The sequence below is a fragment of the Ranitomeya variabilis genome, chromosome 2, assembly GCF_051348905.1.
Source record: "Ranitomeya variabilis isolate aRanVar5 chromosome 2, aRanVar5.hap1, whole genome shotgun sequence".
NCBI classification, from domain to species: Eukaryota; Metazoa; Chordata; class Amphibia; order Anura; family Dendrobatidae; genus Ranitomeya; species Ranitomeya variabilis.
Window position 1 is genome coordinate 369986061 of NC_135233.1, and position 144179 is coordinate 370130239.

Consider the following 144179-nt stretch of genomic DNA (forward strand, 5'->3'; position numbering starts at 1 on the left):
TAATGTGATGACTGCGATATAATAAGAGAGAAACTTTGATGGGTGGAGTGCTTCTTTAAGATAACAAGGAATGATAAAGGATTTCAGCTCTGAAGCCTGCCGAACTGAGAATACAGCTCTGAACTAGGATGGATATTGCGGGTGTCTTCATATCAGCAGCAGTCTGTTTAAGGCAGCCTCTTGATTATTACACTTAGCAGGATGATGATGATGGTAAGAACTGTCATGCGGACGACCTCTATCACGATACATACGGTTTGAGAAAAATATTCTGTGAATCGAAAAAGGTAAAAATTACTACCTGATATGAAGTTTTTTTATAGTAGCTTATACGAACCACTTGTAAACATGTGGAAATAATAGATTGTATTATTTTATTATATATATTTATGTATATATATATACAGCTCTGGCAAAAATTAAGAGACCACTGCAAAATGTTCAGTTTGTCTGATTTTTTTCTTTATAGGTATATTTTTGAGTAAAATGTAAATTGTTCTTTTATTCTATAAACTTCTGATAACTTGTCTCCGAAGTTCCAAGCAATAAATTTCGTATTTTTTTCTGACAAAGAAAAATGGTCAAAATTAAAAAATAAAACAATGCATTCAGCCCTCAAATAATGCAAAGAAAACAAGTTCATAATCATTTAGAAACAACAATACTAAAGTTTTAACTCAGGAAGAGTTCAGAAATCAATAGTTTGTGGAATGACCATGATTTTTAGTCACAGCCTTCATGCGTCTTGGCATGCTTTCCACCAGTCTTTAACACACTGCTTCTGGCACAAAAATTAAAGCAGTTCTTCTTTGTTTGATGGCTTGTGACTATTCATCATCCTCTTGATTACATTCCAGAGGTTTTCAATGGGGTTCAGGTCTGAGATTGGGCTGCCAATGACAGAGGTTTGATGTGGTGGTCTCTTAATTTTTGCCAGAGCTGTATATATACACTCACCGGCCACTTTATTAGGTACACCATGCTAGTAACGGGTTGGACCCCCTTTTGCCTTCAGAACTGCCTAAATTCTTCGTGGCATAGATTCAACAAGGTGCTGGAAGCATTCCTCAGAGATTTTGGTCCATATTGACATGATGGCATCACACAGTTGCCGCAGATTTGTCGGCTGCACATCCCAAAGATGCTCCATACAAGGCAGGATGGATCCATGCTTTCATGTTGTTTACGCCAAATTCTGACCCTACCATCCGAATGTCGCAGCAGAAATCGAGACTCATCAGACCAAGCAACGTTTTTCCAATCTTCTACTGTCCAATTTCGATGAGCTTGTACAAATTGTAGCCTCAGTTTCCTGTTCTTAGCTGAAAGGAGTGGTACCCGGTGTGGTCTTCTGCTGCTGTAGCCCATCTGCCTCAAAGTTCGACGCACTGTGCGTTCAGAGATGCTCTTAGGCCTACCTTGGTTGTAACGGGTGGCGATTTGAGTCACTGTTGCCTTTCTATCAGCTCGAACCAGTCTGCCCATTCTCCTCTGACCTCTGGCATCAACAAGGCATTTCCGCCCACAGAACTGCCGCTCACTGGATTTTTTTTCTTTTTCGGACCATTCTCTGTAAACCCTAGAGATGGTTGTGCGTGAAAATCCCAGTAGATCAGCAGTTTCTGAAATACTCAGACCAGCCCTTCTGGCACCAACAACCATGCCACGTTCAAAGGCACTCAAATCACCTTTCTTCCCCATACTGATGCTCGGTTTGAACTGCAGGAGATTGTCTTGACCATGTCTACATGCCTAAATGCACTGAGTTGCCGCCATGTGATTGGCTGATTGGAAATTAAGTGTTAACAAGAAGTTGGACAGGTGTACCTAATAAAGTGGCCGGTGAGTGTATATATATATATATATATATATATATATATATATATATATATATCCTAATATAACTTGGCTCCAAAAAATGCCTGTCTGCCCTGTACATGGCTATTACATGGCTTTTGCTCACACAGAATCTCTGCACTCACTGAAACACTGCAGCAACTATTGGGAATGTTTTAAAGCATCTTATTCAGGAATTTAATTACACAGAAACATTACTCAGTGTTTTCTGTAGCAAAATTTCCCCAGGAGGGATGGGGCACCTACTAACACAGCCTGTGCCTATCCCTAAGCTCCCCTAATGCCCTATGCGGGTCCTTCCCCCCGCGGCCGTCAAATGCCTAGTCTCTAGCTGTCACCTCACTAAACCCTGGCTAGTGCACTGGCAGGCAAGGACGGTAGCCTCATCACTGCACATGGTAAACACAGGGGGCAGTGACAAGCAGGAGACAGACAAGGAAAGAGAACAATGATAACTTAGCTCAAGCCTCTGCTGCAAAGCTCCACACAGCAGAGGACATTGAACCAGGACCTCCACCGAAGAAGCTGATACACTTCTGGCACCAGAGAGCTCCCAAATCCTAGGCTGGTCTCCAGAGATAAACTCTATTACCAACAGTCAGCTGATGCATCATGTGACTAAAGGATGGAGGGAAAGGTCACAACCCACATCAGCTGACCAGCAACACAGCAGCTGCCAGCAAGGACATTGACATTAACCCTTGCTGGCCCAAAAGTAAAAACCATGTTTGAATGAAAGCAGAACCAGGCTGTCACGACTCCAAAAATGAGTTATGACAGTCTTCTTCTGGAGATGAGCTAAAGAACTACAAGATTTGAGCCTGCAGACTGACAGAGCTACAAAAAATACATCGTACAAGAAACATTGGGGTGTGAATACTTATTTTTCTCAAGTATATGCATGACAGCTTTTTGTGATCCCCCAACAGAGAGCGTTTCCTATCTGCAGTTAACTTATAGAGTAGTTGCAGATTGATATATATGTTATTATACATTGGTCAGAAATGATTTATTTTGAACCCTTGTGCTGGGCTTCTCAGACCGAGACCATCACCCTCTGTAAGTGATTGCCAGCCCCTTCTGTATATAGAACTTTTAATATGTGTAAGGACCATGTCTGTACTCATCATGGTCTCTATCGGCTGCTAAATGGGTAGCGCGCTGCCCTGACCACTTGACCAAAGACAGGAAGACCTATCTAAGTGAGGAAATCAAGCTTTTTACTTAACTTATTTTGTAATGATTTGGAAGAACATCCATTCTCTTCTACTTGTTTTATCCAGCCACATTCAGAGCTGTTTTGAAATTCTATTACTTATCCATTGTGGTTCATCTGTAGTTTACAGTGTAAGTGTGTAGCGTTGTGTAAGAACTGATATCATGTTTGGCTACAACCACTGTCATCCCCTCCTCATGCTGTTACACTGTGATGATCAGCCGCAGCTCCATCCCCCCTCCTCTCCCTCCCCTCCATCTTTGGGAGATATTTTGTGACAACCAATTTCGTCCTTTATATACAGTTATACAATGCAACTCTAAGCATTGGTGCCCTAGGCACTTGCCATCCTCACTCTTCCCCCCTCCAAAATCACTATCCTTGGTTCAGGAGATTATTGTCCTCCAGTCAGTAAAATCTTTGCATTGCATTCCTCCCAACCGTCCTGGATCCAGATACAGTCCAGGATTTGGCTAGCTGTCTCTGGAGGGACAGTTGAATATAACGGAGGAGCATGAATCATTCACCCCCTCTCCACCACTCATCTATACCATCTGAGGCTCAGTATGGGAGGCGCAATGACATCACTACAGTGGAGAACTGCGCTACTCATCGTTGGAATGGGGATAGGTGGCCATTGTGCTGCTGTCGCTGGGCCTTTCCTGACATTCTCTGTGCTGCTGTCGCTGGGCCTCTCCTGACATCCTCTGTGATGCTGTGGCTGGGTCTCTGGAGGGGACAATGTACATATGATTGGTTCATGTGGATGATAGAGAGAAAGAGGAGAGGAGGTGTCTGATAAAATGTGCCCCAGTCAGAGAGACAACCTACAGACAAGGCACCTAGTAGCTGGAGTAGACAACCACCTCCAGATTTTACAACCATCTCTGCATCATGAAGGTAAAGTTTTCCCTTTCTAATTGTAGGCCAAGGTATTTTCCTTTCTCACCTATCCGTGGTCCTTGTCTTGCCTTAGTGCTTATTTTCTAGGGACCATTGATTGACCACAGACCAGCTCTACAAATAGTGGGAAATTAATATTATTTGGGGGATCAATGCCCCCAAAATATTTAAAAATCTGATAAAAAAAATTACCTTCCACCTGCACGACTGGAGCAACGTGCAACAAGGTTCCATTTCCAACTCCCGTCTCGCCATCTGCCGTCAGAACTTCACAGCAATATTTATCCGAGTCCTGTTCCGTCACATTTGCAATGGTGATATCTTCAAAAGTTGAGCTCAGGGTTATTCTGTCTCTGTAACTTTGATGCTCAAGAAGAGACGTCAACTGGTAACAACATAACGTCCACTTCACAGTAAATGAAGGCGACCTCGTCGCAAAGAAGCAAGAAATGGTCACCGATTCCCCAACTTTTGTCTTGATGAACAATGGTTGCCTCACCAATAGATTTTTTTGAGCACCTAACAAACGGAGAGGAGAAGACCATTAATCACCTGATAATTAATCCTTGATCAAACCCTTTTTTTAAGGAAAGAGTCAGATGGCCGTATAACTCAGATGAGGATCGCAACGCAATACTTGAAACTGGCCATCGGCTCTCCCGACCTGAGTGATATTTCTAAGCAGCTGTCACTCTCGGGACGGGACAACCTGAGACCCACAGATACAGTACGTCAGCAGTCCTGGGTGTGTGTATGGAGCTGGCTCAGGAGCTGAGCCCGCTCCATGTACAGCCGGAGCCGGTGGTGTTATACAGCCAAAATCTGCTTCTAACAGCAACAACTGGAGCAAACTCGGAGTGCTGCTGTTTAACCATTTTGATGTTACAGTCAACAAGACAAGTTGAGTTTGGACTTTAGTTGGACTAAAACATATATTCAGCATATATATATTTACGAAATGAACAAAAAAATATTACAAAATAAAAAGCGATCATAATATTATATTAACCTTATTGCTTGCCACTTACAAAAACAAGCCCTCATACAGCTCCATCGATGGAAAAATTAAAAAGTTGCATGTTTCAGAAAATGGAGACTCAAAGTTCAATTTTTTTAAAAAACGATAAATTAAAATAAAAAAAAGTATACATACTGACCTCTAAAACTATGGTGTCAGGTCATTTTTAGCAAACAGTGAACACCATAAAAACATAACCCAAGGAAAAGAATGTCAGGATTTTTTCACCATTTTATCCCACTTGGAATTATTTTCTGTTTTTTTTAGGACAGTATATGGTAAAATTAATGTTGTCATAAAAAACTAAAACTCGTCCGGCAAAAAAGAAAAACCAAAGAAAAAACAACAAGCCTTTATATGTTTATATGGCTATGTGGCTCTTGGAAGAAGGGAAAGCTCTTAGGACTCACTATCTCTTCTCACATGTGGAAGGGTCACTTTTTTTGGCCCCCTCTGGCTCAGAGGCCGCAACCACAGCACCTCGGCTTATTACATAATATTAAGGAACTAAAGGATGCATTACATTATTTATGCAAAATAATCATAAAAATCAATGAACTTATCTTCACAAAATGACGTTACTGTTTTAAGTTGTGCTTCATCTTCCGTGCTTCATGTTCCATCCTTCAATTACAAGACTAAAAGCTTTTCAGAAAATTATTATTTTAAAAGTTATTTAAAAAAAAAATGGCAACACCTATAAAACATTAAAATGTAATATGATTTTTCTAAACAAACTGGTTAAGTGCCCGACATGTTTACTTTATTAAAATGTTAGATTATTATATTTAGAAATGTTGAAAATTCAATAAAAAAACAGTGAAAAGAACATATAAAAATAAGTAAAAAAAAATAAAAAAATTTTTTGCCTTCCTGTATTTCAACTGGTTTAGCAGGAAAGATATTTTGTTTTATTCAATCTTGCCATCATCTACCTATTATCTATCTATCTATCTATCTATCTATCTATCTATCTATCTATCTATCTATCTATATATCTATCTATCTATCATCTATTATCTATCTATCTATCTATCTATCTATCTATCTATCTATCTATCTATCTATCTATCATCTGTCTATTATCTATCTATCTATCTATCTATCTATCTATCTATCTATCTATTATCTATATCTATCTATCTACTATCTATCTATCTATCTAATATCTGTCTATTATCTATCATCTGTCTATTATCTATCTATTATCTATCTATCTATCATGTATCTATCATCTATTATCTATCTATCATCTATCTATCTATTATCTATCTATCTATCTATCTATCTATCTATCTATCTATCTATCATCTGTCTATTATCTATCTATCTATCTATCTATCTATCTATCTATCTATCTATCTATCTATCTATCTATTATCTATATCTATCTATCTACTATCTATCTATCTATTATCTGTCTATTATCTATCATCTATCTATTATATATCTATTATCTATCCTTCTATTATCTATGATCTATCTATCATCTATCTATCATCTATGTATAATCTATATATTATCTATCTATCTATCTATCTATCTATCTATCTAATATCTAATAATTTAAATATTAAATAATAATTATATATTATTCTGTGACATACAGTTTTTGAGAACTAAATAAATGTTGAGCTAGTGCCTTTGGTTCTTTTTTTGTTTTTGATTTTTTTCAGTGTCCTATTTTTTATTTTCATCCTAATGGTAGTATTTTATTTTACATATTAAAATGTATCCTCTCTTCAGTAAGATCTGTTTAATGAGGTCCGTCACGTTGCATCATGGAGTCCAGAAAATCTAACAAAGCTTTTAATGCATGTGTGAATTAGCTGTGATTTCATCACTATTTTCTTATAGATAGTAGCCGTGTAATTCTAAAATATTTTTCTTTTTTTATATAATATTTTCTGACTTTTTTAAAAAAAAAAAAACATTACTGTATTTACATTATAAATTTGCCTCCATAATAGAATCTATTGAAAACAAAAAGGTCTGTAGAAATCATTTTAGAATTCTTTTTGGTAAACTTATTTTACAAACATTAAATAGAAACTATATTTATATTCATTTATATATATTTAGTTTCTTTTTTTTATCTTAAATCATATTTCTGCCAGGTAACATATTCTAGTGTCTGTGTGTGCAGAACACGTACCTGGAACATTTTGTCATTTTTTGATTTACAGAAGAATGTTTTGATTTTTTTTTTTACTTATGTCCATATTAAGGGCAGATCCTAAACTTTTAGGAAATCATATTTACATTTACAGTAAATTTCCCCTTATTTATTAACAAGTGACTGAATATTATCACCACATTCATAAATATCATTGATGCCAGTGTTTCTTACCTGTGCCCATGTGAACCCTCAGGAATAGGACCAAGCTGATCACGAGAAGAGCTGACGCCTTCATCTTGCTTGATTATGGCTAGACGGTCACTACAACACATTTTTATTTCTGTATCTTAGGCTGCGGACAGCCATTTCCTGTGTGAGTTTTGGGCACACCTTCTTTATATACGGTGGCACGCCGCCCACTCTCCTGTGGGTGGGAACATAACAGAAATATTATGGCTTCTCTTCTTTTTGGTGCATCATAAACTCTGTCCGGCTCTTCAGTTTTTGAAAGGGCAATATCAAAACATGACCCAATGCAAAAAACCTGACTACAAAGACATACAAAAAAAATAAACAACATAACTTCAGTGTAGAAACGAGTGAATCTTTTGAAACTCCAATTCATCAGCGTCGACAAATTTTTCCAATTAATTTGACTTGTGTCAAGTACTCAAAATTGCCCTGAAAAATCCTCTGTAACACCCTGAGGTCTCCTAGGACTAGTGAACTCAATATGTGTGGCTTTGAGGGAGAGGTGTTATCAGTGATTGTACAGGAGGAGGAGGTGAGCTGTGATATCACCTATTGTGAATGGTGGATCCTGTGTTATCTACTGTATATAGAGGTGTTATCAGTCATTGTACAGGAGGAGGAGGTGAGCTGTGACATCACCTACTGTGGATGGTGGATCCTGTGTTATCTACTGTATATAGAGGTGTTATCAGTGATTGTACAGGAGGAGGAGGTGAGCTGTGACATCACCTACTGTGGATGGTGGATCCTGTGTTATCTACTGTATATAGAGGTGTTATCAGTCATTGTACAGGAGGAGGAGGTGAGCTGTGACATCACCTATTGTGAATGGTGGATCCTGTGTTGTCTACTGTATATAGAGGTGTTATCAGTCATTGTACAGGAGGAGGTGAGCTGTGACATCACCTATTGTGAATGGTGGATCCTGTGTTATCTACTGTATATAGAGGTGTTATCAGTCATTGTCCAGGAGGAGGAGGTGAGCTGTGATATCACCTATTGTGAATGGTGGATCCTGTGTTATTTACTGTATAGAGGTGTTATCAGTCATTGTACAGGAGGAGGAGGTGGTGATCTGTGACATCACCTATTGTGAATGGTGGATCCTGTGTTATCTACTGTATATAGAGGTGTTATCAGTCATTGTACAGGAGGAGGAGGTGAGCTGTGACATTACCTATTGTGAATGGTGGATCCTGTGTTATCTACTGTATATAGAGATGTTATCAGTCATTGTACAGGAGGAGGAGGTGAGATGTGACATCACCTATTGTGAATGGTGGATCTTGTGTTATCTACTGTATATAGAGGTGTTATCAGTCATTGCACAGGAGGGGGAGGTGAGCTGTGATATCACCTATTGTGAATGGTGGATCCTGTGTTATCTACTGTATATAGAGGTGTTATCAGTGATTGTACAGGAGGAGGAGGTGAGCTGTGACATCACCTACTGTGGATGGTGGATCCTGTGTTATCTACTGTATATAGAGGTGTTATCAGTCATTGTACAGGAGGAGGAGGTGAGCTGTGACATCACCTATTGTGAATGGTGGATCCTGTGTTGTCTACTGTATATAGAGGTGTTATCAGTCATTGTACAGGAGGAGGTGAGCTGTGACATCACCTATTGTGAATGGTGGATCCTGTGTTATCTACTGTATATAGAGGTGTTATCAGTCATTGTCCAGGAGGAGGAGGTGAGCTGTGATATCACCTATTGTGAATGGTGGATCCTGTGTTATTTACTGTATATAGAGGTGTTATCAGTCATTGTACAGGAGGAGGTGAGCTGTGACATCACCTATTGTGAATGGTGGATCCTGTGTTATCAGCTGTGTATAGAGGTTTTATCAGTCATTGTACAGGAGGAGGAGGTGAGCTGTGACATCACCTATTGTGAATGGTGGATCCTGTGTTATCTACTGTATATAGCGCTGTTATCAGTTATTGTACAGGAGGGGGAGGGGAGCTGTGACATCACCTATTGTGAATGATGGATCCTGTGTTATCTACTGTATATAGAGGTGTTATCAGTCATTGTACAGGAGGAGGAGGTGAGCTGTGACATCACCTATTGTGAATGGTGGATCCTGTGTTATCTACTGTATATAGAGCTGTTATCAGTCATTGTACAGGAGGGGGAGAGGAGCTGTGACATCACCTATTGTGAATGGTGGATCCTGTGTTATCTACTGTATATAGAGGTGATATCAGTCATTGTACAGGAGGAGGAGGTGAGCTGTGACATCACCTATTGTGAATGGTGGATCCTGTGTTATCTACTGTATATAGAGGTGATATCAGTCATTGTACAGGAGGAGGAGGTGAGCTGTGATATCATCTATTTTGAATGGTGGATCCTGTGTTATCTACTGTATATAGAGGTGATATCAGTCATTGTACAGGAGGAGGAGGTGAGCTGTGACATCACCTATTGTGAATGGTGGATCCTGTGTTATGTAATGTATATAGAGGTGTTATCAGTCATTGTACAGGGGGAGGAGGTGAGCTGTGACATCACTTTTTGTGAATGGTGGATCCTGTGTTATCTACTGTATATATAGGTGTTATAAGTCATTGTACAGGAGGAGGAGGTGAGCTGTGACATCACCTATTGTGAATGGTGGATCCTGTGTTATCTACTGTATATAGAGGTGTTATCAGTCATTGTACAGGAGGAGGAGGTGAGCTGTGACATCTTCTATTGTGAATGGTGGATCCTGTGTTATCTACTGTGTATAGAGGTGTTATCAGTCATTGTACAGGAGGAGGAGGTGAGCTGTGACATCTATAGTGAATGGTGGATCCTGTGTTATCTGCTTTATATAGAGGTGTTATCAGTCATTGTCCAGGAGGAGGAGGTGAGCTGTGACATCACCTATTGTGAATGGTGGATCCTGTGTTATCTACTGTATATAGAGTTGTTATCAGTCATTGTACAGGAGGAGGAGGTGAGCTGTGACATCTATAGTGAATGGTGGATCCTGTGTTATCTGCTTTATATAGAGGTGTTATCAGTCATTGTCCAGGAGGAGGAGGTGAGCTGTGACATCACCTATTGTGAATGGTGGATCCTGTGTTATCTACTGTGTATAGAGGTGTTATCAGTCATTGTACAGGAGGAGGAGGTGAGCTGTGACATCTATAGTGAATGGTGTATCCTGTGTTATCTGCTTTATATAGAGGTGTTATCAGTCATTGTACAGGAGGAGGAGGTGAGCTGTGACATCACCTATTGTGAATGGTGGATCCTGTGTTATCTACTGTATATACAGGTGTTATTTTTCATTGCAATGCTGTCTGTGATGATAATGAGCTTTAAGCTACGTTACACTATCAGTATTTGTAAGCCAAAACCAGGAGTGCGTCAAAAATGCAGAAGTGGCGACGAGTTTCTGTTCTACTTTTTCTCTGATCGTTCCTCACAAATACTGATAGCATGGCTGTAGCCTCAGGAAAAGTCATATACACAGAACAGGAAGTGCGAGTCTAAAATAATCCCGGCGGTCAATGTGAAATTTGCAAATTTTCCAATTTTGTTTTTTAATACAGATTGTGATATGGAAAACAAATTGCCCAAAATGTTTAAATTGACATACTGTATAACACAAAGAAAGGATTTAAACTATTGATCATTTTTTGATTATTTATTCACTTCATGTGATTAGATGGCACTATATATAAAGATGCTGAAAGTGCTGTGTGTGGCCGAATAAACCCTTTATTATATACATATGTGATAGAATTTGCTATACCATACAAAGGTCCCCAAGATATTCAATGTAGCATAAAGCCCAAACCAATTCAACCCCAGCCCGTGATTTTGCTTAGTCCAGAGTAATTTTGAGGAACCTCTTGCATCTGGATCTTCAGGAAAGTCTTTTCATTTGTGACAAGTGATACGTTTAACAAACCGGAACTGTTGGCACTGGATTCCCTCCATAAGAGTTTCCCACTTGTGCTAAGGTCTAACGTCTATCCTTGTGGATGTGGAAAGTGACATGCCAGTGTAAGGAGACTTTAAGGCCATGCAATGTTCCTCTGGGAAATTAAGGATGCCAGTTGGCTCTTCAGAAAAAAAAGAGGACTTTAACTCTAGTGTCACCTACTGGAATAGCAATACTAAAAGTTAATATTGACCATTTAATGAGCCTTGCCCCATAGCTTAGGATAAAAGCCAAACTGAAACCTGTATTTGCAGACACATGTTTCGGAGTGTTGCCCCTCATCTGAGCAAAGCAGATTTGATTTGGCTATTTGGCTGTATACGAGGTCTTTGCATGGGGTCTAAAGGGGTGACGTTGTGGAGAATGATATTCCTGAAATGCTTAGACCCCAGACAGAGGCCTCTCATACAGCCAAATCATATCTTTTGCTTTGCACTGAGGAGGGGCAACACTCTGACACATGAGTCTGCAAATAGAGATTCCGGTTTGGCTTTTTTCTCAAGTCATGTGTCAAGATTTGTTAAAGTGTCAATATTGACTTTTAGGATTGTTACTTCTAGTAGTGGCTCTAGAGTTCAAGTCCCTTTGGATCAAAGAAGTATTCTGGCTTAAAAAAAAGATCAGCTATCCATTGGCTGAATGATAATCATTGAAACATTGTGGCTCTGACCAATTAGACCTCCATTCAACCTCTCCTGGTTGCAGTCTTACTAGTAAGTGGTATAAAAAAAACTGCTGCGTTTTATTTCCCCAAACACTGCCATCAGAATGGTAGATGCACTGGTAACTCATTCTGCAGTTTGCTATGTACTGTGATACATAAAGGTTGCGGAAACCAAATAGTTCAAAATTCTTAAAGAAACCTAATGACAAAAATGAATGTATTTATGTAAAAAGTGCCCTCAAAGGTGTCCATATACTTTAAAACATATCCTAAACTAGAGACTAGGCCACTTATATCTGTGGGAATCTTGTAAATATTGAAGAAAATAATGTTTCCTTGTACAAGTTTATTAGACCTGTGAATATGAATAAAGCAAAACATGTAAATGAAAGGTACAATATGTTCTTAAAAGGCAGACGTCAGGGTAAATCGCTACACATCCTCTACTTGATACCATTGGTCCTCTTAAGGCCTTGGCTTTGTCTAGATTTTTTTATTAAAGACCATTTAATATAATTCACAGTCAAGATTGGTTGAATGTTCTTCGCGGTTGACATTGACGGCGCAGTAGGTGACGGCATCCACCTCGACTCTAGGTCCTGACCGTTTAGGGAAACTTTTCTTAGCAATCTCGGAGTACTGAAGGCCAGAAGGATCCAACTGCGGATTCTGCAAAAATAGTCATCATACACCACATTACATCACACAGAATACAATGGAGAGAGCCGTGCACCATCTATGGGGGCTGTGGGAATAGGCGACCAAACTGGCTCAGCTATAATGGAGAGAGCATGACGCAAACTCAACATATCCACGCTGTCTTTCCCGTATTCTCTGTTGATGGGGATTGTTTTACGAGGTCACCAAACCCCTGTTTTCTCTCCAGGTAGACGTCCAACCTCTAGTCCTAGGCCATAAGAGTATATGCTTGGAAAACGCTTTAAAATATTTCTATGGATTAGAAAACCCTTTTCCATTGGTGTTATTTTAGGGAGATATCACATCCAGGATCCTTATCTCTAGGCAGAATGAAGACCTCGCACTGGAGGACCTGTCTTGTATCTTGTAGACAAATCATTGACTTGAGCGGGCATTGCCTAATCTTTAGTTTCCCCTGTGATGCCGATTCAGGGAAATTGAACTCTTAAGGTCCCGAAACACATTAGACTAATGTCAGCTGAACCCGCCGGCATCTATGGGTTCAGCTGACTGTCTAGCATGGATGGGGACACCGGCCGACTGATCATCGGAAGAGATGTCAATTTCAATTTCGGAAAACCGGTCTACGCCTTTACGTGGTTGTGTGTTCAGAACCTCATCAGGTTGGCATAACCTTAATTATTAATTCATTCATTTTACTCAGATAAGATCCTATTTGCGCTTTTTTTTCTCATGGGGAGGACAGAAGCGCTCGGCAAACTAAGCGATACTCGCTCATGTATATGAAGGAGTGTTTGGCCAAACGATCAGCATCGTTTGGCCAACAGAGCCATCTAATGTGTATGGCCCGCTCTACTGACAGGTTTCCCCAAGAATATTGGTGGAATTTCTCAGAGGACAAAAGCATTGAGTGTTTGAATTAATTTGGGAGGCCCTTGTACACATTAGATGGTTGTAACGAACTCACTGTTATTGGTGGAATCTTTAATCTAATTGTTTGGGAAACTGTACTGATGACTGTATAGTCCTTACTGAAGCCCAGCTGCCCAGAACTTAGCCTTGACCATGGTGTAAAGTAATACATTTACAAAACATATAGGGGGGAATTTATTACTGACTTTTCACCATCTCAAATTTTTGCACAAGCCAGAGTGGCGAAAAAGGTTTTTCACTTTTTTCAATTTTTGCACCGAAGTACCCTCTATACAAGTACAGTATTATTACAATGACGGTCCACACACCTGATCTTTAGATCTCAATAAACCTGTGAAATAAGCAAAAGACGTTGGTCACATTTTAGATCATTGAATTACATTTACATCAGTAGTAATTATATAATTTTACATCACACGTGACATCTGGGCTCTGCTTTCTGTGCACCAGGAAAAGAACCAAGAATCTACTAAGGGAAAGATTATCCCTCCCAGAGTGTAATGCAGCTGGGAACAATAGCTCGGATGTTATAGGAAGAGTCTGTGCACATGTTTGTTGACTGTTTCCAGCAGTAGCTATATTAATTGTAAAATTATTTCCAGAAGCCCTGATCTCCAAACCTACAATACTGACAAAAGTATTGGACACATACTACTTAATAATTAAATCTATGTCCTCATCCATCCCTGTTGCCCCCCTGCATGTAACATCCAGCACCCTGTATATAATATTTGGCCTCTCATTTCCTGTGTATATCATTAGGTCCCTTACCTCCCGTAGTATAATATCTTGCCTCATTGCCCCCGTGTACAACATCCAGCCCCTCACTCCCTGGTGCATAACATCTAACACGCAGCCCCTCACCCACCCACCCATTTTTAGATCCGGCCTCACCCCCCCTCGGTGTATAACATCCGGCCCTTTGCCCCCCGGTGTGTGACATCCAGCCTCATTGCCCCTGGTGTGTAACATCCAGCCCCTCAGACTGTATAAAATTCGGTCACCTCCCCTGAGTGTATAGCATCCAGTCCTATTGCCCTCAGGTTATAACATCCATCCCTGTTGCCTCTGGTGTATAACATCCAGCCCCTCACCACCATGGTGTATAACATCCAGCCCATCGCCATGCTGTCTGCTTTTACCAATATGTGACAGAATGTATGCTTGTAAATCATGGAAATTATTATTTCTGACTTCCACATGTACATTCATACAAACCTCGGGAATGATTCCTAATAACCACAGCAATCAGGATTACTATAACACATGCTTCAGCCCCAATGACAGCAGAGAACATATACATTTTCAGTTGTTCTTGATCCTGCTGTCCTAAGAAAAAAAGTAAATATTACAGATTCAATATGGTTCCCTTAGATTCTTATTAAAAACACCTCCCTCCTCAACCTTATCAAAAGTGAGACAAAAATCTGCCCACACTTCCTCTAACAACAACTCATCCTCACTTGCTGTATAGAGACAAAAACCTGCCTCACTTCCTGTGGAGAAAGATCCACCCTCACTTCCTGTGGAGACCTGCCATCACTTCCTTTGGAGAAAGACCCACCCTCACTTTTTGTGGAGAGAGAAAGACCCGCTCTATATTCCTTTGGAGAAAGGCCTGCTCTCACTTCCTGTGGAGAGAGAAATACCTGCCCTCACTTCCTGTGGAAAGAGAAAGGCCCGCCCTCACTTCCTGTGGAGAGAAAGGCCCGCCCTCACTTCCTGTGGAGAGAAAGGCCCACCCTCGAGATCTCGCATACCCTGCTTACATCAGCCCTCCACAGCATGATCGCGGGGCACCAATGGGTTACCTTCATAACACTCTTCACGTGAAGTTCAAGTTGGTGTGAGTTCAACATGCAAAAACAGGCCCCCACACAGCTCCAATGACAGAAAAATTATTTATTTTTTTCTAAAATTTGACAAACTTGAATCTTTTTCATCACTTAAATTAAATATATACAGTATATATATATATATATATATATATATATATATATATATATATATATATATATTATCGATTAAATTTGGTATCACCGTAATTGTACCGACCTAGTGAATCATGTTTCAGGGACATTTTTATGACTGAATGAATGCTGTAAAAAGACAACAAACAAACCCAAAACCATGCAGAATTGCATTTTATTCACAATTTCACCACATATATCTCTAACCAATGGAATAAGGAGTACAATCTCAAATTTGAGAAAGGCTTTGTGGTTTTTTTTGTAAAAGTAGTGACACCGTAGAATAGCTAATTGTGTTTAATAGTAATAAATATGTTAACAGCCTTCGGCTCGATCTTGAGCCATGGTGACTTGATGGATGAACGCTAGGAAGATCTTGTACAAGCCTAGATAGGTCCACCAGGGTCTTCTCCAAAATTATCATGATATCACGATAGTATCAAGAAAATAACATAAGGGTTGTAGAAAAGTATACAAAATGCTTAATCAACTTTCTCTACAATCTTGGGTCCAAATGGAGTCAGGTCTCCGTCCTTTCATGGCAAATTTCTTAAGTTGTATTTTTTGCCTTCCTCTGATACAAAGTAATCTAGGACTCCTAGGTCCAGTTACATTTACAATTCAATCTATGCGGACATAAACTACTGCTCATAAAATACCTGAAAAACATGATTTCCGAGTGACCTCCAGTCTGGTCCCAGTTCCGCTTCCAGTCTTACTCACAGACTTTATATGACAGCAGAACCTTCCTGAATCGTTCTCTGTCAGGTTGTTGATAGTGATTGTGGTCTTCCCCTGATAGGTGGGTTCTTTTGAGTTGTCTGGTGTTTGGACAGCATCTTGGAAGGAGATGTTTACCCTACTCTGGTAACATGGGTTATACTGAAGGTTCTGGGTAATATTGCACCCTATCGACCATGTCACAGAGTAGGAAGGAGACTCAGATGTAAATGAGCAATTGATGGTCACCGACTTCCCAACTTCTGCTGTCATGTTCTCTGGTTGTGTCACCCCCAATCCTTCTTGGACAGCTCCTGTAAAGTAGTAGAGATGGCCATAAACATTCGATAGAAGTAGGTCGATGGTTGGACAACCTTTCACTGACTGATTGGTGAATGATCATGTCTTCACTTAGCCAAACACATGTTTGACCATTACAGTTGCAGTTTGATTTCCAACTTCTTTACCGATGACAATGATGCAATATTTTTCTGCTAAAACCTCATTGTTAAATTTCGCCCAGTGACACCATAGTTAAAAATCACCTCTTCAACTTTAAGCTGGCCATACGAAAGATGGCTTTTGGCCTAAAATTTGTTGCGCAGATAACCATTTCCACGGATTCACCCTTACACACGAGCACTCAACTCAAAAGAGTGGTCATGTTTTTTTCAACGGTAAGAGGAAGAAAACCAGTGCCAGGTTCCTCGGTCAATGTCTTATCTACCCTAAAAACAAAAAGGATCGACTGTTGAAATTCCAATATCCTGATCCTTTTCTCCCTCATCTACTGTCACGGGACAGGTGGCCAGGCTACAATACTAACATATATGAGCACTGCACTAAACGCTGAGCTCAATTATGCAGGTTACAGAACTTAAAAAACACCTGTTATGCAAAAAAATAAATTCCTTGTAAAAATCCCTGAGCGCCCCCAATAGGCTGTTTTCCATTTTGGGCTGCATTGCTCCATTGCAGAGATATTCACATTTGCTGATTCTGGAGAGCAGTATGTGAAATCTCTGCTTGTAGTGCAACTGAGCGTTTCTTCAGAATCTTCTTTGGAGGCATACACTTTCACCCATCCCTCCCAGACGCAAAGAACCACAGCTCAGTATCTGTGGCTATCAGACTGCTAGATTAACTGCTGAGCTGGGATTGGCAGCTTCTAAGAGGGAGCGGTAAAATCACACATCCAGTGGGAAGTCTGAAAAAACGCTCACTTGCACTACAAGCAGTGATTTCACATACTGCGCTCCAAAGCAACAAATGTGAGTATCTCTGCAATAGACTGTCACAGTGCAAAACAGAAAATAGCAGCAGAATCAGGGGAGTCAGGGATTTTCACATCAATTCTTTGAGCAAGTGACAGGTCCTCTGTAGGGTATGTTCACACAGGGCGTTTTTGCTGCTTTTTTATGCTAATTTTCAGCTGCTTTTTACAGTACCAGCAAAACCTATAAGATTTAAGAAATCCCATGCACACACATTGGGCTTTTGTGTGATCAGTATTTTGTGCGTTGCTGCGTTTTTTGGACATAGAGCATGTCACTTTCAGTGTTTTTGCTGCGTTTTTCACCCATTGACTTGAATGGGTGTTGAAAAAACGCAGCAAAAACGCAGGTATCATTATTTGCTGCGTTTTTGCCACTGAAAATTCAAAGACATTAGCATGGACAAAGAGAAAAAAAAAACGCAACAAAAAACGCACCAAAAATGCACATAAACCTGCGTTTTTGACGCAGATTCTTTCCTGCCAAGAAAATCAGGTTTTGCTGCAGAAAAAAAAGCCGCAAAAACGCCCTGTGTGAGCTTACCCCTAAAGGGAACCTGTCAGGTGATTCATGCAGCCCAAAGTATGGGCAGCTGGATTGTACCCAGGTATAATATTCTCTGAAACATTGGAGCATTTCAGGTACATCTTCAATGATACGACGTACTAGTCCCTATGTATACATGAGGGAGAGACCAGTCAATCACCTGAAGCAGCACTGAGAGAAACCATCCGGAAGTGGCGTCATACTATTTTGGAGTCCAGGAGGCAAAACTTACTAAAACAAGGTGTTCTTCCCAAAGAGTATTCCGAAAATAGGCAGAGATCCTCTCTCTCTACTCGAGTCTCAGTCTTTAGAGAATAGGCCTTTGGGGTCATGCAGTCCTTCAGTTTATTACTGGATGAGAATGTTACCAAGAACCTGGTACATGAGCCAACTTTTAAAATCAAACAGCAAAGAAAAGGATTGAGATGACCAAGTTAACCTGATGGGATTACGGTTTGCCCAAAATGTTCACTTAGCATGTGAAACCTTTAATATCACTGGGGTAGAATGGGACTGTTAAATCCATAACGCCTTTAATTCAAATACAAAATCTCTTTAAAGTTCTTTAAACTTATCTGTCTTCCATCATCTACTCTAAGCACACAATCTGTGGTCACAGAGTCAAGAAGTGATAATATGATTGACAGGTATAGATCAATTGGGAGTAGATAGTGGCTTCACACAGGAAACTTCCTGTAATGGTGTAACCGAGAGCGTAGTACCTGTTATATGTTATTTTGTCAAGAAATTTAGACTTTAAAATATGTTCTTCAGTGCGTGGGGCTTAATACATCATTAGAAATAATCATATTTAGAAATAAGAACATCAAGACTAAGATGTAAGACTCACACAGATCGTGACTAATGTCTCACGTTCTTTCTCAGACCGAGCTGCTACTTAGAAGAAACCTCTGTGGTCATGAGGACAATAGATGACCCACTTCATTCTCGTGTGGCTTTTAGTTGACCACCAGTTCTATATGTTGTATTAGACATACATGCGATGTGGCTGCCAAGAACCCATTTTCACATAATTTCCCATATACAGCCACTACAATAAAACTAGACGCGGAGACACAGTACCGTGACCCACCGAGATTCTACCTCCATCAAGATTTAACCATTTTGTTTGTGTGACTTGGTTTTAGACAATAAAGAGGAGCAGTCACCATGTCAAAAGTGTGCAGTTTTTGCTCCTATTTCATTCCTGCTGCTCCCCTGAGAATTAGATTTTTTTTTTCCTTTAAACGGTTCTAGAGCTATGGGCCTGTTTATTAAGTGCTAATTTTTAATTGTCTTTACATGGTGGTGTGGCTGACAGGTTAATTATGCAGCCTAAAGACACGCCCCAGAGGATCCCGAGAGTCTTGCCTTTTTAGTAAAGAAAACAAAAAGGTAGAACTAAAAAATGCTTATCTCTCTAAAACCGTATGATGGATTTACAAAAACAAAACAAGAAATACTCAAAGAAGCAAAGGGAATAAAAGTACAACATCTGCACAACATCTATACTATTCAGAGTAACAAACATCCATAAATTCATGGACGGTTCATAAAACGGGGCATTATATCCAATGTCTATTATAAAAAAAAATTACCCCCCCCCCCAAAAAAAAAAAAAAAGTATGGATTTTCCAGGTCATTGTCCTCAGAATAGTTATTGATTATTAGCAGGTGAACAATAGAGAAGTAGGGAACCTAGCCAGGAGTCATCAGCAGAGGGGGAAAGGTTAGTAGTAGTGATGAGGGAACGTGGTCAGATAAGAATTTATCCGAGCATGCTTGGGGCTAATAGAGTATCTTGGGAGTGCTCGAATACTATGTTCGAGTCCCAGCGGCTTCATTACTCCTGGTTGCTCAACAGCCGCAACGCATGTAGGGATTGCCTAACAGACAGTCCCTGCATGTGTTGCGGCTGTCGAACAACCGCCGAGACTCGAACATAGTATTCAAGCACGCTGAAGATACTCTTAGCACACAAGCATGTTCGCTCATCAATAGTTAGTAGTCAATATTAGGAATCAAAGTACAGGTACCAAGCAACAGAGGACAAAAAAAAAAAAATAGTTTGGTAAACCTAGTAGAGAACAGTTTTCTAACTATTTTCCTAAATATTTGTCTACTTGAAAACAAATGTTTTTTCCTTCATTTGCTTATTTCTTCAAAGATTTACTCGAGTTCAGGCCAGAAATCGTGGTCCATACTCGGACTGTAAAACTCGGACATGTGAAGCCAGCCTAAGGTGTGACCAATGACAAACACATAAACCAATATAAGATATAACCTAACATATCACCAGTGCTGGTATTACTATGAAACATTAACAAATAGGTTTAATAGAAAGCAACAATAAACCACAAAATTAGAATGCAATAAAATGGTATCAATTTCACAGAGCTGCAAACAATAGAACACAAAAAATAAAATAGAAAAAAACAAACATACAATGGCTTGTTTTTACTTGTAAGGGTAGGTGTATCAAGTAGTGGTGTCAATGTTTATATTATAAAATATATCAGCTTTTAAAAATATAAATCTAGATAAGATAGATAAAATGTATTCTAGTAGTCTCAAGTAATTCACATCAACTATTTGAGGAACATAAATATTCCAGAAATCGTTTATTTGTACTTGGCTTTTTTGGTTGCGAAGCTCTGAGGTCTGTGCTGACTTTCATTGCTCCGTCTGCATTTCTCACTAATACATTCACAAGTAGAAATATCCTTCTGGTGCTAATCTCCCGTGAATAACCGAATCACACAAGTCTCTAAAGACCGACCAATTTTTTTTTGTTATGTTTGCCTTTCTATCTTAGCGGTCAACTTTTTTCATTGTTTCACAGTTGTGTCTTAGTACAGTTCATGTGTCACTCTAATCCCAATAAGTTAATTACCTTATATAACTCGAGTATAAGCCGACCCCCCTAATTTTGCCACAAAAAAACAGGGAAAACTGAATGATTCGAGTATAAGCCTAGGGTGGGAAATGCAGCAGCTACTGGTAAATTTCAAAAATAAAAATAGATACCAATAAAAGTAAAATTAATTGATACATCAGTAGGTGAAGTGTTTTTGAATATCCATATTGAATCAGGAGCCCCATATAATGCTCCATACAGTTAATGATGGCCCCATAAGATGCTCCATAATAAAATATGCCCCATATAATGCTCCATAAAGTTGACTATGGCCCCATAAGATGCTTCATAGAAAATTTGCCCCATATAATGTTGCATATAGGTTGATGCTCCATAGAAAATATGCCACATGTAATGCTGGATAAAGGTTAAGGCCCCATAAGATGCTCCATAGAAAATACGCCACATATAATGCCCATCATATCAGTCTGTGTATGCCGATATGATTACCTTACTGTATATCTGCTGCAATAATAAAAATGACATATCTCTCATCGCAGCCCGCTGCTTCTCATCGTCACCAGTTCTCTGCAGTGACTGTTCCGGTAGAGGGCACACACTAATCATGTAATCGCGCTATCTTACCTGAACGTCACAGCCAGAGGACACAGTGCGGCAGTGGAACGGGGACAGGTGAATATCGCAAGTGCTGGTGTCCTAAACGGTGGCACAGGAACATGGTCCCCATAGCGCGCCGGTGTCCCCACCTGCTCAGGACCCCGGCACTTATCCCGGTGCCGCCAACTGCCAGCCTTGTCAGCAGCCATCGGGTCATTCCATGTCAAGTGAACCAATGATTTTTACCTCTATAGTTTTAATTCCTTTGAAATTTTGTTATTTGGTAATAGTGTGTCAGAGAATGCAAAATGTGAAGAAAAAAATTCTAGATTTTTTTTTTATTGATTTTCAAAGTTCGGAAAAAGTGCGAATTTCGGTGTTGCCTGCCTTTACATTTCTCCTCATAACTCAGGCTAGAAAAAAGATAGAGAAACAAAATAAATGCCATTTTACTCAGACCTGTACAGGCTTTCACCAGATATGTCACAAGAGTATATTTGATAATATTTTACCCATGCGAATGAAAACGCAAAATTTTAAAATGCATTCCTGAAAAAAAAAATGTTTAATTTCAAAAACTGCATATGTGCCTGCTATGCTCCCAGCCACATCTGTACCAAAATACAAGCCGGGATCGTGATGGAAGCATATTTTAAAAAATAAAACTATTACAGTGTCAATTCGAAAATCTCAAATTCAGATCTGTTCAGCCTGTGGTGTAAAAGTGTGGGATCTAGATTTACCAAATAATCCAAGATTGTTAGATATTCCTGTATTATTTTATTATAATACCACTTACAAGCAGGAGAGGACAGAGGTGAAGTGTTGTTAGGGCTGAGAATGACCAGGGGTAGACGGTGAATGCAGAGCAGATGACCGGCCGGCAGCTCGAGCCTCCAGAGGACATAGTCACACCAAATATTAGCACCCAAGCAACTCCTCAAATGGAGGGAGAAAAATATTCTTAAAGGGAACCTGTCACCCCCAAAATCGAAGGTGAGCTAAGCCCACCAGCATCAGGGGCTTATCTACAGCATTCTGTAATGCTGTAGATAAGCCCCCAATGTAGCCTAAAAGATGAGAAAGAGGTTAGATTATACTCACCCAGGGGCGGTCCGGTCTGATGTGTCGTGGTCCGAGGCCTCCCATCTTATGATGACGTCCTCTTCTTGTCTTCACGCTGTGGCTCCGGCGCAGGCGTATTTTGTCTGCCCTGTTGAGGGCAAAGTACTGCAGTGCGTCGGGAAAGGTCAGAGAGGCCCAGCGCCTGCGCACTGCAGTACTTTGCTCTGCCGTCAACAGGGCAAAGTCCGCCTGTGCCGGAGCTACAGCGTAAAGACAAGAGGACGTCATCTGATGAAGATAGGAGGCGCCGGACCGCAACGCCCATCGGACCGGGACCACACCTGGGTGAGTATAATCTAACCTCTTTTTCTCATCTTTCAGGATACATCAGGGGCTTATCTACAGCATTACAGAATGCTGTAGATAAGCCCCTGATGCCGGTGGGCTTAGCTCAACTTCCTTTTTGGGGGGGGGTGACAGGTTCCCTTTAACATCCAGTTCATATATTGTACAAACCAGGACTACGAAGAGGAGAGTTTGTTAAAACATTGGTTACAGGAAGCAGAACACATCACAGGGACTCTGCAATATCACACTGTCATCGCATGTAGGGAAACAGAAATAAAAACAAGGATTTCTTCATTCAGCAGAGACAGTGAAGTCCATGACGTGGTAGAAGGCGGCACAAGATTGGTAATGGATGACATAACCGGTTATGTGACCTGTGAATATGATTGGCGCTGGTGGCTGCTACTGGACTCTCCAAAGATTGTGAAAATGAAGACATAGAAGTGACTTTTCTGTACCTTCTGGTCCAGCGCCATCCTTTGTGTATCCAAGAAAACCAGAGATTGTAAAAGTGAACAAAAATCAGATATTAGCTCAAGTGGAGCCGAGCACCATGACAGGCGGTACACACTCTGACACAAAAGGAAACGGCCATTGCTAGTGAGCGCTTATGGACAAGATGACATTTCACCCACTAGAAGGGACACATTGATGATAAGGGTATGTGTCCACCTTCAGGATGGCAGGCGGTTTGGACGGAGCGGCAATCCCGCTCCGCCCTAAGCCCTGCTCCCTTCTGTGACACGATGATGTCAGATGTGTTCATTGCACACATCAGACATCATCGCACCCCACACATAGGGCCCTGTGCTTTACCTTGCGGCAGCGCAGCGTCACCGCAAGGTAAACGGACATGCTGCGAACTTAAAAGACGCGCCGCATGTCCGGAATCGCAGGGCCGCCGGGTGCGTGTTACCATGCATAGTGAGGACGGGATTTGATAAAATCCCCTCCACTATGCTGTAACATCTCTGCGCAGCGTCAAACACGCAGCGTTTCCTGAACGTGGAAACATACCCTGAAAGGTCAGTTTAAAAACCTACTATTAATTGTTTGATTAATTCATATTTTATAGAACGAGGATTTAACTACTGGACTATTCTTCTTAAAACACTTCATAAATTACATGTTTTGTGATATAATAGAAAACATTTTTTTACATGTATAAAGAGGTGGTAAAAATATTGGTTCTTTTAATCTTGTTTTTAACATAATTAGGATGAGACTGTATTTAGAAAATCACACTGGAGGATATGATCACCTTTGTTCTTTTGGCTTGTTCAATGCATTCAGGTTGAAAATGCTGAGCAAGTTGTGTTATGATGATTAAGATGTATTTATTCTGGCACTTCGGGATTTGTTTTTTGTGTTTCTTTATTGTTGCATATAAATGTTTGAATGCAATAAGTTGTAATTTGAAAAGAAAAAAGGAAGAAACTCACACAAACATAAAATCAGATGATTCAAGGCTTAAAAAAAAAAATACAAATTTGATTGGTCTCAAGTTGAATCCCTGTACAAATATAATCAATAACACAAGTAACACACATGCATGTTTTCACAATTTTAAACGTTTTTTTCACAATTGCGCATCAAAATTTTGAATTTGATTTCTCCAAAAACAAAATATAAAGAAACAGGCTTGTGACATATCAAATGAAAGCCGGTACCGTTCTGAGAAAAAGGATGCCTCTCCCAACTCTTTATCTTAATTCTAGCCCGAGATATGATAAATGTAAAGCCATACCAGGCCAAAATCCGCACTTTTTTGAAACTTCAGAAATCTTTAAAAAATTAACTGATGAAGAAAAAAATTCTAAACTTTTAATTTGTAATAAACTAAAGTTGTACTTCAAAAAAAAAAAAAAAATCTAAAGACATCAGGTAAAAAAAAATATTCATATGTGGATCACTTGATATGGAATGACCCCACCGGAACACTTACCAAGGCTGCAGGGGAGCGCGGACATGTTATGGAGACGCCGGGGACCACCACACTGGGACCGTGACTTGTGTATAAGCCAAGTTTTTCAGTCCCTTTTTTGGCTGAAAAAGACCACCCCTCGGCTTAAACACGAGTATATATACGATAAGTCTTTTGGATATTCCACCGGTAGTGTGGATGCGTAATAAAAGGGTTTCGTTTTTTTATGCATAGAATGTATAGTATCATGCATCTTGAATATATTTGATACTACACATTCTACTCAATTATTTCATATCCACACAACCAGAATATCCAAAAGAATGATATATTTTTTTCCATAATTTGTCCCAAATTACTTCACTTGTAAACCTGCCTGATGAAGGAGCCCCTGTGCCCTGAAAACTGGAATGAACACTTTTGTAATTTTTTGGCATAAAAGTATTTACATAGTTTTTTCGGGCACAATGACATTTCCCAGTGAATGCTTTTGTATTGGTTGAAAGCAATGTTAAAGTTGAAAAACGCATCAAAAGTTTGGCCTATAGATATATAGTCATGGCCGCACGTGTTGGCACACTTCCAGAAATGATTGCAATTACACGGGTTTTGTTCTACACGTTTCTTATCAAAAAGTGTGTGCAGCGAGATGGTTGTCACCGAATGTAGTTGGGACACCAGGGGGACCGACGGAATGGGCAGCCGCTGTATGGGACTATACTGTATGTGGGAGCGGCTGCTGACACCGCAGCAATCCCAGGAGCCCCACCAGCACTCAAGTCTACAGCCAGACCTCACCGCTCACAAGCCTATAGTCAGACCTCAGCTCTTTATATGGCTCCCGTCTGCGTCGGTGCGACGTGCGTCGTACGACGCTAGTGTGAAAGTAGCCTAACCCCTCAGATGTCTGTCCAGCCTCTGTGTGACCAATCCCACTGACGGAGAACTCGTCACCTCCTCACGTGGCCGCCTGTTCCACTCATTGATCGTCCTCACGGTCACCAGTCTAATATCTAATGTGTATCTTCTCCCTTTCACTTTCATCCATTGCTTCTCGCGTTTCCATGTGCAAATGAGAATAATGATGGCCCCTCTACACTGCGACAGACCCTCAGATATTGGGCTCCTCCATCTGACAGAAGGGAGGGCCTTTCTGACAGAACAGGTTGGCTGAACGCGACGCCCATCGCCATGATTCCTATGGCCGGCGCGTGCGCACTGCTAAGTTCACGTTGTAGTACCTCACTTCAATAAAATATTAATTTTAGAATGTCCTCCGGGATTCCTCTGTGCCTTTTAATTATTGGGTATCCAAGCTGGACACGTGGCATGAACTGGCTCTCTACGCCTCGGAGGTCCTGGCCTGCCCTGCCGCTAGCGTTCTGTCAGAGCGGGTTTTTAGTGCCGCTGGTGGAATTATAACTAATAAGCGCATCCGCCTGTCAACTGAAAATGCTGGAAGGCTGACTCTTATAAAAATGAACAAGGGCTGGATTGGGCAAGACTTCTGTACACCACCGAATGAAAACAGCGAAACATAACCTCTAATGCATTGTCTTTTTTCTGGAGGTGTATTCTCATGCACTTCTTCACAACCACACATGGGTATACGCTTCCAGATTTGGTCTATTTGGTGTTATCCTCCTCCTTAGGGCTCATACCCACTTGCGAGCAAAACGGACGAGTGCAATCCGATAAAAAATCGGATTGCACTCGGACCAATGTTATTCAATAGGTGACATCTCATTTGCGATTTTTTTTCTCAGCCAAAATCGGACTGAGAAAAAAATCGCAGCATGCTGCGATTTGCTGCGAGTCTCGCCAATGCAAGTCAATGGGTGCGAGAAAAAAAGCGGACGGAATACGGACCATCCGTTTTTTCCAGATACCTTACCATTCTGTGGCATAGAACAGTGTAAGGCTATGTTCACACTTTGCGGTTTTTGCTGCGGATCCGCAGCAGTTTTCCATGCAGGATACAGTACAATGTTACCCTATGGAAAACAAAAACCGCTGTGCCCACATTGCGAAAAATCCCGGAAAAAAACGCGCGGAATTGCTGCGGAAAAAAAGGAGCATGTCACTTCTTTCTGCGGATTCCGCAGCGGTTTTCAACATGCACCAATAGGAAAGTGCTGTTGAAAACCCGCAGAGGAATCCGCAGAAGAAACCGCAGGAAAATCCGCAGTGAAAACCGCAGCGGTTTTGCACTGCGGTTTTTCCAAATCCGCAGAGGAAAAATCCGCAGCTAATTCCGCAAAGTGTGAACAAGCCCTAAATGGTCCTGCAAATGATTGTCTAAAAATTGTTGCAGAGAAAAAAAAATGCATTGCATACGGAAGTCATACGGATGTAAAACGGATTGTGCGATTAAAAATCGCATTGAACTCACATGACAATCGCATAGTTTGCATCCAATTTTTTCGGTCCAGATTACGGACCGTTTTTTTTCTAGCGAGTGTGAGCCCTAATCCTCATCCTCCACAACCACTAGAACACCAGGGTGAACGTGTTCTATGCTGCTACATACAGTCAATTTTTTTGCAAGGGTGTCTATGATCCCCATAAACATTTTTTATAAATTGCACCCCCATGGGGAAATGTTTGTTAGCCCATACACTTAGTGTATGGGCATGAGTCTAGGAGACCCGCTCCTTTGTAGTGGGACAGTTTTTTTTTTTATGAGGCCCTCCTCCATGCTTCTTCCAAGGGGGGATTGGGGTGCATGCAAATTTGGGTCAAAGCGGCCCTTGCATTCAATGTATAAGGAAACAGTTTGGCAGGACCAACTGAAAAATGTGAAGTGGGTTTTCATGTGGCCATCCAGTACCTGGGTTCAAAGGCTTCTTGGGGTGCATATGACTTGGTAGCAGGGCAGGCCTTGCAGTCAATACATAATAAAACAGTATGGGAGTACAAAATGAAGAATGTGAAGTGGGTTTTCCTGCGGCCATCCAGTGCCTGGCTTCAAAGGCTTCTTGGGGTGCATATGACTTGGTAGCAGGGCAGGCCTTGCATTCAATGCAACATTTTTTTAGTAAGCCCTCCTGTACCTCTCGTGAAAGGGGTATTGGGGTGCGTCGTAACTCTTGGCAGCCAAGCCACTCACTGCATAGGCAATAGCAGCATAGGAGACCCACTGTTTAATAATGGCCGTTTAAGAATATTAAGGCCACCTGAAGCCCCTCTAAAAATAGGCTCTGTGACTTTAAGAGTCCCTCCTTCATAAATGAAACAAGATGGGTCTGCTTATGTGTCACACACCACTTGGCCAGCTAGGGTTGTTACATGTTACAATGACATTTCCCAGTGAATGCTTTTGTATTGGTTGAAAGCAATGTTAAAGTTGAAAAACGCATCAAAAGTTTGGCCTATAGATATATAGTCATGGCCGCACGTGTTGGCACACTTCCAGAAAATGATTGCAATTACACGGGTTTTGTTCTACATGTTTCTTATCAAAAAGTGTGTGCAGCGAGATGGTTGTCACCGAACGTAGTTGGGACACCAGAGGGACCAACGGAATAGGCAGCCGCTGTATGGGACTATGCTGTATGTGGGAGCGGCTGCTGACACTGCAGCAATCCCAGGAGCCCCACCAGCACTCAAGTCTACAGCCAGACCTCACCGCTCACAAGCCTATAGTCAGACCTCAGCTCTTTATATGGCTCCCGTAATGGCAACACTGTTAATTTATGGAGATTTTTTTTTTAACCCCTTCCCGACCTGTGACACAGTGTATGCGTCATGAAAGTCGGTGCCTTCCCGACCTGTGACGCATATGCTGTGTCACAGAATGATCGCGTCCCTGCAGATCGGGTGAAGGGGTTAACTCCTATTTTACCCGATCTGCAGGGAGAGGGGGAGTGGTACTTCAGCCCAGGGGGGGTGGCTTCACCCCCCCGTGGCTACGATCGCTCTGATTGGCTGTTGAAAGTGAAACTGCCAATCAGAGCGATTTGTAATATTTCACCTATGAAAATGGTGAAATATTACAATCCAGCCATGGCCGATGCTGCAATAGCATCTGCCATGGCTGGAGACCCCGATCTGCCCTCACCCCAGCCCACCGATCGCCCCCCCAGTTGTCCTTTTTGCCCCGATCTCCGTTCCGCTCCCCTCCTCCCTCCTGTCGGCTCCCCCGGTCCTCCTGTCCGCTCCCCAGGTCCTCCGATCCCCCCCCCGTGTTCCGGTCCCACCCCCCCATACTTACCTAGCTCCGATGTCCCTCCCGGTGTCCGGCCGTCTGCTTCATGGGCGCCGCCATCTTGGAAAATGGCGGGCGCATGCGCAGTACGCCCGCCGAATCTGCAAGCCGGCAGATTCGTTCCTGCACATTTTGGTCGCTGTGATAAGTTCTATCACAGCGATCAAAATAAAAAAAAATAGTAAATAAATCACCCCCTTTATCACCCCCATAGGTAGGGATAATAATAAAATACAGAAAATATAATTATTTTTGTTTTTCCATTAGGGGTAGGGTTAGGGGTAGGGTTAGGGTTAGGGGTAGGGTTGCACTTAGGGTTGCACTTAGGGCTAGGGTTGCACTTAGGGTTGCACTTAGGGCTAGGGTTGCACTTAGGGTTGCACTTAGGGTTGCACTTAGGGTTGCACTTAGGGCTAGGGTTGCACTTAGGGTTGCACTTAGGGTTGCACTTAGGGTTGCACTTAGGGCTAGGGTTGCACTTAGGGTTGCACTTAGGGTTGCACTTAGGGTTGCACTTAGGGCTAGGGTTGCACTTAGGGTTGCACTTAGGGCTAGGGTTGCACTTAGGGTTGCACTTAGGGCTAGGGTTGCACTTAGGGTTGCACTTAGGGCTAGGGTTGCACTTAGGGTTGCACTTAGGGTTGCACTTAGGGTTGCACTTAGGGCTAGGGTTGCACTTAGGGTTGCACTTAGGGCTAGGGTTGCACTTAGGGTTGCACTTAGGGCTAGGGTTGCACTTAGGGCTAGGGTTGCACTTAGGGTTGCACTTAGGGCTAGGGTTGCACTTAGGGTTGCACTTAGGGCTAGGGTTGCACTTAGGGCTAGAATTAGGGTTAGAATTAGGGTTAGAATTAGGCTATGTGCACACGGTGCGGATTTGGCTGCGGATCCGCAGCGGATTGGTCGCTGCGGATTCGTATCAGTTTTCCATCACGTTTACAGTACCACGTAAACCTATGGAAAACCAAATCCGCTGTGCCCGTGGTGCAGAAAATACAGCGCGGAAACGCTGCGTTGTATTTTCCGCAGCATGTCAATTCTTTGTGCAATTCCGCAGCGTTTTACACCTGCTCCATAATAGGAATCCGCAAGTAAAATCCACACAAAAAACACTGGAAATCCGCGGTAAATCCGCAGGTAAAGCGCAGTGCGTTTTACCTGCAGATTTTTCAAAAACTGCGGAAAAATCCACACAAATCCGCAACGTGAGCACATAGCCTTAGGGTTGGAATTAGGGGTAAGACTAGGGTTAGGGGTGTGTTGGGGTTAGGGTTGTGGTTAGGGTTGGGATTAGAGTTAGGGGTGTGTTGGGGTTAGTGTTGGAGTTAGAATTGAGGGGTTTCCACTTTTTAGGCACATCAGGGGGTCTCCAAACGCGACACGGCGCCACCATTGATTCCAGCCAATCTTGCGTTGAAAAAGTAAAATGGTGCTCTCTCCCTTCCGAGCCCCGACGTGTGCCCAAACAGTGCTTTACCCCCACATATGGGGTACCAGCGTACTCAGGAGAAACTGATCAACAACTTTTGGGGTCCAATTTCTCCTGTAACCCTTGGGAAAATAAAAAATTGCGGGCTAAAAAATTATTTTTGAGGAAAGAAAAATGATTTTTTATTTTCACGGCTCTGCGTTATAAACTTCTGTGAAGCACTTAGGGGTTCAAAGTGCTCACCACACATCTAGATAAGTTCCCTTGGGGGTTTAGTTTCCAAAATGGGGTCACTTGTGGGGGGTTTCTACTGTTTAGGCACATCAGGGGCTCTGCAAAAGCAACGTGATGCCCGCAGAGCATTCCATCAAAGTCTGCATTTCAAAACATCACTACTTCACTTCCAAGTCCCGGCATGTGCCCAAACAGTGGTTTACCCCCACATATGGGGTATCAGCATACTCAGGAGAAACTGGACAACAAATCTTGGGGTCAAATTTCTCCTGTTACCCTTGGGAAAATAAAAAAATCAGGGCTAAAAAAATTTTTTTTGAGGAAAGAAAACGTATTTATTATTTTCACGGCTCTGCGTTATAAACTTCTGTGAAGCACTTAGGGGTTCAAAGTGCTCACCACACATCTAGATAAGTTCATTTGGGGGTCTAGTTTCCAAAATGGGGTCACTTGTGGGGGGTTTCTACTGTTTAGGCACATCAGGGGCTCTGCAAACGCAACGTGACGCCCGCAGAGTATTCCATCAAAGTCTGCATTTCAAAACGTCACTACTTCCCTTCCGAACCCCGACGTGTGCCCAAGCAGTGGTTTACCCCCACATATGGGGTATCAGCGTACTCAGGAGAAACTGGACAACAACTATTGGGGTCAAATTTCCCCTGTTACCCTTGGGAAAATAAAAAATTCAGGGCTAAAAAAAATTTTTTGAGAAAAGAAAAAATATTTTTTATTTTCATGGCTCTGCGTTATAAACTTCTGTGAAGCACTTGGGGGTTTAAAGTGCTCACCACACATCTAGATTAGTTCCTTGGGAGGTCTAGTTTCCAAAATGGGGTCACTTATGGGGAAGCTCCAATGTTTAGGCACACAGGGGCTCTCCAAACGCGACATGGTGTCCGCTAATGATTGGAGCTAATTTTCCATTCAAAAAGCCAAATGGCGTGCCTTCCCTTCCAAGCCCTGCCATGCACCCAAACAGTGGTTTACCCCCACATATGGGGTATCATCGTACTCAGGACAAACTGGACAACAACATTTGGGGTCCAATTTCTCCTGTTACCCTTGGGAAAATAAAAAATTCTGGGCTAAAAATCATTTTTGAGGAAAGAAAAATTATTTTTTATTTTCACGGCTCTGCGTTATAAACTTCTGTGAAGCACTTGTTGGTTTAAAGTGCTCACTATGCATCTAGATAAGTTCCTTGGGGGGTCTAGTTTCCAAAATGGGGTCACTTGTGGGGGAGCTCCAATGTTTAGGCACACAGGGGCTCTCCAAACGCGACATGGTGTCCGCTAACGATTGGAGCTACTTTTCCATTCAAAAAGTCAAATGGCGCGCCTTCCCTTCCGAGCCTTGCCATGCGCCCAAACAGTGGTTTACCCCCACATATGAGGTATCGGTGTCCTCAGGAGAAATTGCCCAACAAATTTTAGGATCCATTTTATCCTGTTGCCCATGTGAAAATTAAAAAATTGAGGCTAAAAGAATTTTTTTGTGAAAAAAAAGTACTTTTTCATTTTTACGGATCAATTTGTGAAGCACCTGAGGGTTTAAAGTGCTCACTATGCATCTAGATAAGTTCCTTGGGGGGTCTCCTTTCCAAAATGGGGTCACTTGTGGGGAAGCTCCAATGTTTAGTCACACAGGGGCTCTCCAAACGCGACATGGTGTCCGCTAACGATGGAGATAATTTTTCATTCAAAAAGTCAAATGGCGCTCCTTCCCTTCCGAGACTTACCATGTGCCCAAACAGTGGTTTACCCCCACATGTGAGGTATCAGTGTACTCAGGAGAAATTGCCCAACAAATTTTAGGATCCATTTTATCCTGTTGCCCATGTGAAAATTAAAAAATTGAGGCTAAAATATTTTTTTTGTGAAAAAAAAGGACTTTTTCATTTTTACGGATCAATTTGTGAAGCACCTGGGGGTTTAAAGTGCTCACTATGCTTCTAGATAAGTTCCTTGGGGGGTCTAGTTTCCAAAATGGGGTCACTTGTGGGGGAGCTCCAATGTTTAGGCACACGGGGACTCTCCAAACGCGACATGGTGTCCGCTAAAGATTGGAGCCAATTTTTCATTCAAAAAGTCAAATGGCGCTCCTTCCCTTCCGAGTTCTGCCGTGCGCCCAAACAGTGGTTTACCCCCACATATGAGGTATCAGCGTACTCAGAACAAATTGGACAACAACTTTCGTGGTCCAGTTTCTCCTTTTACCCTTGGGAAAATAAAAAAATTGTTGCTAAAAGATCATTTTTGTGACTAAAAAGTTAAATGTTCATTTTTTCCTTCCATGTTGCTTCTGCTGCTGTGAAACACCTGAAGGGTTAATAAACTTCTTGAATGTGGTTTTGAGCACCTTGAGGGGTGCAGTTTTTAGAATGGTGTCACTTTTGGGTATTTTCAGCCATATAGAACCCTCAAATTGACTTCAAATGTGAGGTGGTCCCTAAAAAAAATGGTTTTGTAAATTTTGTTGTAAAAATGAGAAATCACTGGTCAAATTTTAACCCTTATAACTTCCTAGCAAAAAAAAATGTTGTTTCCAAAATTGTGCTGATGTAAAGTAAACATGTGGTAAATGTTATTTATTAACTATTTTGTGTCACATAACTCTCTGGTTTAACAGAATAAAAATTCAAAATGTGAAAATTGCAAAATTTTCAAAATTTTCGCCAGATTTCCATTTTTTTCACAAATAAACGCAGAAATTATCGACCTAAATTTACCACTAACATGAAGCCCAATATGTCACAAAAAAACAATCTCAGAATCGCTAGGATCCGTTGAAGCGTTCCCGAGTTATTACCTCATAAAGGGACACTGGTCAGAATTGCAAAAAACGGCAAGGTCATTAAGGCCAAAATAGGCTGGGTCATGAAGGGGTTAATGCAGCAATAATGACCTGCTGACGTATTGAACACAGCCCTGTTGTCAAAATGGCCCGCTCCCGCTGAATATTTAGGACAAATTCGTTGAAAAGCTGTTCCTTGTTCCCGGCAGCTCATTTGCATATCTCGATGAGCAAGCGCTGTGATTGGCTGGCTGTAGAATGCTGCCACTTCTACAATGTTACAGTTGGAAGAGAGGTCAAAGGTTATGGTGTCTAACCTGCTCCTCAATGCAGCAACACAGGAGCCACTAAGGCTACTTTCACACTAGCGTCGTGCACTGCACGTCGCAATGCGTCGTTTTGTAGAAAAAACCCATCCTGCAAAATTGCTTGCAGGATGCGTTTTTTCTCCATAGACTTGCATTAGCGACGCATTGCGGCGGATTGCCACACGTTGCATCCGTCGTGCGACGGTTGCGTCATGTTGCGTCGGACCGTCGGCACAATAAAACGTTACATGTAACATTTTTTGGTGCGTCGTGTCCGCCATTTCCGACCGCGCATGCGCGGCCGGAACTCCGCCGCCGCCTCCCCGGACATCACAATGGGGCAGTGGATGCGTTGTAAATCACAGCCTGCGTCGTACGACGCTAGTGTGAAAGTAGCCTAACACGGTGCCACAATATAATAACTTATTTTTGTACAGACTAATAGATAGGAGCCCTAGTTCCATGGGAAAACAACTCTAGAACGACACAAATCACCGGCAGAGCGCTACACAGCTGGCAAAAATGGGATTAGAATAATTTCTAATAATCTATAAATTGTATAGATTGATTCTTCTGTTCTCATTTTTGCCAGCTGTGTGTCGCCATGCCAGTGACTTGTGTCATTTCCCCCTGTAACTAGGGCTCCTATGTAAAAAGTCTCCTTCTTATGGTCCCTGATTGTGTCCAATACATTTCGGAAACAAAAGCTTCTATCTAGCTTCGTGCAATCTTGCGGGAATATTGTATTAAAAAAAAAAAATGAACCCATGACCAAGTTCTATGAATGTACAGTCCTTGGTTCCCAGATTGGTAGAATGGAGGTCTACGATTAAAGAAAAAAAAATAAAGTCATCCATCGTGCATGCTGTGATTTTGCAAAAATGCCACAAATGCACCGACGACCGAACTTTTTATGCACCATATAGGATCTACTAGGTCGGTATCTACATTTCCTGTGTTTTTATCTTCCTTAGATGAGAAGTATCTCTGTAGGATTCCTAGGCATGGCGTTCTACACTGTTTTCTATTTAAAAATTTAACTTCTATTCTATTTTTCGGTTGTTATTATTAGATCCTCTCGACAACTAGAGTAAGTGATAGCCATAAGAACACGTTTGGTATTTTCTTTCAAGCGGTAGTTTTAGAATTTTAAATTTATAGGACGAATTTAACCCTTTAGTTTAATGTACGCCATGTACAAAGTCAGCAGAAAATAAAAAGAACAAAAAAAAAAAAAACCCCCACAATCTTCTTTGCAAGATAAAGGACCAGCAAAAGTGCACAAAACAGAAAAATCAATCAATGCATCTAAATCGGGTAATTAACTAATTTCTGCATCACATATCATATATGTATAAGAAATAAAAAAAACAAAAAACAAAACTTCTGTCTTTACATTGTACACTCATGCTAGCACTTTTTGATATTCCCAAGTGTACGGTGGCCACAAACAGATTTTGTAGCTTTCATTCTTAAGATATATTGACAACACCAATATATAAATTATCCAATAATTATACTTGGATCCTGCAGAACCCATGGCAAAAGGTCACTAATCAAAATGAAGAAATGGAGTTCTCTTGCGTAAATGTGGCTCTTTCACTATACAAACTGTAAAAAAAAAATACCGGCATATAATCTAAAAAAAATGAATATGTAAAAAGGTTGTTCTAAATTTTACAACTAAAAAATTAAAAACACAATTTTGAAATGTTCTGTGACCAGAACACAACATTATATTATATAACATTTTATATTTTTTTTGTTATGAGCTGAATTTGGGATATTTTATTCTTTTACATTTGATGACACTATTACAACTTATTTTGATCACATTTTTATCACAAGCCCCTTTTTTCTTGAACAGTTGATTGCTCTACATATTAATCTGAACAGACAATGACATGTTGTATAAATGTTGTATTCTGGTCACGGAACATTTCAAAATTGTGTTACATTTTTTTTATTTTTTAGTTGTAAAATTATACCGCATTTACATACCTAAAAATGTAAAAAAAATAATGAAAAAAAAAAAAAAAAGGTTGAATTGCCCCTAAGAACTCCAGAATTTTAACACTTTTTCTGGCAGAATTTCATTGTTTTTGGTGCATTTTTAAATTAACATATTTTAGTACTTTAAGACTTTTCTTTAAATGTAGAAGAATTTGGCAGCTCACCTCCCTGAGAGTAGGCGAGGCAGTCCTGGTAACAGTAGAAAATCCCCCCAAAAAAGCACTAAAGGATTGAAGTAGTTAACACAAAAATATTCAGCCTTTAATTTGGACACACATCATAACAATGAAAAAGTAAGAAAAAAAAAAAGAAAAAAAAAATAAATATAATGTAAATATATATATATATATATATATATATATATATATACACACTTTTTTTTTTTTTTTTTTTTTTTTTGGGGGGGGGGGGGGGGTGTCTGTTAGGGATTCATGTTAAACCGCTTCGTGCGATTCTAAAATTCCACTTAGAATCAAAAGATTTGTAATGTCAAGACACAAAAATGAAAAGAAAAAATTATATGCAATAAAAAATATATATATATATATATATATATATATATATATATAAATAGAAACAAATGGCACATATATAGAAATATAAAAACAGACCTAGAGAACTCTGAAATTTTGTAAAGAAAAAACAAAATTGCAGAAATTTTTTTTTAAAATAAATTTGTGTGGAGGTTCTTAATCAATATCCTCCTAGAGTGGGAAGAATGAAGATTTGTGTGTCCCCCCCCCCCCCCCCAATTTCATTTTCTAGTATAAGCTTTATATCCAATGATAAAAATTAGACAATATATGTAAGGATTTACAATACATGAACATTAATAAAAAATAAATAAAACTGGAAGGAACATTAATTATAACGAATTATTAATCATTTTTTTTCCCCAAGTCAAGTAGAAGCAGAATTACTAGAATTATTTGCTAAATAAAATACAAAAAGACTCAGTAGTAGTATTACTATAAACAAAAAAATAAAATGCAAATATGATTATATCATTAGTACTACAAATTAAAAAAAACATTAAAATTCTGTTAAATAAAAAAAAAGCCCAAAAAAGGGTACATTTTATAAACTACAGTATATTTTGTTTTTGATTCCCAGATAATTTAGTAAATATTAAAATTGTAAAATAGAAAAAAATATATATAATTCTTTTCCAAGATGATCAGCTCCTTACCGGTTAGCAGAATAGAAAAAATGACGAGAAAAGCGAAAGCTGAGCGTCCGAGCTGAAGCTTCATTTTTGCTGGAATGGAGAAATTATTACGATGGTTATTTCTGCATTTGACAGTCTTACCCCCCCTGAGCCCACCCATATGTCACACCTTCTGCTTTACCCTGTATGATTCACTCATCGTGGAAAATGTGGTTAGGCTGTTCGGGGTTAGCTATCAAAACGTTGCCTTAAGCATGACCACCGGCGTGTACTGCCTCAATAAGTGTTATCGAGCTCGTGATCTGTCCACCTAAAGAGGCCAACGTCGACTGTAGAGGAAGTCGGTACTGAGAGCACAAGATTTAATTCTTGAAGTCAGCAAGGATATATCACCGATCTGTTGTCCGCAGAAGAGGCAAAATCTGCAAAATTATCCGTAGTGGAAAGGTGATCTGGACGATATCCCACCATTAAATCCGGTTACTTTTATTCTAGAATAAATAACTTTTCATCATGTCAGGCATACGCAACACACACAGCATAAGCAACACACGGCATACGCAACACACACGGCATACGCAACACACACGGCATACGCAACACACACGGCATACGCAACACACACGGCATACGCAACACACACGGCATACGCAACACACACGGCATACGCAACACACACGGCATACGCAACACACTGGCCACCTCCACCTATATAATCCACGTCAAGCTCAAAATCCCACACCTGCTCAGTGTTCACATGAAACCCTGCGCTTGTGTGAAGCAGGGTCGTTTCCCCAGTGCTGAAAAGAGCAGAGTGTAATTTGCATGCGCCGTCCTTTCAGAGAACACCACATAGACGTCCAAACGAGGCAGAAGGGTGAACTGAATGGCTTGGGCGAAGGATCCGAAGCCAGCCAGGCATTACCCACTGGGCCAGCGCCCATTTTTATACGACGCGAAACACATGGCTCATTTGCCACTAATTGGGGAAGGGGATTACAGTGGTAATTATGGGGTGGAATTTGTTCAGCATTTATATGTACACTCACCGGCCACTTTATTAGGTACACCATGCTAGTAACGGGTTGGACCCCCTTTTGCCTTTAGAACTGCCTCAATTCTTCGTGGCATAGATTCAACAAGGTGCTGGAAGCATTCCTCAGAGATTTTGGTCCATATTGACATGATGGCATCACACAGTTGCCGCAGATTTGTCGGCTGCACATCCCAAAGATGCTCCATACAAGGCAGGATGGATCCATGCTTTCATGTTGTTTACGCCAAATTCTGACCCTACCATCCGAATGTCGCAGCAGAAATCGAGACTCATCAGACCAAGCAACGTTTTTCCAATCTTCTACTGTCCAATTTCGATGAGCTTGTACAAATTGTAGCCTCAGTTTCCTGTTCTTAGCTGAAAGGAGTGGTACCCGGTGTGGTCTTCTGCTGCTGTAGCCCATCTGCCTCAAAGTTCGACGCACTGTGCGTTCAGAGATGCTCTTAGGCCTACCTTGGTTGTAATGGGTGGCGATTTGAGTCACTGTTGCCTTTCTATCAGCTCGAACCAGTCTGCCCATTCTCCTCTGAAATCTGGCATCAACAAGGCATTTCCGCCCACAGAACTGCCGCTCACTGGATTTTTTTTCTTTTTCGGACCATTCTCTGTAAACCCTAGAGATGGTTGTGCGTGAAAATCCCAGTAGATCAGCAGTTTCTGAAATACTCAGACCAGCCCTTCTGGCACCAACAACCATGCCACGTTCAAAGGCACTCAAATCACCTTTCTTCCCCATACTGATGCTCGGTTTGAACTGCAGGAGATTGTCTTGACCATGTCTACATGCCTAAATGCACTGAGTTGCCGCCATGTGATTGGCTGATTAGAAATTAAGTGTTAACAAGAAGTTGGACAGGTGTACCTAATATAGTGGCTGGTGAGTGTATATTTCCTGTAATGTTCACTCATCCCGTCCCAAGCTTGCCAATCCGTTGACTTTTGTAAGCGGGTACAAACCCTGCAAGAACACAAGCCCATTAATAAAGGAAAAAGATTGGTTTATTAACATTACTGAGATACCACACTGATACTATAGGTCAATATTCATGTACGTCCTCAAGTCTCGCTCCCAGGCCTTCGTTTTGGCCTCTTTCCTCCTCTCCTCCTTCCGGCTGACAGTCGCCACTCGCTCGGTTCTCCTGTGTGTGATCGCCGGCCTGGCTACTGCCAAAGTGTCGTTAGCAGCAAAATGGGTGACTTTTGGCTTCTCGTTGCTTTGGAAACCAAGGCCTTTGTGGTCTCTCTTGAGAACGGTCTGTACAGGGAACTTCCTGCCGCTGCCGTCGGGCCCGAGACCGGCCTCAGAGTCCCAGCCCTCCTTCACCATCATCTTATACCCGATGTTGTGCTGCGGGATGACGTAGTAGGTGGAAGGAAGCTTCTTTTTTGTGTTGAACAGATGCACGGTGGAGCGCTCGTGAGTCTCGATACTGTCTTCTTGGTAATGAGTCTTGCAGACGTTGCAGTATTTTCTTTCCGGTGGATTAGCTCTGCGTAGGGAACAGACATTGTGGTGAATGCAGAGAATTACTCTTAAAGGAGTTATCTGGTCACTACTATTGATGGCCTATCTTTAGGATAGGAAACTAATGGCAGATTGGTGTGGGTGCAACACTTGGCACACCACCAATCAGCTAGGCCTGATGCTAGATGTGATCAGTTGTGGTGCTGCACAGCGCCGTCAAATGTATAGTGGTCGCAGCCGGGTACTGCAGATAGGCTACCTATTGATTTAAATACCTGGCTGCAACCACCTTGCAGTTGACGGAGCTGTGCTGTTCCGCTCTACGACTGCCGCCAGACCTCAGAACAGCTGATCACGATGGTGCCATATTTCGTACCCCCACCAATCAGGTATTGATGAACTGAGATGAGGGTCCTCAATGGGGCTGGTCTAAAAGTTCCATCAAGATATCAGTACATTTATTTTCCGAAGGACCAGTTTTCCACACATTTTGGATTCTGAGACTGTTATAGATAAGTACTGTCTGTATAACATTTATAACATTTATAACTTTTATCACTGACTGCCTCCTTTGGCCTCACTCAATGGTCCTCTGAGGCCACTCACTGGACCTCGTCTTCACCCGCCTCTGCTCCCTTACTAATCTCACTAACTCACCCCTCCCCCTGTCTGACCACAACCTACTGACATTCTCTTCCCTCTCCTCTCCTAGTGTGCAACCCCCACTCCACGAACTCCCTCGCAGAAATCTCAAACATCTCAACTTACAATCACTCTCTGAGTCCCTTCTCCCTCTTACCGACATAGCCTCCCTTCATGACACAAATGCTGCTGCTGCTTTTTATAACGCCACAATAACAGCAACACTCAATTCGGCCGCCCCGCTCATGCATAGCAAAACTCGTACAGTCAACAGGCAGCCCTGGCTGACCAGCCTGACTAAAGAACTGAGACGGGCTTCCAGGATCGCTGAGCGAAGATGGAAGCGATCCCGCTCTGCTGACCACTTCACCGCATACAAGCAGTCCCTCGCCAGCTTCAAGTCCGCGCTCACTGCCGCAAAACAAACTTACTTCTCATCTCTCATATCCTCCCTGTCTCACAACCCTAAACAGCTTTTCAACACTTTCAATTCTCTACTCCGTCCCCCTGCACCCCCTCCCTCCCCTCTCATTTCTGCTGAAGACTTTGCCTCTTTCTTTAAACAGAAGATTGATACGATCAGAGAAAGCTTTGGCCCACAGCGCCCACTGCCCCTCTTAGCTGCTCACCCCTGCTCCTCCAAAACCAGCTTCTCCACCATGACAGAAGATCAGCTCTCCACCCTCCTGTCGAGATCACACCTCACCACCTGCACGCTCGACCCGCTCCCATCTCACCTCATCCCTAACCTTTCCACGGTCTTCATCCCAACCCTAACGCACCTCTTCAACCTCTCACTCACAACAGGTGTCTTCCCCTCATCCTTCAAACATGCCAAGATCACACCCATCCTCAAAAAGCCCTCCCTCGACCCATCCTCTGTGTCTAGCTATCGCCCGATATCTCTTCTTCCTTATGCCTCCAAATTGCTGGAGCAACACATCCATCTTGAACTGTCCTCTCACCTCTCCTCCTGCTCCCTCTTTGATCGATTACAATCTGGCTTCCGTTCCCATCACTCAACTGAAACTGCCCTAACTAAAGTCACCAATGACCTACTAACTGCCAGGAACAAGCGACACTACTCTGTCCTCCTTCTCCTGGACCTGTCTTCTGCCTTTGACACTGTGGACCACTCCCTTCTGCTACAAATCCTCTCATCTCTTGGCATCACAGACTTGGCCCTTTCCTGGATCTCATCATATCTGACAGATCGGACATTCAGTGTCTCCCTCCGCCACACCACCTCCTCACCTCGCCCCTTGTCAGTCGGTGTTCCTCAAGGCTCTGTTCTAGGACCCCTACCCTTTCTCCATCTACACCTTCGGTCTGGGACAGCTCATAGAATCCCACGGTATGCAGTACCACCTCTATGCTGATGACACGCAGATCTACCTATCCGGACCTGACCTCACCTCCTTACTTACCAAAATCCCGCACTGTCTGTCTGCTATTTCAGCCTTCTTTTCTGCTCGCTTTCTACAACTGAACATGGACAAAACAGAATTCATCATCTTTCCCCCATCTCACTCTACCCCTCCACCAGACCTATCCATCAATGTCAATGGCTGCTCACTTTCCCCAGTCCCACACGCCCGGTGCCTCGGGGTGATCCTCGACTCTGCTCTCTCTTTCAAGCCACATATCCAAGCCCTTGCCTCCTCCTGCCGCCTCAAACTCAAAAACATTTCCCGGATCCGCGCATTCCTTGACCGTGACACCACAAAAACACTAGTGCATGCCCTTATCATCTCCCGCCTCGACTACTGCAACCTCCTACTCTCTGGACTCCCCTCTAGCACTCTGGCACCACTCCAATCCATCCTACACTCTGCTGCTCGACTAATCTACCTGTCTCCCCGCTATTCCCCTGCCTCTCCCCTACGCCAAACCCTTCACTGGCTTCCTATTGCCCAGAGACTCCAGTTCAAAACCCTCACAATGACCTACAAAGCCATCCACAACCTATCTCCTCCATACATCTGTGACATGATCAACCGGTACCTACCAACACGCAACCTCCGATCCTCTCAAGACCTCCTTCTCTACTCCCCTCTCATCTCTTCTTCCCACAACCGCATCCAAGACTTCTCCCGTGCTTCCCCCATACTCTGGAACTCTCTACCCCAGCACATCAGACTCTCGCCTACCATAGAAACTTTCAAAAAGAACCTGAAGACTCACCTCTTCCGACAAGCCTACAGCCTGCAGTGATCCTGAACCTACTGAACCGCCGCACAACCAGCTCTGCCCTCTCCTAGTGTATCATCACCCATCCCCTGCAGATTGTGAGCCCTCGCGGGCAGGGTCCTCCCTCCTTATGTACCCGTGTGCCTTGTTTTTTGCTCATGTTTAATGTATTTGTCTATATTTGGCCCGTGTTTCACATGTAAAGCGCCATGGAATAAATGGCGCTATAAAAATGAATAATAATAATAAAATAATAATAATAATAAATGTAATTTCTAGTAGAAATATGTAACTTATTAAAAAGAGGAACATTTCCTAAATAATTCTAGCTAGTTAAATGGGTCGTCCATACACATTTTTCATCTAAAACTTCCAAATGTGGTGAAATGAATAAGCGAAAAAAATTGCCATGCTTTCATGTGTTTTATTTTTGACGATCATCATGCGGTAAAATTTAGCCAGCCCAATTCACCATGGTGCTCCAATTACGGTGATATCAAACTTGTAGATATTTTATATTTGACAACTTTTAAAAAATTCAGAGTTAAAAAAATTAATATTTGATTTGTGTCAACATATTCTGAGACCCATTAATTTATTTTTATTGGTACATAACGGTTATGTTCACCATATGGGAGATAATAAATATATATATTCATATATATCTATATATCTATATATACACAATACAGACCAAAAGTTTGGACACACCTTCTCATGTAAAGATTTTTCTGTATTTTCATGACTATGAAAATTGTACATTCACACTGAAGGCATCAAAACTATGAATTGACACATGTGGAATTATATACTTAACAAAAAAGTGTGAAACAACTGAAATTATGTCTTATATTCTAAGTTCTTCAAAGTAGCCACCTTTTGCTTTGATGACTGCTTTGCACGCTCTTGGCATTCTCTTGATGAGCTTCAAGAGGTAGTCACTGGGAATGGTTTTCACTTCACAGGTGTGCCCTGTCAGGTTTAATAAGTGGGATATCTTGCCTTATAAATGGCAGCTGATAGTCCTACTGAATAGACTGTTAGAATTTGTATTATGGCAAGAAAAAAGCAGCTAAGTAAAGAAAAACTAGTGGTCATCATTACTTTAAGAAATGAAGGTCAGTCAGTCTGAAAAATTGGGAAAACTTTGAAAGTGTCCCCAAGTGCAGTGGCAAAAACCATCAAGCGCTAGAAAGAAACTGGCTCACATGAGGACCGCCCCAGGAAAGGAAGACCAAGAGTCACCTCTGCTTCTGAGGATAAGTTTATCCGAGTCACCAGCCTCAGAAATCGCAGCTCAGATTAGAGATCAGGTCAATGCCACACAGAGTTCTAGTAGCAGACACATCTCTACAACAACTGTTAAGAGGAGACTTTGTGCAGCAGGCCTTCATGGTAAAATAGCTGCTAGGAAACCACTGCTAAGGACAGGCAACAAGCAGAAGAGACTTGTTTGGGCTAAAGAACACAAGGAATGGACATTAGACCAGTGGAAATCTGTGCTTTAGTCTGATGAGCCCAAATTTGAGATCTTTGGTTCCAACCACCGTGTCTTTGTCCGACGCAGAAAAGGTGAACGGATGGACTCTACATGCCTGGTTCCCACAGTGAAGCATGGAGAAGGAGGTGTGATGGTGCTTTGCTGGTGACACTGTTGGGGAGTTATTCAAAATTGAAGGCATACTGAACCAGCATGGCTACCACAGCATCTCGCAGCGGCATGCTATTCCATCCGGTTTGCGTTTAGTTGGACCATCATTTATTTTTCAACAGGACAATGACCCCAATCACACCTCCAGGCTGTGTAAGGGCTATTTGACCAAGGAGGAGAGTGATGGGGTGCTACGCCAGATGACCTGGCCTCCACATTCACCAGACCTAGACCCAATCGCGATGGTTTGGGGTGAGCTGGACCACAGAGTGAAGGCAAAAGAGCCAACAAGTGCTAAGCATCTCTGGGAACTCCTTCAAGATTGTTGGAAGACCATTCCCGGTGACTACCTCTTGAAGCTCATCAAGAGAATGCCAAGAGTGTGCAAGGCAGTCATCAAAGCAAAAGGTGGCTACTTTGAAGAACCTAGAATATAAGACATAATTTCAGTTGTTTCACACTTTTTTGTTAAGTATATAATTCCACGTGTGTTAATTCATAGTATTGATGCCTTCAGTGTGAATTTACAATTTTCATAGTCATGAAAATACAGAAAAATCTTTAAATGAGAAGGCGTGTCCAAACTTTTGGTCGGTACTGTATATATTTATCCCTACTTTTTATGGCGCCCCTTCCCTTTTGCCCTATTGTTTCATCACGTGTCCAATGCACTGCAATATAAAGTCCCAATCTTGCACTAAACTCTTCAGCAGTCCCCTGGCTGCTATAGGAGACCCCCTGAACTGTCCTTTGGGGCGATGGAAAACACAATGCAGCCAGTCCGGATGTAATCGCTATAATGCCGCTGTCGGTGACTGATAGCAGCATCTGACTACACCGCAGTGATTTAGCTCCCGACTGTTGATGTTACAGGAAGCACATATGGAGCGGACTCCGCTCTTGAGCCCAAATGGACCCATGTACGTTCCATGTCCACTGTACATGAGTGGGTGTGTGGATGGGTTACAGGGGTGCTCCCAACAGAACGTCTTACCGCATGTTGCAGAATATACTGACACTTTCTTGCTGCTGGGGGTCCTAACTGCGGAAACCCACCATCAGTTTATTCCTGCAGGGCGGTGTGATTGGTATGTCAATATGTGACTGTAGACTTGTGAATCCTCACAGTGCACACACTGCGCGCTTTGAGAATTATCCTGTGCCGGGACAGTGACCACAAGTATGGAATTTGCCTACATGCCTAAGTGCCGACTAGATGTGCACAACCTCACTCTGCAAGTGTATTGAGTGAGGCCGGACACAGTGTAGGCAGAATGTGGCCAGAAATATGAAAATGGCATACTTGAGGTCACATGATCGCCGGCATTGGAGAATCCTCACAGCGCACCATGTGCAAACTGTGAGGAGTCACAAGTCAGCAGTCCCATAGCGCAACTGCGAACTTGTAACTTGAGACTGGACAACCCCTTTAATGGAACTAGCTGCTATGACGTCAGTAATGTCCACCACCAATTAGTGACAACATTACTGGTAGAACATCACCGGCCTCCTAATATGATGCTGCTGTAGACGTCCCATCTACAATATACGTGGCAACACCTTCACCCACCTTGGAGTCCTGTCTTGAGGGTGATCCCTCAGGGAATCCTGTAGCATCTGTACCACATCCCGATGACCGGCTTCTTCTGCTAAGGTCAAAGCGTCTTTTCCCTTAGTGTCGCATACCCCAATCCAGGCTGCGCCCCTCGTCAGCAGATACCCCACTACATCCTTTTTCCCAGCATATGCGGCGCACATCAGAGCCGTCCAGTAATAACCATCCTGAAAATTGACATTGCAGCCCTCCTTCTCCAGGAGCCGTCTCACACCCTTTAGGTCTCCATGTTGTGAGCAGTTTAGTAGCCGGTGGCCATCTAGTTGGTCAATGCCCCGAGGAGCGGTCGTGGTCGGTCTGTGCTGAGATTGTCCTGCTCCCTCGTATGAGGACAAAGTGACCCGCTTACGTTTCCGAAAAGGTTTCTTGGCCGTCTCCCCTTCATTTGATAGGAGACTCTCATAGAAAGTTTTTGCCTCCACACCAGAGATGTTCCCCTCTCCAGTCCGGGGTGAAGCCTTGATTCTTTGTTCTCCGTTTTCCCAGAAGTCTGACTTCTCCCGAGCTTTGGTGAATGTGATGAGCCGCGGGAAGTTCATCTTCTTTATGATGGGGGTAGGGGGGACCTAAAGGAAACAGAAGTCTTTATCACTGGCTAAAAAGAGTTAATAAATGGGTAATCTATAAACACACAGGGGGGACAGGTCTGTGACCCCCTTCTTCACAGGATCGGTGGAGTGCCCAAGAGTCAGATACCCACTGATTATACACTCCTGGAGAGAAGTCATCCCATTATATGGGGCTTCCTACTAAAACATTTACCCACTATCCATAGGAGGGGTAATAAAGGCCTGTGCTCCGAGGGGCCCTCCAGCCCACTATCCGTAGGAGGGGTAATAAAGGTCTGTCCTCTGAGGGGCCCTCCAGCCCACTATCCATAGGAGGGGTAATAAAGGCCTGTCCTCTGAGGGGCCCTCCAGCCCAATATCCATAGGAGTAATAAAGGCCTGTCCTGAGGGGCCCTCCAGCCCACTATCCATAGGAGGGGTAATAAAGGCCTGTGCTCCGAGGGGCCCTCCAGCCCACTATCCATAGGAGGGGTAATACAGGCCTGTCCTCTGAGGGGCCCTCCAGCCCACTACCCATAGGAGGGGTAATAACGGCCTGTACTCCGAGGGGCCCTCCAGCCCACTATCCATAGGAGGGATAATGAAGGCCTGTGCTCCGAGGGGCCCTCCAGCCCACTATCCATAGGAGGGGTAATGAAGGCCTGTGCTCCGAGGGGCCCTCCAGCCCACTATCCATAGGAGAGGTAATAAAGGCCTGTCCTCCGAGGGGCCCTCCAGCCCACTATCCATAGGAGGGGTTATGAAGGCCTGTCCTCCGAGGGGCCCTCCAGCTCACTATCCATAGGAGAGGTAATGAAGGCCTGTGCTCCGAGGGGCCCTCCAGCCCACTATCCATAGGAGGGGTAATGAAGGCCTGTCTTCCGAGGGGCCCTCCAGCCCACTATCCATAGGAGAGGTAATGAAGGCCTGTGCTCCGAGGGGCCCTCCAGCCCACTATCCATAGGAGGGGTAATGAAGGCCTGTCCTCTGAGGGGCCCTCCAGCCCACTATCCATAGGAGGGGTAATGAAGGCCTGTCCTCTGAGGGGCCCTCCAGCCCACTATCCATAGGAGAGGTAATGAAGGCCTGTGCTCCGAGGGGCCCTCCAGCCCACTATCCATAGGAGGGGTAATGAAGGCCTGTCCTCTGAGGGGCCCTCCAGCCCACTATCCATAGGAGAGGTAATGAAGGCCTGTGCTCCGAGGGGCCCTCCAGCCCACTATCCATAGGAGAGGTAATAAAGGCCTGTCCTCCGAGGGGCCCTCCAGCCCACTATCCATAGGAGGGGTAATAAAGGCCTGTCCTCTGAGGGGCCCTCCAGCCCACTATCCATAGGAGGGGTAATAAAGGCCTGTGCTCTGAGGGGCCCTCCAGCCCACTATCCATAGGAGGGGTAATAAAGGTCTGTCCTCCGAGGGGCCCTCCAGCCCACTATCCATAGGAGGGGTAATAAAGGCCTGTCCTGAGGGGCCCTCCAGCCCACTATCCATAGGAGGGGTAATAAAGGCCTGTCCTCTGAGGGGCCCTCCAGCCCACTATCCATAGGAGGGGTAATAAAGGCCTGTCCTGAGGGGCCCTCCAGCCCACTATCCATAGGAGGGGTAATAAAGGCATGTCCTCTGAGGGGCCCTCCAGCCCACTATCCATAGGAGGGGTAATAAAGGCCTGTCCTCTGAGGGGCCCTCCAGCCCACTATCCATAGGAGGGGTAATGAAGGCCTGTCCTCTGAGGGGCCCTCCAGCCCACTATCCATAGGAGGGGTAATAAAGGCCTGTCCTCTGAGGGGCCCTCCAGCCCACTATCCATAGGAGGGGTAATAAAGGCCTGTCCTGAGGGGCCCTCCAGCCCACTATCCATAGGAGGGGTAATAAAGGCCTGTCCTCTGAGGGGCCCTCCAGCCCACTATCCATAGGAGGGGTAATAAAGGTCTGTCCTCCGAGGGGCCCTCCAGCCCACTATCCATAGGAGGGGTAATAAAGGCCTGTCCTCTGAGGGGCCCTCCAGCCCACTATCCATAGGAGGGGTAATAAAGGCCTGTCCTCTGAGGGGCCCTCCAGCCCACTATCCATAGGAGAGGTAATGAAGGCCTGTCCTCCGAGGGGCCCTCCAGCCCACTATCCATAGGAGGGGTAATAAAGGACTGTCCTGAGGGGCCCTCCAGCCCACTATCCATAGGAGGGGTAATAAAGGCCTGTCCTCTGAGGGGCCCTCCAGCCCACTATCCATAGGAGGGGTAATAAAGGCCTGTCCTCTGAGGGGCCCTCCAGCCCACTATCCATAGGAGGGGTAATAAAGGCCTGTCCTGAGGGGCCCTCCAGCCCACTATCCATAGGAGGGGTAATAAAGGCCTGTCCTCTGAGGGGCCCTCCAGCCCACTATCCATAGGAGGGGTAATAAAGGCCTGTCCTCTGAGGGGCCCTCCAGCCCACTATCCATAGGAGAGGTAATGAAGGCCTGTCCTCCGAGGGGCCCTCCAGCCCACTATCCATAGGAGGGGTAATAAAGGCCTGTCCTGAGGGGCCCTCCAGCCCACTATCCATAGGAGGGGTAATAAAGGCCTGTCCTCCGAGGGGCCCTCCAGCCCACTATCCATAGGAGAGGTAATGAAGGCCTGTCCTCCGAGGGGCCCTCCAGCCCACTATCCATAGGAGAGGTAATGAAGGCCTGTCCTCCGAGGGGCCCTCCAGCCCACTATCCATAGGAGAGGTAATGAAGGCCTGTCCTCCGAGGGGCCCTCCAGCCCACTATCCATAGGAGGGGTAATAAAGGCCTGTCCTGAGGGGCCCTCCAGCCCACTATCCATAGGAGGGGTAATAAAGGCCTGTCCTCTGAGGGGCCCTCCAGCCCACTATCCATAGGAGGGGTAATAAAGGCCTGTCCTCTGAGGGGCCCTCCAGCCCACTATCCATAGGAGGGGTAATAAAGGCCTGTCCTGAGGGGCCCTCCAGCCCACTATCCATAGGAGGGGTAATAAAGGCCTGTCCTCTGAGGGGCCCTCCAGCCCACTATCCATAGGAGGGGTAATAAAGGCCTGTCCTCTGAGGGGCCCTCCAGCCCACTATCCATAGGAGAGGTAATGAAGGCCTGTCCTCCGAGGGGCCCTCCAGCCCACTATCCATAGGAGGGGTGATAAAGGCCTGTCCTGAGGGGCCCTCCAGCCCACTATCCATAGGAGGGGTAATAAAGGCATGTCCTCTGAGGGGCCCTCCAGCCCACTATCCATAGGAGGGGTAATAAAGGCATGTCCTCTGAGGGGCCCTCCAGCCCACTATCCATAGGAGGGGTAATAAAGGCCTGTCCTCTGAGGGGCCCTCCAGCCCACTATCCATAGGAGGGGTAATAAAGGCCTGTCCTCTGAGGGGCCCTCCAGCCCACTATCCATAGGAGGGGTAATAAAGGCCTGTCCTGAGGGGCCCTCCAGCCCACTATCCATAGGAGGGGTAATAAAGGCCTGTCCTCCGAGGGGCCCTCCAGCCCACTATCCATAGGAGAGGTAATGAAGGCCTGTCCTCCGAGGGGCCCTCCAGCCCACTATCCATAGGAGAGGTAATGAAGGCCTGTCCTCCGAGGGGCCCTCCAGCCCACTATCCATAGGAGAGGTAATGAAGGCCTGTGCTCCGAGGGGCCCTCCAGCCCACTATCCATAGGAGGGGTAATGAAGGCCTGTCCTCCGAGGGGCCCTCCAGCCCACTATCCATAGGAGAGGTAATGAAGGCCTGTCCTCCGAGGGGCCCTCCAGCCCACTATCCATAGGAGGGGTAATAAAGGCCTGTCCTGAGGGGCCCTCCAGCCCACTATCCATAGGAGGGGTAATAAAGGCCTGTCCTCTGAGGGGCCCTCCAGCCCACTATCCATAGGAGGGGTAATAAAGGCCTGTCCTGAGGGGCCCTCCAGCTCACTATCCATAGGAGGGGTAATAAAGGCATGTCCTCCGAGGGGCCCTCCAGCCCACTATCCATAGGAGAGGTAATGAAGGCCTGTCCTCCGAGGGGCCCTCCAGCCCACTATCCATAGGAGGGGTAATAAAGGCCTGTCCTCTGAGGGGCCCTCCAGCCCACTATCCATAGGAGGGGTAATAAAGGCCTGTCCTGAGGGGCCCTCCAGCTCACTATCCATAGGAGGGGTAATAAAGGCCTGTCCTCCGAGGGGCCCTCCAGCCCACTATCCATAGGAGAGGTAATGAAGGCCTGTCCTCCGAGGGGCCCTCCAGCCCACTATCCATAGGAGAGGTAATGAAGGCCTGTCCTCCGAGGGGCCCTCCAGCCCACTATCCATAGGAGAGGTAATGAAGGCCTGTGCTCCGAGGGGCCCTCCAGCCCACTATCCATAGGAGGGGTAATGAAGGCCTGTCCTCTGAGGGGCCCTCCAGCCCACTATCCATAGGAGAGGTAATGAAGGCCTGTCCTCCGAGGGGCCCTCCAGCCCACTATCCATAGGAGGGGTAATAAAGGCCTGTCCTGAGGGGCCCTCCAGCCCACTATCCATAGGAGGGGTAATAAAGGCCTGTCCTGAGGGGCCCTCCAGCCCACTATCCATAGGAGGGGTAATAAAGGCCTGTCCTCCGAGGGGCCCTCCAGCCCACTATCCATAGGAGAGGTAATGAAGGCCTGTCCTCCGAGGGGCCCTCCAGCCCACTATCCATAGGAGAGGTAATGAAGGCCTGTCCTCCGAGGGGCCCTCCAGCCCACTATCCATAGGAGAAGTAATGAAGGCCTGTGCTCCGAGGGGCCCTCCAGCCCACTATCCATAGGAGGGGTAATGAAGGCCTGTCCTCTGAGGGGCCCTCCAGCCCACTATCCATAGGAGAGGTAATGAAGGCCTGTCCTCCGAGGGGCCCTCCAGCCCACTATCCATAGGAGAGGTAATGAAGGCCTGTCCTCCGAGGGGCCCTCCAGCCCACTATCCATAGGAGAGGTAATGAAGGCCTGTCCTCCGAGGGGCCCTCCAGCCCACTATCCATAGGAGGGGTAATAAAGGCCTGTCCTGAGGGGCCCTCCAGCCCACTATCCATAGGAGGGGTAATAAAGGCCTGTCCTCTGAGGGGCCCTCCAGCCCACTATCCATAGGAGGGGTAATAAAGGCCTGTCCTCTGAGGGGCCCTCCAGCCCACTATCCATAGGAGGGGTAATAAAGGCCTGTCCTGAGGGGCCCTCCAGCCCACTATCCATAGGAGGGGTAATAAAGGCCTGTCCTCTGAGGGGCCCTCCAGCCCACTATCCATAGGAGGGGTAATAAAGGCCTGTCCTCTGAGGGGCCCTCCAGCCCACTATCCATAGGAGAGGTAATGAAGGCCTGTCCTCCGAGGGGCCCTCCAGCCCACTATCCATAGGAGGGGTAATAAAGGCCTGTCCTGAGGGGCCCTCCAGCCCACTATCCATAGGAGGGGTAATAAAGGCATGTCCTCTGAGGGGCCCTCCAGCCCACTATCCATAGGAGGGGTAATAAAGGCATGTCCTCTGAGGGGCCCTCCAGCCCACTATCCATAGGAGGGGTAATAAAGGCCTGTCCTCTGAGGGGCCCTCCAGCCCACTATCCATAGGAGGGGTAATAAAGGCCTGTCCTCTGAGGGGCCCTCCAGCCCACTATCCATAGGAGGGGTAATAAAGGCCTGTCCTGAGGGGCCCTCCAGCCCACTATCCATAGGAGGGGTAATAAAGGCCTGTCCTCCGAGGGGCCCTCCAGCCCACTATCAATAGGAGAGGTAATGAAGGCCTGTCCTCCGAGGGGCCCTCCAGCCCACTATCCATAGGAGAGGTAATGAAGGCCTGTCCTCCGAGGGGCCCTCCAGCCCACTATCCATAGGAGAGGTAATGAAGGCCTGTGCTCCGAGGGGCCCTCCAGCCCACTATCCATAGGAGGGGTAATGAAGGCCTGTCCTCTGAGGGGCCCTCCAGCCCACTATCCATAGGAGAGGTAATGAAGGCCTGTCCTCCGAGGGGCCCTCCAGCCCACTATCCATAGGAGGGGTAATAAAGGCCTGTCCTGAGGGGCCCTCCAGCCCACTATCCATAGGAGGGGTAATAAAGGCCTGTCCTCTGAGGGGCCCTCCAGCCCACTATCCATAGGAGGGGTAATAAAGGCCTGTCCTCTGAGGGGCCCTCCAGCCCACTATCCATAGGAGGGGTAATAAAGGCCTGTCCTGAGGGGCCCTCCAGCCCACTATCCATAGGAGGGGTAATAAAGGCCTGTCCTCCGAGGGGCCCTCCAGCCCACTATCCATAGGAGAGGTAATGAAGGCCTGTCCTCCGAGGGGCCCTCCAGCCCACTATCCATAGGAGAGGTAATGAAGGCCTGTCCTCCGAGGGGCCCTCCAGCCCACTATCCATAGGAGAGGTAATGAAGGCCTGTGCTCCGAGGGGCCCTCCAGCCCACTATCCATAGGAGGGGTAATGAAGGCCTGTCCTCTGAGGGGCCCTCCAGCCCACTATCCATAGGAGAGGTAATGAAGGCCTGTCCTCCGAGGGGCCCTCCAGCCCACTATCCATAGGAGGGGTAATAAAGGCCTGTCCTGAGGGGCCCTCCAGCCCACTATCCATAGGAGGGGTAATAAAGGCCTGTCCTGAGGGGCCCTCCAGCCCACTATCCATAGGAGGGGTAATAAAGGCCTGTCCTGAGGGGCCCTCCAGCCCACTATCCATAGGAGGGGTAATAAAGGCATGTCCTCTGAGGGGCCCTCCAGCCCACTATCCATAGGAGGGGTAATAAAGGCCTGTCCTCTGAGGGGCCCTCCAGCCCACTATCCATAGGAGGGGTAATAAAGGCCTGTCCTCTGAGGGGCCCTCCAGCCCACTATCCATAGGAGGGGTAATAAAGGCCTGTCCTGAGGGGCCCTCCAGCCCACTATCCATAGGAGGGGTAATAAAGGCCTGTCCTCTGAGGGGCCCTCCAGCCCACTATCCATAGGAGGGGTAATAAAGGCCTGTCCTCTGAGGGGCCCTCCAGCCCACTATCCATAGGAGGGGTAATAAAGGCCTGTCCTCTGAGGGGCCCTCCAGCCCACTATCCATAGGAGGGGTAATAAAGGCCTGTCCTCCGAGGGGCCCTCCAGCCCACTATCCATAGGAGAGGTAATGAAGGCCTGTCCTCCGAGGGGCCCTCCAGCCCACTATCCATAGGAGAGGTAATGAAGGCCTGTCCTCCGAGGGGCCCTCCAGCCCACTATCCATAGGAGAGGTAATGAAGGCCTGTGCTCCGAGGGGCCCTCCAGCCCACTATCCATAGGAGGGGTAATGAAGGCCTGTCCTCTGAGGGGCCCTCCAGCCCACTATCCATAGGAGAGGTAATGAAGGCCTGTCCTCCGAGGGGCCCTCCAGCCCACTATCCATAGGAGGGGTAATAAAGGCCTGTCCTGAGGGGCCCTCCAGCCCACTATCCATAGGAGGGGTAATAAAGGCCTGTCCTCTGAGGGGCCCTCCAGCCCACTATCCATAGGAGGGGTAATAAAGGCCTGTCCTCTGAGGGGCCCTCCAGCCCACTATCCATAGGAGGGGTAATAAAGGCCTGTCCTGAGGGGCCCTCCAGCCCACTATCCATAGGAGGGGTAATAAAGGCCTGTCCTCCGAGGGGCCCTCCAGCCCACTATCCATAGGAGAGGTAATGAAGGCCTGTCCTCCGAGGGGCCCTCCAGCCCACTATCCATAGGAGAGGTAATGAAGGCCTGTCCTCCGAGGGGCCCTCCAGCCCACTATCCATAGGAGAGGTAATGAAGGCCTGTGCTCCGAGGGGCCCTCCAGCCCACTATCCATAGGAGGGGTAATGAAGGCCTGTCCTCTGAGGGGCCCTCCAGCCCACTATCCATAGGAGAGGTAATGAAGGCCTGTCCTCCGAGGGGCCCTCCAGCCCACTATCCATAGGAGGGGTAATAAAGGCCTGTCCTGAGGGGCCCTCCAGCCCACTATCCATAGGAGGGGTAATAAAGGCCTGTCCTGAGGGGCCCTCCAGCCCACTATCCATAGGAGGGGTAATAAAGGCCTGTCCTGAGGGGCCCTCCAGCCCACTATCCATAGGAGGGGTAATAAAGGCATGTCCTCTGAGGGGCCCTCCAGCCCACTATCCATAGGAGGGGTAATAAAGGCCTGTCCTCTGAGGGGCCCTCCAGCCCACTATCCATAGGAGGGGTAATAAAGGCCTGTCCTCTGAGGGGCCCTCCAGCCCACTATCCATAGGAGGGGTAATAAAGGCCTGTCCTGAGGGGCCCTCCAGCCCACTATCCATAGGAGGGGTAATAAAGGCCTGTCCTCTGAGGGGCCCTCCAGCCCACTATCCATAGGAGGGGTAATAAAGGCCTGTCCTCTGAGGGGCCCTCCAGCCCACTATCCATAGGAGGGGTAATAAAGGCCTGTCCTCTGAGGGGCCCTCCAGCCCACTATCCATAGGAGGGGTAATAAAGGCCTGTCCTCCGAGGGGCCCTCCAGCCCACTATCCATAGGAGAGGTAATGAAGGCCTGTCCTCCGAGGGGCCCTCCAGCCCACTATCCATAGGAGAGGTAATGAAGGCCTGTCCTCCGAGGGGCCCTCCAGCCCACTATCCATAGGAGAGGTAATGAAGGCCTGTGCTCCGAGGGGCCCTCCAGCCCACTATCCATAGGAGGGGTAATGAAGGCCTGTCCTCTGAGGGGCCCTCCAGCCCACTATCCATAGGAGAGGTAATGAAGGCCTGTCCTCCGAGGGGCCCTCCAGCCCACTATCCATAGGAGGGGTAATAAAGGCCTGTCCTGAGGGGCCCTCCAGCCCACTATCCATAGGAGGGGTAATAAAGGCCTGTCCTCTGAGGGGCCCTCCAGCCCACTATCCATAGGAGGGGTAATAAAGGCCTGTCCTCTGAGGGGCCCTCCAGCCCACTATCCATAGGAGGGGTAATAAAGGCCTGTCCTGAGGGGCCCTCCAGCCCACTATCCATAGGAGGGGTAATAAAGGCCTGTCCTCCGAGGGGCCCTCCAGCCCACTATCCATAGGAGAGGTAATGAAGGCCTGTCCTCCGAGGGGCCCTCCAGCCCACTATCCATAGGAGAGGTAATGAAGGCCTGTCCTCCGAGGGGCCCTCCAGCCCACTATCCATAGGAGAGGTAATGAAGGCCTGTGCTCCGAGGGGCCCTCCAGCCCACTATCCATAGGAGGGGTAATGAAGGCCTGTCCTCTGAGGGGCCCTCCAGCCCACTATCCATAGGAGAGGTAATGAAGGCCTGTCCTCCGAGGGGCCCTCCAGCCCACTATCCATAGGAGGGGTAATAAAGGCCTGTCCTGAGGGGCCCTCCAGCCCACTATCCATAGGAGGGGTAATAAAGGCCTGTCCTGAGGGGCCCTCCAGCCCACTATCCATAGGAGGGGTAATAAAGGCCTGTCCTGAGGGGCCCTCCAGCCCACTATCCATAGGAGGGGTAATAAAGGCATGTCCTCTGAGGGGCCCTCCAGCCCACTATCCATAGGAGGGGTAATAAAGGCCTGTCCTCTGAGGGGCCCTCCAGCCCACTATCCATAGGAGGGGTAATAAAGGCCTGTCCTCTGAGGGGCCCTCCAGCCCACTATCCATAGGAGGGGTAATAAAGGCCTGTCCTGAGGGGCCCTCCAGCCCACTATCCATAGGAGGGGTAATAAAGGCCTGTCCTCTGAGGGGCCCTCCAGCCCACTATCCATAGGAGGGGTAATAAAGGCCTGTCCTCTGAGGGGCCCTCCAGCCCACTATCCATAGGAGGGGTAATAAAGGCCTGTCCTCTGAGGGGCCCTCCAGCCCACTATCCATAGGAGGGGTAATAAAGGCCTGTCCTCCGAGGGGCCCTCCAGCCCACTATCCATAGGAGAGGTAATGAAGGCCTGTCCTCCGAGGGGCCCTCCAGCCCACTATCCATAGGAGAGGTAATGAAGGCCTGTCCTCCGAGGGGCCCTCCAGCCCACTATCCATAGGAGAGGTAATGAAGGCCTGTGCTCCGAGGGGCCCTCCAGCCCACTATCCATAGGAGGGGTAATGAAGGCCTGTCCTCCGAGGGGCCCTCCAGCCCACTATCCATAGGAGGGGTAATAAAGGCCTGTCCTCTGAGGGGCCCTCCAGCCCACTATCCATAGGAGGGGTAATAAAGGCCTGTCCTGAGGGGCCCTCCAGCCCACTATCCATAGGAGAGGTAATGAAGGCCTGTCCTCTGAGGGGCCCTCCAGCCCACTATCCATAGGAGGGGTAATGAAGGCCTGTCCTCCGAGGGGCCCTCCAGCCCACTATCCATAGGAGGGGTAATAAAGGCCTGTCCTCTGAGGGGCCCTCCAGCCCACTATCCATAGGAGGGGTAATAAAGGCCTGTCCTGAGGGGCCCTCCAGCCCACTATCCATAGGAGGGGTAATGAAGGCCTGTCCTCTGAGGGGCCCTCCAGCCCACTATCCATAGGAGAGGTAATGAAGGCCTGTCCTCCGAGGGGCCCTCCAGCCCACTATCCATAGGAGAGGTAATGAAGGCCTGTCCTCCGAGGGGCCCTCCAGCCCACTATCCATAGGAGAGGTAATAAAGGCCTGTCCTCCGAGGGGCCCTCCAGCCCACTATCCATAGGAGGGGTAATAAAGGCCTGTCCTGAGGGGCCCTCCAGCCCACTATCCATAGGAGGGGTAATAAAGGCCTGTCCTCTGAGGGGCCCTCCAGCCCACTATCCATAGGACATTTTTGGGGCGATTATTGGACAGAACACGCCCAAGTATAAGTGTCTGGGGAGAAAAGGGTTACTTAGGTGTCCATTCACTGACAGCAAGCAGACTGCGGCGCTCTCCTCTTCCCGGTGCTGCTTCCTGCGGCAGTCACACCTCCTCCAGCCTCCCGCTCCCCAGTACACCGCAGTCACCGTGTTCTCTCACAGCCGACACTTCCGGCCATTATTACACTTTTAGATTCAGAAAGCCCAGAACTCACCAGAGAAGCGCAGCCCTCAGACCACAACAATAATGGCGGCGACGTCATCTATTACGCGAAGGGGCGGAGCTTTTCCTTTATACAGGTGAAGGGCGGGGGAGACATTGGAACGCGAGAGTCAATCAGCGGATGAGAGTAAAAGACAGGGCGCGTGATTGGTCAGAGTGACGCGACGTCAAAGGTGAGAACGCATGCGCGGTCAGCCTACTTCCACCAGCACCACGCACGCGCATTGCCTAACGAGCTGCTGGCTGAGTGACGTCATCCGTGGGTGACTACCTGCTGCCACGCCCTCCTGATTTAGCTCCCAGCATGCTCTGCCAGCTTGGCCGCTGCTGTCATCTAAAGTGTCAAATTGTAGGATGTTAAAAAAAACAGGAACACCTTCGTAATGTTCTAATGTATCATTCTCCTGCTCAAAAACACATACTGACTGCAGGGGCGGATATGGTGAGGGGGTGGCAGCGGTCTGAGAACGAATTGTAGACCGCTGCGGAATATGTTGGAGCTATAGCAATAAATACAATTAGTAAATATTAATTACAAATATTCAGATACACTTACAGGGGATTTCTACTTTTAAAACAAAAAACTAGGATAAAAAAATGAATAACTAGAGACAGATCGTTCTCACTCTCCCTATCACCGCTGCAGCCAGTCACTGAGCTTATCAGCTTTTCTGCTGTAGAACATAGGAATTCAGCAGTTGGCTGCAGAGGTGGCGTCATGACTACAGCTTACATCACCGCTGCAGCCAATCACTGAGCTCAGCAGCTTTGCCGATGTAGACATGAGTTTTGAGTGATTGGCTGCAGCGGTGATGTAAGCTGTAGTCATGACGCCACCTCTGCAGCCCCAAAAATAGACCAGAGAAGCTGAACCCGAGGACGGTGAGTATTATCTGTATTCACTTTTCTAAAAGTGGAAAACCCCTTTAAATGATAAAAGAGGCTGTCGGGGAAAAGAACAATAATCTCCTGTTCTATTTGCCCCATTGATTCTGAACACCGCCCTGATGGTCCCTGGGGGTCTTTATCTCCTCCCAGGCAGTGGTGAAGGGACATACATCTACATGACCGCTGCAGCCAATCACTGGGTTCAGCAGCGTTTTCGGGCACTGCATGAGTCTGCAGCGGTCAGGTAGTTCTGTGCACATTCCTGCTGACAGCTTCCCTTTAAGGCAGACTTGCCTTTTTCCGTACCCCGTAATAATAGTGACTGCACTCGCTCTGTGCCCCCACTAGTTGCCATGACGAACTCAGGGGCAGCGGCGTTCTGAAGACTTTACATTTCACAGTCACTTGATGGCGGCAGCACCTATATTAAAGGGGTCCTCTGCTGTGAGATGCCCCTTTAAGGGGATTGCTGTGTGTATTGATTTCAGTGGCTCCTCCCCCTGCATGCACTGGGGTGGGCAGCACATCTATCACTAGGTGAGGCATGTATGTGACCTGCAGTGTAAATCATGGGGGACAAGACACGTGACCGGCTCCACAGCTCCTATTCCTTCTCAGCCTTGCAGTACGGCGCTCTCTGCACAGTGACTTCTGTCTGTCTGCGGTCACACGCTGCAGCGCTGCGGTATTTGCATGGTGTGGGCGCTGACGTTACTATAGCGACAGGACAGCGCTGACGTCACGGCCCGGAAGTCCATGCTCTGGACTACACTTCCCGTCGGTCTCGGTCTCTGCACTTCCGGACACGCCTCTTCCGCTCCGGGCTGCTGCGGCGCATTCACAGAGGACCGGGCCTTGTGTGTAGCGGCGGCGGCGGGTGAGAACCGGAGAGATCCGCCGCGTTTCCGGACACCGGGGAGATAGAGCAGGTGTGAGGCCGCTCCGTGCTGCGGGGGAGGGACAGATCCCACCCGGCCCCGTACCTGCTCTCACCCCGACCGCAGCGGTTGTCAGTGCCGGACTCTGCCGCCTCCTGGTCCTGCGTCACTGGGTTCCTCATAGACCCTCCGCTCCTCCCGCCTCATTGGACTCCTGTCCCCGCTGCGGCCCCGACTGTCTCTCCTGATACTCAGCGACCCTCATTTATTGTTTACATTTGAGACCCCCACATGTTCGGGCATGTTAGGTTAGGCTATGGGTTGAACTAGATGGACTTAAAGTCTTCCTTCAACCTTAATAACTATGTTACATCTCCCCGCTGCCCCTCTAGCCCCCCCTATACTGTCTCCCTCTCTTGTCTCTCCCCTCGTGCCCTTGTTCACCTTTTTCCTGCTGCCCCTCTCGTGCCCGTCTACTCTTTCTAGTGCCTCCCCGCTGCCCCCCTCTACCCTCTTCCCGCTGCCTCTCTCCCTTCCGCCCTCCAGCTTCCCGCTGCCCTTCTCGTGCCCCTGTCTAGCCTCTTCCCGCTGCCCTTCTCGTGCCCCTGTCTACCCTCTTCCCGCTGCCTCTCTCGTGCCCGTCTACCCTCTTCCCGCTGCCCCTCTCCCTGCCGCCCTCCAGCTTCCCGCTGCCCCTCTTGTGCCCCTGTCTACCCTCTTCCCGCTGCCCCTCTTGTGCCCCTGTCTACCCTCTTCCCGCTGCCCCTCTCCCTGCCGCCCTCCAGCTTCCCGCTGCCACTCTTGTGCCCCTGTCTACCCTCTTCCCGCTGCCCCCTCTCCCTGCTGCCCTCCAGCTTCCCGCTGCCACTCTTGTGCCCCTGTCTACCCTCTTCCCGCTGCCCCCTTTTCCTGCCGCCCTCCAGGTCCCGCTGCCCCTCTTGTGCCCCTGTCTGCCCTCTTCCCGCTGCCCCTGTCTGCCCTCTTCCCGCTGCCCCTGTCTGCCCTCTTCCCGCTGCCCCTGTCTGCCCTCTTCCCGCTGCCCCTGTCTGCCCTCTTCCCGCTGCCCCTGTCTGCCCTCTTCCCGCTGCCCCTGTCTGCCCTCTTCCCGCTGCCCCTGTCTGCCCTCTTCCCGCTGCCCCTGTCTGCCCTCTTCCCGCTGCCCCTGTCTGCCCTCTTCCCGCTGCCCCTGTCTGCCCTCTTCCCGCTGCCCCTGTCTGCCCTCTTCCCGCTGCCCCTGTCTGCCCTCTTCCCGCTGCCCCTGTCTGCCCTCTTCCCGCTGCCCCTGTCTGCCCTCTTCCCGCTGCCCCTGTCTGCCCTCTTCCCGCTGCCCCTGTCTGCCCTCTTCCCGCTGCCCCTGTCTGCCCTCTTCCCGCTGCCCCTGTCTGCCCTCTTCCCGCTGCCCCTGTCTGCCCTCTTCCCGCTGCCCCTGTCTGCCCTCTTCCCGCTGCCCCTGTCTGCCCTCTTCCCGCTGCCCCTGTCTGCCCTCTTCCCGCTGCCCGTCTGCCCTCTTCCCGCTGCCCCTGTCTGCCCTCTTCCCGCTGCCCCTGTCTGCCCTCTTCCCGCTGCCCCTGTCTGCCCTCTTCCCGCTGCCCCTGTCTGCCCTCTTCCCGCTGCCCCTGTCTGCCCTCTTCCCGCTGCCCCTGTCTGCCCTCTTCCCGCTGCCCCTGTCTGCCCTCTTCCCGCTGCCCCTGTCTGCCCTCTTCCCGCTGCCCCTGTCTGCCCTCTTCCCGCTGCCCCTGTCTGCCCTCTTCCCGCTGCCCCTGTCTGCCCTCTTCCCGCTGCCCCTGTCTGCCCTCTTCCCGCTGCCCCTGTCTGCCCTCTTCCCGCTGCCCCTGTCTGCCCTCTTCCCGCTGCCCCTGTCTGCCCTCTTCCCGCTGCCCCTGTCTGCCCTCTTCCCGCTGCCCCTGTCTGCCCTCTTCCCGCTGCCCCTGTCTGCCCTCTTCCCGCTGCCCCTGTCTGCCCTCTTCCCGCTGCCCCTGTCTGCCCTCTTCCCGCTGCCCCTGTCTGCCCTCTTCCCGCTGCCCCTGTCTGCCCTCTTCCCGCTGCCCCTGTCTGCCCTCTTCCCGCTGCCCCTGTCTGCCCTCTTCCCGCTGCCCCTGTCTGCCCTCTTCCCGCTGCCCCTGTCTGCCCTCTTCCCGCTGCCCCTGTCTGCCCTCTTCCCGCTGCCCCTGTCTGCCCTCTTCCCGCTGCCCCTGTCTGCCCTCTTCCCGCTGCCCCTGTCTGCCCTCTTCCCGCTGCCCCTGTCTGCCCTCTTCCCGCTGCCCCTGTCTGCCCTCTTCCCGCTGCCCCTGTCTGCCCTCTTCCCGCTGCCCCTGTCTGCCCTCTTCCCGCTGCCCCTGTCTGCCCTCTTCCCGCTGCCCCTGTCTGCCCTCTTCCCGCTGCCCCTGTCTGCCCTCTTCCCGCTGCCCCTGTCTGCCCTCTTCCCGCTGCCCCTGTCTGCCCTCTTCCCGCTGCCCGTCTGCCCTCTTCCCGCTGCCCCTGTCTGCCCTCTTCCCGCTGCCCCTGTCTGCCCTCTTCCCGCTGCCCCTGTCTGCCCTCTTCCCGCTGCCCCTGTCTGCCCTCTTCCCGCTGCCCCTGTCTGCCCTCTTCCCGCTGCCCCTGTCTGCCCTCTTCCCGCTGCCCCTGTCTGCCCTCTTCCCGCTGCCCCTGTCTGCCCTCTTCCCGCTGCCCCTGTCTGCCCTCTTCCCGCTGCCCCTCTCGTGCCCCTGTCTGCCCTCTTCCCGCTGCCCCTCTCGTGCCCCTGTCTGCCCTCTTCCCGCTGCCCCTCTCGTGCCCCTGTCTGCCCTCTTCTCGCTGCTCCTGTGTGCCCCCTTCCCGCTGCCCCTCTCGTGCCTCTGTGTGCCCTCTTCCCGCTGCCCCTCTCGTGCCTCTGTGTGCCCTCTTCCCGCTGCCCCTCTCGTGCCCCTGTGTGCCCTCTTCCCGCTGCCCCTCTCGTGCCCCTGTGTGCCCTCTTCCCGCTGCCCCTCTCGTGCCCCTGTGTGCCCTCTTCCCGCTGCCCCTCTCGTGCCCCTGTGTGCCCTCTTCCCGCTGCCCCTCTCGTGCCCCTGTGTGCCCTCTTCCCGCTGCCCCTCTCGTGCCCCTGTGTGCCCTCTTCCCGCTGCCCCTCTCGTGCCCCTGTGTGCCCTCTTCCCGCTGCCCCTCTCGTGCCCCTGTGTGCCCTCTTCCCGCTGCCCCTCTCGTGCCCCTGTGTGCCCTCTTCCCGCTGCCCCTCTCGTGCCCCTGTGTGCCCTCTTCCCGCTGCCCCTCTCGTGCCCCTGTGTGCCCTCTTCCCGCTGCCCCACTCGTGCCCGTGTGCCCTCTTCCCGCTGCCCCTCTCGTGCCCCTGTGTGCCCTCTTCCCGCTGCCCTTCTCGTGCCCCTGTCTACCCTCTTCTTGTGCCCCTCTCCCCGCTGTCTTTTTAGACCTTTTTCTCCTCTTGTCCCCCTCTCTGATACTTCCTAGCCCCTCTTCTACCTCTCTGACTGTTGAGTGCCCCTCTGGACCCTCCGTTTGTCCTCCTCGGTTTCTTCCCCCTCCACTATGCTGTTTCCAGTTTTGTCCCCTCCATGCTTTTATACTCTGGTATTAGTTCTGAGTCTCTCAGTGATGCATGATGCCCCTGCTGTAAGGCCGGTGCCCACGATCCGGAACTGGCAGCGCTTCATATATAGTGTATGCTCGCTACGTCCAAAGTGACAACCGTCTATTGATCGTGGGTGATTCCGCATGTGTTCACTGGACTGTACAGATTTACAGCGTCCAATACATTATACGGGTGAAATTTCTCATGTGGAGACTAGCGTCAACGCAAGAGAAATGGACATGGGTGCCGCATGGAAAGACGAGCTCGCATGTCCGTCTCCGCGGGTGATCCACAGGCGTCTGTGGATGTATTGTGGACATGGGATATCTATAAATCCCCTCCACTATGCAGTAACATCTGGACGCTGCACAAGTGCACAGCATCCGACCCGCAGCATTGACTGATCATGTGCACATACCCTTACACAGATCCCTGTGGCCCCTCGTGCGTTAGCAGCTTTAGGAGATGCGTCACATGATGGGATCTAAGCCAAAACCTGTGACATGTCCGTTCTCCCATGTTTATGGTAACTGCATCCATTTACCTTTTTGTTTCTTGACAGACAGTCGGGAAAATGAGTAGTTCAGAAGAAGTGTCGTGGATCAGCTGGTTCTGCGGGTTACGGGGCAACGAGTTCTTCTGTGAGGTGAGATCTCCGGTGCAGAAATCAAGCAATGTGCCGACTCGGAACGGGACGTGCACATGAAATGACATCAGTACGACCTCCCACCATTATAAAATGTCGGGGTCCGCATGTGGTGTCTTTGCTGAGAGATCGTGCAGCTGAGAGAGCCGCGAAGGCTATAAGAGGAGGCCGGACTCCCCGCGGAGAAGGCTAGGAGGGTTTATTACCATTAATTGTTTCCCAACCCAATGTTCCTTCTATAACCTTTTGGATGGGCGCAAATTATGAAAAATAAAATGGTCCCAAAAAAAGAAAAGGGTAGCGCTGGCGTAACCGGCAGTGTCCCGCCGTAGCGCTGGCGTAACCGGCAGTGTCCCGCCGCAGCGCTGGCGTAACCGGCAGTGTCCCGCCGCAGCGCTGGCGTAACCGGCAGTGTCCCGCCGCAGCGCTGGCGTAACCGGCAGTGTCCCGCCGCAGCGCTGGCGTAACCGGCAGTGTCCCGCCGCAGCGCTGGCGTAACCGGCAGTGTCCGCCGCGATGCTACATTGAATCCACTATGGGACAGTAATTGTAATAGATGCAGATTTGTAGGTGTTTGTTTTTTTGTTTTTTTTTACCATTTATCCCTGAAAATAAAAAGTAGAAAACGTGATCTAAGAATCAAGCTTCAAAGTATAAACGGATCTCATGAAGATCAAGCAAACGAGGGGGAAAAAAAGCTTTAGAGCTCTTTAACCAACATGTCCCCCCCACCCCCCTCCCAAAAAAACCCCCTTGAAAATAGCTGGGTCGGAAACGGATTAGAATATGCTCCCACGACGAGTATTTGGTGAGTTTTTGACGCTGTAGATGCCCGCACCCATTAGCTGAGTTCAGTCTCATGCATTTTCCTCGTATCTTTGATGCTGTGTTTTTTGTCCTTTTGGTGTCACGTTTTTTGCTTTGTTTTTGGTACTTCCATGTATTTGGCTTAGACCGTTTTATTTCTACCGTCATGTGCAAATTACATTTTTATCTTAGTGCCTTTCAGCAACGCGTGCATTTTTTTTTACTTTGCAGATTTTCCTCATCTAAAGCAAATCTATGGGGAAAATCTGCTCCTAAAACTCAGCGTACCCGTGAGAGAAGCTGACATGAAAAACGCACCGCAGGACAGTAAAGGATGAAAGCCCAGTGGGCAGGAGATTTCTATCAATCCCATCCACTGTGCTGGAAATGTAATATGCTGCTTTATTGATTCAGGGAAAATAACGCAGCGTCAAAAACTCATCGTGGGAATGTGACCTTAGAGGGAGACCTCCGACGCCCTGTGTAACTGCTGCTGATGAGATCGGTAGATGATCTGTGGGTATCGTGGTCACGACCCGGCAGCAGAACATCATCCGCAAAGCTCAATCTCTCGGTCACGACGGCAATAGCCCTTTAACACAAGTGTGCCAGAGGTCCACAAATGGCATTTACCCACGTTATGCAGCGGTGGTCTAGCCTTAAAGGGAACCTGTCAACCCCCCCCAGAGCCACCTTGTGCAGCAGTAATGCTGCATTCTGACAAGGTGGCTCTTTTAGTTATTGGTGCTGTAATTGCAGAAATCAGTTTTGTAATTTGTCCTAAATACCTTTCTTCAGTCCTGGAGGCAGGCCTTTCTCCCCCTGCTGCAGACGCCACACAGCCGTCACTCAAATCTTCTTGGCGCCGGGCGCCGCCTCCTCGGCGCTGTTTTGAAATCAGCCGATTTCAATTTCAGCCGATGTTTTGAAATCAGCCTGCGCTCTTTTCTCCTGCCTTGGGCATGGGAGTGTCCTCATGCAGTCTAGCTGACTGCGCCTGTGCGGCCGCCCTGCTTGTGAATCCCAGCCCCGCAGTGAGAATAAATCAGAAGACACTGCGAGGCTGGGATTCACAGGCAGGGCGGCCGCACAGGTCAGCTAGACTGCATATGAGGACAGAGGACGGGCAGCACTCACTGCGCCTGCCCAAGGCATGACAAAAGAGCGCAGGCGCCGGCTCATTTCAAAATAGCGGTGAGGAGGCGGCGCCAAGAAGACCTGAGTGACGTCTGTGTGGCGTCTGCAGCAGGGAGGAAAGGCCTGCCTCCAGGACTGAAGAAAGGTATTTAGGACAAATTACAAAACGGATTATTTCTGTAATTATAGCACCCAGAACTAAGAGCCACCTTGTCAGAATGCAGCATTACTGCTGCACAAGGTGGCTCTTTTACTTTCAAACGCCTGGGGGGGGTGACAGGTTCCCTTTAAGATCTGCCTTTTTGTGCCCACTAGTTCTTCTCATTGTGTCCTATGGGGTCCCCTATTCTTGCGCTGCCACCAAGCCTTCTCCTCTCCTTCTTGTTACCACTTTCTGTTACTCTCTTACAGGTAGATGAAGATTATATTCAAGATAAATTCAACCTGACCGGACTCAACGAGCAGGTCCCTCACTACCGACAGGCGCTGGACATGATCCTGGACCTAGAGCCTGGTCAGTGTGCCGAGACCCTGTACATTTCTTTATATGGATGTATTGATGTAAACCACTCGCGGGCAATCAGTGCAGATCTGTATACTTTTTTTTTTGGTGGGGCAAGGTGCTCGCTAAAGCCTCTCAGCCCCATCCAACAGCTCATTGACATTACTGCTAAAAGTTTTATTCGCTCAGACTTTGTAATGGTAATGTTGGAGAATAGGACAACGGGTAAATGTAAAGTGCTGCACCCCAAACTGGGGACAACAAGGTGATGCGGGCAGCCATTTTCACTCGTTTGCTGTCCGTGTGGGAGTGCGCCGGTCCATGCGGGAGTGCGCCGTCACATGGAGATCCCGGCTGATTTCAGTAGAGGACTGCACTGATTTGTGTCGGTTTCTCATCGTATTTTCTCACCTGTTTTCTTTCCAGATGAGGAGCTGGAGGACAATCCGAACCAGAGCGACCTGATTGAGCAGGCGGCTGAGATGCTGTACGGACTGATCCACGCTCGCTATATTCTCACTAACCGCGGCATCGCCCAGATGGTGAGAACATTTGCGTTTCCCTTAAGAGGACTTCCACCCCCTTCCTCCAGGCCTTGTAGCATATGTAATATGTTAGGTAGACATTTGGTCTGATGTAATGGATGGATATGTAATGTTTCCGCACTTTATGGCTGCTGCATTTAAAGAGGTTTTCTAGCTTTGGAAACTCCTAAGCCTTGTTCCAACAAAATAAGAAAAGTTTCACCCTCCCTTAGCCCATGACTAGGCCACTGTTCTCAGTAGTGTCTGTTATTGTCTGCAGTAATAATGACATGTCAACTGCGCTGCTGACAATCACCGAGCTCAGAGGTTGTTTTGTTTGTTGAAAACAAAAATTCATCCTGGTGAATTCATCTTGGTGGTTTTCTGAGACTGGATGTCACGGATAACAGCCGGGGAGGTCATGCAGATCCCACCGCTGCCACCAGCTTGTCAGGGAAACTTGACTCCAATCGTCATGGCAGTCACGCAATTGTCTGACGAGTGATGGACGAGGCAGCGGCTGTTTCCACTGCTAGGCTGTTATTGAGGAACTCACAGTGAGCGTGTGGTATATAGACCTCCGACTCCAACGCATGGAATGTATTTAAATACCTCAATACGATCACTGCCAACTCCACAATAACAAGAGAAAATTCTGGCTGGCACCACCAATCGTTTATACAGGCCGACTGGACCACCATTACAGGTAGCTTGTGGCTTCAGGGGTGCGGTTTACAGAGCAAGAGGAACAGAGCTATTACATTTTATATATTCAATCCAGAAAGGTAGTCAGTGTTTATAAAAAAAAAAATAAAAAAAAATGTGTATATATACAAGATGATACAAAGTGAGAAGAAAACACTGTATATAGAATTATATAAAAAGGAATAATGAAATAGAATTGCTAAACTGATGTCACGGAAATGGCTCAGCCCTTAGCGGAGGAGGTTACTCCTTAGGAAAACAGACCGAACCCACAGCAAGAACAAACCTAAATTCTGCTGTTTATTAGGTCGAGGTTACGCCCTTGTACCTCTTCTTGATCAGCTCATATGAGGGTTGGTTGTGGGATATGTTATGTCTTTTAGAAATTTATGAGGTCCCAACATACAGTATATCTTCGTCTCTGGAGGTCCCAGGCGGTAGATATTTTCGTCATGTTTACTATAGCGATTTTATCTTTCTATAAAGACAAAACATGGCATGTGTAGCATTAGCTATATGACTTAATGTTAAGTTGGAGGGCTTAGAATGGTCTTAAGGTGATGTGAGTGAATGGTTATGTTCGTCCCTTCGCTAAAACGCCAAAAATATATTTCCCATAAATATCAGATTGACACAAAACCCCAATATTCATCATCTTTGAACAACGACTCCAAAAAGTCTGTTATAACTTGCTTCGATCAGAGGAAGCTCTTGCCCTCGGAACAGTATTTCCCTGCCTCTGATTAAACAAATTCCAGTCTTGTTGTCTGTTTCCCCAGCAGATATCATGCTTTAAATACCTGTCCACTGCATGAGCCCCCTGCTTCAATGGAAGTTGCGGTGTCAGATCTTTCACCCTTCACATTTAATTCGTTTCTGTCTTCCTTAATTGTAACATGTTCAATGTGAGGGTTTTACTTCAGTGGAATGTTTAAGTGCAGGCTCCTATGTCCCCTCTCCAGAGAGGTCTTGATGGGTTTTAATTTTTCTCCATGACACTGGAGATTAATAGCTTTGTGTGACATACACATTGGGCAGCTGCTTCCTGGACCTGGCCGGAAGGGGTTAAATCTTAGTCTATGTAGAGTCCTATTAAATACGTATGAGACGTAACTGCAGGGACTACTCCTCCCATCACTGCACTGATCAGTCGTAGTGACCATATCGATCGGATGTCAGTGTCCCCCCCCCCCCCCCCCCCCTCTCCTCGTACACTCGTCCAGTTCTCCGTCACACGTGTAGCTCTGCACCGGCCGCAGCCTGGCAATGACAGGAGCACCCAACCCTCCTCCCGGCAGCGGCCGTATCCTGCCGCAATGTGGAGCCCGAGGAATCTCCCCGTCGGTCAATAGGCATCAATCATTCAGCAGTTTTACCGCAGAGGCAGGTGCACCCCAAGCCTCGTCCCTGGATCAGTGCCGCCGCTGTGCAGCTGCTGACCTGGGGTATTTCTAGAAGATGATGGCATCAAATGTGACGGGCGCTGGGCACTGCGCCAAACTCCATCTGTGCTACCCACACTTTTGCAGCCATTTTTTATTTGCCACGTTAGTGCTCCTGTGATGCCCAGCTACAGTCTGAGCTCTGTAGGTGAAGCACAATGACGCCATATACTGTGAGACCACAGTATAAAGGATTAGCAAAGCTACTCTGGGGATTAACAAGTTTTTAGAATAAAATATAAAATTAGAAAAATATAAAAGTCTTTAAGTTTTGGCCCCTTTTTCTCCCTCAAAAACAAAGAAATTGATGTCTTTAAAACTCAACCTTTCTTGACCATTGTCGATTCCCCCTCCCCACCACCACCTACGGTAAATTATGTAACTATGATATTAAAACAAAAAAAGACCAGATTTTTTTTTTTGCTGCAACACTACAAAAAATGCAATAAAATCATATGAACCTTTAAAAAAAAATACATTTTTTGTGTGTGTATATATGTTAGCGCTATATAAAAATAAAGATTATTTTATTATTTTTTACCACTAAAATAATAAGAACAAACACTGTCTTAAGTTTGGTATCGCCATAATCGGCTTCACATGGAGAATCATGTTGTGAGCCCATGTTTGCTACAAAATGAATGTTCTAAAACAATGCGGAATTGCAATTTTTATTTTTTTTTCTCCCGTTGTTAGTGATTGCCCACTCAGAACTACAACCTGATTACTATAACTCTGCTCAATAACAATCCCCCCTATGGTCGTGTAGATGGAAAAATAAAAGTGACGACTCTTCGAAGAAAGGGGAGGAAAAAAATGAAATCGCTAACAAAATTGAACAATTCCCTGGCTGTTACATAGTTAAAGGGAATGTTAGACCTTATGTACCTATGTATATGGAAATCCATACCAAGGAAAAACTGTATACCAACCTGCCTGAGGTTGGCACGCGCATGAATCGCAGCTGTAGGGGAGACCAGGGCTGCCCCGGAGGTGGTGGGTACAGCCAGATCCCGGCTTGTAATGTCCGCCCTCGTCTCCCCGCGGTATCCGGTCTGGACCCCCGATAACGATTTCTCGTTTCTTGTCTTTGCAGTTGGAGAAGTATCAGCAGGGAGACTTTGGTTACTGTCCCCGCGTTTACTGTGAGAACCAGCCCATGCTGCCCATCGGTAGGTCCCTGTCCTCCTGTCCCTGAGGCTTTCCTTTCTGCACATTGTATTAATGGCGGCTGTTTCCCCCCCACCTTCCCGCAGGTCTGTCTGACATCCCCGGTGAAGCGATGGTAAAGCTGTATTGCCCCAAGTGTATGGATGTTTACACCCCCAAGTCCTCCCGTCATCACCATACAGACGGAGCATATTTTGGCACTGGATTCCCACATATGCTCTTTATGGTTCACCCCGAGTATCGACCCAAGAGACCCGCTAATCAGTTCGTCCCCAGGTAAGACCACCCATTTCTCGGTCCGAAAGGAGCTGGTGACACTGTTATTACTCTGAGTAGTGATAAATGGGGAACGGATGGGTTCACATCGCAAGAAGCGAGTGCAGATCATTAGGATTTGCAGTAGCCAGCTGTCCATGGCCGTCAGATGGGAAGCCCCCCGAGCCGCCTCCTACCTGGCATGATGCACACATGACGTCACGGAGGGCGACTTATCAAAAGAGGAGCAAGTCTCAGGTCGGCGGCCACAGTGTAGGGATGTGACTTATGGACCCAGCTCCTGCGGAACAATTTGCTGTTCTCTAGTTAGAATATGTTGCTGCATTCTGCCCTGAGTCCAGCAGGGGGCGCTCTCGGATACGTCTGTGCCTCGTATGGGTTCCTGGGGTCAAATTTTGTGATGGCGCCTTTAGTAATATGCATTGCAAATAGGGAAGGATCACACAAGGGTAATGGCCGCCTCCGTCTATATTTAGTCATAAAATCATTCTCATAAACTTCTGTTGTCACTTTACATCTGCAGCTCGTCAGGCACAGGCTTCTAATTGCTTCTTCCCAGAGTCCTAGATCTGAGGCGGGAGATCAGACGAAGCTTTTAATTAGGGAAACCAACAAGATTCAGTGATCTTTTATAATCGACCACATACAAAAAGACAAAAAAAAATTTGGGAGGGGTCCGCAACTTGCAGAAAAAAATCACTGTAGCCTTTTACTATGAGAGAAGGTAGTAAAGGTCCAGGAGACAAACATCCACCCAGAAAAAAAATATCAGGGAGAACAAACAGACCAGATAAAATCTCCAATCGTAAAGTACCCAACAGTGAATACGTAAGAGGAAATAGCCTGGCGAAACTACGCAAAAATAGTTATAGAGGCAATAAAAGACAAGGTCAGATATAGTACACGGTGATCTACCTGAAGAACATGAGAAGACAGAAATGTATGAATGGTTGTGGCTGAAATGGCACCGGCTCATCCACTAGGATGCACATCATGTGTGTTTCGCATCCGCTTCATCAAGGGGATGCTGCCGAGTAGGAAACCTTTTATATTTTTGTGTTTTGTTTTGTCAATTAGCACCACCTCCTTTTGTATCACATCTTAGTCTTAGTTTTCTAAATCCCGTACCTTATTTTAAAGTGCTGCGTTGACTGACAGCAGCGTTACTTATTGTCACACCGATCCTTCTCAGCGCCCGCACTAAGCTACTTGTTTTCCCTTTCCAAGAGTGGTTTATTTTTTCATTTTTGTTTTGTTGTGTAATTCGAAGCAAAAAAAAATTGGCTCTGGAATTCAAAGATAGCTTTATTGTCATGTGTCGTCTCTGTTCCCAGGTTATATGGCTTCAAAATCCACCCCATGGCGTATCAGCTCCAGCTCCAGGCAGCCAGCAACTTCAAAAGTCCTGTGAAGACGATGCGCTGAGTATCCTCCCTGCCAGACGGTTTCAGTATCGGACCCGATCACCCTCCCCAAAGCCTCACATTATTGTGCCACTTCACGGCGCAATGTGTTTTTTTTTTTTTCGGTGTATGATTTCCCAACCTTTTATTTTCATTTTAGTCCTGTTAAAGAGTGTGTTCATATACAGCCAGCGACTGGTGAGAGAAATTAAAATTATATAGAATGAAAGAAAATCAGCACGTGAAAGGATGCGTGTTTTTTTTTTTTTTCTTTTTCTTGTGTGTGTAAAGAAACACAAACTAGAACACTAGGAGGGGGATGAGTAGACTTTATAAAACGCCTGCTGAGCTCTGAAGTTGCAGCTGCACGAGAGGGAGAAAGCAACAAAGGAGTCAGCCAACAGAATAGAGCCGCAATCTAGATATCATGTACCATATTTTTCGGACTATAAAACACACTTTTTTCCCAAAAAATTTTGGGGGAAAATGTTGGTGTGTCTTATAGTCCCCAACAGGTGTGGAAGGTTCGGCAGTGTGAGGGCTCCGCCGACGCTTTGTGAAGCCTGAAGCCCCCGCACTTCCATTGCTATAATGCGGTGGCATCCAGGAAAATGGATGTCGGAGGTGGCACATGTGCAGATTGAGACCTCTTGCCAAGATCTGCAATGTGGTGGCCAGTTTCCCAGAGGTCACCACGTTTCAGCAATGGATTTGCAGGGGCTCTGGGCTGTCACAAAATATCGGCGGAGCTGCTGAATCTGCCACACAAGCCTGGGATGAGTCAGACCATCGCCAGACCACTGGACACCTGTGACCCCGTTTCACCAGCGCCCCCGGTAAGCTGAATTCCGACTGTAAGACAGACCCCCATTTGACGCATTAATTTTTTTTTCTCCTACTTTCCTTCTGAAAATGTTGGGTGCGTCTTATGGTCCGAAAAATCCAGTGTCATGTCAGGTTCAATACCCATCTATGCCCATGTGGGCAAAAGTGCCTTTGTTTCTACAGGAAAAAGGTTGTTTTTTTTGTTTTTCAGTGATGGGGACAGTCTAATGTTACTATGTTATATACCTATTTATTGTGCAGAGTCTTTACATTTAGCTGCAAAGCATTTGACTCCCAGTCTAACATTTGAAGGGTTTTCTGCCACTTCACCCACAGGAATGCAATTACTTTATAAGAGCCAGCGCCACATAAGGACCTCTGCTGTGTACATTACGGAAAAAAAATGTTCTGGGGTATAAGGAATTTGTGTAGAGACTTCTTATTTTCTATGTATTTATAGAATAGATATTTATATTTTAAATTTGAGGGGAAAAAATCCTATTTTGTGGACTATAAGATGCAGCGGACCATAAGATGCACCCCAAATTTTGAGGCGGAAAACAGAAAAAAAAATATTGTTTTTATGTCAAATGTTGGGTGGGTTCAACTTGTAGTCGGAATTTGGCTTATCGCGGGGGCAGCAGGAGTGGAGTAGCATTACAGAAGGCAGGGTTGCTGCTGCAGGAAGCTGGCGGTGGCAGGAGTGGAGTGATTATTTGGGCCCTAGGCTGGGAGGAAAGGGTGTCCTGGCGTTGGGCTACATGAAAATTTCAGCAGAGCAAGCTGGAGCAGAGTCCTTATTCTACACATTGCTCTCCCGGGAGTGGACTTCAGGAAAATGGTCGCCGGAGGGGGCGCTTTTGCAATTTGAGATCTCAGCTAGTCATTGATCTCGTATTATATCTGGTCTAAAAATTCACGATAGTTGTTGGATTAGCAAAACTGGGGGAAAAAAATACGTAACTTTGCGAAATGCACTATAGAAAAAGTTATTTTTTTAGTCTCCTCTCCCTTCTTGTGTCTCCGATTTAGAATACTAGCAAACCATAATTTCTACTTCATTTTTCCATTACTGTGAGCTAACTTTTATTTGGCAGATTAGCAAGAAAAAAACGGGACAAGATTAAAGGACGTCTGACTACGCCGGTTTTGTTTGTAGTCTGTTGCCGTGGAGATCTGTAGAAGCAGAACAGTAGTGAATATTTACTTGTGACCCATTGTGAGGTTGATTCAGTTCCTTCATAGATGGCATTGAAATGTTATATAAACCCCAGAGTCCAGGGGGATCAGATGTGGTGTCCTCGCTGTGCCAGATAGTGGGTTTTGCTTGCAGCTGTCCTGGTTCATGTTTTATGTTAAGCTAGATCTTCTTTTTTTTTTTTTTATTGCCTCACATTGAGCACAGGGACTTTTGCTATGATGAGAAGTTAGTCCGATATTTATCTTTTTTTTCTTATTTTGGGGAGAACCCATTTAAACATTAGTGTCTGCTGTACAGAATAGTACAAGGTATTCTCTGCTAGATTGAGTAACCGAAGACTCTGCAGAAACTTATTGTCTCGAGTCGTAACTTCTAAATTTGGACATCTACGTGCCAGAAGGGGATTGTCATGTGTTGTTGACTCATCCATTGAGGTGAACGTATCTGGTCAGTGGTTTACATTTCATCGTGGCCATTCAAATACTCGTTTGCACTCTTCAGCTTCATTAAAGGGGTTTTCTCATGGACGTCTGCTTTGGCAATTACACTTGGCATGAGGGAAAGATGTTTTTCACCTGTTACTTCCCCATTGAAGCCCTTAGGCAGGTTACATGTGACCGACCTAATTTCACATATAACTCGAGTGAATAATAGGATTAGCTCATCCCATGACTCTCGTCCGGGGTGGGTGATATATTGAGCAGCAAGAGGACAATTGGTTCTTGAGGGTGTTGGGAATAGCAAGTGTAAGCATGAGTGACTATAAAGAGCCAAGCTGTGGTAGGTAGGGTCTGAACATCTCTTGGGGTTAGTAACTGCCAAAAGTTGTTCAAGCAAGGAAATCCAGTGAATGGCTCATGGATGGGGAACGAAAGTGTCAGGTCACATCCTATGGAAGAGTTATGGTAGCACAGAATGGTGGGAACCTCACTGTTGCCTTTAATGGAAAAAATTGTCAGAACATCTCAGGCTTCATGGTAGTCGTGGAACATTCACCGTGCCTTTGCACACCACCAAAAGACTGTAAAATGGTTGAGAATTGGACCATGGAGCAATGGAAGAAGGCAACTTGATTTGAAGAATCACGTTTTCTTTTACATCAAATCACTTACTGGGACAAAGAGGGCACAAAAACGCATTATGGGAAGATGATGAGCAGGCGTAGACAGTGTGTTGTTCTGAGCAACTTACCACCTACCTAAATAATGTACAGACCATGTACCCCCTTATGGCAGCAGGATTCCCTCATGGCAGTGGTCCCTCCAGAAGGATAACGTCTCCGTAATAAGGGTGCTGGAATAGTTTGTGGAATCCGACAGAGGTCAAAGCAGAGACGTGTTCCCTAAATTTCTCAGATCGCAATCCCTTTCCCTGCCTGCATGCTGTCTGTAAACATTCATATACAAACTCACCCTCCCAATAATTCGTCTGTGCACGTACTGAGTATTTGCAGTGGATTTTTCTGCGACAAAAATGCATGTCTTGGCAAGAAAAACAGCATACAATACCCACGTTTTGAAGGATTCTGACTTGCATTTTTTAATCATTTATTTGAATGGGTGAAAAATGCTGCAGTCTCCGACGTATGTACAACCCCTAGTTACGAACATCAGATGTTAAAAAATAAACCTAATACATCACTACAGACCTGTCCGACCATCATCCAGTCCTTTTCACTCTCGCTCCTGATATCCGTATCTTCACTATAGAGCAGCACTCTAGGTCAGGTCTTCATGTACCTTTTGACGCACAGTGGCCTTCAGTGTGGATGCGGCCAGTAGTTTTAGCCTATGGAACAGTGGCAGAAAGACCAGACTTTGACCAGTGAGGCAGCTGGAGAGGTGAGTATTGGTTAAAAGAAAATCCAGTGGGCCAGCTGTTTGCCCGCCTGGTATTCTTCTTTGCACCACATCTCTAAGACTTCTGGCTGTGAGCAGGTCCTGAAGGTCAATGTTCATACCATTGCGATGTTAAAGTCGTGACCTCATGTCACAGAGTAACCTCCGGGCCTGAATGTGTCCTAACCTGTAATGTAGAGGTCATGAGATATGTGCACCCTACGACAGAAAGAAGAGGGTTCGATGGTGGGCGTCAAGCAGCGGAGCGGTATTAGGTTTTTTGTTTGTTTTCCTGGTACAAGACCTTTGTGAGATGGAGGAAACTGCTGACCTGCTCACAGCACCCAGGACCACTCGTGACATGGCTCCAAGAAGAGCCCGTCTACTTTATTAAGGAAATTTCTTAGAATTCATCCTAGAGAAGGAAAAGGTGCTGGATCCTGCTCTCTTTTCCTGATTTTACAGAATAAATAATTCTCCCTGTGAGAACGAGATAACGGCTCTACAGAGCTCAGATACTGGATTTATCAACGACGCTAAGTGGTTTTTAATAGTTTCTGCTAAGTTACTGATTTACATATCGCGTTAGGTCACTTGTGAAGTCATACGACTGAGCTGCCAGCGATTACTAGTTTATGTAACCGTTATCACACGGGCGTATTGTACAGCCATAATAGTCGGGGAAAAAAATAAAGAGATATAAGGCGTCTTCAAAAAGTTGGGACATCTATACATGCGTACAATCAGCACCGTTCTATTATTGGGGTTTACCAGGACTATGATATTGATGACCAATCCTTATGATAGAGCATCAATATCAAATCATGGAGGTCAAACTCCTGGCACCACCACCAATCAGCTGATTGAAGATGCCCCAACTCGCCAGGACTGGGCACAGATCTCTGGACGGTACTACTTCTTTATCACATTCACTTGTATGACCGAGAACTGCAGTACCATCTATAGCCATTATGTAATTTATGGCGCCATCTCACTTCCATGGTACCGTGGCTTCTTCAATCAGTGCTTAAGAATCACTCGTCAATATCCTAGTCCTGGAAAACCCCTTCAAGTGCTTTCATATTGAACTATGGAAGAATTGCTGAATTTTGGACACTTCTCGCAACTGTCTTCATTCTCCTGATGGGTTTTTCTTTTGAGGCTGAAATTGTAAATAATTGCCTAAGTGCTCCCTTTATAGATCACTGGTAGGGTGGAAATGTAGGTCGTTATTGGCAGACATTGCGTTTAAGTGAATGGGCTTGTCTACACTGCTGATTTGATCCTTTCTGCAGAAGGAGGATATATATGAAGAGCTGATTGCAGGTAATAGGCGCACTGTGTGGCTGAAGCCACATGGAAGATAGAGATCCCCTATGCAGGTAGAGGAGAAAGATTTGTGACATGGTGATCCCAATGGAAGAGTCATATAGAAGGGAAATATTAGAGCAGCCAGTCACGGATATGACCATTGTGAAATCTTTGAGGTGATCAGCAGGATATCCCTTAGATACATCTCTGAAGTGACTTTAAGGCTATAATGTGTTTTAACCCTTTTATTGAGTCAAATCTTGGGGTGGGTTAGCAGGTATAGTGTCTCTGGAGACCCTGATGCTATAGAGAGAGTGGTGTAACTCGAGCCATTGAGGGAAAGATTGAGGAGCTGTGGATGGTGGTTTGGTGCAAAGGGGCAAAGTGTAGTCGGATTTCACATAGTAGCATTAGGACTGGTCTGAAGCAGCTTGTCAATCGCAGATAGAGTCAGAGGGCTACAGGCAGTGATTCTGTGCCTAAGGTAGGACCCTGAAGTTTCAGGTGTCGCTATGATATCATGTAGCAAGAGTGGAATAATAAATGGTGGACCATCCCTCAACCAGAGAGAGAGTTGTAGGAGTGAGTTGGACTGGGGACTCTTGGGATTGTGTGGACAGTGTTCCTCCTTGTAGAAAGAGAGCTGAGAGCTTATTGTGTTAACCAGTTTTTCGGTGTTAATGTGCAGTGGTCCGTGGTCAACACTGGCCAGTGGTCTCTGATGAGTAACATTGACCAGTCTCAATTTGAACTACTGTTGAAATTGTGTTCTAGAACGTTCATTTGTTCCGTACCAGCCAAAGCAACCAGTACCCATCAAGCATAATAATGCCACCTAGATGTCATGATCCTTTTTTGGATGCATGGCAGCTCTGGTTCCAGTATGTTTTAAATGTAGCTTTTTTCTATCCAGGCCAGCGGTGGGTAATGTCAGTTTCCCTTGCTGACATCCTGCTTCAATTGCCAAGTTGCTCGGTCAGTTGATATGAATGGTGACCACTAGGGTTGAGCGAAACAGATCGAACAATTTCAAAAGTCGCCGACTTTTGGCAAAGTCGGGTTTCGTGAAACCAGATCCCAGCATGGGATCGGCCACGGGGTCGGCGACCTTCAAAGTCGCATTTCGCATGACGCTTTCAGCGCCTTTTCTCAGCCACTGAAGGAGGACGCAGAGTGTGGGCAGCGTGATGACATAGGTCTCGGTCCCCACCATCTTAGAGAAGGGCATTGCAGTGATTGGCTTGCTTTCTGCGGCGTCACAGGGGCTATAATGGGGCGTTCCCGCCGACCGCCATCTTACTGCTGCCGATGTGAGCATAGGGAGAGGATGCTGCCGCTTCGTCAGAAGCAGGGATAGCGTTAGGCAGGGTACATTAACCCCCAAAACCGCTTGTGCTGTAGCGATTTCCACTGTCCAACACCACCTTTTCTTTGCAGGGACTGTGGAGGCTAGATTTTTCTTCATCAGCTCTGTAGCTTATAGGGCTGCCCTAGAAGGCTCCCTGATAGCTGTGTTGCTGTGTGTACGCCGCTGTGCAAACCAACTGCTTTTTTCAAAGCACAAATCCTGCTGCTCCTTCCTTTCTGCCCAGCTATCTTGTTTGTTTGTCCACACTTTTTGTGTGCAGCAGTCCCTTTAATTGCTGCCTGCCATACTTTTCTGAGATTATAGTTGGGAGATAGTCATTTTTTTTTTTTTTAAATATATCTTCAAGCCACTTTCTGCCCCTGAAACTGTGTAGTGTAAAACAGTGGGCCTCTATTTTTCTGCACTGTCCACACCTAAAAAGGGAGATTTATATTGGCAATCAGTGCATCTGCGCCAGTCGTGTCTGTGGTATCTCTGTCAGTCATTTTGTGCCACAAAAACTATACTGTCATACATTGGGCCTGATTTATTCACTCGTCTCCCATATAATAAAAATAAAGGGAGAATAATATTGCCAAATCTGTGCATCTGTGCCAGTCGTGTCTGTGGTTGCTCTGTCAGTCATTTTGTGCCACAGAAACTATACCGTCATACATTGGGCCTGATTTATTCACTTGTCTCCCATATAAAAAAATAAAGGGAGAATAATATTGCCAAATCTGTGCCAGTCGTGTCTGTGGTTGCTCTGTCAGTCATTTTGTGCCACAGAAACTATACTGTAATATAGTGGGCCTGATTTATTCAGCACTCACCGACACATAAAAAGGTAGATTTATATTTACAACAAGGTAACAAACACCTTCTACCTTGTTTTTCAGTACCCTATAACGGTTGTTAGTTTGGTTACATTTTCCCAAGAATGAGGAAGGCTGGTGGAAGAGGTCGTGGGTGGTCATTGCCATCTGGTAATGCTGATGGTGGTGGTGCTGGTGGAGCATCGGGTGATAGAGGGAAAATCAAAATAGCACCTAAGTCTCAAGTTGTTGAGCCAGCGTCATCGTCCGGCTACACAAGGCCTCGAACGCTACCATTTCTGGGAGTTGGAAAACCGCTGTTAAAGCCGGAGCAGCAGGAAAAAGTTTTGGCTTTCATTGCTGACTCTGCCTCTAGCTCTTTCGCCTCCTCTTCGGATAGTTCAAAATTGAAAAGTAGCCAGTCATCGGTGGATGCTCCCGGTCAGGAACAAGTTGATTCCTTGTGTCCTTCCCTCAAAACAACAGTGAAGGATGCGTCAGGTGACACCACTGTTTACTCCATGGAGCTCTTTACACATACCGTGCCTGGGTTAGAAAGGGAAATAGTTAACAGCCCACTAGAAGATGATTCGGACACGGAGTGCACTGATGCACAGCCACAGCTAGATTGTGATGCTGTTCCATCGACTAACATCACTACATTGCCCTCCCAGTGTACTGAGCCAGAAACTGACCCTGATGAGACGATGGTGCCCATTCCCGAACGTTATAGCACCTTACACGGTCACACAGAGATAGCTGAACATGAGATTGAAGAGGAGGTGATAGATGACCCAGTTGTTGACCCTGATTGGCAGCCATTGGGGGAAGAGGGTGCCGCTGGCAGTAGCTCAGAAGCGGAGGAGGAGGAGGATCGTCAGCAGCCATCTACATCACATTTGCATTCATCCGGCAGGCCCGTCTCTGGCCAAAAAAGTTTGGCAAAACCAAAACCATTTTTCGGACAGCGTGGCCATCCGGTTAAAGTAGCACAGTGTGCAATGCCTGAAAAGGTATTCAATAGTAGGAAGAGTGCAGTCTGGCAATTTTTTAACCAAGATCCGAATGATCAGTGCAAGGTGATCTGTAAGAAATGCTCAAGGACATTTAGCAGAGGTCAGAATGTCAAAAGTTTAAATACAACTTGCATGCGTCGACATTTAACCACCATGCACTTGCAAGCCTGGACTAGCTGCCAAACGTCCCTTAACGTTGTTGCACCCGCTCACAATGAAGCTAGTCAGCAACGCTACATTCCTTCCCTCACTGTAAGCCCACCGGTTAGAACAACAACAGCAGCAAATGTGGAGGTGTCGTCGCTAGGGAAAAGCAGTCAGGGAACCACAAGTTTATTGGTAGGAAACAGCATGTAGGCCTACATCGAGAATACCATCACCACCCTTCTCTCAATCCGCCATGTCCACCACCACCACCGCAAGTCCCACCATATGCACCTCGCCAGTCCAGCTCACCCTCCAAGAGACTCATTAGGAAAAGTACTCACCCTCTCATCCGCGTACACAGGGTTTGAACGCCCACATTGCTAGACTTATATCGTTAGAGATGATGCCCTACCGCTTGGTTGAAAGCGAAGCTTTCAAAGCCTTGATGGCCTACGCAGTACCACGCTATGAGCTACCCAGTCGACACTTTTCGAGAAAAGCCATCCCAGCCCTCCACCAGCATGTCAAAGACCGCATTCTCCATGCACTCAGGCAATCAGTCAGTAGAAAGGTGCACCTCACAACAGATGCATGGACCAGTAGGCATGACCAGGGACGTTACGTGTCCATCACGGCACACTGGGTTAATGTGGTAGATACAGGGGACAGCCATAGTGGGACAGTTCTGCCTAGCCCACACTCTAGGAAACAGTTGGCAGTAGGCGTTCGACACCCCTCCTCCTCCTCCTCCTCCAGAAGCAAAACCTCAACCACAGAGCGCAGTCGCCCCACCACTACATCCGCAGCTGCCAGTGTTGCACACGAGGTGTCCCATTATGGAACAGCTAGTGGTAAGCGTCAGCAGGCTGTGTTGGAAATGAAGTGTTTGGGCGACAAGAGACACACCGCGGAAGTTCTGGCTGAGTTCTTGCAGCAAGAAACTCAGTCATGGCTGGGCAGTGTACATCTTGAGGCAGGCAAGGTAGTCAGTGATAACGGAAGGAATTTTATGGCTGCCATAGCCCTTTCAGAACTGAAACACATTTCTTGCCTGGCTCACACCTTGAACCTGGTGGTGCAGTGCTTCCTGAAAAGTTATCCGGGGTTACCAGACCTGCTCCTGAAGGTGCGAAGACTTTGCTCACACATCCGCCGGTCGCCCGTACACTCCAGCCGTATACAGAACCATCAAAGATCGTTGAAGCTTCCCCAGCACCGCCTAATAATCGACGTTGCAACAACTGCACTCTACACTGCACATGCTCATACCTCCCAACTTTTGAAGATGGCAAAGAGGGACAAAGTTTGCGGCGCGCAACGTGCGTCGCGGCAAATTTTAGGCCACGCCTCTGACCACACCCATTCATAATTAGTCACACCCGTATCCACGTCCCAACCACACCCATTTAGCACTGCTGATCACACTGTTTCATATACAATAATTCTAAACAAAAAAATATGGCCACACAGTGCTCCATACTGTATAATGGCCACACGATGCTCCATACTGTATAATGACTGCACATGATGCTCCATACTGTATAATGGCCACACATGATACTCCATACTGTATTATTATTATTAATTGTATGAACATATATTTAAACATCATATAAGAATACATAAATGATAAACAGTGATTGAAAAGAACAAAGGCGCAGAAATCAGAGTCGGATATCGAGATTTTCTATGTATGCAATAACATTGTCATTTCCAGTATAGAAATCATTCTTGTCACCAGTATAAGATCTGAGGGGACATTCCTCGACAATGTGCTGAATTGTTTGATGGTCAGCTCCACAGTCACAGGCAGGAGAGTCAGATTTTCCCCACTTATGCATAAGATCTGCACAGACACCAAAGTTTGTTCTGATACGATTCAAAGTGACCCAGGTTTTCCATGGCAGATTTGAAGCCTGGTGGTGGATTTTGAAAGTGAGGAAACGCTTGAGGCTCACCGTCTACTGCACTGACCCAATGTTCATGCCATTTCTCTTCTAAATTGAAATCATGTTCGTACAGGGTAATTGCGGTTCGGATGGGTGGATGTCTTGATTTCAGTGACTGTATTTGAACATCTTGGATATTTAGATGTATTGGGAGATTTTCATTATTCAATACTTTGGTGTATTCTTTAAGTAGTAGCTTTTGTCTTCTCAGATTTGCAGGTGCGATATGGGTCAAGACAGGTAACCAGTGGATGGGCGTAGGTCTGATAGCACCAGAAATTATGCGCATAGAGTTGTTCAACTGATTGTCGATTGCATTCACATGACAACTATTCAGCCATACTGGAGCACAATACTCTGCGGTAGAGTACACCAAGGCAAGGGTAGACGTTCGCAAGACAGGTGTGGAGGAACCCCAGGAGGATCCACAGAGTTTCTGAATAATATTGTTGCGTGCTTTCAGTTTCTGTGCCGTCTTTTCCAAGTGAGATTTGAAGGTTAGGCTTCTATCAAGGATTATGCCTAAATGCTTGGGATTGAAGTTGTGTTTGACAAGTTGACCTTCAAAACGTACTTTGAGTTCTGTATACTCCATACTGTATAATGACCGCACATGATGCTCCATACTGTATAATGACCGCACATGATGCTCCATACTGTATAATGACCGCACATGATGCTCCATACTGTATAATGACTGCACATGATGCTCCATACTGTAGAATGGCCACACATGATGCTCCATACTGTATAATGGCCGCACATGATACTTCGTACCATATAATGGCCACACATAGCTATTCCTACACACGCGGCTGCGCTCCGTACACTTTTCACACACGGCTCCGCTCCATACACCTCGCACACACACGGCTCCGCTCCATACACCTCGCACACACATGGCTCTGCTAAATCCACCTCGTACACACATTGCTCCGTTCCATACACCTCGCACACACACGGCTCCGCTCCATACACCTCGTACACACACGGCTCTGCTACATCCACCTTGTACACACATTGCTCCGCTCCATACACCTCGCACACACACGGCTCCGCTCCATACACCTCGCACACACACGGCTCTGCTCCATACACCTCGTACACACACGGCTCTGCTACATCCACCTCGTACACACATTGCTCCGCTCCATACACCTCGCACACACACACGGCTCCGCTCCATACACCTCGCACACACACACACGGCTCCGCTCCATACACCTCGTACACACACGGCTCTGCTCCATCCACCTCGCACACACGCACGGCCTGCTACATCCACACTGTACACCTGACCCCACACAAGGCATCATAGACTAATCACTGATCTGCATCTGTCGCTCTGCAATAACACAGCAGTGAGCACTGAGCAGCAGAGGCAAACAGGCAGGCTGTGAGTGTGTCCATCCCTCCCTGCTCAGCCCCACTCATTCCACGTACCTCAAAGGAGCTATGCTCAAACTAGAAGTGTCCCCTCTCTCTCCCTCTCTGAACAGTGACGCACACTGGGAGACTCAGGAACATACGGAAGGGGAAGGGGCGTGGCCTAACAAAATGGGGTGTGACAGAGTTTCTCCTGCTGTGTCCGGGATGAGAGCGTCCTGCGCTGGACAGCGGGGCAAAGCATGAAATCTGGGACAGTCCCGCACAATGAGGGACGGTTGGGTGCTATGCATGCTTCAGAGGCTGTGCGAACAGAGGCGTGCTGTCATGTATTTGTGGGAGGATACACATACACGGGCAGGCAGTTGGATGGCAGACACGGAGTTGTCTGCTGTGCAGTGGTCGAAGCTCCAAGACCTCTGTCAAGTCCTTCAGTGTTTTGAGGAATGCACACGGCTGGTCAGTGCGGACTACGCCATCATAAGCATGAGCATTCCACTAATGCATTTGCTGATGCAAAGTTTGACGCCCATTAAGGAGCAGGCGTCTGCAGCCGAGGAGGAGGGAAGCCTTGATAACAGTCAGCCATTGTCTGCTCAGGGAAGTCTCGGGGGCGAGGTTGCGGACAAAGAGGAGGAGGAGGAAGATGGGGATGATTATTTATGGGAGGAGGAAGCTTCTCAGGGGGGAATAGAAAGTGTTGGTGGTGCAAGGTCAGGTACAGGTTTTTTGCGTGAGACAAGTGATGGGGATTTGCCAGAAAGTGCTCCTCAACCCAGCACAAGCATTGATTTGACACCTGGAACATTGGCCCACATGGCTGATTATGCCTTGCGTATCCTAAAAAGGGACCCCCGCATTATCAAAATGATGACCGATGACGATTACTGGTTGGCCTGACTCCTGGACCCACGCTATAAAGGGAAATTGCAAAATATCATGCCACATGAGAACCTTGAGCAAATATTGGCTACCAAACAAGCAACTCTTGTAGACCGTTTGGTTCAGGCATTCCCAGCACACGGTGGCGGTGATGGTTCTCACACGAGCTGCAGGGGGCAACATGGCAGAGGTGTTAGAGGGGCACAAATCAGAAGTGGCGTTGGACAGAGGGGTTTTATGACCAGGTTGTGGAGTGATTTCGCAATGACCGCAGACACGACAGGTACTGCAGCATCAATTCAAAGTGACAGGAGACAACATTTGTCCAGTATGGTTACCAACTATTTTTCCTCCCTTATCGATGTTCTCCCTCACACGTCATTCCCCTTTGAATACTGGGCATCCAAAATAGACACCTGGCCTGAATTGGCAGAATATGCATTACAGGAGCTCGCTTGCCCTGCTGCTAGTGTGCTATCAGAAAGAGTATTCAGTGCTGCAGGTTCAATACTGACAGAAAAAAGGACTCGTCTGGCTACCCAAAATGTTGATGATCTAACCTTCATTAAAATGAACCAATCATGGATTTCTAATTATTTTGCCCCACCTTCCCCTGCTGACACCTAGCTTTCCTGTAAAAATATCTTGCTTTTGGACTTGTCTTAATGACTGCTCCAATTTCTCCATTTGCAGCTGCTGTATGTCCGGCATGGGCCATTTTTACACCTCCCTAAATGGGCTGACTCCCCCCACGGGACCGTGGGCACCACTTGGCGCAAGCACCCGTGCGAGTGCCGTTTGGCTGAACAGGTGGGTGCAGCGTCGGACTGGGGTGTCTGGGGCCCACCCTACAGCTATATGCAAATATCTGTCATTATAGTGGAGCATCGGCTGTAAAACACTGGCGGCTGCTGCACATCTACCGTGTACCCCAATAACTGGGATGTATAATTACGGTAGTTTACATTAATGGGGTTCTTGGTTAAAACAAGTTATCACTGATCCATGGGCTCCACAGGATAGGTGATCGCTTAGATCCGACCATTAGAAATTGCACCGATCAGAAGAATGGGGAAGTTTTATCCCTGACAGGACACTTTTATCACTATTTTAAAATGCAGCGGCAGGTGGGATTTCTGACCGCAGCTCCATTCATTCTCTTTGGGGCTTCCAGAAAAAAACAAGTGCAGCCACTAAGGGAATGAATGGATCAGTGATCTAGTCGGACATGCCACTCCAGTCTAATGGGGATAAAAAGTTCCACAAGAAACCCCTGTAAGTGCATCTCCGCCGCTGTGTACAAAGCATTACAACTCTAATGGAAATAAAGAATCTTCTCCTAATTAATATCAGAGAGAACAAATGACTGCCATACACAACACAATCCACTATACCAAGACCAATATTACCACATACAGGAAGAAATACCACCACACCATGACCAGACCACATAGTGACCGAATAATACTACATACAAGGGACAAATACCACCGCACCATGTCAAGACCACATATTATCACCACTTGGTGACCAAATAGCACATACAAGGGACAAATACCACAACACCATTTCCAGACCACATATTACCACCACTTGGTGACCAAATAGCACATACAAGGGACAAATACCACAACACCATTTCCAGACCACATATTACCACCACATAGTGACTGAATACTACAATACTGATCAGAAATAAAAAACAAACAAACAAAACACAATACTATCATCATAAGGCTGCCGTCACACTAGCAGTATTTGGCCAGTATTTTACATCAGTATTTGTAAGCCAAAACCAGGAGTGGAACAATCAGAGGCAAAGTATAATAGAAACATATACACCACTTCTGTATTTATCACCCACTCCTGGTTTTGGCTACAAATACTGATGTAAATTACAGACCAAATACTGAATGTGTGACGGCAGCCTAAGTGACATTATACACAGGAGATCTGTACTTAGTATGCAGTGTCTGTGTAGAGGTAATACAGAGATCACTGGTGACATTATACACAGGAGCTCTGTATATAATGTATAGGTAATACAGTGATCACTGGTGACATTGTACACAGGACCTCTGTATATAGTATACAGTGTATAGTGTCAGTGTATAGGTAACACTGACTCACCAGTGACGTCTCTAGGCGAAGTCCTTCATCTTTCATCCAGCACAGACCGCCGTCACTTCATCCAGCCTGGACTCGTTTCTGCAGGAAATAACACAGTTATCTCGAGCTCCGCTTGCAGAACACATTACTTAATTTTTCACAACTTCTACATTACACCACATGAAGAAAAAAAGGCGATATAGTGTCACTCTGCACACTAACAGGACCGCCCCCCCATTTAAAACAGTGTCCTCAAAAAATAAAATAAATACATCACTGCAGTAATAATATCCCTTAATTAGCCCCTATGGTAATAATATTCCCCACCCTGGCCCCGTTTATCTCATTCCTGGCTCCAGCCATATGTTCTCGCATCCTGCCCTCATGAGTATCCATTCTACCCCATATGATCTCCCCATCCTGCCCCATTCTGTCTCCTTCGTATCCATCCTGCCCCATGATCCAATCCTGCCCCATGTCTTTCATTCTGCCCCGTGTCTCCAATCATGCCCCGTATCTACATTCTGCCCATGCCTCCAGTCCTGCCCCCAGTGTGTCCAGCAATCTGCCCCAGTATGTCCAGCATTGCCCCCAGACAGTGTGTCCAGCAATCTTCCCCAGTATGTCAAGCATATTGCCCCAGTGTGTCCCGCATTTCCCCCAGTGTGTCCAGAAGTCTGCCCCAGTGTGTCCAGCATATTACCCCAGTGTCCAGCATTGCCCCCAGTGTGTCCAGCAATCTGCCCCAGTGTGTCCAGCAGATTACCCCCAGTGTGTCCAGCAATCTGCCCCAGTATGTCCAGCACTGCCCCCAGTGTGTCCAGCAATCTGCCCCAGTGTCCAGCATTGCCCCCAGACAGTGTGTCCAGCAATCTTCCCCAGTATGTCAAGCATATTACCCCCAGGTTGTCCAGCAATCTGCCCCAGTGTCCACCATTGCCCCCAGTGTGTCCAGCAATCTGCCCCAGTGTGCAGCATTGCCCCAGTGTCCAGCACTGCCCCCAGTGTGACCAGCAATCTGCCCCAGTGTCCAGCAATCTGCCCCAGTGTCCAGCATTGCCCCAGTGTACAGCACTGCCCCCAGTGTGACCAGCAATCTGCCCCAGTGTCCAGCAATCTGCCCCAGTGTCCAGCATTGCCCCAGTGTACAGCACTGCCCCCAGTGTGACCAGCAATCTGCCCCAGTGTCCAGCAATCTGCCCCAGTGTCCAGCATTGCCCCAGTGTACAGCACTGCCCCCAGTGTGACCAGCAATCTGCCCCAGTGTCCAGCATTGCCCCAGTGTACAGCACTGCCCCCGGTGTGACCAGCAATCTGCCCCAGTGTCCAGCAATCTGCCCCAGTGTCCAGCATTGCCCCCAGTGTGACCAGCAATCTGCCCCAGTGTCCAGCATTGCCCCAGTGTACAGCACTGCCCCCAGTGTGACCAGAAATCTATCTGCCCCATTGTCCAGCAATCTGCGCCAGTGTCCAGCATTGCCCCCAGTGTGACCAGCAATCTGCCCCAGTGTCCAGCATTGCCCCAGTGTACAGCACTGCCCCCAATGTGACCAGCAATCTTTCCCAGACTTACCCCCACTCCCCCCCGCCGCCGCCGCCGCCGCACCCGCACCGCGCGCCGGCTTATGTCCTCCTTCAGCCCCCAGTACCCCCGTCCTCATACTCACCTGTCCCACACACTGCACTGCCGTGCCGACATCCCTTGCGCTCTGTCCCGACTCCCGGCGGCGGCGCAGCATCGCATCTGCTTCCTGCTTGTGCGGTCATGTGATACTCTCATTAAGGTCATGAATATGCGCATATTCATGGCCTTAATGAGCGGTACCACGTGACTGCACAAGCAGGACGAGCTGCAGTGCAGACGCCGAGACCATCGCTGGAGCAGGGTCCTGGTGAGTATAGTCTTCAAGGGGGGGCTTCGGGGGGGGGCTTCGGGGGGGGGCCCTGGAGCAGTGGGGGCCCTGGAGCAGTGGGGGCCCTACCAGCAGGTGTCTGTGCCTGGGCCCACCGGAGGATCCTCCGGTTCTCCGGTGGGCCAGTCCGAGCCTGGGTGGGTGTGCCCACTTTTGGGCGATGGCACTGGCACAGGGTCCCTCATAGTACAATGAAGTGTCTCTGGCGGTGGTGGTGCACACCCAACGTCAGACACACCGTCGTAACATAAGGGGCCCTGGGCCAGTACCGCCGCCCACGAGAGAGTGTTCCCCCCCCCCAGCTCAAACAGTGCTCTACCACTTGCAAAATTACCTCTCACTGCTCCACCACTGTTTAGTCTGTGCTGTTAAACCCTTCAATGGCACTGCCAATACCAATATCTTGACATGATTGATGCTAGTTAAAATATTCAGGGGCCCTGTCCTACATTTACACCAGTTAATACTTTGCGCCAACTACCACTGTCTGCAAGTCAGCAGAAGAGCCCACCCCTGTACCTAGGTATGCCACCAGTTTGTTTTTTAAATTTTTTTTGCCAGACATTAACCTCCCTTTTTTGTTTTGGCCTACTAACTGTGTCAGACACTCTTTACAGTTGTCCTCCACTGAACAAAGCTAGGCCGCCTGCGTACTCCTGTAACCGCTTTTTAACTGCACTTTGCCTATTCCTTTTTGGGCCCTACTGTGTCTGCCCCTCGGTGCAATCGTCCTCCGCTGACCACACCAATGCTGCCTGTGTACCCCTGTAGCCTAATTTAAACCACATAGAGCCTGCTTTACTATTTTAGGCCTAGGAAGTCTGTCTGCGGTCCCTCCTTGAAATCGTCCTCCGCTGACCACACCAATGCTGCCTGTGTACCCCTGTAGCCTAATTTAAACTGCATAGAGCCTGCTTTTTAATTTTAGGCCTAGGAAGTCTGTCTGCGGTCCCTCCTTGAAATCGTCCTCCGCTGACCACACCAATGCTGCCTGTGTACCCCTGTAGCCTAATTTAAACTGCATAGAGCCTGCTTTTTTATTTTAGGCCTAGGAAGTCTGTCTGCGGTCCCTCCTTGCAATCGTCCTCCGCCGACCACACCAATGCTGCCTGTGTACCCTGTAGCCTAATTTAAACTGCATAGAGCCTGCTTTTTTATTTTAGGCCTAGGAAGTCTGTCTGCGGTCCCTCCTTGAAATCGTCCTCTGCTGACCACACCACTGCTGCCTGTGTACCCCTGTAGCCTAATTTAAAACGCATAGAGTCTGCTTTATTATTTTAGGCCTAGGAAGTCTGTCTGCGGTCCCTCGGTGCAATCGTCCTCCGCTGACCACACCAATGCTGCCTGTGTACCCCTGTAGCCTAATTTAAACCGCATAGAGCCTGCTTTATTATTTTAGTAAAAGCAGGGAAAACAACACAGGCAAAACCATAGATATCCTCTGTTCATTGTGATGAGGGTATAGTATATATGAAGGAGGAAGCAAATGCCTGTGCATGGAATAATGCAGGACACACCAAATACTGCAAAAGCAAAGAAACCAAAAAAATTGGTGCAACAAAGTCCAAAGAATTATGCCAACATCTTTATTAAATATAAATATACAAAACAAGAATCGAACAGTGGTAATGGGATAAAATCTGCTACAGAATACACAGAACGCATGGAGATGCAGGATCTCCACTGCGACAGTAGCCAGGCACTGTGTATTTGGAACAAAGGGCACCAATAGCCACTGCAGACAACATAGTAATAATACTTAATAGTAACAGGAAGGTAGGAAGAGCCTGCAAAGATAAAGAACCAAATGACACATAGGTAAGATGGTAACCCAGTAAGGTACCTGATCAGCTGATGACGCAGGGGGACCGCGCACTCCAGGCGCACCCCAACGCGCGTTTCGGAGATGTCCTTCCTCAGGGGGCGTGTCGTGCAAATATCGCAAGTGGATTATAAAGGCGCTGGACACCGTAGGCAGCCAATGCGCAGGGAGACACCAATGCTGCCTGTGTACCCCTGTAGCCTAATTTAAACCGCATAGAGCCTGCTTTATTATTTTAGGCCTAGGAAGTCTGTCTGCGGTCCCTCCTTGCAATCGTCCTCTGCTGACCACACCAATGCTGCCTGTGTACCCCTGTAGCCTAATTTAAACTGCATAGAGTCTGCTTTATTATTTTAGGCCTAGGAAGTCTGTCTGCGGTCCCTCCTTGAAATCATCCTCCGCTGACCACACCACTGCTGCCTGTGTACCCCTGTAGCCTAATTTAAACTGCATAGAGTCTGCTTTATTATTTTAGGCCTAGGAAGTCTGTCTGCGGTCCCTCGGTGCAATCGTCCTCCGCTGACCACACCAATGCTGCCTGTGTACCCCTGTAGCCTAATTTAAACCGCATAGAGCCTGCTTTATTATTTTAGGCCTAGGAAGTCTGTCTGCGGTCCCTCCTTGCAATCGTCCTCTGCTGACCACACCAATGCTGCCTGTGTACCCCTGTAGCCTAATTTAAACTGCATAGAGTCTGCTTTATTATTTTAGGCCTAGGAAGTCTGTCTGCGGTCCCTCGGTGCAATCGTCCTCCGCTAACCACACCAATGCTGCCTGTGTACCCCTGTAGCCTAATTTAAACCGCATAGAGCCTGCTTTTTTATTTTAGGCCTAGGAAGTCTGTCTGCGGTCCCTCCTTGAAATCGTCCTCCGCTGACCACAACAATGCTGCCTGTGTACCCCTGTAGCCTAATTTAAACTGCATAGAGCCTACTTTCTATTGTAGGCCTACTACCTGTGTCTGTCTCAGCCAGTCCACTCCTTACAGTTGTCCTCCACTGAACAAAGCTATGCCGCCTGTGTACTCCTGTTACCAATTTTGAACTGCATTTAGCCTACTTACTTATTTGTGCCTAGTAACTGTGTAAGCCTCTCATAACAGTTGTCCTCCCACGCTGAAACAAGCTAGGCCGCCTGGTTAGTCCTGCTAGAAGTTTTGAACAGCATTTAGCCACCTTTTTTATTGTAGGCCTCTGTCTGTCTGTCTGTCTGCACCACACATTACACTTACAACTGTCCCCCGCTGTAAAAAGCTAGCCAGCCTGTGTACACCTCTTACCAATTTAGAACAGCATTTAGCCAACGTACTTATTTGGGCCTAGTAACTGTGTCAGACTCTCACAACAGTTGTCCTCCACCGCTGAACCCAGCTATGCCACCTGTGTACTCCTTTTACCAATTGTGAACTGAATATAGCCTTCCTTTTTATTTTAGGCCTACTTAGTGTGTCAGAGCCACTAATTACACATGCCCTCCTCCGCTGAACCACGCTATGCCGCCTGTGTACTCCACTTACCAATTTTGAACTGCATTTTGCCCAATTACTTATTTAGGCCTACTTATTGTGTCTGTCTGCCATTACAGTTGTCCTCCACTGTACAAAGCTGAGCTTCAGTCTTCAGGCTTTCGGCCTATAGTATCAGATATTAAACTGCATTTGGCCTACTAGTTTGGTTCGGGCCTACTAACGGTGTCTGCCGCTCCATGGTGTTGTCCTTCACTGTACAAAGCTGAGCTTCAGTCTTCAGGCTTTCGGCCTATATTATCAGATATTAAACTACATTTGGCCTACTTGTCTGGTTGGGCCCTACTAACGGTGTCTGCCGCTCCTGGGTTTTCTCCTGTTTGGTTTTCTTGAGCTTCAATCTTCAGGCTCTCATTAAGTAGTTGTTGTTAATATAACACTGCTGTTGGCCTACTAGTGTGGTTGGGGCCTACTAACGTGGTTGGGGCCTACTAACGGTGTCTGCCGCTCCAAGGTGTTCTCCAGGTTTACTTGCCTGAGCTTCAATCTTCAGGCTCTCATTAAGTAGTTGTTGTTAATATAACACTGCAGTTGGCCTACTAGTGTGGTTGGGGCCTACTAACGGTGTCTGCCGCTCCTTGGTGTTCTCCACTGAACAGAGCTGAGCTTCAATCTTCAGGCTCTCATTAAGTTGTTGTTTATATAACACTGCAGTTGGCCTACTATTTTGGTTGGGCCTAGTAAAGGTGTCTGCCGCACCTTGGTGTTGTCCTGTGTTATTTTCCAGAGCTTCAATCTTCAGGCTTTCGGCCTATATTTGTAATATTAAACTGCATTGGGCCTACTAGTGTGGTTGGGCCCTTAAAACGGTGTCTGCCGCTCCTGGGTTTTCTCCTGTTTTGTTTTCCCGAGCTTCAGTGTTCAGGCTTTCGGCCTACATTTTAAATATTAAACTGCAGTTGGCCTACTACTTTGGTTGGGCCTAGTAACGGTGTGTGCCACACCTTGGTGTTGTCCTGTGTTATTTTCCTGAGCTTCAATCTTCAGGCTTTCGGCCTTTATTTGTAATATTAAACTGCATTGGGCCTACTAGTGTGGTTGGGCCCTACTAACGGTGTCTGCCACTCCTGGGTTTTCTACTCCACTGAACAAAGCAATGCCGCCTGGTTAGTCCTGTTACCAATTTTGAACTGCATTTAGCCCACTTTATTATTTGGGCCTATATCTGTGTTTCATCCTCATCCTGCCCATTGCCCAGCCAGTGCTAGATGAGTCTTGTGGTACATTGACCCAGACCACTACATTCCCCTTGCACGCTACACAGCCACAATCTGACCCTGCTGAAAGTCAGGTTCCCCTTCCCGCATACTATACCACCTTACACAGGGACAAAGAGGAAGGTGCAGATGAAAGTGCAGGTTCCTTCATCAGGTGGGGGGGCATACTCGTTGGCGACGTCACAGGCACAGGGCCCCTCAGAGTAAGCAAAAGTGTCGCTGCCGGTGGGAGGCACCCCCACCGTGCAAACACACCGCCGTACTTTGAGGGGCCCTGTGCCAGTGCCAATGCGAACGAGTGGGCCCCCCCTGCTTGCTCAGGATCACAGCACTTGCAAACTTGAAATACTTACCTCTCACTGCTCCACCGCCGTGACGTAGTCCACGTTTCCTGGGCCCACTAAAAACTTGAACCAGCCCTACCCCCCACAACTTTAGCCAAATGACCCCCAATTTCCAATGCCTAACTATTATTATAAAGTAAATTAAGATTGACAAGCTTCAGTAACAAGAATGGATGTTTTTACCATTACAATGGGCACTGTAGGTGTTTTCCTGGCCTCCACTCACTGCCGACTATGCTTCCCCATTGACTTGCATTGGGTTTCGTGTTTCGGTCGATCCCCGACTTTTGGCGATAATCGGACGATTTCACTCGACTCGACTTTTGACAAAGATCTATCTTGACCAAGCCTGGAGTAAGGAGCTCTCTGGCTGCAGTGGTGAATATGCTGGTTTCGTGGAGTTCGTGGCCTGGGTGCCTTTTTTCTGCTGTGCGGTGCTTTGCAACAGTTGTGTTGTTCCATTTGAAGTGGTGAGGCTAGCGCCCTTGCCGGCCAGTGCCCTAGCCAGGGCAGTGGTAGGTGACGCCGAGGGATGAGGTTCCTGATGGCGGTGGGAGGAAGGACCCACTTAGGATGTTAGGGGAGTGCAGAGACAGGCTCAAGTTGGAGGAGGAGGTATCCATCCCTCATTCCCTATTGGTAGGACCTTATTTTCCCCATTTCCATCCTGTTGTGTGTGTGTCGTGTTGTCCGCTGACCGACCCCCTGTTGGGTCGTTAGATATCATGACACTAGACTATCATATCCATGAAGCATATTGCACCTTTCTTTGGGAACTGCAACCACTTCATTGTGAAGAAAATAAAGTTATCATCTTCATCCTGACCTCAAAACAAAAATGGCACCTCTCATCTGTGAACTCATAATGTTGAGGTTGGAGTTATATATTAATAACATTTGTGTGCAGACCAACCAAATGTTGCATCACTGGTGAACTTGGAGCCTTCAATCCAGTGTAGAGTGTCCTCCTATATCTTGGCCAATGTGACTTGCTACTAGTATGGTCAATATGAGCTTAGCTATGGCCACCTTGCCATGACTAAGCAAGGGAGTGCTGTGGTGTATGTGACCTACTGCTTCATTCCATGTTACAAAACTTGTGCTGTTTCCTCTGTGGTGAGGATAATTATAGTCTTTACCACACAAGAGAGAACTCCTGAAGAACGCCCCGTACGTCAGACTCGAGGGGAGACTCTTGGGCTCCAATGTAAAATCTGTAACATGGCCGTACCTACTATGTGCAACTTATAATAATCCGAGACAAAAGAAAAAAGAAAAAAGTAAGCTGCACAGCCTGTGTGTGCAGACCGAAGGTCGACAGCGGTGAGTGGTGACAAGCTGAATGAAATCTAGGAGGTGCTCGCATGAGAAATAGGAGCAATCCAGAAGATTGGAAACAGAAAAATGCGGCAGCACTCACCCAGTTGTGGTCCAGTTCTTTATTTAGAACATGAGTAAATGCAGCTTATCGGTCCGAGGGAGTGCGGTTGGATGGGAGGTGAGCAGGTGAATGACGACAGCTGTTTCGCGCTGATCCAAGCGCTTCTACAGGTCTCTAGCTTGGATCAGCGCGAAACAGCTGTCGTCATTCACCTGCTCACCTCCCATCCAACCGCACTCCCTCGGACCGATAAGCAACTTATAATAATGCTACCTTTATTGTGGCAGAGAGCCAACGCCTCTGACGTCTGTAGCATCTTCTGCTCTACCCCCGGCCCTTCTTGCCACCTAGTCTTCTACAAACCTTGAGTTTTCTATGAATCATTATTTATTATTATGCAGATATACATTGAGATATTTTTATTGTTTGCGGGTACTTTCTAATGACAAAATCTCCAACAGAATATTTCAGAGGAACATCAGGAAACATGATATTCTTGAGGAACTGTTCCCAGCTTAGGGAAGATGCCACTGCTGAGCCAACTCTCGATCTGATACCTTCAGCACAAGGTGTAGATGATGTAACTCATACAGCTAGCATAACAATGTAAAAGGAAATATTAACATTTGGATTCACTATCAAAACTTCTTGTAATTATAGATAGTATACAGTGGTATAATGTGTGTGGTCAGGGCTCGGGGCAAGGCAGATATCTTGCACCCCCTAACCCATGACATATTATCACTCCCTAAGTTAGTCTCTTCCACAGGTCCAGTATTTGATCTCTTATCTGCAAACTATTTCTCGCCTTAGCTCTAACTTTGGCCCTCTTCCCAACCCTAGCCCTAACCCTAACCCTGACACTATTCTTCACTTTAGCTCTAAACCTGGCCCTATCTGCAACCCTAGCCCTAACTCTGACACTATTCTTCACTTTAGCACTAAACCTGGCCCTATTTCCAACCCTAGCCCTAACCCTGACACTAGTCTTCACTTTAGCTCTAAACCTGGCCCTATTTCCAATCCTAGCCCTAACCCTGGCACTATTCCTCGCCTTAGCCCTAACCCTGGCCCTAGCCCTATTCCAAAATCCTAGCACTAACCTTGTCACTTCCACGCCTTAGCATTAACCTGGCCATAGCCCTAACACTAAAAATGTTAAAGCAGCTCTTAGTAATGATCAAATACAGGAATAAATAATGTGAGGTGTTCATGATTCAATACTTTATTCATTCACCAGCTGCTCAGCTTGTCATCGTGGTCTCTGCCAATGCAGAGTGCAGCAGTAGAGACGAGCTTGTCATCGGCTGCTGTGATCTGTATAAGCAGTGAGTGACCCAGATGACAAAGCTCATGTCAGCATACTGAGAGCTTTGTCATCTCTGTTTCTGCCTATGCAGAGCAAAGCAAATTATTTTTGACTGCTTTGCTCTGCATAGGCAAGAAGAAGCGAGTCTCTCTGGAATGGCTCATTTGACAGTGGGGATTCTGTGAATATGTGATTATCGGATGAGTTGCGACAACTCCTTAACACCCAAGACCTTTTTCCGATTTTGCGTTTTCGTTTTTCGCTCCCCTCCTTCCCAGAGCCATAACTTTTTTACTTTTCCATCAATATGGCCATGTGAGGGCTTATTTTTTTTCGGGATGAGTTGTACCTTTGAACGACACCATTGGTTTTATCATGTCGTGTACTAGAAAATGGGAAAAAAATTCCAAGTGCTGTGAAATTGCAAAAAAAGTGCTAGGTTCACTAATTGCTAAAACTGACCTGCCATTACGAGTTCATAGACACCAAACATGTCTAGGTTATTTTTCATCTAAGTGGTGAAAAAAAATTCCAAACTTTGATAAAAAATAAAAAATTGCGCCTTTTACGATACCCATAGCGTCTCCATTTTTCGTGATCTCTGGTTGGGTGAGGGCTTATTTTTTGCATGCTGAGCTGGCGTTTTTAATGATACCATATTGGTGCAGATACGATCTTTTGATCGGCAGTAATTGCATTTTAACCCCTTCATGACCTTGGGATTTTCCGTTTTTCCATGTTCGTTTTTCGCTCCCCTCCTTCCCAGAGCCATAACTTTTTTATTTTTCAGTCAATATGGCCATGTGAGGGCTTATTTTTTGTGGGACGAGTTGTACTTTTGAACGACATCATTGGTTTTACCATGTCCTGTACTAGAAAATAGGAAAAAAAATCCAAGTGCGGTGAAATTGCAAAAAAAGTGCAATCCCATGAGTGTTTTTTGTTTGGCTTTTTTGCTACATTTACTAAATGCTAAAACTGACTTGCCATTATGATTCTCCAGGTCATTACGAGTTCATAGACACCAAACATGTCTAGGTTCTTTTTTTATCTAAGTGGTGAAAACAATTCCAAACTTTGCTAAAACAAAAAAAAAAAAATTGCGCAATTTTCTGATACCCGTAGAGTCTCAATTTTTAGTGATCTCTGGTCGGTTGAGGGCTTATTTTTTGCGTGCCCAGCTGATGTTTTAATGATACCATATTGGTGCAGATACGTTTTTTTAATCGCCCATTATTGCATTTTAATGCAATGTCGCGGCAACCAAAAAAACGTAATTCTGGAGTTTTGACTTTTTTTCACGCTACGCCGTTTAGCAATCAGGTTAGTCCGTTTTTTATTGATAGATCGGGTGTTTCTGAACGCAGCGATGCCAAATATGTGTATTTTTTTTGTTTGATTTTTTTTTTATTATTGTTTTATTTTGAATGGGGCAAAAGGAGGGTGATTTAAACTTTTTTATTTTTTTCATATTTTTAAAAACATTTTTTTTTAATTTTGGAATTCTTCAAAAGCCTCCATGGAAGACTAGAAGCTGCCATAACTCGATCGCCTCTGCTACATAGAGGCGATGCTCACATCGCCGCTATGTAGCTGAATTATAGCATTGCTATGAGCGCCGTCCACAGGGTGGCGCTCATACCAATCCGGCATCAACAACCATAGAGGTCTGCAGGAAACCATTGAACCCTGATCATGTGACAGGGGTCACCGGTGCGTGCATTTCCAGCCGGATGACCGGAAGCGCTTGTTAAATGCCGCTGTCACAGTTTGACAGCGGCATTTAACTAGTTAATAGGTGCGGGTGGATGGCGATTCCACCCCCCCGCCTAGTGTGGGCCCATGTCAGCTGTTCAAAACAGCTGACATGTCCTGGCTTTGATGCGGGCTCACCGCCGGAGCCCACCTCAAAGCGTGGGATACTGCCATCGGCGTAATAGTATGTCCTATAGCAGTAAGGGATTAAACACAGCTGGACTCCAATGAAGGAGTAGAACCATCTCAAGGAGGATCACAAGGAAATGGACAGCATGTGACTTAAATATGAGTGTCTGCGCAAAGGGTCTGAATACTTATGACCATGTGATATTTCAGTTTTTCTTTTAATAAATGTGCAAAAATTTCTACATTTCTGTTTTTTTTTCAGTCAAGATGGGGTGCAGAGTGTACATTAATGAGAAAAAAATGAACTTTTTTGAATTTACCAAATGGCTGCAATGAAACAGAGTGAAAAATTAAAGGGGTCTGCATACTTTCCGTACCTACTGTATATACAGTATATATACAGTAAATATATTATATATATATATATATATATATATATATATATATATATATATATATACAGTACAGACCAAAAGTTTGGACACACCTTCTCATTTAAAGATTTTTCTGTATTATCATGACTATGAAAATTGTAAATTCACAGTGAAGGCATCAAAACTATGAATTAACACATGTGGAATTATATACTTAACAAAAAAGTGTGAAACAACTGAAAATATGTCTTATATTCTAGGTTCTTCAAAGTAGCCACCTTTTGCTTTGATGACTGCTTTGCACACTCTTGGCATTCTCTTGATGAGTTTCAAGAGGTAGTCACCGGGAATGGTCTTCCAACAATCTTGAAGGAGTTCCCATAGAAGCTTAGCACTTGTTGGCCCTTTTGCCTTCACTCTGCGGTCCAGCTCACCCCAAACCATCTCGATTGGGTTCAGGTCTGGTGACTGTGGAGGCCAAGTCATCTGGCGCAGCACCCCATCACTCTCCTTCTTGGTCAAATAGCCCTTACACAGCCTGGAGGTGTGTTTGGGGTCATTGTCCTGTTGAAAAATAAATGATGGTCCAACTAAACGCAAACCGGATGGAATAGCATGCCGCTGCAAGATGCTGTGGTAGCCATGCTGGTTCAGTATGCCTTCAATTTTGAATAAATCCCCAACAGTGTCACCAGCAAAGCACCCCCACACCATCACACCTCCTCATCCATGCTTCACAATGGGAACCAGGCATGTAGAGTCCATCCGTTCACCTTTTCTGCGTCACACAAAGACACGGTGGTTGGAACCAAAGATCTCAAATTTGGACTCATCAGACCAAAGCACAGATTTCCAGTGGTCTAATGTCCATTCCTTGTGTTCTTTAGCCCAAACAAGTCTCTTCTGCTTGTTGCCTGTCCTTAGCAGTGGTTTCCTCGCAGCTATTTTACCATGAAAGCCTGCTGCACAAAGTCTCCTCTTAACAGTTGTTGTAGAGATGTGTCTGCTGCTAGAACTCTGTGTGGCATTGACCTGGTCTCTAATCTGAGCTGCTGTTAACCTGCGATTTCTAAGGCTGGTGACTCAGATAAACTTATCCTCAGAAGCAGAGGTGACTCTTTGTCTTCCTTTCCTGGGGCAGTCCTCATGTGAGCCAGTTTCTTTGTAGTGCTTGATGGTTTTTGCCACTGCACTTGGAGACACTTTCAAAATTTTCCCAATTTTTCAGACTGACCGACCTTTATTTCTTAAAGTAATGATGGCCACTCGTTTTTCTTTACTTAGCTGCTTTTTTCTTGCCATAATACAAATTCTAACAGTCTATTCAGTAGGACTATCAGCTGTGTATCCACCAGACTTCTGCACAACACAACTGATGGTCCCAACCTCATTTATAAGGCAAGAAATCCCACTTATTAAACCTGACAGGGCACACCTGTGAAGTGAAAACCATTCCCGGTGACTACCTCTTGAAGCTCATCAAGAGAATGCCAAGAGTGTGCAAAGCAGTCATCAAAGCAAAAGGTGGCTACTTTGAAGAACCTAAAATACAGAAAAATCTTTAAATGAGAAGGTGTGTCCAAACTTTTGGTCTGTACTGTATATATATATATACACTGCTCAAAAATATAAAGGGAACACTTAAACAACAGAATATAACTCCAAGTAAATCAAACGTCTGTGAAATCAAACTGTCTACTTAGGAAGCAACACTGATTGACAATCAATTTCACATGCTGTTGTGTAAATGGAATAGACAACAGATGGAAATTATTGGCAATTATCAAGACACCCTCAATAAAGGAGTGGTTCTGCAGTTGGGGACCACAGACCACATCTCAGTACCAATGTTTTCTGGCTGATGTTTTGGTCACTTTTGAATGTTGTTTGTGCTTTCACACTCGTGGTAGCATGAGACGGACTCTACAACCCACACAAGTGGCTCAGTTAGTGCAGCTCATCCAGGATGGAACATCAATGCGAGCTGTAGCAAGAAGGTTAGCTGTGTCTGTCAGCATAGTGTCCAGAGGCTGGAGGCGCTACCAGGAGACAGGCCAGTACACCTTGAGCCATGGATGGGGCCATAGGAGGGCAACAACCCAGCAGCAGGACTGCTACCTCAGCCTTTGTGCAAGAAGGAGCACTGCCAGAGCCCTGCAAAATGACCTCCAGCAGGCCACAAATGTGCATGTATCTGCACAAAGGGTTAGAAACCGACTCCATGAGGATGGTCTGAGTGCCTGACGTCCACAGATGGGGGTTGTGCTCACAGCCCAACACCGTGCAGGACGCTTGGCATTTGCCACAGAACACCAGGATTGGCAAATTCGCCACTGGCGCACTGTGCTCTTCACAGATGAAAGCAGGTTCACTCTGAGCACATGTGACAGACGGGACAGAGTCTGGAGACGCCGTAGAGAGAGATCTGCTGCCTGCAACATCCTTCAGCATGACCGGTTTGGCGGTGGGTAATGGTGTGGAGTGGCATTTCTTTGGAGGGCCGCACAGCCATCCATGTGCTTGCCAGAGGTAGCCTGACTACCATTAGCTACCGAGATGAGATCCTCAGACCCCTTGTGAGACCATATGCGGGTGCGGTTGGCCCTGGGTTCCTCCTAATGCCGGACAATGCCAGACCTCATGTGGCTGGAGTGTCTCAGCAGTTCCTGCAAGATGAAGGCATTGAAGCTATGGACTGGCCGCCCATTCCCCAGACCTGAATCCGATTGAACACATCTGGGACATCATGTCTCGCACCATCCACCAACGTCATGTTGCACCACAGACTTTCCAGGAGTTGGCAGATACTTTAGTCCAGGTCTGGGAGGAGATCCCTCAGGAGACATCCGCCGCCTCATCAGGAGCATGCCCAGGCATTGTAGGGAGGTCATACAGGCACGTGGAGGCCACACACACTACTGAGCATCATTTCCTTGTCTTTCCACTGAAGTTGGATCTGCCTGTAACTTCATTTTCCACTTTGATTTTGAGCATCATTCCAACTCCAGACCTCCGTGGGATATTAGTTGTGATTTACGTTGATAATTTTTATTATGTAATGAATGAAGATTTACAACTGGAATATTTCATTCAGTGATGTCTAGGATGTGGGATTGTAGTGTTCCCTTTAATTTTTTGAGCAGTCTATATATATACACACACACACACACACACACACACACACACACACACACACACACACACACACACACACACACACCTGCAGAATAAAGTTAGTGTGACATTTTACAGTGAATGCAAGAGCAAAACCTAAAAAAAAACGCTAACTGCTTTTCCCTTCTACTCCACCCCACAAGGTGTTTTTTCTCATTTTTCAGCACATTTATACTAATATTATCAGAAAATCCGGATACATAGCAAACTGAACCGGGATAAAGTACAAGTGACTATATAAGGTAATAACCCGGATAGTAAAGTTCCTCGCTCAAAACATAAATATCAAAAAACAGGAGGACCAAGAGCCAAGGGTACAAATGTATAAGAAACCTTTATTGATACAAATATTTAAAACAGGACATAGGTACTAGTGCCAAGTATTCCACAGCACTGTATGAAGGGGGAAGACAAACAGCCCTGACCCAATCCACCCCAATGCTAAGCACAGTGGGGACACTGGGAATAATGGACAATTATCCCCATATGGTAACCCCTATATAAGAGGGTCCCACACAATGGTATATAAAAAAGAACATTTGCATAGCAGAGAGTAGTAACAGCATGGAAAATACACGGCACATAAACAAATTGACTATGTAGGAGACCAGCAAAAGACATAAGGCAAGTGCAGCAATACATATAATTAGCTGGCCCAAAGCACATCCGCAATAAATGTCAGCGCCATGCTTACCCATGCAGAGGGGGGAAGAGGATGAGGGGTCCCACCGGTGGATAGCCCCCGGTGGGACCCCTCATCCTCTTCCCCCCTCTGCATGGGTAAGCATGGCGCTGACATTTATTGCGGATGTGCTTTGGGCCAGCTAATTATATGTATTGCTGCACTTGCCTTATGTCTTTTGCTGGTCTCCTACATAGTCAATTTGTTTATGTGCCGTGTATTTTCCATGCTGTTACTACTCTCTGCTATGCAAATGTTCTTTTTTATATACCATTGTGTGGGACCCTCTTATATAGGGGTTACCATATGGGGATAATTGTCCATTATTCCCAGTGTCCCCACTGTGCTTAGCATTGGGGTGGATTGGGTCAGGGCTGTTTGTCTTCCCCCTTCATACAGTGCTGTGGAATACTTGGCACTAGTACCTATGTCCTGTTTTAAATATTTGTATCAATAAAGGTTTCTTATACATTTGTACCCTTGGCTCTTGGTCCTCCTGTTTTTTGACATTTATACTAATGTCTGAGCCTGTGAGTTGTAGAAATCTGATATTATGGCTGCCGGCGTTATGTATGAAGCTCCGCTGTACTTGCATACACTTGTACACGGAGATATGGAGAGGCTCCTCACATTTTACTGCAGCCCCTGCTAGTTCAGTGTCTGTATTCTCAGTCTCAGGGGCGTCTGACCGCTCCACCTCTCCCATTGAGGGAAGAAGGAATTGGACATTTTGGAATTTAACCTGCCGGGTGCTTTACTTCCCTGGAATTTAGCGACACTTAGTGCCGGACTGGCTCGTCCGGTTTCCCTTTGCTGAAACTCTCGGATTGTGTCAGCCTCCCTCGCCCAGAGACATGACTGTTGTTTTAGGCAATTTGGGTTTTCCCTCCTTTGTCAAACACTCTATTCACACTCCTCATTCTCCAGCAGATCATGTCAAAAGCAAACCTGGAACATTGCTGGAGGCGAAGTACTATAACATGCAGGCGGTGCGCGCAGCAGAAGAGCCGTCTCGTAATTCGCCCTAACATCCAAACCTCTCCGGGTCGGGCTGAGCACCCTGGCTCTCAGATGGCGCATAATGCATCCTGCCGCATTATACCCGCTGCCTCATTTTAGTCACATGCGCCATTCTTTACCTTCCTGTTGACCGACCTGCATCAGTTGTCGGCCACCTTTCTAGACTTTTTTTTTGTTACTTAAACGTGTGCATTTTGGAATAAAAATCATTTTTTGCAATTGAGTTTAATTAAAAATGTTGCACTGTTTGCAATTTATAGATTCTTTGTCTATTGCAGGCTGCAGAATGAGTTAACAGAGAATCCGTCAGTGAGCTCATTCTGATGGGAGAGTTTGTATCTCTGTTTTCTGTCTTTTTCTGAGCTCCTCTCAGCTGATTTATGACCACAGACCACATTGATGTTGAATGATGGGAAACAAAAAGCCAAATGGTGCCCTGGCTCTGTTTCATTGTAATCCGGTGTGCACCTCTGAGGTCACTCTTCTAGATCTTATAGGCTGCCGCCTGAGTACTCAGGTAGTTGGCGTCCTATGCTTTACGAAGTTTCTAGTCTTCATTCTGCTGGTCTGGGGTATCTTGATATACTCAGTTCTGCTACATCACTGTGTTCTGCTGCAATGCCAGAGTGCACTTCTTGACATATCCAGCTCTGCTACATCACTGTCCTTTTCCTCTGCTTCATTGCCACAGTGTGACTCTTAACATACCCAGCTCCATTATTCCACTGTGCTCTGCTATATTGCCAAAGTGTGCTTCTTTGCTTACTGGGCACTGCTACATTGCCACAGTGTGCCTCTTGATATACCCAGCTCTACTATGTTACTGGACCCTGCTACATTTCCACAGTGTGCTTATTGATATACTCCGCTCCAATATGCTGATGGGCTCTGCTACAGTGCCACAGTGTGCCTCCCGACATTCCCACCACTACTACATCATTAGGCTCTGCTACATTGCCACAGTGTGCCACCAGATACACCCAGTACTACTACGTTGCTGGACTCTGCTACATTACCACAGTGTGCCTCCAGATACACCCAGTTCTACTACATTGCTGGACTCTGCTACAATACCACAGTGTGCCACCAGATACACCCAGTTCTACTACATTGCTGGACTCTGCTACAATACCACAGTGTGCTACCAGATACACCCAGTTCTACTACATTGCTGGACTCTGCTACAATACCACAGTGTGCCCTCAGATACACCCAGTTATACTATGTTGCTGGACTCTGCTACATTGCCACAGTGAGCCACCAGATACACCCAGTTCTACAACGTTGCTGGACTCTGCTACATTGACATAGTGTGCCTCCAGATACACCCAGTTCTACGTAGCTGGGCTCTGCTACATTACCACAGTGTGCCATCAGATACACGCAGTTCTACTATGTTGCTGGACTCTGCTACATTGTTACAGGGTGCCACCAGATATACCCAGTTCTACTACGTTGCTGGACTCTGCTACAATACCACAGAGTGCCATCAGATACACCCACTTCTACTTCGTTGCTGGACTCTGCTACATTGTCACAGTATAAAAGGAGAGAGAAAATTGTATATAACAGCGTCACTATACTAATAGTGTCATCCAATGTAATACAATATAAGCTGTAGGGTGTGGACTTATTGCAGATCAATCGCCACCAATACGTCAGAAAAGGGTAAGTTTGTGGACACCACAATAAAATGCGACATTACGATCTGGGATGTATGCAACACAAGGATCTTTATTAGAACAAGCAATGGGACTAGTGGAGAACATGTGCAAATACATGCAAAAAGTGCAACTGTGCAGAAAAATGACAATGGTCTGGAAAGAGAATCACCATAAATGTTATTCCTAATGACATAGGTCATAAATACATGAAAGCACGGCAATAGTAACAGTAATAATCCTCGCCTCAAAAAAACCTTTGTATGGAAATATCTACAAAAGATTGTAGTAGTATATATGAAAAGATACCTAAAGGCATGTCTATCAAAGATGGTTAATATAACTCCTCAATCAATAGAAATAGTAATACCAATAGGCTGGTTTTTCATGTGCCAGCTGGCAACTGATACTATGGTATTACTATTTCTATTGATTGAGGAGTTATATTAACCATCTTTGATAGACATACCTTTAGGTATCTTTTCATATATACTACTACAATCTTTTGTAGATATTTCCATACAAAGGTTTTTTTGAGGCGAGGATTATTACTGTTACTATTGCCGTGCTTTCATGTATTTATGACCTATGTCATTAGGAATAACATTTATGGTGATTCTCTTTCCAGACCATCGTCATTTTTCTGCACAGTTGCACTTTTTGCATGTATTTGCACATGTTCTCCACTAGTCCCATTGCTTGTTCTAATAAAGATCCTTGTGTTGCATACATCCCATATCGTAATGTCGCATTTTTTGTGGTGTCCACAAACTTCCCCTTTTCTTACTTTGTCACAGTGTGCCACCAGATATACCCAGTTCTACTACGTTGCTGGACTCTGCTACAATACCACAGTTTGCCACCAGATACACCCAGTTATACTACGTTGCTGGGCTTTGCTACATTACCACTGTGTGCCTCAAGATACACCCAGTTCTACTACATTGCTGGACTCTGCTACAATACCACAGTGTGCCACCAGATTCACCCAGTTCAACTACGTTGCCTGACTCTGCTACATTGCCACAGTGTGCCACCAGATACACCCAGTTCTACTACGTTGCCTGACTCTGCTACATTGCCACAGTGTGCCATCAGATACACCCAGTTCTACTACATTGCTGGACTCTGCTACAATACCACAGTCTGCCACCAGATACACCCAAGTTCTACTACGTTGCTGGACTCTGCTACATTGCCACAGTGTGCCTCCAGATACACCCAGTTCTACTACGTTGCTGGACTCTGCTACAATACCACAGTGTGCCTCCAGATACATCCAGTTCTACTAAGTTGCTGGACTCTGCTACAATACAACAGTGTGCCTCCAGATATACCCAGTTCTACTATGTTGCTGGACTCTCCTACATTGCCACAGTGTGCCACCAGGTATACCCAGTTCTACTATGTTGCTGGACTCTGCTACATTGCCATAGTGTACCACCATATACACCAAGTTCTACTACGTTGCTGGGCTCTGCTACATTGCCACAGTGTGCCTCCAGATACACCCAGTTCTACTACGTTGCTGGACTCTGCTACAATACCACAGTGTGCCTCCAGATACATCCAGTTCTACTAAGTTGCTGGACTCTGCTACAATACAACAGTGTGCCTCCAGATATACCCAGTTCTACTACGTTGCTGGACTCTGCTACAATACCACAGTGTGCCACCAGATATACCCAGTTCTACTATGTTGCTGGACTCTGCTACATTGCCATAGTGTACCACCAAATACACCAAGTTCTACTACGTTGCTGGGCTCTGCTACATTGCCACAGTGTGCCACCACATACACCCAGTTCTACTATATTGCTGGACTCTGCTACATTGCCACAGTGTGCCATCAGATATATCCAGTTCTACTACGTTGCTGGACTCTGCTACATTGCCACAGTGTGCCATCAGATATACCCAGTTCTACTACATTGCTGTACTCTGCTACATGGCCACAGTGTGCCACCAGATATACCCAGTTCTACTATGTTGCTGGACTCTGATACATTACCACAGTGTGCCATCAGATACACTCAGTTCTACTATGTTGCTGGACTCTGCTACATTGCCATAGTGTGCCACCAGATATACCCAGTTCTACTACGTTTCTGGACTCTGCTACATTGCCACAGTGTGCCATCAGATATACCCAGTTCTACTACGTTGCCTGACTCTGCTACATTGCCACAGTGTGCCATCAGATACACCCAGTTCTACTACATTGCTGGACTCTGCTACAATACCACAGTCTGCCACCAGATACACCCAAGTTCTACTACGTTGCTGGACTCTGCTACATTGCCACAGTGTGCCTCCAGATACACCCAGTTCTACTACGTTGCTGGACTCTGCTACAATACCACAGTGTGCCTCCAGATACATCCAGTTCTACTAAGTTGCTGGACTCTGCTACAATACAACAGTGTGCCTCCAGATATACCCAGTTCTACTACGTTGCTGGACTCTCCTACATTGCCACAGTGTGCCACCAGGTATACCCAGTTCTACTATGTTGCTGGACTCTGCTACATTGCCATAGTGTACCACCATATACACCAAGTTCTACTACGTTGCTGGGCTCTGCTACATTGCCACAGTGTGCCTCCAGATACACCCAGTTCTACTACGTTGCTGGACTCTGCTACAATACCACAGTGTGCCTCCAGATACATCCAGTTCTACTAAGTTGCTGGACTCTGCTACAATACAACAGTGTGCCTCCAGATATACCCAGTTCTACTACGTTGCTGGACTCTGCTACAATACCACAGTGTGCCACCAGATATACCCAGTTCTACTATGTTGCTGGACTCTGCTACATTGCCATAGTGTACCACCATATACAGCAAGTTCTACTACGTTGCTGGGCTCTGCTACATTGCCACAGTGTGCCACCACATATACCCAGTTCTACTATATTGCTGGACTCTGCTACATTGCCACAGTGTGCCATCAGATATATCCAGTTCTACTACGTTGCTGGACTCTGCTACATTGCCACAGTGTGCCATCAGATATACCCAGTTCTACTACATTGCTGTACTCTGCTACATGGCCACAGTGTGCCACCAGATATACCCAGTTCTACTATGTTGCTGGACTCTGATACATTACCACAGTGTGCCGTCACATACACTCAGTTCTACTATGTTGCTGGACTCTGCTACATTGCCATAGTGTGCCACCAGATATACCCAGTTCTACTACGTTTCTGGGCTCTGCTGCATTGCCACAGTGTGCCATCAGATATACCCACTTCTACTACATTGATGTACTCTGCTACATAGCCACAGTGTGCCACCAGATATACCCAGTTCTACAATATTGCTAGACTCTGCTACATTACCACAGTGTGCCATCAGATACACCCAGTTCTACTACGTTGCTGGACTCTGCTACAATACCTCAGTGTGCCACCAGATACATCCAGTTCTACGTTGCTGGGATCCGCTATATTACCATAGTGTGCCTCCAGATACACCCAGCTCTACTACATTGCTGGACTCTGCTACATTGCCACAGTGTGCCACCAGATACACCCAGTTCCACTAAGTTGCTGGACTCTGCTACATTGCCACAGAGTGCCATCAGATACACCCAGTTCTAGTACGTTGCTGGACTCTGCTACATTGCCACAGTGTGCCACCAGATACACCTAGTTCTACTACGTTGCTGGACTCTGCTACATTGCCACAGTGTGCCACCAGATACACCCAGTTCTACTACGTTGCTGGAATCTGCTACATTGCCACAGTGTGCCACCAGATACACCCAGTTCTACTACATTGCTGGACTCTGCTACATTGCCACAGTATGCCACCAGATACACCCAGTTCTACTACATTGCTGGACTCTGTTACATTGCCACAGTGTGCCACCAGATACATCCAGTTCTACTACGTTGCTGGACTCTGCTACATTGCCACAGTGTGCCACCAGATACATCCAGTTCTACTACGTTGCTGGACTCTGCTACATTGCCACAGTATGCCACCAGATACACCCAGTTCTACTACATTGCTGGACTCTGCTACATTGCCACAGTGTGCCACCAGATACAGCCAGTCCTACTACCTTGCTGGACTCTGCTACAATACCACAGAGTGCCACCAGATACACCCAGTTCTACTACGTTGCTGGACTCTTCTACATTGCCACAGTGTGCCACCAGATATACCCAGTTCTACTACGTTGCTGAACTCTGCTACAATACCACAGTGTGCCACCAGATACACCCAGTTCTACTATGTTGCTGTACTCTGCTACATTGCCACAGTGTGCCACCAGATATACCCAGTTCTACTACGTTGCTGGACTCTGCTACAATACCACAGTGTGCCACCAGATATACCCAGTTCTGCTACGTTGCTGGACTCCGCTACATTGCCACAGTGTGCCACCAGATATACCCAGTTCTACGTTGCTGGACTCTGCTACATTGCCACAGTATGCCACCAGATACACCCAGTTCTACTACGTTGCTGGACTCCGCTACATTGCCACAGTGTGCCACCAGATATACCCAGTTCTGTGTTGCTGGACTCTGCTACATTGCCACAGTGTGCCACCAGATACACCCAGTTCTACTTCGTTGCTGGACTCTGCTACATTGCCACAGTGTGCCACCAGATATACCCAGTTCTACTACGTTGCTGGACTCTGCTACATTGCCACAGTGTGCCACCAGATACACCCAGTTCTACTACGTTGCTGGACTCTGCTACATTGCCACAGTGTGCCACTAGATATACCCAGTTCTACTACGTTGCTGGACTCTGCTACAATATCACAGTGTGCCTCCAGATACACCCAGTTCTACTACTTTGCTGGACAATGGTGATAGAATAAAATACCTTTATTGAAAAGTGGGTGTCAAAAGTTGGCACTGTGTGCAAGAGTGCCCGCACAATTACAATAAGATTAAAAAGACAATTTAAAAAGAGACAAGCTGTGTACAAGATATATACAGTAGTTCATACAAAAGACAGGGAGATCACAGGGAAAATGATGACAATTAGATTTTAAAGTGCTTTATAAGTTAAGGTGCAAAGTAGTGCTATTCCCATAAAGGGTATGCCTATAAATAACAAAATATACAATGATGCATGAATAGTATAATACCGTAAGTCTGCAGCGCCCCAGAGTCCTGGTCGTTGCAGTAATGTCGCTCTGCCACTAAGGGGAGTGATGTTACGTCTGATTGCATTAAAGGAGTTTCTCTGACCAGGTAACACTCACACTACACTTCACACTCCGGCCACCAGGGGGGGTGGTTCTATCTAGTAGGCCAGAGGTCCCCAACCTTTTTTGCACCAGGGACCGGCTTTAAGCCAGACCAGTTTTCCATGGCCCGGTGGGGGTGGGGCAGGGGCGGGGCTTTGGTCATATGGGGGTGGGGTTATGGAGGGATGGAGCTTAGTGCATACTTATCATATAATTATGACATTTATAATGAGAATGTGATTCAACTTACCATAGGTTCAGAATGAGTGGGAGCACCATGCTTGTTTCCCTGGTGCTCTGCACCATTATTGCCCCATAGCTGTGCCATATAGTGCTCTGCACCATTATTGCCCCATAGCTGTGCCATACAGTGCTCTGCACCGTTCATAATTGCCCCATAGCTGTGCCATATAGTGCTCTGCACCATTATTGCCCCATAGCTGTGCCATACAGTGCTCTGCACCGTTCATAATTGCCCCATAGCTGTGCCATACAGTGCTCTGCACTGTTTATTATTGCCCCATAGCTGTGCTGCTGCTGCTGCAATAAAAATAATAAAACACATACTCACCTCTCTTGCAGCTCCTCGGCGCCATCTTCCCGGCGTCTCCCTGCACTGACTGATCAGGCAGAGGGCGGCGCGCACATTATATACGTCATCGCGCCCTCTGCCTGCACAGTCAGTGAGGAGAGAGAGACGCCGGGAAGATGGAGACAGCGGCGCCCGGCGTGTGGAACCAGGACAGGTGAATATGACATACTTACCTGCTCCCGGCGTCCCGCTCCTTCCCCCGGACAGCTGCTCTTCGGTGCCGCAGCCTCTTCCTCTATCAGCGGTCACCGGCACCGCTTCATTAGAGAAATGAATAGGCGGCTCCGCCCCTATGGGAGGTGGAGCAGCCTATTCATTTCTCTAATCAGCGGTCCCACGTGACCGCTGAACAGGGGAAGAGCTGCGGCGCCGCGGACCCGCTGAAAAACCCCAACGGCCCGGTCCCGGTCCGCGGACCGGCGGTTGGGGACCTCTGTAGTAGGCCACTCCTCACACTCTGGTAAAACTGGGGGTTGGACAGGAAGACAGGGAGAGAAGTAACTGGGAAGAGCTAGTGAGAGGACCTGTCAGGGATGGGATCCTGGCAGACTCCTAAGAGCAGAACTAACCAGTGAACAACGGGAATACAGAAAAGAGGCATTAGGACCAGAAGGAGTCGTGCTGTTAGACCGAGGCAACATCCTTCTGAGGCGCAAACAGTCGGTGGCCGGAACGCCGAGCAAGTAAGAGACTCTAAGTACTACTGCAAACCACGGCCGGACAGCCAATTATAGGTTGGCTGTCTCACCCAAATCACCTAAGCAGACAACGGAGGCAGCTGTGGGAGAGGGGCGACTCAAGGGTCCCGGAAGAACTCCAGGCCTACCCCGTCATACGGGTGCGTCCTAGCATATCACCTGGGGGACGGAGAGAACGAACATCAGAGACAGACAGAATCAGTTGTGAGGACTATCCCGGGAGCTCAGCAGGGAAGGACTACAACACACAGCGCTAGAAGGTAGACACTGATTCCCACCTGTAAAGAAAACTCCTGATGTGCCTTTGGACCGGCCGGTCTCAAACAGCCCTGTTGACAGCGCTCTGGACTGAGGATTCTAAAACCTTCAGTAAAGAGGTAAAGAGACTGCAACCTGGTGTCCTCGTTATTTACTGCACCGCACCACCATCCACATCCATCATATCTATCACTGTACGCCCCTCAGCAGGGTCACGGACCGGGCCTAGCCACCGTGACAACCCCAGAGCAGAGACTCAGAGGCCCGGTACCGGGTACCCCTCGGCCCTGCGGCAGTGGGGGCGCTACAACTTGACGTCACGAACAGGATTTACTTAAGCCTGAAGAATCAGGTCATGTGTGCCTTGGAACTGTGATTTATTGTGCTTGGACTGTAACTTATTGCAAAGACTGTGCGTTGACAATTGCCGCCAGGAGTTCCCGCCACGATTCGCCATCGCAGTGTTCGGAGGGAGGAGCCTCAGCTTCGTGGGCGGGACCGGCCAAAAAGAAGCGCGGAACGAGAAAGCACGGTAACGTGCCGATCCCGGAAGAGGAACTCCGATCTCCAGCAGGTTAGTGGAGGAAGGGCCAGCCATGTCCGAGTCGGGAGGAGCGGAGGAAGAGGCCGCAGCCGGGGACGCAGGGGCACCTCCGGGACCCGCAGCGGGCGAAGCCACGGCCCTAATACCACCACCGGTTGCCGCAGAACCCACTGCCCCCCCCAGCCAGTCGGACGCTGCCGCTACCACAAAAGCCATAATGCCCTTCTCTATGCCGTACCTGCCCGGAGCGGCCTGGCTCCCACGATACTCTGGGGAGTCGCATACATTCACTGACTTTAAGGAAGGGCTCTGCAGCCTGCTCGAGTTCTATCCCCTGACAGAGCCGCAGAAGGTTCATATGATAACCGGCCAACTCTTTGGGGCGGCTCTGAGAGAATTGAAGTCCTGGCCCGCCGAGGATAAGGGAACTGCACAGCAGATTTTTGCAAAGCTTAAAGCTACCTTCGATACTCGCACTGCTACAGAAATTAAACTGACTTTCTATGGATGCAAACAGAGACCGCAGGATAGCTTACGGGACTATGCCCTTAATCTCCAGGAGGCGCTGCGGGCCATTAAGCAGAGTGACCCCGGCAGCATGCAGGATGAGGATAAAATCCTGAAGGAGCGGTTCATTGAGGGGCTCCTGTGCAGTCACCAGCGGGGCCAATTGCACTTCCTGGCCATGCAAAATCCAGACTTGACTTTTGCGCAATTCAAAGATAAAGCTATCCAGGCATTGCAGGAGCGACAGCCCATCCGTGCAGCACCTCCCCGGCGTCCCGCTCTCACATACCACCAGGAGGTGGCGTCGGATGCCCCAGTCGCCGCCGAGGCCGATGCCCAGAGCCTAGAGGATGACTCCCCTGCAGGACTTCGTCTCCAGATGCAGGAGCTGACCAAGAGCGTTGCTGCCCTGGCCCGGACGGTGCAGTCCCTACAGGAGGCCCCCAAGGAGAAGATCCAGCTGGCCTCCAGACCAGAGGATGTCCCTTGGATGCAACAGAGGAGGACTCCGCCGACCAGAGGCCGGAACGACGATCGCTTCCACCAGGATGGACGACCCATCTGCCGCCGCTGTCACCAGGTGGGCCACCTTGCAAGGTACTGTCCTTTAAACGAGCAACCCCTGGGGCAAAGGGCCAACCCCCAGGAGTAGGATGGTCAGGCCCGCAGCATTGGAGAACCAAGTACATTGGAGGACGACCAGTTCTCCCTGTAGTGGTTGATGGAATCCCCTTGAACGCTTTGCTGGACACCGGTTCTCAGGTGACGACTATACCTTACGTGCTTTATAAACGGTATTGGGAGGACACTGATATTACTCGTGGCCCTGATGATGATTTCACCATAATAGCCAGTAATGGTCAGCCGTTGCCACAAGTGGGGTATAAGGAGGTCACCATCAAGGTGGGGCGGGTGGAATTGAAAGCCCAAGGGATTGTGATTGTTGATATTGATTGTCGAGAATGTAATCCCATGATGACTCTTGGTACTAATGTTATAGAAAATTGTCTTGCAGAAGTTATTGTTTTGTTGCAACAGGTGGCAGAAACCGCTGGCCACAGTGAGCAACGTGCCCTGCAGAAGGAAATCAGAGCTCTGATGCAGAGACAGCAGGTAGAGCTGACTGGTGGTGAGATTGGTCGTGTCACTGTGAGTGATTCAAACCCCATCGCGATACCCCCCAGGAGTGAAATGTTAATATGGTGTCGGGCAGCCATAGGCCTCAGGGGAAAGGACTACCAGGCCTTGGTAGAACCCGTATATTCAGACAATAGGCCTACTATTCTGACAGCCCGGGGGGTGGTCGACGTTCGCCAGGGGAGAGTGCCCGTACGTGTCCTCAATTGTGGGGAGGAAGAGGTTCACCTCACCAAGTATGCCACGCTCGCCAAATTATTCACTGTTAATAATAGTGTGATACAGACACCTGAACCCTTGATCCGGTCAAACGTGGCGGAGGACAACGGTTCTGCAGAGCACTCGAAAGATTGGTGTCGGGAATTGCATGTGGGCACTGACTCTACCCCATCCCATCAAAAACAGGGGGCCAACAGGGTGATACACGAGTACGAGCAGGTATTCAGCAAACACCCCTTAGATTTTGGGCAGGTGAAAGGGATCCAACATCATATCCCCACGGGAGATCACCGACCCATAAAAGAGAGATATCGCCCTGTACCCCCAGCTCATTACCAGTGTGCCAAGGACATGTTGCGGGAAATGAAGGAGGCTGGGGTGGTGAGAGACAGCTGTAGCCCCTGGGCAGCTCCGTTAGTCCTTGTTAAAAAGAAAGATGGTACAATGAGGATGTGTGTTGATTAGTTGATTACAGGCAGTTGAATCGCATTACACATAAGGACGCATACCCACTGCCCAGGATAGAGGAGTCTCTGGCTGCCTTAAAATCTGCTAACTACTTCTCTACCTTAGATCTCACCAGTGGGTACTGGCAGGTTCCTGTAGCGGAGGCGGACAAAGAGAAGACGGCCTTCACGACACCAATGGGTCTCTGCGAGTTCAATCACATGCCCTTCGGATTGTGCAATGCTCCCGGGACGTTCCAGAGGATGATGGAGTGCTGCCTGGGACACATGAACTTCGAAACCGTGCTGCTGTATTTGGATGATGTCATTGTCTTCTCTAAGACCTACGAAGACCATCTGAAGCACCTGGCCGAGGTGTTTGAAGCCCTGTCCAACTTTGGCTTAAAGGTGAAACCGTCCAAGTGTCATCTGCTGAAACCTAAAGTGCAGTACCTGGGCCATGTGGTGAGCGCTGAAGGAGTGGCCCCAGACCCCGACAAGGTCACGGTGATCAAGGACTGGCCAAGGCCCAGTGACCTTCACGAAGTCCGGCAGTTCCTCGGGCTGGTAGGCTATTACCGGAGGTTCATTAAGGACTTTCCCAAGAAGGCTGCACCCTTGCAAAACCTGTTGGTGGGCCAACCAAAGAAGACCAAGGGGAGGAACACCCCCTTTGATTGGAACGAGGAGCTGGAGGGATCCTTCGCTTGTTTGAAGTCGGCACTGACGGGAGAAGAGGTACTGGCTTACCCCGAATACGACCAACCGTTTGTGCTGTACACAGATGCCAGCAATGTGGGATTAGGAGCCGTGCTGTCCCAGGTCCAGAAAGGCAAAGAAAGGGTGATCGCTTACGCCAGCAGGAAACTCCGTCCCACGGAAAGAAACCCTGACAACTACAGTTCTTTTAAGCTGGAATTCCTTGCCATCATCTGGGCAGTGACAGAGAGGTTCAAACACTACCTGGCCTCCGCGAAATTCACCGTCTTCATGGATAACAATCCGCTAACGCATCTGGATACTGCCAAACTCGGGGCCTTGGAACAGCGGTGGATGGCCCGGCTGACCAACTACGATTTCACCATCAAGTACCGGGCGGGACACAAGAATGCCAATGCCGATGCCTTGTCCCGAATGCCCAATTTGCCAGAAACGGGAGAAGACCCGGAGGCACTTGAAGAGGTGGAGCTGCCTGCATTCCATCGCCCCAAAGCCACTCAGAACTCTCATCATGTGAAGAACAGGCACAGGAACCAACCAGATGCCACGCTGAATCCCCTGCCCCATCACGGGTGGGCGGATGTCATGGATCCCAATGGCTGGGGATCGCACTGGACAAGCAAAATAACATAAATAACGGACGAGCTCTAGGGTGATGGAACCTGGGCTGACCGCTGCCCTACTCCTGACAAACACAACTAGAAATAGCCAGGGAGCGTGCCTACGTTGATTCTAGACGCCACGCGCCAGCCTAAGAGCTAACTAGCACTGCAGAGGAAATAAAGACCTAGCTTGCCTCCAGAGGAATGAACCACAAAAGGTATAGTTGCCCCCCACATGTATTGACGGTGAAATGAGAGGAAGGCACGCACATAGAGATGAAAATAGATTTAGCAAAATGAGGCCCGCTATAACTAGAAAGCAGAATGATACAAAAGGGGTCTGAGCGGTCAGCAAAAAACCCTAATCAAAAACCATCCTGAGATTACAAGAACCCATGTGCCAACTCATGGCACATGGGGAGAACCTCAGCCCACTAGAGCTACCAGCTAGCATAGAGTCATAATTAGCAAGCTGGACAAGAAAACCAAACAACTGAAAAACAAAACTTAGCTTATCCTGAGAGATCTGGGAGCAGGTAGTCAGGAACCAAACTGAGCACATCTGAGTACATTGATAGCCGGCAAGGGAATGACAGGAAAGCCAGGTTAAATAGGAAACACCCAGCCTCTGATGGACAGGTGGAAACCAGAGACCGCAACCCACCAAAGTCACCCAGTACCAGCAGTAACCACCAGAGGGAGCCCAAAAACAGAATCCACAACAGTACCCCCCCCTTGAGGAGGGGTCACCGAACCCTCACGAGAACCCCCAGGGTGATCAGGATGAGCTCTATGGAAGGCGCGGACCAAATCAGTCGCATGAACATCAGAGGCGACCACCCAGGAATTATCCTCCTGACCATAACCCTTCCACTTAACCAAATACTGGAGTTTACGTCTGGAAACACGAGAATCCAAGATCTTCTCAACAACATACTCCAATTCTCCCTCCACCAGCACCGGAGCAGGAGGCTCAACCGAAGGAACAACGGGCACCTCATACCTCCGCAATAACGACCGATGGAACACATTATGAATAGCAAACGATGCTGGGAGATCCAAACGAAAAGACACAGGGTTAAGAATCTCCAAGATCTTATAAGGACCGATGAACCGAGGCTTGAACTTAGGAGAAGAGACCTTCATAGGGACAAAACGAGAAGACAACCACACCAAGTCCCCAACAAGAAGTCGGGGACCCACGCGGCGACGGCGATTAGCAAACTGCTGAGTCTTCTCCTGAGACAACTTCAAATTGTCCACCACCTGATTCCAAATCTGATGTAGCCTGTCCACCACCACGTCCACTCCAGGACAATCCGAAGGCTCCACCTGACCAGAGGAAAAACGAGGATGAAACCCCGAATTACAAAAGAAAGGAGAGACCAAAGTAGCAGAACTAGCCCGATTATTAAGGGCAAATTCGGCCAGTGGCAAAAAGGCAACCCAGTCATCTTGATCAGCAGAAACAAAACACCTTAAATAAGTTTCCAAGGTCTGATTAGTTCGCTCCGTCTGGCCATTCGTCTGAGGATGGAATGCAGACGAGAAAGACAAATCAATGCCCATCTTAGCACAAAACGTCCGCCAAAATCTAGACACAAACTGGGATCCCCTGTCAGAAACGATATTCTCCGGAATCCCATGCAAACGAACCACGTTCTGAAAAAATAAAGGGACCAACTCAGAGGAGGAAGGCAACTTAGGCAAGGGTACCAAATGAACCATCTTAGAAAAGCGGTCACACACAACCCAGATAACGGACATTTTCTGTGAGACAGGGAGATCTGAAATAAAATCCATGGAAATGTGCGTCCAAGGCCTCTTCGGGATTGGCAAGGATAACAACAACCCACTGGCCCGAGAACAGCAAGGCTTAGCCCGAGCACACACTTCACAAGACTGCACAAAGGTGCGCACATCCCTTGACAAGGAAGGCCACCAAAAAGACCTGGCCACCAAGTCTCTAGTACCAAATATTCCAGGATGACCAGCCAACACAGAAGAATGGACCTCGGAGATGACTCTACTGGTCCAATCATCCGGAACAAACAGTCTTTCTGGTGGACAACGATCAGGTTTATCCGCCTGAAACTCCTGCAATGCACGTCGCAAGTCTGGGGAGACGGCGGACAATATTACCCCATCCCTAAGGATACCAGTAGGCCCAGAGTCTCCAGGAGAGTCAGGCACAAAACTCCTGGAAAGAGCATCTGCCTTCACATTCTTTGAACCTGGCAGGTATGAAACCACAAAATTGAAACGAGAAAAAAACAACAACCAACGAGCCTGTCTAGGATTCAGACGCCTGGCAGACTCAAGGTAAATCAGATTTTTGTGATCAGTCAAGACCACCACACGATGTCTAGCACCCTCAAGCCAATGACGCCACTCCTCAAATGCCCACTTCATGGCCAAAAGCTCCCGATTACCCACATCATAATTGTGCTCGGCGGGCGAGAATTTTCTAGAAAAGAACGCACATGGCTTCATCACCGAGCCATCGGAACTTCTCTGTGACAAAACCGCCCCCGCTCCAATCTCGGAAGCATCAACCTCAACCTGAAAAGGAAGTGAAACATCTGGTTGACATAACACAGGAGCAGAAGAAAACCGGCGCTTAAGTTCCTGAAAGGCCTCCACAGCCGTAGGAGACCAATTAGCAACATCAGCACCCTTTTTAATCAAATCAGTCAAAGGTTTAACAACACTGGAAAAATTAGTAATGAACCGACGATAAAAATTAGCAAAACCCAAGAACTTCTGAAGACTCTTAACAGATGTAGGTTGTGTCCAGTCACAAATCGCCTGAACCTTGACGGGATCCATCTCAATAGTAGAAGGAGAAAAAATGTACCCCAAAAAAGAAATCTTCTGGACTCCGAAGAGACATTTTGAGCCCTTCACAAACAGAGAATTGGCCCGCAGGACTTGAAACACCTTCCTGACCTGTAGGACATGAGACTCCCAGTCATCAGAAAACACCAAAATATCATCCAAATACACAATCATAAACTTATCCAGATATTCACGGAAAATATTGTGCATAAAGGACTGAAAGACTGAAGGAGCATTAGAAAGTCCAAAAGGCATTACCAAATACTCAAAATGGCCCTCAGGCGTATTAAATGCGGTTTTCCACTCATCACCCTGTTTTATCCGCACAAGATTATACGCACCGCGAAGATCTATCTTAGTGAACCACCTAGCCCCCTTAATGCGAGCAAACAAATCAGTCAATAATGGCAATGGATACTGATATTTGACTGTAATCTTATTCAGAAGGCGATAATCTATACAAGGCCTCAGGGAACCATCTTTTTTTGCCACGAAAAAAAAACCTGCTCCCAGAGGGGACGAAGATGGACGAATATGTCCCTTTTCCAAGGACTCCTTAATATAATTCCGCATAGCAGTATGCTCTGGCACTGACAGATTAAATAAACGACCCTTAGGGAACTTACTGCCAGGAATTAATTGCTATAGCACAGTCACAATCCCTATGAGGAGGGAGCGAATTGAGCTTAGGCTCCTCAAAAACATCCCGATAGTCAGACAAAAACGCAGGGACCTCAGAAGGAGTAGATGAAGCTATTGAAATCAGAGGTGCATCATCATGAACCCCCTGACAACCCCAGCTTAACACAGACATTGTTTTCCAATCCAGGACAGGATTATGAGATTGTAACCATGGCAGACCAAGCACTAGTACATCATGTAAATTATACAGTACAAGGAAGCGAATCACCTCCTGATGAACGGGAGTCATGCGCATGGTCACTTGTGTCCAGTACTGCGGTTTATTCATAGCCAATGGTGTAGAGTCAATTCCCTTCAAAGGAATAGGAACTTCCAGAGGCTCCAGACTAAAACCGCAGCGTTTGGCAAATGACCAATCCATAAGACTCAGGGCAGCGCCCGAATCCACATAGGCATCGACGGAAATGGATGAAAGTGAACAAATCAGAGTTACAGACAAAATGAACTTAGACTGCAGAGTACTAATGGCAAAAGATTTATCAACCTTTTTTGTGCGTTTAGAGCATGCTGATATAACATGAGCTGAATCACCACAATAAAAACACAATCCATTTTTCCGCCTATAATTTTGCCGTTCACTTCTGGACTGAATTCTATCACATTGCATAGTCTCAGGTGCCTGTTCAGAAGACACCGCCAACTGGTGCACAGGTTTGCGCTCCCGTAAACGCCGATCAATCTGAATGGCCATAGCCATAGACTCATTCAGACCTGTAGGCGCAGGGAACCCCACCATAATATCCTTAATGGCCTCAGAAAGACCATCTCTGAAGTTTGCAGCCAGGGCGCACTCATTCCACTGAGTAAGCACCGACCATTTCCGAAATTTTTGACAATATACTTCCGCTTCATCATGCCCCTGAGAGAGGGCTAATAAAGCCTTTTCAGCCTGAATCTCCAGGTTAGGTTTCTCATAGAGCAATCCCAGTGCCAGAAAAAACGCATCCACACTGAGCAATGCAGGATCCCCTGGTGCCAATGCAAATGCCCAATTCTGAGGGTCGCCCCGCAGGAAAGATATTACAATCTTAACCTGCTGAGCAGGGTCTCCAGAGGAGCGAGATTTCAAAGAAAGAAACAATTTGCAATTGTTCCTGAAATTCAGGAAGGTAGATCTATCTCCAGAAAAAAACTCTGGAATAGGAATTCTAGGTTCAGACATGGGAGAGTGAACAACAAAATCCTGTATGTTTTGAACTTTTGCAGCAAGATTACTCAGGCTGGAAGCCAAACTCTGGATATCCATGTTAAACAGCTAAGGTCAGAGCCATTCAAGGGTTAAGAGGAGGTAAGAAGCAGCTAGACAGCAATTAAGGGCTAGGCAGCAAAACTCTGAGGGGGAAAAAAAAAAAAAAAAAATTTCCTTTAAACACTTCTTTTTCTCCTGCTTCAGCCCAAACAATTAACACTTTGTGGGCCGGCTATACTTTCATGGATCCCAATGGCTGGGGATCGCACTGGACAAGCAAAATAACATAAATAACGGACGAGCTCTAGGGTGATGGAACCTGGGCTGACCGCTGCCCTACTCCTGACAAACACAACTAGAAATAGCCAGGGAGCGTGCCTACGTTGATTCTAGACGCCACGCGCCAGCCTAAGAGCTAACTAGCACTGCAGAGGAAATAAAGACCTAGCTTGCCTCCAGAGGAATGAACCCCAAAAGGTATAGTTGCCCCCCACATGTATTGACGGTGAAATGAGAGGAAGGCACGCACATAGAGATGAAAATAGATTTAGCAAAATGAGGCCCGCTATAACTAGAAAGCAGAATGATACAAAAGGGGTCTGAGCGGTCAGCAAAAAACCCTAATCAAAAACCATCCTGAGATTACAAGAACCCATGTGCCAACTCATGGCACATGGGGAGAACCTCAGCCCACTAGAGCTACCAGCTAGCATAGAGTCATAATTAGCAAGCTGGACAAGAAAACCAAACAACTGAAAAACAAAACTTAGCTTATCCTGAGAGATCTGGGAGCAGGTAGTCAGGAACCAAACTGAGCACATCTGAGTACATTGATAGCCGGCAAGAGAATGACAGGAAAGCCAGGTTAAATAGGAAACACCCAGCCTCTGATGGACAGGTGGAAACCAGAGACCGCAACCCACCAAAGTCACCCAGTACCAGCCGTAACCACCAGAGGGAGCCCAAAAACAGAATCCACAACAGGCGGAGACCCAGGATGGTGACCCCGTGGTCCGTCGGGTGAAAGAGCTCTTGACGCAGGCAGGATTGCATCCCGGCCCAGATGATCCACAGGAAACCCAACAGCTGTGGAAGGGGAGAAGCAAACTGTTTATCCATGATGGCAAGCTGTGCAGGAGGAGCATCGACCCACGTACTCATGAATTGGTGTGGCAGATAGTGGTGCCAAGGCGAGATGCGCCCATGGTTCTGGGAGCCTACCGTGATGGAGCCGGACACTTCGGATGGAGGAAGCTAGAGAGGCTACTCCGAGGGAGGTTCTATTGGATTGGCATGAAGAGAGCCATTGAGAAGTGGTGTCGGGAGTGCGGTCCATGTAGCCTACGCAGGAAGGACCGTGGCAGCCAACGGGCTCCCCTGCAGCCTATCATCACCAAACGGCCGCTCGAACTGGTCGCGCTGGATCATGTGAAGTTGACACCTAGCCGGTCAGGCTATATCTACGCTCTTACCATCGTAGATCACTACTCCAGATTTTTGGTGGTTGTACCTGTCAAGGATCTAACGGCCAGGACTGCCGCCAAGGCCTTCCAGCAGTACTTTTGTAGGCCCCATGGCTACCCAGAGAAGGTACTGACCGATCAGGGACCAGCATTCGAAGCAGAAGTGTTCCAAGAGTTCTGCCAACTATACGGGTGTAAGAAGATCCGAACCACGCCGTACCATCCTCAAACCAATGGGATGTGCGAGAAGATGAACCAGGTGGTGATCGACTTATTGAAGACCTTGCCCGTAGAGGAACGGAACCTGTGGCCGACAAAGTTGCCTGACTTGGTGGATATCTACAATCACATCCCAGTAAATTCCACCAACTGTACTCCAGCGTACCTAATGAGGGGAAGGCCTAGCCAGTTACCCGTTGATCTGGACATGGGGGTCCTAGTCCCCGAAGATACCTCGCCGGATGCAGATTGGGATGCAGAAAGGCTGCGAAGGTACCGCAAAGTACAGGAGTGCGTGGAAAGAAGTCTCGCCCAGGCTAGGCAAAAACAAGAAAGGGACTACAACCAGCACACTCCTGTGATTCCCCTGTCACCTGGTGAGCAAGTACTTAAACGAAAGAGGAGACTACACAAGCTCGATGACCAATGGGAAGCGGAACCGTATACCATCCTGCCATCCGACTTCGACAACACGAAGGTCTGTCTCATCAGCAAGGACAGAGGGGAGACCTCGACAGCGGTATCCAGGGATCACCTTAAGGTCTGCCCCGATAAGTTGAGAGAGAGGGACACGGCCCCAAGAATCTCCCCGCCGGTGGAAAAGGAGAAGATGATCCATACCGTCCTTGGTGACTTTCCCCAGTCCTGGACTCAGATAAATCAGGCCATCGTGGTACCTGTTCTAACGTTTCAACAGCCGGACCCACCAGAAGCGATGGTGGTACCAGATCATCCGGCCCCGCAACCTCAACAAGCCCTACCTGAAGATGCCATGCCAACCGTTGAACCGGCAAATCCTCCCTCTGCTATCGGTGAATCTGCTGTACCCACTGTTGATAGCAGCAGCTCTGAGAGCCCCAACCTGCCAGTGCTACCCAGACTCACTAGAAGTGTAGCTAGAAGACAGTGCACTACACCAGCGGTAGCAAGCATAGCGGGCCCTGTTAGGCCAATAGCAACCCCTGCGCTGCGAAGGTCCACACGCAGCACTCAGAACCAAACTCCCCTCCGCTACAAAACTTGGAGGTATTAGCGAGGGCTGCTATTTAGTTGAAAATGTTTGTGTGCATATCTTTTGTTACAGGTTTTAAAATGGACAATAGAGTAATGGACGGTGAATTGCTCAAAAACTTTCAAAAGGGGGACCCCTTTGTTTACCCGGGGTCCCCGCTGTTTCAACCATTGAACTGAGAGTCATAAACTGTGCATGACCTAACTTTTGCAACGTTCAAGAGTCCTCACCTCCCATAAAGGGAAGCACTGTTATGTTTAATTGTTTATGCTATTTCAAAATTTTGTGTGTTTTCTGTTAACATGTATTGTTGTTCTTGTTTTCCCAGTCCGGGAGTACTGGATTTAACTGGGGGGGAGTGCAGCGCCCCAGAGTCCTGGTCGTTGCAGTAATGTCGCTCTGCCACTAAGGGGAGTGATGTTACGTCTGATTGCATTAAAGGAGTTTCTCTGACCAGGTAACACTCACACTACACTTCACACTCCGGCCACCAGGGGGGGTGGTTCTATCTAGTAGGCCACTCCTCACACTCTGGTAAAACTGGGGGTTGGACAGGAAGACAGGGAGAGAAGTAACTGGGAAGAGCTAGTGAGAGGACCTGTCAGGGATGGGATCCTGGCAGACTCCTAAGAGCAGAACTAACCAGTGAACAACGGGAATACAGAAAAGAGGCATTAGGACCAGAAGGAGTCGTGCTGTTAGACCGAGGCAACATCCTTCTGAGGCGCAAACAGTCGGTGGCCGGAACGCCGAGCAAGTAAGAGACTCTAAGTACTACTGCAAACCACGGCCGGACAGCCAATTATAGGTTGGCTGTCTCACCCAAATCACCTAAGCAGACAACGGAGGCAGCTGTGGGAGAGGGGCGACTCAAGGGTCCCGGAAGAACTCCAGGCCTACCCCGTCATACGGGTGCGTCCTACCATATCACCTGGGGGACGGAGAGAACGAACATCAGAGACAGACAGAATCAGTTGTGAGGACTATCCCGGGAGCTCAGCAGGGAAGGACTACAACACACAGCGCTAGAAGGTAGACACTGATTCCCACCTGTAAAGAAAACTCCTGATGTGCCTTTGGACCGGCCGGTCTCAAACAGCCCTGTTGACAGCGCTCTGGACTGAGGATTCTAAAACCTTCAGTAAAGAGGTAAAGAGACTGCAACCTGGTGTCCTCGTTATTTACTGCACCGCACCACCATCCACATCCATCATATCTATCACTGTACGCCCCTCAGCAGGGTCACGGACCGGGCCTAGCCACCGTGACAACCCCAGAGCAGAGACTCAGAGGCCCGGTACCGGGTACCCCTCGGCCCTGCGGCAGTGGGGGCGCTACAAGTCAATCACCTGAATTCAATAGGAAGCCATCAGGTTCAGCTCCTGACGAAGGACTAAGTTCCGAAACGCGCGTCGGGGTGTGAACCACACCTTGAATGGGGGACCACCATCAGACCACCATCAGGTAATGCCTCTTGGTGTCATTTACACCCATATCACCTCTGCTGTATAGACTGTGCAGTGCATATGCCTCATATGTCTTTCTTTATGATGGCTTCAGGGGGCGCTTGGCCATGCCCGATCCAGCCTGGTCTATGCCCACTTTTGTAAAAATTGACAGAACTGGAGGAAAAATGGCAAAAGTCACAACATTTTTGTGCATCTTCAAGTTCCACAAAACCTTTGTGACATTTTGAGCAGGTTTATGCCAGAACTGATAAATTGAGCGCGGCGTGTTTCTCTGCAGCATCCATTGAATCCAGTGTGCATTGTGTAACACCTCCTTTCATCTGAGGCGGCGCTGTTGCAGAACTGATCACTTACTGCCTGGTATATCGCAGGTGATCGATGGGATTCCCAGCTGAAGGACATCCTGTAACCAGTTTGTCGTTGGGTACTCTCGCAACAAAAATGGATTGTAAAAAGTGATCACCCGTTTTAGGATCGCGCCGTCGACGCTACGCGGAGTTTTAATGACATTTTGTTTTCTGGTCTTACTGATCTGTTGTCTTCTGCAGCCTGCGTCCCCTCCTCCTGCTTATGTCCTACCATCTTCCTGCCCTGCATACCCCCCGAACTGGAAATATCCCATCCAAGATCATCATGGTCCTGGCAAACCTACAACAAATAAAAGTAAAAGTGTGAACCTGAACTTCAGGAAGAGAGGAGGAAACATATTCCTCTACATCCCTCACATCTCCGCTCCGTACTGATACGATATATTAATGATCGGATGATTTTTAATTTTTTTAATTTCATTTTTTTCCTACCCTTCAAACAAAAGCCCTAACTTTTTTTTCTATTTTTGCTTCGTTTTTTTTTCCGATAAGAGTCGTAATTTTGAACTACGCCATTCTCTTTACCATATCATGAACTAAAAAAATGCGAAAAAAAAATCCATAGGCAGAGAAATAATGAATGAAAAAAAGCGTAATTGTGACCTTGTTTTGGGGTTTTTTTTTTTTTACAGCATTCAGTGTGAAATGGTAACCAGTTTCTCCAGGTCAGTATAATTCCGATGATACCAAATTTGTATAGCTTTTTATTTAATTTTTGTGGATAAAAAATTAGGAGTTTGTAAAAAAATAAAAAAACAACATGGTTTGTGTCACTCAGGATCGGAAACATTTTTATTCTTTCATTGATGGAGCTGGTAAAGGTTTGTTGTCTACAACTACAGCTGAAGGGCAGCTTTTATTGATACCGATTTGGGGTACATTCGACATTTTGATTGGTTTTTATTCCAGGCTGGACTTCATGGGAGTTTGAGAAGAATAGCAGATACGGGTGAGTTCAGTGACATCCGGCTGCCATAGCAAGTGATCGGCGCTCTACGATCTTCATGCCCAAGAGTCCAATGCTTTTTAAATATCGATGTCCCGCTTCGCATCGGTATTTTGGAGATTAAACCGCCATTCTTGGGTGCCGGTCAGGTAGCTGAGCATTTAGTGTTGGCCGTTTCTCTATTTGAATTACAATGTGATGTTGGTATATTGTTACATTTCTGATGATGTCCATTTTGTAGACTTTTTTATGTCTGTTTTTAGGGTTTTCCATTGAATGCCATTCAGCCGCCATCGACACTTTTGGAAATTATTATTGGACCAATCCTCAGCCTTGGACAGGCAGCTTTTAGACAATGAGCTTAGTATATCACCGAAGCATCTATGCTTCTGCTTGGTCTGGGCCTCCAGCTCATGGCTGACCAGTTCCTGATGTCATTTACACACAATCACAAAGATTCAGCATTACTAACAAGCCTCAATTAATACCAGAGGTGTGAATATTCCTTGTTCTGCTGCTTTCTGATATCCGCTCAGAAACGTCACCAAAAAGACATTTGATGCATTATGTAAATTTCTCTTGACTTTGTCTACAATATGTCACTTGCCATACATATGTAATGTTTTCACCTGGTGTGAATGCCGCTGTTCTCCTGAATCCGGCTTTGTTTTTCTTGTGTTCCTGTGCCTCTCCGTTGCTGAGATATGGCCTTCTCTTCCCTGTATATAAATCTGGTCTTTATAGCAAAGTGGGAGTGGTCCTCAACTCAAGGAGTCATCTTGAAGAACTCGCCCACTTGGCTAAAAATACTAGATTTATATACAGAGAAAAAGTGTCCATATCTCAGGAACGGAGAGGATTAGGAACAAAAGAAAAACATCGCCGGATTCAGGAGAACAATAGCTTATACACAGATTTAAAAAATACATATTTATGACAACTGACAGGTTCTCTTTAAATGGATTGTCATTAAAAATTAAATTACTAACATTCTCTAAACTTCACCCATAGCATGATTTCAGACCACATTGGTTCTGAAAGTATAGCTTCTTGTGACGGTCAGTGACCTGAAGAAGGGTCTGATTGTAGCTAAGCCTGATCCCTTTTCCTTCACATTTGATGCTGACACAGAGAAGGAGCTAGGAAACTGAGCCTGACAGCCAGCCCCTTCATCAGGTCGTTGGCTGTTGTGAATCTGCTTTTGGGCTCCTTCTGGTGGTGGCTAGTGGTACTGGTGACTCGGGTGTGTTTTCTTTCTCAGTTCACCTGTTTTCATCAGTAGTGGGGAGTTCCTATTTATTCCTGCTCTTCAGTCATTGCCTTGCCGGCCATCAATGTAACCAGAGCCTTTCTGTTGCATGTTCCTGCTCCTAGACTACTGATCAGCTAAGTTGGACTCTTAGTCCTAAGTTTGTTTGCATTTTTTGTTCCAGTTTACAGTTATATCTTTCTCTGTAGCTGGAAGCTCTTGTGGGCTGAAATTACCACTCCGGTGTCATGAGTTGACACATGAGTCTTAAAGTAATTTCAGGATGGTATTTTAAAAGGGTTTTCAGCTGACCGTGCAGTTCCCTTTTGTATCTTTCTACTATCTAGTAAGCGGACCTCGCTTTGCTGAACCTACCTTCATACTGCGTATGTCTTTTCCTCTGAACTCACCGTCAATATATGTGGGGGGCTTCTGTCTCCTTTTCGGGGGAATTTCCCTAGAGGTAAGCCAGGTCTGTTTTTTTCCTCTACTAGGGTTAGTTAGTCCTCCGGCTGGCGAGAGACGTCTAGGGATAAAACGTAGGCACGCCCCCCGGCCACTACTAGTTGTGTGGTAGGTTTAGCTCACGGTCAGCTCAAGATTCCATCACCCAAGAGCTCATCCGTTATTTATGTGTCCTGACGTTCCCCTGCCATTGGGAACCATGACAGTATGGCCGGCCAAGTGTTAAAACTGTTGGCAGAAGAAAGGAGAGAAAAAGAAGTCTGCAAATTTTTTTTTTTTTCCTTGGTGCTTGTTCTATAGTTGAATCAGTTGCATTTCAGCTCTAATTGCAGTCTTTGTCTCCCTCTCCTTCTAACCCTTGAATGGCTCTGATCTCACCTGCTTAAAATGGATCCTCAGAGTTTGGCTATAGGTTTGAATAATCTTGCCACAAAAGTTCAAGATTTACAGGATTTTGTTATACATGCTCCTATATCTGAACCTAGAATTCCTATACCAGAATTTTTCTCCGGAGATAGATCTCGTTTTTTGAATTTCAAATATAATTGTAAATTATTTCTTTCTCTGAGACCTCGCTCCGCTGGAGATCCCGCACAGCAGGTTAAGATTGTAATTTCCTTGCTGCGAGGTGACCCTCAAGATTGGGCTTTTGCATTGGCACCAGGGGATCCTGCGTTGCTCAATGTGGATGCGTTTTTTCTGGCTTTGGGGTTGCTTTATGAGGAACCTAATTTAGAGATTCAGGCTGAAAAGGCCTTGATGGCCCTGTCTCAAGGGCAAGATGAAGCTGAAATATACTGCCAAAAAATTCGTAAATGGTCTGTGCTTACTCAGTGGAATGAGTGCGCTTTGGCGTCGAATTTCAGAGAGGGTCTCTCTGATGCCATTAAGGATGTTATGGTGGGGTTCCCTGCGCCTACAGGTCTGAATGAATCCATGACAATGGCTATTCAGATTGATCGGCGTTTGCGGGAGCGTAAACCTGTGCACCATTTGGCGGTGTCTTCTGAGAAGGCGCCAGAGAATATGCAATGTGATAGAATTCTGTCCAGAAGCGAACGGCAGAATTTTAGGCGAAAAAATGGGTTGTGCTTCTATTGTGGTGATTCAACTCATGTTATATCAGCATGCTCTAGACGCACAAAGAAGGTTGATAAGTCTGTTTCAATTGGCACTTTACAGTCTAAGTTTATTCTATCTGTGACCTTGATTTGTTCATTATCGTCAATTACCGCGGACGCCTATGTCGACTCTGGCGCCGCTTTGAGTCTTATGGATTGGTCCTTTGCCAGGCGCTGTGGGTTTAATCTAGAGCCTCTGGAAGTCCCTATACCTCTGAAGGGTATTGATTCTACGCCATTGGCTAGTAATAAACCACAATACTGGACACAAGTGACTATGCGTATGACTCCAGACCATCAGGAGGTGATTCGCTTCCTTGTGTTGTACAATCTACATGATGTTTTGGTGCTCGGATTGCCATGGTTACAATCTCATAATCCAGTCCTTGACTGGAATGCAATGTCTGTGTTAAGCTGGGGGTGTCAGGGGGCTCATGGGGACGTACCTTTGGTTTCCATTTCATCATCTATTCCCTCTGAGATTCCGGCATTTTTGTCTGATTATCGTGATGTTTTTGAGGAGCCTAAGCTTGGTTCACTCCCTCCTCACAGAGATTGCGATTGTACCATAGATCTGATTCCAGGCAGTAAATTTCCAAAGGGTCGTTTGTTTAATTTATCCGTGCCTGAACATGTTGCTATGCGAGAGTATATTAAGGAGTCCCTGGAAAAGGGACATATTCGTCCTTCTTCATCTCCCTTAGGAGCCGGTTTTTTCTTTGTGTCTAAAAAAGATGGCTCTTTGAGGCCGTGTATTGATTATCGACTCTTGAATAAAATTACAGTCAAATATCAGTATCCTTTGCCACTGCTGACTGATTTGTTTGCTCGAATAAAGGGGGCTAAGTGGTTCTCTAAGATTGATCTTCGTGGGGCGTATAATTTGGTGCGAATTAAGCAGGGGGATGAGTGGAAAACCGCATTTAATACGCCCGAGGGCCATTTTGAGTATTTAGTAATGCCTTTTGGTCTTTCAAATGCCCCTTCAGTCTTTCAGTCCTTTATGCATAACATTTTCCGTGAATATTTGGATAAATTTATGATTGTGTATCTGGATGATATTTTGATTTTTTCGGATGACTGGGACTCTCATGTCCAACAAGTCAGGAGGGTTTTTCAGGTTTTGCGGGCTAATTCCTTGTGTGTGAAGGGTTCTAAGTGTATTTTTGGGGTTCAAAAGATTTCTTTTTTGGGGTACATTTTTTCCCCTTCTTCCATTGAGATGGATCCTGTCAAGGTTCGGGCTATTTGTGATTGGACGCAACCTACTTCTCTTAAGAGCCTTCAGAAATTCTTGGGCTTTGCTAATTTTTATCGTCGATTTATAACTGGTTTTTCGGATGTTGCTAAACCTTTGACTGATTTGACTAAAAAGGGTGCTGATGTTGCTGATTGGTCCCCTGCTGCTGTGGAGGCCTTTCGGGAGCTTAAGCGCCGCTTTTCTTCTGCCCCTGTGTTGCGTCAGCCTGATGTTGCTCTTCCTTTTCAGGTTGAGGTCGACGCTTCCGAGATCGGAGCTGGGGCGGTTTTGTCGCAGAAAAGTTCCGACTGCTCCGTGATGAGACCTTGTGCGTTCTTTTCTCGAAAGTTTTCGCCCGCCGAGCGAAACTATGATATTGGTAATTGGGAGCTTTTGGCTATGAAGTGGGCTTTTGAGGAGTGGCGTCATTGGCTTGAGGGGGCTAGACATCAGGTGGTGGTATTGACCGATCACAAGAATCTGATTTATCTTGAGTCTGCCAAGCGCCTGAATCCTAGACAGGCGCGCTGGTCGTTGTTTTTTCTCTCGGTTTAATTTTGTGGTCTCATACCTACCAGGTTCTAAAAATGTGAAGGCAGATGCCCTTTCTAGGAGTTTTGAGCCTGATTCCCCTGGTGATTCTGAACCTACAGGTATCCTTAAGGATGGGGTGATATTATCTGCTGTTTCCCCAGACCTGCGACGGGCTTTGCAGGAGTTTCAGGCGGATAGACCTGATCGTTGCCTGCCTGGTAGACTGTTTGTTCCTGATGATTGGACCAGTAGAGTCATCTCGGAGGTTCATTCTTCTGCGTTTGGCAGGTCATCCTGGAATCTTTGGTACTAGGGATTTGGTGGCTAGGTCCTTCTGGTGGCCTTCCCTGTCTCGAGACGTACGAGTTTTTGTGCAGTCTTGTGATGTTTGTGCTCGGGCCAAGCCTTGTTGTTCTCGGGCTAGCGGATTGTTGTTATCTTTGCCTATTCCGAAGAGGCCTTGGACTCACATCTCTATGGATTTTATTTCTGATCTCCCTGCTTCTCAGAAAATGTCTGTCATCTGGGTGGTGTGTGACCGTTTTTCAAATATGGTTCATTTGGTACCTTTGCCTAAGTTGCCTTCCTCATCCGAATTGGTCCCTCTGTTTTTTCAAAATGTGGTTCGCTTGCATGGTATTCCGGAAAATATCGTTTCTGACAGGGGGACCCAGTTCGTGTCTAGATTTTGGCGGGCATTCTGTGCTAGGATGGGCATTGATTTGTCTTTTTCGTCTGCGTTCCATCCTCAGACTAATGGCCAGACGGAGCGAACTAATCAGACCTTGGAGACTTATTTGAGGTGTTTTGTGTCTGCGGATCAGGATGACTGGGTTGCCTTTTTGCCGTTGGCAGAGTTTGCCCTCAATAATCGGGCTAGTTCTGCCACTTTGGTTTCTCCTTTCTTTTGCAATTCGGGGTTTCACCCTCGTTTTTCTTCCGGTCAGGTGGAGTCTTCGGATTGTCCTGGAGTGGATACTATGGTGGATAGGTTGCATCGGATTTGGGGACAGGTGGTGGACAATTTGAAGTTGTCCCAGGAGAAGACTCAGCATTTTGCCAACCGCCGTCGTCGTGTTGGTCCTCGTCTTCGTGTTGGGGACTTGGTGTGGTTGTCTTCCCGTTTTGTCCCTATGAGGGTTTCTTCTCCTAAGTTTAAGCCTCGGTTCATCGGTCCTTATAAGATTTTGGAGATTCTTAACCCTGTATCCTTTCGTTTAGACCTTCCGGCATCTTTCGCTATCCATAATGTCTTCCATCGGTCGTTGTTGCGGAGGTATGAGGTGCCGGTTGTTCCTTCTACCGAGCCTCCTTCTCCTGTGCTGGTTGAGGGTGAATTGGAGTATGTTGTGGAGAAAATCTTGGACTCCCGTATTTCCAGACGGAGACTACAATATCTGGTTAAGTGGAAGGGTTATGGTCAAGAAGATAATTCTTGGGTAACTGCTTCTGATGTTCACGCCTCTGATTTGGTTCGTGCCTTTCATAGGGCTCATCCGGATCGCCCTGGTGGTTCTTGTGAGGGTTCGGTGCCCCCTCCTTGAGGGGGGGGGTACTGTTGTGAATCTGCTTTTGGGCTCCTTCTGGTGGTGGCTAGTGGTACTGGTGACTCGGGTGTGTTTTCTTTCTCAGTTCACCTGTTTTCATCAGTAGTGGGGAGTTCCTATTTATTCCTGCTCTTCAGTCATTGCCTTGCCGGCTATCAATGTAACCAGAGCCTTTCTGTTGCATGTTCCTGCTCCTAGACTACTGATCAGCTAAGTTGGACTCTTAGTCCTAAGTTTGTTTGCATTTTTTGTTCCAGTTTACAGTTATATCTTTCTCTGTAGCTGGAAGCTCTTGTGGGCTGAAATTACCACTCCGGTGTCATGAGTTGACACATGAGTCTTAAAGTAATTTCAGGATGGTATTTTAAAAGGGTTTTCAGCTGACCGTGCAGTTCCCTTTTGTATCTTTCTACTATCTAGTAAGCGGACCTCGCTTTGCTGAACCTACCTTCATACTGCGTATGTCTTTTCCTCTGAACTCACCGTCAATATATGTGGGGGGCTTCTGTCTCCTTTTCGGGGGAATTTCCCTAGAGGTAAGCCAGGTCTGTTTTTTCCTCTACTAGGGTTAGTTAGTCCTCCGGCTGGCGAGAGACGTCTAGGGATAAAACGTAGGCACGCCCCCCGGCGACTACTAGTTGTGTGGTAGGTTTAGCTCACGGTCAGCTCGAGATTCCATCACCCAAGAGCTCGTCCGTTATTTATGTGTCCTGACGTTCCCCTGCCATTGGGAACCATGACAGTTGGCACAAGTAGGGGAAGGAAGCTTTCTGTCCATGACCGATCTTGGGTCTGTGACACAACGTGGTCTAAGATGGGTCACTGGTGAAATTTATGAAAGCATTAAAATCAAAATTTGTATCCTCTTAATATATTGCGATCATCATATTATACAGCACTGTGTACTTACAATTGCTCATTCTGCCTTTATTCCCAGCTAATTATTCTCCATTAGGTCTATGACATCACTGGATTAAAACAGACTAGCCTTCTAATCCTTCTAAGCTCCATGTAGAAACAGGAGGTCAATTTTCCCTGCATGAGTCATAAGTCACTGCAAATATCCCTGTCAGGGGGAGGAGGGAACAGCTGGGTCACGAGTTGAAGAGGGGAATGATAAATGCAGGGAAAAGAGACTTCCTGTTTCTACATAGAGGAAAGAGAAGAATTAACTGGGTAGAAAGGCAAAATGAGCAAATGTTACGGGATAAAAGTGTTGGTCGATTCAGCTCCCAGTGGTTGGACTCCCGCTGATCGATAAGAGATCACCTATTTCCTGGATAGGTAATGACTTGTTTTTATCGGACAACCCCTTTTAACATCACATATCTTCCGTTCCATGTGTTGCACATGTAGAAGAGGACAACTTCTTGATGACTTTTTCTATAAGTTTATATTTCATGAATACTTCCGACAGTCTGTCACAGGGTGTGTCCCGTGCAGAACACAACTAAATCAACTATTTTGTCATTTTTCTCCTTCCGTATTTTTTCATTCATTCTCAGTGACCAATCCTGACCCTCTCTATGACTGTAATTGCTCACTCCTTTCCCTCATCACGACCACTGGCACCACTACGACGCCCTTCACTAGAAGATACTCCACATTCCTGTGCACATCTGACTCATGCCCTGCTATTCATGTGATCTCACAATGAAGGCGACCGCTGAGTTCTAAAATACTGGGTTGGGCTCCACACGGGTGTTCTGGAGGTTACTATTTACCAGCCCTGTTAGGATTCCTAATAACTATTCCTCTCGATGACTCCTGAAGTCTCTTGTTTTTCAATTAAATCTGTTTCCGAACCACTTATTATATACATGCTGTAGTATTACACCACGTATTTTGAGAACCCGCTACATTTCGTTCCTCACACTCCATGTATATTTTGGAGTTGAACCTTAGCCCCTGTTCAAGTAAACCCCAGGCCTTATCAAAGGCTACAGATCACTACTGAAGTGGACTTCAGGGTACTGTCACACTCTGCAACTTTCCAACGATCGCGACCAGCGATACGACCTGGCCGTGATCGTTGGAAAGTCGTTGTGTGGTCGCTGGAGAGCTGTCACACAGACAGCTCTCCAGCGACCAACGATGCCGAAGGCCCCGGGTAACCAGGGTAAACATCGGGTTACTAAGCGCAGGGCCGCGCTTAGTAACCCGATGTTTACCCTGGTTACCATCGTAAAAGTAAAAAAAAAAAAAACGTACATACTCACATTCCGGTGTCCGTCAGGTCCCTCGCCGTCTGCTTCCCGCACTGACTGAGTGCCGCCGTAAAGTGAAAGCAGATCACAGCGGTGACGTCACCGCTGTGCTCTGCTCTTACATTCCGGCCGGCAGTCAGTCAGAGCGGGAAGCAGACTGCAAGGGACCTGACGGACACCGGAATGTGAGTATGTACGTTTTTTTTTTTTTTACTTTTACGATAGTAACCAGGGTAAACATCGGGTTACTAAGCGCGGCCCTGCGCTTAGTAACCCGATGTTTACCCTGGTTACAAGCGAACGCATCGTTGGATCGGTGTCACACACACCGATCCAACGATGACAGCGGGAGATCCAGAGACAAAAGAAAGTTCCAAACGATCTGCTACGACGTACGATTCTCAGCAGGGTCCCTGATCGCTGCTGCGTGTCAGACACAGCGATATCGTATGGAACGTCACGGATCGTACCATCGTAGCGACAAAAGTGCCACTGTGTGACAGTACCCTAAGTCTTATCACACCTTATTGGAGTGGAACTTTGTCATCTGAACCATGTTGGAATGGACCCATGGCTCCTGTTGAGCAGTGACCCTGTTGGGGTGAACCCTGGTTCCTGTTGGGGTTGGCCCTTAGCCCCTGATCCCAGTTGGAGGGGACTTTGAGCTCCAGTTCCTTTGGATTAGACTTCTAACCAGTATTGTAGGGAACTCCAGGCCCTTAATCCTTGTTGGAAAGAACCATGATCATAAGTCTACTGGAGTGGAACCTTGGCACCCAGACCTATATTGCAGGGGACTTCCTTGTTGGAAGGGGCTATGATGACCCTAATTGAAAATAACGCATGCCAACTGATCCATGTTGGAGAGAATTATAGGTCACGTATCCCTATTGGAGGACTCTTCTGGCCTGTGGTTCCCATTGGAGTGGTCCCCTGGCCAATGATCAATGTTGGAGTGGATCCTTGATACCTGTTTGAGGAGACCACTGCCCCATGATCCTGTTGGAGCAGAATTCTTGCCCCAGATCCATATTGTAGGGGACCATTGACTTGTGATCTCAATGGAGTCAACACTGACCCCTATTGGAGTGGACCTAGACTCCTTCCCTTTTGAATGAGATACTGGCCTGTTACCTTGTTGGTATGGACCTGTGGCTTGTGACAACTGTGGGAGGAAACTCATGTTACCAGTCCTGCAACCACAAATATAGACCTGCCAAGACTACAATTATCAATTCCTCATTTCCTCCTGTTCATGTTTTTATTAAGGTGGAACCAGCCCCATGTGTTTTCTTGTCCAAACTGATTTTGCAACTGGAGACCTCGTGGCTGTGCCGCAATATATTACTCATCGTACAGATAACACCATAAATCAAATATGATATTATAACCGCTTATTAGATGAGTTCCCAGATCATCAGATCAGTATCAGACAGGGTGGAAAGAGGAGAGGGATGCGGCTGCAGTTACTCAGTATTGAGTTACAAGTAATAACAAACCTGCCAAAAACGTTACGAGGTCTCTTAGTCTTATGACACTACTATTGGCCCTGTGATTGACTTTGGCATGGTAGGTACTGTGCGTCACACTAGAGTTCTCAAACACAGGCTGTCAGATCACTTTTGCCTTTGGTGGTTCCCCGGCTGTTGGTATCTGTAGATTTCATATCACACAAGTAGTCACAAGGTTGTCATAGCATGAGTAGGCCAAGGAGGTAAGTCCTAGTGCTGGCTTCCAGAAAGCCACTGCCTGTACCTGACATTTCTTTTTTTTAATATTCCTTCTCGGAATGGGCTAGAATCTTGAAGAACTTTGGGACCCTTTCTTTACACAGCTTGAGGGTACTGCGCCCGACAATGTTACGGAGGCAGTATAGATAACCCTGATTTGGAAGCACTATGACAGTTCAACAATTTACTTCCAAAGTTAAGGAGGCGACTATCGGATCTCCAAGTTCTTGTGAAGGCCAACACAGAGCAGAGTCATCCACTTAACCGGAAGACGTACTGACGATGACTGTTGAGTCGACGTCACCAAGCAGAAAGGTGCCAGTCCTGAGTTTTGGACATCATAAAGTTTTTTTTTCTAGGTTAGTTTAATTTTTGTAATAAAAAAGGAAATGAGAAGATGAATCCTTGCAACCACTCCTGGTAAACCCTTCCTCACTAATCTACACACGTACGCTCATGTACTACATGAGGCTTTGAGCAGTCAGAATCTGATCTGTGGTTATTTTCGTCTTGAGGATTTACAAATGTCAACAGGCTCAGATGTCTACTAGATGGAAAACAAAAAATGAGTGCGGCTGGTCTTACAACATCTCAGTGATAATTATGAAGCAGAGATCAGCGATTCTTTTGAAATTCAAATTTACCAGATTCAACTTATTTCCCAAGAAAATTTGATTTGCGAATCTATAGAAATCTTTAAATTACTATGAAAATGTGTTACCTATAACCATATAGTCCTAGATATGCAACAACATAGTAGTGTTGTTTAATGCATCCCGGGCTACATAGAGGAAAAGGAGACAATATAGCAGTCTGTATGTATGTATCAAAATGTAACAAATTTTATTAAATAGATCAAATAATATATAAAATCACATAGATAGATTATTTTTGTGAGAAAGTACAAAAGGACAATCCAAGACAGAAAAAGCCACACAGACAGACCACAGCAGGACTAGACAGGGGCTTCTATAGGCCAGAGGCACTAGAGATGGTAAACATGAATAGCCTCAATAAGAGGAAGAGTTTATATATCTATGATAGGATATATAAATAAATAACCATGAGGAGTTGTGTTACGATCACAGATTATAACAAACAAGTGGGGGACCTATGGCAAGAATGCATCACTAATATAGCACCGAACCTGTTCAATATGCACAGGTGATAAATATTTTTGTGAGCTTTTATCTAGATGCAGTCACCAACTTGTAAATAGATCACAACCAATCACAGTCTAAACAAATATTCATGGAGTACCTGTGGCCATAGCTGGAACGAATGTATCTCCCCTGCTGACACACTGTCGGGCACCTCGACGCGCGTTTCACCACTAAGGCTTCGTCAGGAGGCGTGGCTAACATGAGAAAAGGAGTTCCCTATATAGTGCCAATTGTTAGAGTACATAGGGGACCGGTGTGTGATTCCATGTGCATAATCTGTGATCGTAACACAACTCCTCATGGTTATTTATTTATATATCCTATCATAGATATATAAACTCTTCCTCTTATTGAGGCTATTCATGTTTACCATCTCTAGTACCTCTGGCCTATAGAAGCCCCTGTCTAGTCCTGCTGTGGTGGCTGCTTTTTCTGTCTTGGATTGTCCTTTTATACTTTTCCACAAAAATAATCTATCTATGTGATTTTATATATTATTTGATCTATTTAATAAAATTTGTTACATTTTGATACATACATACAGACTGCTATATTGTCTCCTTTTCCTCTATGTAGCCCGGGATGCATTAAACAACACTACTATGTTGTTGCATATCTAGGACTATATGGTTATAGGTAACATGTTTATACATCGATTGATGGTTTTGGGAGCTTCGGATATACTTGGAAGAAAATATTTATAGGTTTTGTTACTATGAAAAATGTGTCTTAACACTTTTGTTTAATCCTCTTTACTGATATGCTTCTTGAGTGTTTTATGGCTTTCTCTCCCTATCTGTATTTCTAAACTGTGAGTTGTGACGTCCTCTTACTATCCAAATTTTCCAGGAAATGGCTGCTGCATTCCTGGCCTCTGCTTTTATATAGGATATGATAGTACCTCCTATTGTCTGTGCTATATCATGTGATAGCTGCAAGGTATTATGGGGAAGCCCAGCTGAGGTCCTGTGACTCTTCTCTTGCTGATCCAGTCTTTTTGTTGGATTTCTACGGGTTCAGTGAATTATGTCCAATTTGCCTTTTTTTCACTGTTTTTTTGTGTTCCAATACACACAAAGGAAATAAACATGTGTATAACAAAATGTGTAATTGCAATAATTTTCTGGGAGAAACACTTAATTTTTTAGAACAATTTCAATGGTGCCAACACTTTCGGCCATGATTATATTTAGCTTGTGAAACAAACCAATCTTCAGGCCTGGCCTTCTATCTTGGCTAGCAATCATGGCCGGGACAAAGTATTTTGGTGCCCTAGGCAGATGAAGCCAATGGCACCCTCCCATACCTACCCCAAAGCAAAGGAATAGCTCAGCAGCTAAGGTAAAAGGACCCGTAATGCACATGCCCCCTTGCCCTCCGATCGGCTAGGTAGCAAACTCTGACGACTGCTTCCACCAGAATTGTCACCTTTTTCACGAAAAATGTTATCAAAAGTAAAAATGTGGTGTACTTTGGAGATGTGACTTAACAGTGAGTGCAATTTCAAAGTTAGATACAGAATCAATCATTTTTTTTCTGACCATTTACACAATACAGGAAAATATAGCGATATTCTTCCCTCAAGTCCTATTTTAAATGTAGAACCTAAGGATAGTTATGGAAACTAATACATCATAAATATAATATGAGCTGTTTGGTTTCTATTAAGGCATCCAGCATTTGGCAAATTAACTAATGGAAAATAACAAGATCCCCATTACAAATAAAGGGATGCGTCGGATGGTTTTTGCGTCATGCAACAGATATACAAAACTGATGGTGGTTCTGGTGACAGATTCATGTAGTGATATTGGTTTTGGTGCTGTATTCGTGTAATGATGATGATTCTGGTGATATATTCATCACCAGAACCATCATCAGTACATGAATACCAAGCCAAAATCATCAGTACATAATTAGAGCACCAGAGCCATCAAAAGTACATGAATATGACACTAGAAACATCATCAGAAAATAAACACACTTTCTGTGTCTCCACACTATCCCCTCACCATGCTAACCCATCTCCATATTGTGTCTAGATTTCACACTGTCTCCTCTCCATATCCAGTCTGTGCCCCTTTTCACACTGTGTCCTCATACTGCCCACCACGCTGCCCTCTTCAAACTATAACCAATCCTCACACTGCCCCCTTACAAAGCATGCTGGTCACCACAGCCTCCCATACGGTATGATATTCACAACAGGCCCCCATATACAGTATGATGTCCACCACAGACCACCATAAATAGTATGATGTCCAAAACAGCCCCCATGTATATACTATGATGTTCCCCACAACACCCCAGACAGTATTATGGCCTACAAACAACACCCTAAACAGTATGATATTCACCATAACCTCCTATCCAGTATGGTCACCACATCTTCCAGTATAATGACCTCCACAGCCCCATTTACAGTATGGCTCCTCATATACTTTACTGGATCCCTTCACATCTCCTCATTTCATGCACCCCACCCCCCGACACAGCCTCTCATTATATTCCTTCTGCACAGCCCCTCAGTTTATTCCCCCTTCTGCATAGCCCCTCAGTTTATTCCCCCATCTGCACAGCCCTTCAGTTAATTCCCCCATATGCACAGCCCCTCAGTTCATTCCCCCATCTGCACAGCCCCTCATTTTATATCCCCATCTGCGCAGCCTGTCAGTTTATTCCCCTATCTGCACAGTCCATCTGATTATTCCACCCATCTGCACAGCCTGTGAGTTTTCCCCCATCTGCACAGCCCATCTGATTATTTTGCCCATCTGCACAGCCTGTCAATGTATCCCCCATCTGCACAGCCCATCTGATTATTCCTCCCATCTGCACAGCTCGTCAGTTTATTCCCTCATCTTCACAGCCCATCAGTTTATTTCCCCCATGTGCACAGCCCCTCATTTTATTCACCCCATCTACACAGGCTCTCGTCTTATCCCCCATCTGCACAGCCTGTCAGTTTATTTCCCTCATCTGCGCGGCCCGTCATTTTATTCCCCCCATCTGCACAGCCCCTCTGTTTATTCACCTCCATCAGAACAGACCCTCTCCTTATTTTAATTCCCCCTATCAGCATAGCCCCTTGCCTCATTTTATTCCCCCCGTAAACACAGCCCTCACCTCAGTTTAATTACCACATCTGCACAGCCCCTCATTTTATTCCCCCCAACAGCACAGCCCCTCCACTCCGCACAAAACAATTGTATTCATGTCTGCACTTGAAAGCAGGGAGGATGCGACGGCCAGGGCACAGGACAGAGAGAGGGGTGAGCGGTATCAGTGACTGATATCACTCATCTCCGTTCCTGCACATTGATGGTCACTGTACTGAATGTCTGCGGCCACAGGAACATGTTAGGTGACCTCAGACATTCAGCATTTTTTTTTTCAAAGTGTGCCCAGTCGGATAGGCAGGAGGTAGCATCCTAGGCAGGTGCCTACCCTGCCTACATTTCGTCCTAGCGCTGGTAACAATACTATGACACTCTTGTATTCTTCAGACTATCCAAATCCTCTCCATGCTAAGGACAGAGACACAATGTAGATTATACATTTCTCAATCCTTCAATTGCATTACCAAACACACCAAAAAAGAAGAATTCTGCTGTTATTAGAGATTTTTCTGATTGCAGTCCTTCAGTTACCAGATCACCCTGTCAGTATTAGAACGGAAAAGAGGTGGAGGAGGGAGATGAGGCTGCAGTTTCTCACTCATCATTGAATTAGTAGAACAGTGGAGGGGAAACATCTAATTGGCTTTGAGTACACAGTACATCAATTACATCACTCCAGGAAGAGACCACCTAGTCAGTAAGAGTGGAGAGAGGGAAAATGTGGGCAGTTTGTGGCTGGTGGATGACAGCATTGCAAATGTCCTACCACCTACGAAATCCTCAACGCCTTTTCTGATTACTAGGCTGCCACAATGTGCTTATGTTGCTTACTCAAAAGAAGAGTCCTCGAGGATGATGCAAACGCAGTTCACAGTGCTCCGTTCTAAGGAGAAGCAGATCCAGAACAAAAGGGAACCAGGACCAACATATACCTTGTTTACAAGCATGGTGGCCCAAAGTGGGCACTCTCTGACCACAGGGGTTTTGAAACAAGTAATAAAGGTGTTTTCTGGCTCAAAATTTCTTCGTAAAGGGTTATAATGGAATACAAAAAAAGAAGAAAAAGTGATCCTGATGCCACCGTTCTGACACCTTCCAAGTCTCTGCTGCTCGCTACTTCTAGATTCCTCACTCTACGTACATGAGATGCGTATGTTACCCATCAGTGCATGGAAATTAAAGGGGTTGTCTAATTAAAAAATTATATCTTTTGTTTGTTTAGCTATGAGTCTTTCCTGTGTTGCGAATTAACCATAAGTTGAGCTGTAAGAACCTGAGATCAGATCTGAAGATCAGGACATCTTTGTAAATAAAACTATATGGTGACTATATTCTACAGTCATGGCCGAAAGTGTTGACACCTTTAAAATTGTTCCAGAAAATTAAGTATTTCTCCCAGAAAATTATTGCAATTACATGTTTTTTATACACATGTTTATTTCTTTTGTGTCTATTGGAACAACACAAAACAACTGAGAAAAAAAGGCAAATTGTACATAATTTCTCACAAAACCTTAAAATTGTTGTTGCCTTTCCAAAATTGTGGGTAAAGAACTTTGTTTCAAACATGTGATGCTCGTTCACACACACCCGTGGCAAGTAACAGGTGTGGACAATATGAAAATCACACCTGAAGCCAGATAAAAATGGGAGAAGACTCAATCTTTGAATTGTGTGTCTGTATTGTGTCACCCTAAGCATGGAGAACAGAAAGAGGAGAAGAGAACTGTCTGAGGACTTGAGAACCAAAATTGTCGAAAAATATCAACAGTCTCAAGGTTACAAGTCCATCTCCAGAGATCTCGATGTTCCTTTATCCAGCATAATCAAGAAGTTTACAACCCATGGCACTGTACTTTGTATATATTTGTATGATAAGCGCATTTAAAGACATTGCGGTAAGATGACAACCCCTTAAAGGCGTAAGGCTTATTTTACAGTATTTTTTTACTTTATGTGTTTTTTTTATTTTTTACTTTAAATACACAGTTCGAAAATATAAGTTTCAGTATGTTGATCGGAAAGACGCCACATACTATTTTTGCACGGGAGCCGCAGATGGTCTACGCTGCTGAATCCTCATGTATTAGTGATTTCCTGTTTTCATCGCCCTCTGTCTGATCCGGAGACTCTACAAAAATAACAACCAAGAGATTTGAATGTATTCAAATGCTTGTCCTTATCCGTGGGGCGATATTTACAGTCCTCGCTGCACCAGGCACTGAGCTGATTACATCACTCTGCCCTGCACGGATAATGGAAAGCTCTCCTATTATTTCCATTACAATAATTTGTGCAATATCTGATAAAAAAAGGAGAGATGAAAACTCACTGCCTTGCCAAAAGTCAGCACTGTTGCAGTGCTAGTGCGATGTGGGAACCATGGATTACACTGATACTGCCCCTTTTTAAAAAAATTCCTGCTCTACTAACTAAAGGGAATATGTCATTAAAAAACAATCTAGAGTTGAAATGAGGTTTTTATGTAATTTAAAAAAAAATTCTTTCACAATGATTTTTAATTCCATATCACTATATTTATTAAAAAAGGGATCTTACAGTTTTCACACAGGTCACAAGGCTTTATACCAGACTCAAAATTCCCATTCTAAAAAGAAGACTTTTCAGCAGTCTCATTATTATCACTGATGACTGCCTGATTACACATTTGCACATTACATAACACAACACAGGGTCCACAGGATGTCACAGCTCACCTCCTCCTCCTGTACCATGACTGATATCTCTATATACAGTAGATAACACAGGATCCACCATTCACAATAGGTGATGTCACAGCTCACCTCCTCCTCCTGTACCATGACTGATATCTCTATATACAGTAGATAACACAGGATCCACCATTCACAATAGGTGATGTCACAGCTCACCTCCTCCTCCTCCTGTACAATGACTGATAACACCTCTGTATACAGTAGATAACACAGGATCCACCATTCACAATAGGTGATGTCACAGCTCACCTCCTCCTCCTGTACCATGACTGATATCTCTATATACAGTGGATAACAAAGGATCCACATTCACAATAGGTGATGTCACAGCTCACCTCCTCCTGTACAATGACTGATAACACCTCTATATACAGTAGATAACACAGGATCCACCATTCACAATAGGTGATGTCACAGCTCACCTTCTCCTCCACCTGTACAATGGCTGATAACACCTCTATATACAGTAGATAACACAGGATCCACCATTCACAATAGGTGATGTCACAGCTCACCCCCTCCTGTACAATGACTGATAACACCTCTATATACAGTTGATAACACAGGATCCACCATTCACAATAGGTGATGTCACAGCTCACCTCCTCGTCCTGTTCAATGACTGATAACACCTCTATATACAGTAGATAACACAGGATCCACCATTCACAATAGGTGATGTCACAGCTCACCTCCTCCTGTACAATGACTGATAACACCTCTATATACAGCAGATAACAGGGTCCACCATTCACAATAGGTGATGTCACAGCTCACCTCCTCCTCCTGTACAATGGCTGATAACACCTCTATATACAGTAGATAACACAGGATCCACCATTCACAATAGGTGATGTCACAGCTCACCTCCTCCTCCTGTACAATGACTGATAACACGTCTATACACAGTAGATAACACAGGATCCACCATTCACAGTAGGTGATGTCACAGCTCACCTCCTCCTGTACAATGACTGATAACACCTCTATATACAGTAGATAACACAGGATCCACCATTCACAATAGGTGATGTCACAGCTCACCTCCTCCTCCTGTACAATGACTGATAACACCTCTATATACAGTAGATAACACAGGATCCACCATTCACAATAGGTGATGTCACAGCTCACCTCCTCCTCCTCCTGTACAATGACTGATAACACCTCTATATACAGTAGATAACATAGGATCCTCCATTCACAATAGGTGATATCACAGCTCACCTCCTCCTCCTGTACAATGACTGATATAACTTCTATATACAGTAGATAACACAGGATCCACCATTCACAGTAGGTGATGTCACAGCTCACCTCCTCCTGTACAATGACTGATAACACCTGTATATACAGTAGATAACACAGGATCCATCATATACAATAGGTGATGTCACAGCTCACTTCCTCCTGTACAATGACTGATAACAACTCTGTATACAGTAGATAACACAGGATCCACCATTCACAATAGGTGATGTCACAGCTCACCTCCTCCTGTACAATGACTGATAACACCTCTGTATACAGTAGATAACACAGGATCCACCATTCACAATAGGTGATGTCACAGCTCACCTCCTCCTCCTGTACAATGACTGATAACACCTCTATATACAGTAGATAACACAGGATCCACCATTCACAATAGCTGATGTCACAGCTCACCTTTTCCCCTTTTATTACAATGACCTTTGCCCAGATTAGTGCATAAGCAGAAAGCAAAATATTCTGATCCT

At 46.5% G+C, this 144179-nt stretch overlaps 3 protein-coding genes and 1 long non-coding RNA gene across 10 annotated transcripts in view; 1 reads left to right on the plus strand and 3 right to left on the minus strand.

Moving 5' to 3' along the window:
- Positions 1–11899: 11899 nt before the first annotated feature.
- On the minus strand, positions 11900–37774 carry LOC143809442 (uncharacterized). Of its 2 annotated transcripts, none has more exons than XM_077292511.1 (6): positions 37213–37774; positions 37065–37133; positions 16199–16573; positions 14788–14898; positions 13878–13900; positions 11900–12645 (listed from the first exon to the last, which is right to left on the minus strand). In XM_077292511.1, exons 2-6 carry the CDS (start codon positions 37126–37128, stop codon positions 12484–12486), a joined length of 735 nt encoding a protein of 244 aa, XP_077148626.1. In that variant the 5' UTR covers positions 37129–37133; positions 37213–37774; the 3' UTR covers positions 11900–12483. The 2 variants fall into 2 exon arrangements, with proteins under 2 accessions (XP_077148626.1, XP_077148627.1); XM_077292512.1 differs by lacking the exon at positions 37213–37774 and adding an exon at positions 36040–36097 and having other exon boundaries at positions 37065–37127.
- A 1307-nt stretch (positions 37775–39081) lies between these two features.
- On the minus strand, positions 39082–57479 carry GPANK1 (G-patch domain and ankyrin repeats 1). 3 transcript variants are annotated; one of them, XM_077285910.1, is made up of 4 exons: positions 57177–57479; positions 57098–57123; positions 45619–46229; positions 39082–39590 (listed from the first exon to the last, which is right to left on the minus strand). In XM_077285910.1, exons 3-4 carry the CDS (start codon positions 46200–46202, stop codon positions 39131–39133), a joined length of 1044 nt encoding a protein of 347 aa, XP_077142025.1. In that variant the 5' UTR covers positions 46203–46229; positions 57098–57123; positions 57177–57479; the 3' UTR covers positions 39082–39130. The 3 variants fall into 3 exon arrangements, with proteins under 3 accessions (XP_077142025.1, XP_077142024.1, XP_077142026.1); XM_077285909.1 differs by having other exon boundaries at positions 57098–57477; XM_077285911.1 differs by lacking the exons at positions 57098–57123; positions 57177–57479 and adding an exon at positions 56935–57075.
- Positions 57480–58737: 1258 nt separating this feature from the next.
- Positions 58738–71282, plus strand: CSNK2B (casein kinase 2 beta). 4 transcript variants are annotated; one of them, XM_077285916.1, is made up of 7 exons: positions 58738–58870; positions 62996–63079; positions 65435–65537; positions 65952–66067; positions 69293–69368; positions 69453–69642; positions 70977–71282. In XM_077285916.1, the coding sequence occupies exons 2-7, from the start codon at positions 63008–63010 to the stop codon at positions 71065–71067; spliced, it is 648 nt and encodes a 215-aa protein (XP_077142031.1). In that variant the 5' UTR covers positions 58738–58870; positions 62996–63007; the 3' UTR covers positions 71068–71282. The 4 variants fall into 4 exon arrangements, with proteins under 4 accessions (XP_077142031.1, XP_077142030.1, XP_077142032.1 ...); XM_077285915.1 differs by having other exon boundaries at positions 58764–58922; XM_077285917.1 differs by having other exon boundaries at positions 58801–58922; positions 63000–63079.
- Positions 71283–123893: 52611 nt separating this feature from the next.
- The window catches only part of LOC143809444 (uncharacterized), a 21339-nt gene continuing 1053 nt past the window's right edge, over positions 123894–144179 (minus strand). Inside the window, exons 2-3 of the long non-coding RNA XR_013222278.1 lie at positions 141742–141836; positions 123894–124664 (exon numbers count right to left, since the gene is read on the minus strand). This is a non-coding gene — a long non-coding RNA (uncharacterized LOC143809444). The remainder of the gene's footprint in view (positions 124665–141741; positions 141837–144179) is intronic.

Bases quoted from the DNA above. Each gene is read 5' to 3' on its own strand.
- LOC143809442 (XM_077292511.1), bottom strand. From the start codon at position 37,128: ATGAAGCTTCAGCTCGGACGCTCAGCTTTCGCTTTTCTCGTCATTTTT. The intron at 13,901-14,787 runs GTTTGTATGAAT...CTTATTTCACAG, and splicing joins TATTAGGAATCATTCCCGAG to GTTTATTGAGATCTAAAGAT. The intron at 12,646-13,877 runs GTGTGTGGACCG...CTATTTTTGCAG, and splicing joins TATTGAGATCTAAAGATCAG to AATCCGCAGTTGGATCCTTC.
- GPANK1 (XM_077285909.1), bottom strand. From the start codon at position 57,145: ATGACGTCGCCGCCATTATTGTTGTGGTCTGAGGGCTGCGCTTCTCTG. The intron at 46,230-57,097 runs GTGAGTTCTGGG...TGTTTCCTTTAG, and splicing joins CTGAGGGCTGCGCTTCTCTG to GTCCCCCCTACCCCCATCAT. The intron at 39,591-45,618 runs GTGGGTGAAGGT...TTCCCTACGCAG, and splicing joins CCTCAAGACAGGACTCCAAG to AGCTAATCCACCGGAAAGAA.
- CSNK2B (XM_077285916.1), top strand. From the start codon at position 63,008: ATGAGTAGTTCAGAAGAAGTGTCGTGGATCAGCTGGTTCTGCGGGTTA. The intron at 69,369-69,452 runs GTAGGTCCCTGT...ACCTTCCCGCAG, and splicing joins CCAGCCCATGCTGCCCATCG to GTCTGTCTGACATCCCCGGT. The intron at 69,643-70,976 runs GTAAGACCACCC...CTCTGTTCCCAG, and splicing joins GCTAATCAGTTCGTCCCCAG to GTTATATGGCTTCAAAATCC.